Consider the following 144,179-nt stretch of genomic DNA (forward strand, 5'->3'; position numbering starts at 1 on the left):
GCAACTTAACTTATCTTTTTCTATTCATATTTCTATCAACAATTATTAATATTTATTATTTTTCTATACGTGAGAATATAAATGTTTGATAGAGAAACATATAATTTGTGTGAAACTCTTTATTTGAAGTTTAATAAACATTATCTTTTCAGCCTAAAGTAACATATACAAAGTGCCTGGCAAAAAACAACCAAAAAAAAAAAAAAACATATACAAAGTGGAGTGAATTGGAAGCTCTAATTTATGCATAAACATTGAGAATTCGAGATAGTTGACTCACTGGGGATCCTTAAGATCCGGCCCTGGTTATTAGTTGATCAGTTATTACTTATTAGGCGTGTACTATAAATGTGAAGGCTGATGCTTGGCTTTCCCAAGAGGCAAAGGAAAAACTCGTTAAGATGCATGGCTGCAAACAATGATGAAGTAATCCTAAAATATTTGTTACATTATTTAACCTATAATATATAAGGGGTCTACAAAAAGAAATAGCATTCCAACAAACTCAATATCTCCTGTTTCATTTTTGTAAAGATTCCCAAAATCTATTGAAATAAGGTTGAATTACATGCTAGAGAGGAGTGGTGTACTGTGCATTATTCAGAACTTCATGCAACCACCGGCGCAATTGTGCAGTGCACTATCCCCACCTTGACATTGTTAAGGTTTGAGGAAGTTAGAACCCTAAAGGAAGGTGGGTGGGGAGGGGGTATTAAGAAACTTTACGTAGATATTAGCCTTGTTTTTTTCTTCTTGATGCTATCTCTGATGCCCAAGCTTTGCCCAAATCAGTCTGAAACTTCCCTGCAGAAAGGTTGAGCATAGCTAAGGCTGTGTTTAAAATTACAGAAAAGAAAATGAAACGCACCCAAAGAAACTCACAAGGAAATACACATGCTACTTTTTTTTTTTGGCCATGAAAGGAAATACACATGCTTAAGTGCTAGAAGATTATAAATTCATTCTCCAAAGACTGGGCATCAATTTTTAATGAACGCACAAATGCATGTGCCACTTCATCTAATGTAGTGATCACAGATATCAGTTCAAGAAATTTGAGAAAATGAGAGAGAAAACAAAAACCCTTTGCATATTGATGCAACTTAACTACAAGAGCAAGATGTATACCCGCAGTTGACTGAAAAAACTCTTCTAAATCCTTTCCTTGATCTGCATAAAGCCAAAAGTAAGATCAGTCCAATTTTAATTTTCAGGATAGGAGGATAATCTTAGCTGACAAAGGACTCATGAGTGCACACCATAGATGCAAAGACCTGTATTATAGTAGAACAATATAATATTTTGAACCTCTAATGAGGTGTGTTTGAAAAATTAACAAGAATTTATACTGTAATATGGAAATGATAAAATGAACAGAAACAAGTCTCACCATTTTCATATTCCAAGGCTTGAAGTATCATCTCCACCTGCATGGAACAAAAATTACAACAGATAATCAATCCAGTTAACACGTCAACCACTAAGAAGAAAATTTCAAAACTCAAGTACCAACTTTGTAAATCAATCACAACCGCATGAAGTTATTATTATTTTCTTTTTATAAGAACTACCACGTGAAGTTATGAACAAACAGTACAACACTTTTAAATCAGTGCTACCTTTTCTGTCTGCTGCCTATTAAAATCAGAGTCATGCACTATCCTATGGTCTCTTTTTGGACAAGTTATAAAATACCTAACTGAAATTGTCTTAGATTCCAGCCACAATTGTAAAAATTTCTCTAAATAACTCCGCCTCACCACCCCTTCCTTCCCCCCATACATAAAACTTCTCAAGGTTACCCTCACAGAAATGAAAGTATTTTTAATTTTCAATATTAGAAAAGTGAAAATTTTAGAACTGGATAATTTCATCAGATTATAATAAAAAAAACACCTAACCCCGGTCTGGAATAAACATTATTGCAACATAAAAGTAATTAGCCCTCATTGTGCATAGTAACACATAGACCTCTTCCACACCATGTAAACAAAGATCATCAGTTGGCCAATACATAACTTTCACCATAATCTGACTGGAAACTAATCAAAGGTAGTGTCGAAGTTCACTCATTTAACAAGAGAGATAAACATACTACATACCTTGTCAAGGTCCTTAACAATTTTAGCTTCTGGTGAGGAATTTCCCTCATACTCCATCCACAATTCACCTATTTCCTTAGCTGAAACGTGCCAAGAAATAAAACACCCAAAGTGAGAAACAATCACCAATATCAGGTAAAGAATAACAAATGTAGAATTCTAGGACAAACTTGTTTAATACCTATTGACCCTCCACCAAGCAATTTGCACATGTGGTCTAATGCCTCTTGCTCTCGTCGACTCTTCTCCGCTTTCGGTACCCCATCCGAGGGGGTTATGTCCCCAACAATGGCTACCCCAAGAAATCAATAAGAAAGCAGAAAAACTTATAACCTTACCAACAAAAACCCTTTTGTTGTTTAACAAATTAAGTTGATGGGCAATGTGTTATTGCTAGATAGTCTAGGAATAATTGAGAGAAATTTAATTTCTAAATATTTCTACGGTTTTCATTTCCATTATTCAACTTCTAAAAGAAAAATACAGAGCTTTTGTTTTCTCTCACCTTCAGCCATATCATGAACAATGGCGATTTTTATACACCTGAAAATTAAGCAAAAAAAAAAATTAGAAAACTAAACTTGAACAATGCGAATTCCACACTATAGAAATTGATTGAAGTAATGGCAAAACTTAACTTGTCTCGATCGACACCGGGGATATCGGAAGCAATGAGAGCCATTAATCCCATCCGATACATATGATCAGCTATAGACTCTGGGTCCTTCACATCTCTCTTCACCCACCCAGCTCTTTTCGTCGTCTAATCCACAACAAGAACACAAACACATTCAAAACCAAACACTCCAAAACCCATTCCCGCAACCAAACAGAACACACATAACAATCTATTCGTTTTTTTACCTTAAGGCGGTGACAGAGCGAGAGAAAATCAATGGCGGAGGAAGCGGAGGGAGACGAAGAAGAAGAAGAAGAAGAAGAAGAAGCGGTTGTTGGCCCGTGGTTGGCATTAGAAGCGGGAGGGTCGATAGCGTCACCGCCGGTGAGGGATGACGGTGACGGCGAAGCCTCGGCGGCCATGCGGTGAAGCCTGGAAGTGGAAATCGGCGATGAAGTGGGTTTGAACGATCTGAGAGGAGCGGATGAGAGAGAGGATGTTAGTAGGAGCGATTTACAGAGGAACAGTCGGCTCATTCTGATTTTCTTTTCGGTGTTTTTTTTTTTCTTGTTAGTTTTCCTGAATTTTCGTAAAATTTTATTATTGGGCTTTTAGGATCCGCTAGATTCGGTATATGCTGGTGATGGTGATTGGAGTGTGTTCCAATGATCTGGGCCGTACACGTGGGGCTATCAGCTGGGATAATGAGATCTCACATGAGTAGGGCTGCCCATTGCTTTGGTATTTACCAAACCAACCGATTACCGACCAAAATTTTTTAGTTTAGTAAATCGATTTTGACAAGTTGAAAATCGAAAATTTGAAATCGAAAAAATACCAAAAAAGTTGGTTTGGTTTTGGTAAAAACCGAAAAAAGTTGGAAACCGACCGATTACCGAAAAATATTACCAAAAGCAACCGAATCGATTATTACCGAAAAAATCAAAATATATACCGAAAAATCTGAAACAATTACCGAATTTTAGTTATATATATTTTTATATGTAATATTATTACATTAATTTGCTTAATATATAGTTTATAGTTTATAATTTATAATTTATAATTTATATAGTATATAGTTTATATATGTAGTTTATAACTTTATATAGTTTGTAAACTTTGTATAGTATATAGTATAAACTATATATACTAAAAGTCTAAAACTATATATTATAGTTATAACTTATAAGGTATATCCATATATAGTATAGGCTTTATAGTTGTATAGGGTATAAACTATAGCCTTATGAAGTATATTAGTATAGACTATAGGGTATATAATATACTTGCATAGGATATAGGGTATAGTGGTATACTAGTATAGGATTAGAGTATACTAAATTACTAATATATATGGTATATGGTATATGAGTATAGGACTATAGAGTATAGGGTATGGTATATGGTATAGGAGCCATAGCCATATAGGGTATAGGGTATTTTTATTAGTTTTTATATGAAATCTATTAAGATTATTATAGGGTCAATATATATCTAATTATCTATATAAATTATATATATGTTTTATATAAATTATAAAACACATAATAATTAAAAATTTAAAACATATGTAAATAAGTTAAATAACTAAATAAGTAAATATGTAAGTGATGTATAAGGTTTTTATAAAACTAGTTAATATTTAATAGTTAATACCCTAAAGTTCTAAACAATTAGAAATTTCAAAACTAAAACAGAAAATCACTTTGGTAAAAAAAAAAAAAAAAAACTGAAAATCACTAAAAGTCTAAAACACTAAAACACAATCAGTGAATCACACTCTCGATTCAAAACTCAAACAGAAATACCCTAGCCTCACTCAGCCTCTCTCTCGCCGCCTTCGCCCTCGCCTTCTCAGTCTCTTAGTCTCTCGCCACCCTAGATCTCGTCATCCTCTCCCCGAAAACTCAAAAACCCATCCAAGAAACCCAGAAAGTTCAGACTTTTCTCGCCGTCCTCGCCCTCTCGTTGAATCCTCATCCTCTCACCACCCTCGATCTTGCCACCCTCGATCTCGTCATCCTTTCCCCGAAAACTTAGAAACCTATCCCAGAAACCCAGAAAGTTCAGACTCTCTCTCGCTGTCCTCGCCCTCTTGCTGAATCCTCGTCTTCTCGGCACCCTCGATCTCGCCATCCTCTCACCGAAAACTCAGAAACCTAGAAAGTTCAGACTTTCTCTCGCCGTCCTCGCCCTCTCGCTGAATCCTCGCCCTCTCGCCACCCTTTCGCCATCCTCTCACCAAAAACGCAGAAATCAGAAACCCATCCTAGCACGTCCATCGCCCATCATCCCAGAAAAATCAGACCCTCTCTCACTGAGTTTTGAAACCTAGAAACCCAGAAAACTCACTCAGACTCTCTCTCTCACCGAGTTTCGATCTCCCAGAAACCATACACTTTGTCTCTATCACCCAAGTTATAGCTTCGATTTGTTTACATTTGATTTTGTAGTTTTATTCATATGTCAATCTCTTTATCTTGTTCATGAATTAATATTTGGATTTTGTACTAATTTACGCAGGCTCAGAAACAGGCACTTGCAGCAATTTAACCTGAAGCCAAGACATGTTGAAGTTTGGTTTCAGAACAGAAGCAAGGTAAGATTTCGATATATCATATATGCAGATATGCTTATATTTGTTTTTGGGATTTAAAAAACAAATAATAAATAAATCACTTACATAACCTATTAGAAAGCTAATTTTTTCTAAACGAATTTTGTAAACTAAGTTGTGAGTTTAGTTGCTTAATTTTATGGATTTGATTTATGGCAGGTTGATACATTGCTAACTGGTGAGTAATTTAGTAAATTACATTGTTATTGGTTGCTATACCTGGTTGCTGCCTGTTATTGATTAGGAATTTTTAAAATTTATTGTTAATGTCAACAATGGATGAGAGTTCTAGAGCTGAAGTAGTCCCAAAAGGGGCTGCGGCGTCTACCCCTCCTCAATCTAGTACAGAAGTTACTCAAAAGAAGCAAAAAGTGGGGAAGAAATCTGGGTTACCGGGAAACCATGGTTCTTCCGGGGCTTGGGTTCATTTTAATAAACACTTGGTTGAGGAAACAAAAAAGTATGATGAGACATGTGATTGTGTCTATTGTGGGGAAGCATTTAAAGCACCCTCAAGTGGTGGAACCACAAAACTTTGGAACCATCTTAAGAAGTGTAAAAAATATTCCGGTTCCGAAGTGGATAAGCAACAACTAGTCTTGTCTACTTTAGGAGGTCAAGCTAGTAATTGGAGGTTTGATCAAGATAGAAGCCGTAAAGCTCTAGCTGTTATGATCATCCTTTGTGAACTCCCTTTTAATTTTGTTGAGAAAGAGAGCTTTAGGTGGTTTTGTGAAGAAAGACAACCAAAGTTTCATGTGGTCCATAGAAGTACAGTGACAAGGGATTGTATTCTTATGTTTGAGGAAGAAAAGTTGAAGTTGAAAGAAACTTTCAAATTGTTATGTTCACGAGTATCTATCACAACGGATATGTGGACATCCATCCAAAATCTTCCATATATGGTTGTTACGGCTCATTTTATTGACAAAAATTGAAAGACACAAAAGAAGATCATCAATTTCCGAGTGGTTCCACATCCACACACAGGTGAGGCTATTGTAAAGGCCTTGGAAAGTTGTTTGTTGGAATGGGGATTAGATAGACTCTTCACAATCACACTTGACAATGCCAAGAATAATAATTTATATATGGTTGATATGAAGAAAAGATTTAACAAAAGAAGTGGGTTATTATTGGGTGGTGAATTCTTTCATGTATAAAAATCAGATTATACATGTAATGGATAGTGATTGGAACAAATTAAAAAATTTGCACACTTTTTTGGAAGATTTTTATGATATCACTTTACGTGTATCGGGTTCCAAATATGTCACTTCTATGGGTTACATGAATGAATTAACACAAGTGAAAGACTTGCTTGAGTTTCATCAACATAGTGAGGATGATGATTTTCGTGATATGGCAAAGTTGATGAATGATAAGTTTGAAAAGTATTGTAAAGTTGAAGATGTCAACCAAATCTTAGTTGTTGCAGCTGTCTTGGATCCTCGAAATAAATTGCAATATATAACATGGATGTTGGGTAAGTATTTTGATGATGAGGAAGTGGGAAAAAAAATTGAAAAGGTGAAAAGCTTCATGTCAAAGCTTTATCATCAATATAAATTGGAAAGTGCAAACACATCTGATTTTGATGCATCAATGAGTCACCTTAGTGATACTGTTAGGGCTGATCCAAAAGAGAACAAGTGTGCGATGAAGAGACAAAAATTTCAATTGCATTTGAAGACAAAGGTTAATGTGGAAGCTTTAAATGATTTGGAAAAGTATTTTAATGATGGTGTGGAGCCTGATAGGCTAACTTTGATGTCTTGGCTTGGTGGCAAGGGAAAACAGCAACTTACAGTGCACTTTCAGTAATGGCACGCGATGTATTGGCAATTCCAATTACATCAGTTGCTTCAGAATGTGCATTCAGTTCAGCAAAGAGGGTGTTAAATCCTTTCCGAAGCTCTTTGACACCATCTATCACCGAGGCATTAGTATGCACCCAAGATTGGCTTAAAAGTGGTGCATCGGTCACTAGTGAAGAGAAACTTGAGGATCTTGAGGCAATTGAAAAAGGTAAGATTTTGTTTTAAATAGATTCATAATTACTTTTATTTTATGTTACAACTTCTAATATAAATATGTTTTATATGCAGATGTCCTTAAAGATTTACAAGCTTTAGCCGTAGGAGGTGATTCTTCGTCTATTACATGAAGGTTAGTTGAGTTTCTTTTTATAAATTAGATCTTCATTTGACTTATGGATCAAAATTTCACATTGTTAGTTTGTTACCCCATAAAGATGAGTGGATGACCCAACAACACACACTTTTTTACACTCTTGTTGTTTTTAATTGAATTGCACCTGCTGTCCTACATATGCATAATCTACAAAAAAAAAAATAATAATAATGAATTACATTTCTTATTCTTCTTAGATCAGGAAGCATATCAGATAACAAGCACAGCTTGATCTGAGATGAGATATCTTGCTAACAAGATAGAGCAAGCAGGGTTATTTATTGTATGATACAAAATAAGTAGAGTTTAATAAAAGCAGAGAAGAACAAGAGCACATCAGTTGATAAATAGAAGAAAGTCAATAGGACTTCCATGACAAATTCATTTCACTGCAAATACGTCCTACTTTCCACACCATGAAAAAATAGGTAATAGACCAGCATAAATTAAGTCATCAATCAATGCAGAAAATCATGTTAGCACTACTCCAGACTTCATAGAAGAGGAAACTGTTAGATAGATGTCATGCCACCAATACGAATATCAGTATTCCCAATGGAGAAAGGGTACAATTGAATTTCCTTATCTAGATAAATTATATTGTTTTTCAAGAGTTATATAATTGGAGGAACACGAAAAAGGGTAACATAATTAGAAGATTACATTATTACAATTTTTCATTCATATGTATCATTATTTATTTATGTTCTTATCTGCACAGTGGTTACTTTTTATACACTCAAATCTAGTTTTTTCAGATTTCAGCAAATTACATAAGCACCTCTGGGAAGTTGATATGCTGCAGCCCCAGGTCTTGAAGCCTTGACCTTGAAGTTTAGAGAGCAATCTTCAATATTTTATTTAGTAGTTTATTTTCTGAATTGTAAACTTTGTTCTTATTAATTTGGGTTTATTGTAATTTCTGGATTATTCTAGTTAATTTGGGTTAATTTGGGTTTTTTTAATAGTTTATAATCTCAATAGTTGATACTTGATAATTTGATCTTTGGATATGTGATAATTTGATCTTTGGATATATTGATATACTTGATAATTTGATCTTTGGATATGCTGATATGCTTGCTGGTTGTTTGTGCTGGTTGTGTAATCTAATTGTAATATTAACATATATATATAATTGTTATATATATATATATTTTGGATTGGATTCTTAATGCTAATTGTTATATTGGATTCTTAATGCTGATCTTTGGATATGCTGATATGCCTTGCTGGTTGTGTAATTTAATTGTAATATTAACATATATATAGATATGCTGATATGCCTTGCTGGTTGTGTAATCTAATTGTAATATTAACATACATGTATATATATATATGTGTGTGTGTGTGCGTGCAGGGAAAAGGCCTAAAAGGCTTGGATTTTTTTGTTTATATTTTTTTTTCTGCTATAAGCTGTAATGAACATTGTTCACCAAAATATCGAAAATTACCGAAAATCGAAGGATCCGAAAATTACCAATTACCGAAAAAATCGATTTGGTAATCGGCAACCAAATTGAATTACTGAAAATGTTGGTAATCGAATCGGTAAGGCCATTTACCGATTCGATCCGACCGATGGGCAGCCCTACACATGAGGGATAATGAAAAGGAAAAAAGATACACACTTCTAGTTGTTTTACTCAAGGAGTAAAATTTCGGATTTTGCATAAATTTCGATGGAAATTTCGAAAAATTTTAAATTTCAACAAAAATTAGACAGAAACGACGGAAATTACTATCAAAATACGGAAATTTTGAATAAAACTTTACCATATGTTTATTTAATATATTATCTAGTACATTGATAAAAAACATTGAAGAAATCTAATTCTATAATATGTTTTATGTTATATATGATAAATATAATGCGTGCCGGAGGTAAATACTGTTAAATAAACTTAGTATAATGAATAAATGGAATTAATATATTCTTTATACTATATAATCTATAGAAAATTAGGATTAAATACCAAATATCAATAGTTTTTCAGTAAAGCAGCAAGACGCTAATTTTTTTTAGTTTAGATACTAACTTAGAGTAAGACATTTTGGATTAGGTCACAAATCAGTTTGTTATACAGTTGTGACTGTCGAACAATTACAGCTGTAATTGTCGAACAATCACATGTGATTGTTTAAAATTTATAAAAAATAAAAAATTTTAAGGGTTTCATACTTTTGATTTAGGTTTTGGGCATAAAGTCCTATAACCCAAAGACTAAACATTAAAGTTTAAGCCTTGCAAATATTGAAAAAAAAAACAAATCAATAAAAAAGTTATGACTGTTAGACAGTCACAACTCCATATAACCATGTTTTTTTTAGTTGGTACTTAAACTGAAATAGTACCTAAAGTGAAATTACATAAATGTTTTGGTAGTTAAAATGAAAAAACATTACAATTTGGTACCTAAAGTCAATGGACCTTATAATCTATACTCTATATTGTTTATGATATGATATAAGATATTAGAGTTTAGGCCTCTTAGGGTATTTTTTATTATTTTTTATATAAAAATATATTAGAGTTTAGGGTTTAAAAATAATTAAACTAAACTCCAAACTCTTTTTTATCTTTTTAATTGCCCAAAAGCCCTAAATCCAAAACCCCAATCAACCCTTAACCTTTTTTTTTTTTTCTTTTTTTTTTTACTTTTTTGTTTCTATTCACATAATAATAGTATCCATTAAGTACATGACACAGCACCCTTTTTGTTTCTCTTCACATGATAATAGACTTAATAGTATCCATTAAGTATTTGAACCTTGACTGTGTCAGCGTTGGCCTACCCCAAAAGAGAAGAAATAAAAGCTCCATGGGTCATAGGTGGACAGTTAGCTAGCTGACTTGAATATTGTTTGGTGAGTCCGTGAGTGAATTTTTTTTTTCTTTCTCTTTCCTTCACTTCCTTTTCCTCACCTTTTCCTTCCATTTTCCTTCTCGTGGCAGAGCCTCTTCTTCCCTCTCATTTCTCTCTCCCAAGTACCAGCCCAAGCGCATAAATCTCTTCCCCCTTCTCTTCTTCCTCTCTTCCTCTTCTTCTCTCCGATCTCTTCCTCCTCTCCTCCCCGATTTCTTCTCCCCTCTTAGGCCGCCTAAATCTGGCCGGGATCTCCCTCTCTTGAGCTGCCAAGATCTGGCCGAAGTTGGCTGGGATCTCCCTCTCTTGCGAAGAGTGAAGACAGAGAAAGAGAAACTACTGGAGAAGACAGAAAATGAGAAATTGTTGGAGAAGACAGAGCGAAATTTCAAAAATTTCGGCACATTTCAGCGAAATTTCTAAAATTTCAAAAATTTCGGCGAAATGTTGACGAATATATGCTAAAATTTTCATACCCCTGAAAAACGAAATTTAACTCCTTGGTTTTACTTTAGAGTACCGCTATGCAGACTCAATTTTATTATCAGTAGTCTCAACATATTTTTTAGACTCATTTTCATTTTAAAAAATGTTAAAATTTATTAGTATACCCAACATGTTTTCCTAAACTACCCTTACTAAAACTCAACAATTCTACTTACTATACCCAACAAACACATCAAACCCCTCATCACCACCACCTCCCAAACCCAACATCATCACCGGTCAGTGCTGCCTAAGGACCAAGGCGACCAAGGCACATGCCTAAGGCCACAAATTGGGAAAGGCCTCACAAATCCATCAGTCTACTACTCTACTATTAAAAAAAAAATTTATAATGCCATAAAAATTTGTATAATAGAAGCCTAAAAACCTTCATCCATTTCTCTTTGAAAAAAAAAGAATTATGCCTAATGTTATTGTGGAGGCCTAGTAGCCTACATGCCTACAATTAATATTGCACACCTACAAGTAATGTTAATTGCTGCACCTGCACGCCTACAATTAAGCCATCAGTGATCAAACTCTACATTTGTTGTCTAATCCTTATTCCTAGCCATCAGACTCTCAGGCTCTCATCTCTCTCTCAATCTCTCTATTCTCTTTTCTATTCTCTCTGACTCTCTGTCTCTCTAGTCTCTAATAGTCTCAATTTTCAAACTTAATAGTCAAGACTCATTAGGATAACTCACAACTGGTAAGTTTCTCTTAATTTTTGATAATCGTCAATTTGTCATTCGATTTTTGAATTTGGGTTGTTCAAAATTGATGTGTAAATGTGTAATGATATGATTTTAATTTTATAATAATCAAAATTTTTTTCTTCAAAATTGTAGAGCTATTTACTTGTTGAAATTGTAGTTGAGCAAAGTTTTATCATTCTTGTATCTCATTAGTTTTTGTTTGTCACTTTGTTGTTTAATTATTAGTGGAAATATCAAATATGTCTAATAGGAAATTTGAATCTGGGTACGGTTAACTATGTCACAAGAAAGATTAAATGGGTTAGCCATGTTATCTATTGAAAAAAATTTGGTAAAACAACTTGAATATAAAAATTTAATCACTAATTTTGCATCCCAAAAAGCAAAAAGATTGATTTTTCAATGATTTTTTTAAAATATTTTTGAATAATATATTTGGAAGGCCTCTATGTAGTTTCGCCTTAGGCCTCACTTTCCATTGAGCCACCACTGTCACCAGTTCACCACCTTCCAAGTAGACAATAAGAAAGTTACCCGGATCTTTAGTGGCAAAAGTATGAGATTACTTCCGTAAATTGAAGAGATGTTCATCCTTCCTTTGAATGTTCGTCACTGAGATTTTCACTACCATCTTAGTCCTCTATTTTATTTTTATTTTTATTCTCACTACCATCTCAGTCTTCCATTTTATTTTCACAACCTTCTAGCCCCAATAATGTCACATTTCATTATGAGTTCCAATTGGAAAACACATGTTTCAACTTTAAATCAACATTAAAAGTAAAAAAAACAAAAAAAAAAAGGAAAAGAAATTAGAGAGAAAATGAAGGTGGCCAAGATATAAACTTCTCAAAGCAATAAAAGTGAAGGAACACCAGGAAGGTTGTGTCCTCTCAAGACACTAATTTTATTTTACTAAAGATCATTAAATACACCTGCCAACCACTTCAAAATTAAAAAATAGAACACAAACTGAAAACTTGGAAAACTACATAGATTCTAAATGAGGCTCATCAACATCAGCACTCATGTTGGAGAGATGAGTGGAGATGTTGGTATACAAAGTCGTTGGGTATGATGATGGTAATAGTGTTGGGATAGTTTAAGTTAAATATTTTTAAAATTTTTAAATTAAATATTTGTCCTCAACAGTCAATTTATATTAGGATAACATTAGAAATTAACATGTCATTAAATTGTTGGAGCTACTAATAAAAAATTTGGGTCCGAATAACTGTACCCTTTACTCTCTCTTTTTTTTTTTTTTTTTTTTGCACAAATGATCTCAATTAAAACTGTCGCATGGAGTGCAAGTTAGTAAAATTCAATCAATTATTCATCTATTCATTTGATGATCAATAACATAGGCAATATTGTGTCCTTCGACTCCTTCCCAATAAGAACCAAACAGTTTGGCTAGCATATTGTTTGCAACAAGCCCAAAGTCCATGTTATCAAAATATTCCGTATTATTGGCATTACTACTTGGAGTCTCCACATGGAAAGTCCAAGGAACACTTTTATATTGTTACCGATAAGAGTTAAATTTCGGTATCAACGAAAATATTAGTGGTCCAAAAGTAAAAGAATTTCGAAAAAATATCGATACCGGTAAAAATAAAAAGAAATTGTGAAAATTATGAAAAAAATAAGGAAATACATTTGCAAAGAGCGTGCATAAGGTCGACAACAAATTATATGATTAATGAAAACTTTAAAGATATTTATTTAATCAATTATTTATTACTTTGAAAAAAAAAATTGAATAAACATAATTGTATAGTGGATTTAATGTAATATGTGATGAATATAAACGATGGTGTCGAACACTATTACTTAAACCTTGTTCACTAATCACTGAAATTTTATTGAATACATCTCAAGTTTATTTATATTACAAATTTTTACACATTATACGTTGTATGATGAATTACATGAGTACATAGTAAGGCTGCCCATCAGTTAGTTCGGATCGGTATTAGGGTTTATCAAACCAAAACTAAAAAATTCGGTATTTTTTTATTTTGGTATTTTTCGGTTTCGGTATTTTTTGGTTCCGTAATTTTTGGTAAACTTAAGTTTTTGGTTTGATTTCGGTAATTTTGATATCGGATACTTTCGGTTCATTTTTTATTTCCTTCGGTATATCTTTGGTTCATTTTTTGTTTACTTCGATATATTTTCGGTTTGATTATTATATACCAATATAAATTAAAATTTAATCAAATATGATGCATAAAATATAATGTTTGATGAATATATATTTGCACGAGTAGTATTGGTAGTTTAGTATAGTACTAGTATTAATTGCAATAATATTAATATTAGTAATAATATATACTAGTATAATTAGTTTAATAATATGTATTAGTACATATCCTATTAATTTAGTTTGTATATATATATGAGAAGTGCTCTAAAGCTAACCAGTTAGCAAGTTAGTACGAAGCTAACCATGCTTTTGGGTCCACTACATCACTAATCTCACAATCCGAACCATTAATTATTTAGGCCATACTTCAAAGATCATCATTGCAAAAAATCAACTAAATCGAAAATCATGTAGTCATCTAATTGAGATCAAATAAATAGGCGATCAGTATTTTCGATAAAAGCATAGAAATAGTTGTTATTATAATCAAATGGCTAAATGACTTCCAATTTTGAAGATTTTTTACATGAATGATCTTTAAAGTAGGGCCTAAAAAATAAACGGTTCAGATTTTGAAATTACATTGTGTAGTGGACCCAACAGGGTGGTTAGTTTTGTATTAACTTACTAACTAATTAGTTTTAGAGCATTCTTGTACCGTTAAATATGAGTAAATATATATATATATGCATTACTTACATAAAGATGAGATTCTTATTTTCCTAAAAATAATAACATTTACTTTATTAGAGAATGACTCTATCATAACTCACACTTTTGATAATATTAATATGATAACATTATACAATTATATTTTCTTATAGTTGTTTAAGATATTAATAGTTTAATATTTATTGTATCACTAATATAATAATATTATATAATCATATATAACTAAATTTCGGTAATTGTTTTAGTTTTTTTTGTATATATTTCAGTTTTTTCGGTAATAATCGATTCGGTTTCTTTTAGTAATAATTTTCGATAATTGGTCGATTTATCAACTTTTTTCAGATTTTTTCGGTTTCGAATTTCTGATTTTCGAATTGTGAAAATCGGTATACCAAACCAAAAAAATTTTGTAGGTAGTCAGTCGGTTCAGTAAAAACCAAACCAAAGGGCAGGCGTATACATAGTATTACAAATATGTAAGGACTATTTTGTGTTTTAAGTCCATTTTATTACGAACCAAAAAGAAAGTCCATTTTGGATTTTATATGAGTGTGCCATACTATTTAGCAGTTGAAGTCTATTGGTAGTCTTATACAATTAGTGTAGTAAATATGGTCAATATAAAGAAAGATTAATGTTTTCTTTTAGATTTTGAATACACTAAAGGTTTGATTGAGAGATATTTTATGATTACATTTACTTTATGAAATGATTTAAGGAACGTATGGACAAAACGTTGGTAACTAAACAACCTTAATTAGTTTGCTTTTCTATAAGTATAATAGATAGTGAGATAGTTAACAAATCTGGAGCTTGTTTAGATGGTTTGGCGCTTTGTCTTCCTTCATAGTTTGGACAGGTGTTCGGTTTGAGCACACAGGTGTGCTGAAGAGCAATGATTGAGTCCTTATGTTTAAGAATTAATATTGTCCTTATGGCCGCCAATCAAATAAGAGGGATGGTAGACTCCATCATGAACTTATTTGATTGGCCATGAAAACAAACTTGGTCTTCAAGGACTCAAGCACAAAACCATACTGATAAGTGCCTACTAAACAGTTGTAAGATGCACCCAATATTTGTTACAACATTTATATATCCATGGACACCGTATATATACATCCTTCATGGTCAACCACTATCATTCAAATTTTAATTACACAAAAATTTTGGGGCATGGATGTCCAAAAGATCCCTCTTTATTCCTAATTTAAAATATGGCACAATTTAATGCAGAAAAAAAAATGTTATTTATCTATTTATAATTTTATATCACAATTTAACTGTTTCATTAGAAGGTGGTGGCGCGACCTCACCGACCTCCCTTATTGCAGGGCATCACCTTGACTACCCTCCATCAATTTTTCATTTTTTTTTTTTAATTTGAAGGGTTTGTATTGGAATATATAAATTTTGGTGGTTAAAATAATATGTCATATTCTTTAAAAAAAATCATTTACATTGACTGTAATATTGACTTATTATAATCCTAACTTATTATCTAACTCTTTTTCACCACTTGGCTAACCCAGGAACTTCTTATATTCTTAAGATTATGGTAGGAGTGTTGTGAACAATTGGGGTGCACTAATTTTTTATTTTTATTTTTTCGGTTGACTATTATTTTTCTTTTTTGATGAAGAGGGCTGCACATATAAATTCTAGGGGTGGGCACGGTGCGGTCCGGCCCAGTTCTCCCCCCACACCGGCACTGCACTGGAGAAGACTATACGGTGCGGTGCGGTGCTAAGCACCGGAATTGATGCAGCAGAATTGGACCAAACCAGACTGTAACAGTTTCGGTCTGGTCCAGTGCACTGCCCATTGCCCAAGTGCCCAAAATGTAGCTCAGGCTGCTCACTGCTCAGCAATTGAATCCCCAAAATGTAGTATAAAATCCAGAACCTGCATATGTAGTTCAAAGTTTCAAACCCCAATGTAATTATAAACCCTAATTTCATAGTTATTGCAAGGAAGAACCACAAAATTGCAAGGAAGAACTACAAAATTGCACAGAAATTACAGAATAACACTAATGTAAACCCTAACCCGAAATCAAACTCCACATTAACTATAAACCCTAATTTAAAATCGAAATTGCAAGGAAGAACCACAAAATTGCACAGAAATTACAGAATAACCTTAATATAAACCCCAAATTGCACAGAGATGACTAGATGAGAGAGTGAGAGATGAGAGACAGAGATGAGAGACTGATAGATGAGAGACGCGAGATGAGAGATGAGAGTGAGAGAGATGGTTACCTGGGACGATGCCGACGAGATGTATCGGAACGGCTTTTGATTCACTGCGACGACGCCGACGAGATCAGAGATTCAGAGACTTGAGATGACTAGATGAGAGACGCGAGATGAGAGATGAGAGTGAGAGAAATGGTTACCTAAGATGAGTGTGAGAGCTGAGAGTGAGAGACAGAGCAGAAAGTCCAGACTCTAGAGTCGACTGCATGAGAGACTAAGATGAGAGTGAGATCGATCAATTGGGGATTTAGGATTGGGGTAATCCGTAATTGGGTAGGGTAATTGCCTAAATGGCCAAATGGGTAAATGGGTAATTGACTAATCTAATAAGTAATTAGGGTTTGACTTTTGAGGGTTTCAAATTTTCAATTGGGGTTTCATTTAATTTTGGTGTTTCAATTGGGGTTTAGAGTATAGGGTATTTAGGGTATAGGGTATAGTCTTATAATAAACATATACATACAAAAATTATAATTGGGGTTTGAGGGTTTCAAATTGGGGTTTCAATTGAGGTTTAGAGTCAATTGGAGTTTAAATTGGTAATTTGTAATTGACTAATCTAATTGGGGTTTGAGAGTTTCAATTGGGGTTTCAATTGGGGTTTAGAGTCAATTGGGGTTTAAATTGGTAATTTGTAATTGACTAATCTAATTGGGGTTTGAGGGTTTCAATTGGAGTTTAGAGTCAATTGGGGTTTAAATTGGTAATTTGTAATTGACTAATCTAATTGGGGTTTGAGGGTTTCAATTGGAGTTTAGAGTCAATTGGGATTTAAATTGGTAATTTGTAATTGACTAATCTAATTGGTGTTTGAGGGTTTCAATTGGGGTTTAGAGTATAGTGGCCATAGGCCATTTAGGGTATAGGGTATAGTCTTATAGTAAACAATAATATATATATATAAAAATTATAAGCTAGGATATACTATAGTATTATAAACTATATACTATATAGTACTATACATATATAATATACTATATATGCCATATAGGGATATATAAAATATATTTTAGGCTCTAAAATATAGCTAGGTTAATATTAATTTTATTATCTAAAATATATATAAATGTGTGTAAAAAAGTGTATAAAAATGTGTATAAAAATGTGCTAAAAAAGTATATAAAAATATAAAATGGTATAAATATATATATGTTTATACATACATAGTCTGGTCCGATTCGGCCCGGCTTCAAGGAAAGCAACATCAAAACCGAAACCATATTGGACCGGTCCAGTCCAGTTTGGTCCAATCTTTAACCAATTTTGATTAACACGGTTTTTTCAATTTTTTAATTTCCGATTTGATTTGGTGTGTCCGGTTCGCGGTTTAAATTGCCCACCCCTACTTTAGATAAATTCTTTGGATGGATAGAGAACTTTGTTTAAGTTGCCAGCACAGATAAATGGGCTTAAAACATACTGTTGGGCTTATTAATAACAATCTCTAACTTGGTATATGCATGACACACTCTTCTTCGTCAGTTTCACTGTTACGCCCACCCATTGAAGCAAAATCCTAGGTCAAAATGCAGAGCATCTGTCCCAAATCAGCAGAAGCCATAGCCAACAACGAAGACCTCCTCACGCAAATCATTGTGTGCTTGCCAGCTCGGTCTCTGCTCCGCTTCAAATGCGTCTCCAAACAATGGTACGTTCTTATCTCCAACCCCAAATTCTGTGACCGCCACACCCTCCAAAACCCAAACCCTAAAATCTCCGCCTTCTTCCCCAACACATCAAATCCTAATTTCTACACCATATCTCTTCCTAACAATGAAAACCCATCTGGGGTTCCCTCAGTGCCCTTCAATTTCATCCAAGACCCTGCAGGCATCGAGATTCTGCAGTCCTGCAATGGCTTGCTCTTGTGCACTTCCTGCGGCGAAAGAAACAGAACCCGCAGATACTACGTTGTCAATCCCACAACCAGTCAGTTCTCAAGACTTGCAGATAGCGGTAAATCCACAGGCATTTTGGGTGTTGCTTTGGCTTTTGACCCTTCCAAATCGCTTCATTACAAGGCAATCTGGGTTCGGAACACTGCTGCATATCCACGAATACAGGTTGAGCTTGAGATATATTCGTCTGAGAGTCGAAGTTGGAGGTTGGGTAAATCTCTTTTCGTTGATTCAGTTGGTGTCAACTTCAGTGATTGGGTATACTGCAATGGCGCAATTCATTGGATTGACTTGGCAGGTAAGTTATTACACTATAACATAGATGATGAGCGTTTTGGAGTGGTGCCTAGTTCCCCAGGTTACGAGCATGGGGAGTATAGATATTTTGGCGAGTTGCGTGGCCATTTACATCGTGTTGAAAATTTTTGGCCTTATATTACTGAATTTGTTGTTATGGTGATGGCGAGGGACTACTCTGGCTGGTCTGTGCAGTACCGTGTTGATATTCTCCCCATAATATCCGCATTTCCTGAGATAGTTAAGGAGTATGCGTTTCCTGAGATAGTTCAGTACTATTATGACCCTAGTGACCGTGGCTCTTATGCATTTGTTGTTCTCTCTGTTGCTCCAGATGAAAATGAGGAGGGTTTATCTTTGCTGCTGCATATTCCGCGTAAGGTCATCTCTTATAATCTTAGGGATAACACCTTTAAGAAACTTTGCGACTTAACTCCCAAAGGCATTAAGAAATCTTTGCAACTTGGATGGAATAATTATCATTATATGGAGAGTTTGGCTTGTGTCTGATGGTATTTCTGAATATGACTTGCATGTGATTTTAATTCTCTGGATTGTCTGCTCCTAGTTTCAGTTTCGTTCATGTGAACTCGATCAAGTCACTTATATAGCTATTGTTGTGAGTGTGATTTCTCACTATTAGTTTCCATGATATATATTGTATGTTCTCTCTTTCAATGACGTAACTATGTGTAGTTGCTTACTGATCTGTTGTTTTGTCCGATCTTACTAAGTTGTCTCACCCTTTTTCCTCCCATTTCAATATCAAGACAGACATAGCTTGGATTAGGAGTTGATTCACCTTAATTTGAAGTTTTGCAATTTTCTTTTTTGGGAAGTAAATTTCTCCCCCCAAAACACTCTCCTCTTTGGCAGTTCTCTCTCCCTTTCGAGAAAGGAGGTAGGCACCAACCTCCCCTACCGGAGCCTCCTCTAGCTTTCTTTCATATATTTTTATTAAGTTCTAAATTAAAAAGAATTAATACTTTCAAGGATTAGTGTTGGGATATTGTGAAATTGAGCTTGATATAGTGATAAATATCATAATTTTTAAATTTCTTTTTGGCTGAAATGGGGTGTGATGCACAACCATTGTGTGCCTCGAAAGGCCAAGTTTATCCTCCTCTGTTCTCTCTATAACACACTCAGGACCCTCCAAAACATGAGGAGTCAAATCTAGAGAATGGCCTAATTGGGCAATGCTATCAACTGCAAGATTACATTCCTTGTAAATATGATTAATGTTATAAGTCCCAAGTCCCTAACCGGAGATGCTTACAGTCCTCAAGCAACCCCTTGACTAGATTGACAACAATGGCGGAGTCAGATTCCACCAATATGTGGCTGATATTATAGCTCAAGATCCCGAGAAGCTTTGGAGTTCTGGATTTGTTAGCATCTGCCCTTCCTCTAAGAAGCTTAAGATCACAGATTCAGATATACCAAGGGAGAAATGGGGCAAACAAGCTGCTCCAGTTCAAAGAGCTACAACAGTTAACATTAGATAACAAGTGAGCATTAAGTGATGAAGGGAAAGGACTCTACAGGATGATCACAGATAGAACATGAAGCATCAACAACAAGGTGCCTTCTGAGTCTTTGCTTATTAGTGAGCAGCTTCCCTTGGGAAAGAAGCCAAATAAAAGTTTCGACTTTGGGAGCCAATTTCAGCTTCCAAATGAAAGACCATTGTAAATTAGACTAGAGGAGATACTCTTCCAGGTACTAGAAGCATGGGACATTAGGGCAAAATTTTAAACTCCTAGTGCCACTCAAATATTTCTTCCTCGTCGTCTCAGCCCTTATTGGTGTTTCTATCTGGCTTTAGCAAGTAAAGCCTAATTCATGAGCATCCTTAATTTTTAAATTAATAATGGTACAAACAATTGGGTGCATTAATGTTTTCTTTCTTTAAAAAGAGTGTATTGATTATTTTTTGAGGGATTTTTGGACAGTCATATGCAAATTTAATGATAATAAGAAAAAAAGAAGAATAAAGAAAGAAAAAGACAAAGAAAAAGAGAAAGAAAAGGAGGATGGGTTTGTGTAATCTGCAGATCGTGGGGATAGCTGTTTTTTTTTTTTAATTTAAATCTATTTGCAGGAGAAAAAAAAAAAAAAAAAAAAGAAAAAAGAGAAAGTAGCATAAGTTAGAAAAAGGAAGAAGGAAGGACGGGAAGAGGTATTTTATTTAATAAAAATATCTCAATGCTAGGTGGTTGTGGTTAATGACTTGGTGTTGGGCTGTGGTGATGGTGTTGGGTGGTGGTGGTGGTGGCGGTGAGGATGTTGGGTCTGTTTGTTTGTTGGGTATAGAAATGAATAGGTTGGGTATAAAAATTCGGTCGGGTTCAGTAAAAACCAAACCAAAGGCAGCCCTACTTGAACAAACAACAGAAGAATGGGCCTCTCAAACTTGCTCGCTATCTTTATAATTCTCTCCGTCGGTCTCAACTCATTGTCTCAGACTCTCAAGTCTCAACCATTGAAGCAAAACCCTTGAGCAAAATGGAGAGTCTCTGTCCCCAATCAGCAGCCATAACCAACAACGAAGACCTCCTTACACAAATCCTTCTTTGCTTGCCACCTCAATCTCTCCTCCGCTTCAAATGCGTCTCCAAGCAATGGCTCTCTCTCATCTCCAACTCTAAATTCTGTGACCGACACACCCTCCAAAACAAAAACTCTAAAATCTCCGCCTTCTTCTCCGACAATTCGATTTGCGATTTCTACTGCATACCTCTTCCCAACAATGAAAACCCATCTGGGTTTCCCTCAGAACCTCTCAATTTCGTCCAAGACCCTGCGGGTATCAGGATTCTGCAGTCCTGCAATGGCTTGCTCTTGTGCTGTTCCTGGCGCAGAACAAACACGACCCCCGGCCGCAGGTATTATGTTCTCAATCCCACAACCAACCATTACTTGACTCTTCCAGCTACTAGTAAACCCACAGGAATTTCGGGTGTTGCTTTGGCTTTTGACCCTTCCCAATCGCTTCATTACAAGGTGGTCTGTGTTCGCAGCACTAGGTTATCTTTTGCTAGACAAGTTGAGCTTGAGATATATTCGTCCGAGACTCGAAGTTGGAGGCTGAGAAAATCTACTTTCAATGCGCCACTTGGTATCGACTACAGCTCCGGGGTATACTGCAATGGGGCAATTCATTGGATTGGATTGGATGATGGTGAATTGTTACACTATCACATAGATGAAGAGCGTTTTGGAGTGGTATCTAGTTCCACTTTTTATGAGGATTTGGGGCATAGATATTTTGGGGAGTCCCGTGGCTATTTGCTTCGTGTTGAAAGTTATCGCCCAGATATTACTCAATTTTTTGTGCTGGAGATGGAGAGGGACTACTCTGGCTGGTCTCAAAAGTACCATGTTGATCTTTACCCGATAATGACCGCGTTTCCTGAGATTGTTCAGGACAACTCTGACCCAATGAACCCTTCTTATTTATTTGTTGTTCTCTTTCTTTCCCGAGAGGTAAATGAAGAGAATTCATTTATGTTGCTGCATATTCCTAGTAAGCTCATCTCTTATAATCTTAGGGATAAGACCTTTGAGAAACTTTGTGACTTAACTCCCAAAGGCACTACTAAGAGATTCTTATATGTTGGATGGCGTACTTATCATTATATGGAGACTTTGGCTTGTGTGTGATAGTATTTCTATCACAAGCTGTTGTCTTGCTTTTTTTTTTTCCTTCTTTTTTCTAGTTGCAAAATCAAGAATGTTTGGTATTAGCAAATTCTATTACTTATGTATTTGACATAATTCTAATGGCATTTTATTTCATTATTTCTACGAACTTGGATCAGTTATTTGTGGTTTTCATATCATAGTTCAACTTTCAAGGAAGGGTGCGTAAAACAATCTCCTGCAATCAGCATTGCTTTAGATAAATTTAGCTTTAGGTTATTCAGATTGCCATTTCTAAACTTGTCAAGTTGAGTTTCTGGCTGTGGTTATTATGATTGTGCTTCATGTACTACATGAATTATAGTCTGTTGTAAAGCATAAACTTTGCCCCTTTAAGTTTACATAGATATGCATTCTCTGTAATTCCTCTTGCCAGGGAAGAAAATGAACAGAACATATCATGCTCTATTACAAACTGGCCAGGTCACATCATATAATTTTGAGACTTTGGCTAGTGTTTGATGATGTTTTGATGATCTTTGTCTTAAACTTTCATAGATGTTTGTTGTAAATACATGTATTATCAGTGCTGCTGTTATTTTTCGGGTTTGAACTGAGTTATGATGATTCACTTTATCATGGTCATAGTTGGAGTTTGAAGTTTTTCATTATTGGTCAAGGGTTCCTGGTTATCTAGCTAATTCCAAAATAAAGTTAGCCTTAGATTCTGTAGATTGGTATTTATGCATGGAACTTGGGTTGTTATGTTATATTTGGTTACTTTCGATGTGCTTTCATGTAGGAATTCCCATTCATAAGAAGTTATAGCAGTATTAAGCATTTAGAATCTTTAATGTTGGAATATTAGGAACACTATGTTTCCCCTATGCAGCTTGGTACTAGGAACATAATTAAGGAGCTTAAGTTGGTTTTGGTTGGCCTTGTTGAGACCTGGGTCGGAGCTATGAATTTTGGTTGTCTTTCTTGAGTTTTTTTTCCATGATTGGGGTGCTCTGAATAATTACCGTAGCTATATGCTTGTCAGAATTTGGGTGTGTGGAATCCTCTCTGTCTCCATCATGTATTACTGAAGTTCAGGAGTCTGATCATTTCATTCATTGTAAAGCGCCCTTGAATCTAGAGATGAGTTCTATGAAGTTAATAATGATAGTTATTGGAAAGATCTTTATGCTAGCCTGGTTTCTTTATCCAATTGATGTGTTGGTATTCCTTAGATTGTTCTTGGTGTTCTCAAAATTAGAGGTTCTCATGAGGTGGCCAGCTGGTTGTCAGAATGGAATAATTGCTGGGGATGGAGGAATTTGAGCAGTGCATTCATAATTCTGAACTTGGTATGTGATCTCGGATGTTCTGGTCTGTTTGTTTTTAACTTGGTGTAATAAACTAGAAGAGACTGGCTCTATTGCTAAGAAAGTGTACAGGGTTTGAGGCAATGAGTTCTGACTGGTTAAATTCCATAATTTCTTTGTTGAGTTCTTTCTTCTTGGGATCTCGGAGCATGCCCCAGCCTTGGTCAAATTAGGGTCTGCCCTCAAGGTAAGTTCTTTGACTTCATTGCTGATAGTGAGGTTTCTTCCCTCTAGGTTCATGGCTCTTGTCAATTCTTGGTTGCTCTAAGCTTAATTATTAAAGATGGAGCTCATGAAGCTCAGCTCTCAGCTTAAGCCATATTTGTGAAAACTTTGATAGGAATAGTATATGCACAACGTGATTCATTTAAATCAATTGAACTATTGATTTTGTGGGGAAGTCGGGGTCTTTGTCTGCTAGGTACTAACGACCACCATGGGAATAAAACCTCATTGAAAATTCTAATGAGGAATAAAGAGAATATTCTACTGTTACTGATCTCTTCAGCACACAGAGAGCTGATCTGCTTCGGAAGCCCATTAGTTTTGAGCAATTTCCTTAATCTCATTTTTTTTCTTTCTATTTTTTCAGTTTCGGAAACTTTTATTTTGCTGGGTTCTATTAAGTTTTGGGTTGGTATTTGATTTCTCTAGGTTAGTATAATATTTTGCTGCACATTTGAGTTGCTAGTGTTAGTTGGGAAACTGGAGTTGCTGGCCTGGTACCTTTGGGCAGAGGTAATCAGACTCTAATATGCAAGTTAGCAGTATTACGTGTGTATGTATATAATATTTTAAATCTAACTGATTAGCAAGTTAAAAAAAAATTAATCATTTTTTTAGATTCATTACATGATATAATCTCATAATTTGAACTATTTATTTTTTAAGTCTCACTTCACATATCATTTTTTAAAAAAAAAACTCATAAATCGAAAGTCTTTTAACTATTTGATTAGAATAACAATTATTTATATGCTTTGATACCTATTATATATACACGAGGATGATCACTTGTGGTTCAAGACATTGACGATGGCCAATACATTTTTGCATAATTGGCGAAAGCCTTCATTCTCAGATGCCATCATGGTTTTCTGACTGCTCAGTAATTCATCACAGGAATCAACATCACTAAGTGCAACCTTCACCCATTTTTCCACATCATTGTAGGCCTTTACTGACAATGCAGCATCCGAACTATCAAGCTGCTCCTTCGCGTCTGAGTAATACTCTATGCAGTCTGTCAACTGTTGCTCAATCATCGGTTCTAAGCCAGTCGTCGTGTTTATCATCAAACTTTTTAGGCCCTCGTCGATGTTTGATGCATTTGCAGCCGCAACCCTAATTGCTATGTAGGCCAGCCCCGTAAGGTCAGCTCCTTTGCTGTTTGGGTCATTTGTCAGTGTAGAGATGCATAGATCCTTGTGGGGCGAATGTTGGCATGCTTCTTCAATTAGCTTCATATTGTTGATCATCATTTGGTCACCATGCCCTGTAACAACTTCTTGTTTTTGCAGCACGTACAAGGTTGAGAGGACCAAGAAAAACGTTGCTGAAATGGGCTTCATTCTTCTTCTTCTTCTTCTTCTTATTATTCTTCACAATGGAGGAAGAAGACAAGTTGATCGATTCCAATGCTAACGAAGATGCTGAATTATAAATATGAGGAAGAATGCACAAATGGGAATGATGATCAGTTTTGTTTAGCAGCGGAGAGCTAGCCTTTCAATGTTGGCATTGCAGTTTATGAGGGCCTTCTAAACGCGTCTTGTTCCTTCAGTTTGAGTTGTTTAACCACTTAAAACTAAATCTCGTTTCATTTCTCAAAATAAAAGTAAAAAACCTAAATCTTGTTTCATTTCTTACAAAATATAAATAGAAAAACTAAATCTTGTTTCTTTAATTAAATACTTTAATATTGTTATTGACAGTGGTGGACGAGATACTTTGAGTTTTTTTTGTATTTCATTTCCATTATCTGCTTAAACTAATCTTTGTTTTCAAAAAGAAAAAGAGAGGAACTTCTGGCCGGGTTCATCATCAACAGGGATGGTAATTAAGAAAAAGAAATAATTGTTCATAATTAAAAAATATTTTGATCTTGAAATTTTTTTCATTTAAGAGGAAAAAAAAGAGGATAAACCGGGAAAGTGTTAAATTCTTTAGTCCATTCCAAATCATTTCATTTTTCAATTTCAAACGTTAGTATGAAAAGTTAAAAGCCGATTCATTCATGGATAGTTAGAAAATGGAGTACATGTTCCTATTCAAATTGTAGCATGGTTTTGGCGCACACAAATAAGGCAAGTAGATAACTTGTCAGACATGGAATGTCTTTAATTACAAGATCAGGAAATCAAATCAGCATTAATGAAGAGATTTTGCTTCACACCAAATCAAGGAAGAAGAAGTTTGGGAAAATCTTGCAGCAGCAAAACATCTATAAATTAATATTGAAATTCAAGACGTAAAATGTCTATAACACCAATCAAACTCAAACACATATATATTATATATCAAGTTCTTCCTTGCGGATCAAGCTTTCTAGTTCTCACATTTATCTCTTTAATTCTTGTATTCTTAGAGTCTTAGACTTCACTGGTGAATCTAGGATTATTTTAGTTTCCTTTAAGTTTTCTTGTAATCATTGTAAAAATCAGTGTGTTTGCTAGATTTAGAATCCCTAATATGTATGTTTTGATTAAAAATTGTTTTCTTATCCGCAGGTTATGGAGGAGGGTGGGATTTCATATCTGTATTCCATTTCTTACGCAATGTGGCAGATAATATATATAGATGAACATTTATATAACTTGGAGAACATTATGATCATCAAGAACACTGTAGGAGTACGAGAGTGATTAGCCCAAAGACTCCTCTCCAGAATCTTTGGTTGTTGGTGAGGAAGAATCAGAATATTCTACACAAAGTAGAAGTGCTGGGTGGGTAGAGAAGAAGATAGACCTCCAAGACATGACCCTAGAAGAAGAAAAGAGTTCCTGCACCACATCCGATCCTACTAACTCTGGTCTTTCAAGGAAAGTAGGGAATATGCTCGGGAATATCGCAAGGCTTGAATTGTGGGGGATTGTTCTAAGCCACAATAGTATAATTAAGTTTTAGTTATTATGGCTTTATTATGGTTTAGTTAGATTAAAGTCATTGCATGAAACTTATTTTGGATAATATTGTTTTAAAGTTTTCAATTTTATTTATTGTTGGAACAATCTTAATATTCTTGCGGATTTTGTGTGGTATATCTTTTTTTAATAAATTACTATCAATGACAAAAAGCACAAGGTTTATAATTAGAAATATACCTAAAAAAAAATTAAGCTAAAAGACATTCTATTTGCGTGAGTGCATCGTCAGTGTAAAAAAAGCTGCCGAGTGCTCGACATTCTTGCCAAAGGCTCTACAAATGCAGATGTACCCGCATCTCCATTTTGAGATGCAGTATTTGGAGCTAATATTGAAATTGCATATGTCTTTTTTAGGGTATTTTGAGCTTGCATCTGTAAAATTGTCCCAATGTTTATAAATTTAATTTTGTATTTTTTCAAAAGTTAGAAATTTAAAAAAATAAAAAAAACTTTTAATGATGGCGATAAAAAATAAAAAATAAATTTTTCCTATAGTATGACGAAGTAATTATATTCACTTTTGTGAATAGGACAATGCTAGCCATATGAAATCAAAATCTTATCAAGCCAGCCATATAATTTATAATGGTATCTTAAGTACCTCTACTGTTATAAAGGCTCATTCATAAATATACCCTCCAAGATCTCTTCAGCACACAGAGAACTGATCTGCCTCTCACACTCCTCCAAGGGCTTGTAATAACCTGGTGATGGCTGTGGTGGGTAGTCATCAATATCAATATCCACCGGCTGCAGATGAAAGCTCAGGTGACATGATGAGTGCTAGCTGCACATCCCAACACCAAACCCACCATGACAAAGGCATTTTCAGATCTTATTACCATGTTGGTTGAGCTCAATTTTGTGACTTGATTAAGGAATTTTGGTCTGATATTAATTGGAGGGTTTTGGGTGGTTTATTTATAGTGTTTGTAATGCATTCATGGGTTCAAATTACCCATTTAATGTACAGTTTTGTTTGATCATTTCATTTATGTTTCTTAAACAAAATTAATAATGTTTGTTTATTTGTTCTGTACATATAACTGAAGCAAACCATAAACTAGAACGGAAGGCTTATGATTCATTAGATCAGGATAATAAAAAAGAGTACTAGTGGTTTTAAATTTTTAATTCATGATAACTTCGTAGAAGGCAAACATTTATGAAAGAGTTTTTTTTTTTTTTTTTTTTTAAATACCCTGATCGGCTGGCCCACATGCAAAAACACGGTGACATGCCGGTCCACTTTAATGAGCTAAGTGCTCGGCACCTTCACCGAGCCCTTGATACAACTCACCAAGCGCTCGGCAAATTGCCACTATGCTCCGAAAACTGCCACTGTCAAACCGTGACAATCATTAATTATTATTGTGTAACAGTAGCTATTTAAATTGTAAAAACACCTTATAAATTGCCAATGTCACACAGTGACAATTTACCCAAAAATACTGAACAAATCATAACGTGAGTTTTATTTGTACAAAATGGATCTATTCATTAAATGCTGTAAAATGGACTTTAGAGTAATTTACTTTTTATGAAGGCTTATTTTCCACTTTACCCCCTGAAGTTTCAAGCTTGTCTCACTTTACCCCATGAAACTTTTTTTTTATCTCAATTTACTACCCACAACTCCTTTCTGTGTCCCACTTAACCCTTTTTCGTCAACTTCGTCAGTCAGTCCGTTAATTTAATGACGTGACAAGGGTATTTCGTCTTTTCAGCTTAGTTTCGTCCACTTGGACCTAATTAACCACCTAGACTATATGTAAGCTGCCACATGTACAAAAAATTAATAAAAGTTTTTAAAAACTAAATCATTAAAAAAAAATTTGTGTTATCTTCCTCCCTTTCCTCCTGCACTCGAGCACCCCCACCCCTAACCACCATCTTCTTCATCGCCTGTGGGAGGGAGAGAGGAGAGGCAGGGAGAAAGAGGGGAAAGAGAAAGTGGGTCAATGTTGGGTGTGGGGAGGGGCTGGGTCGGGCTTGGGAGGGACTGAGTTGGGGGGGAAGAGAGGCGAGTCGGGGCTGGGTGAGGGGGTAGGTCGAGGGGGCTAGATTGGATTGGATGGGATGGGCTGGGGGCGGGGCAGGGCTGGGTGGGTAGGTGGGTGGGAAAGGCTATGTGAGGAGGGAAGGGAATTTTTAATTTGTTTTTTCAAATTTTAATATTTTATTTCAAGTTTTTAAGTTTTTTTAAGGGAAAAATTTACAAACAGGACACATACTTTGATTGCTGTTTCATTTCAGGACATTAATTTTGATTCGTGTTAATGAATGACACATACTTTTATTTTGTGTTAATTAAGGACCCTGTTTTATCTCAACTTTGGCTCGACATTGGACCCATCAAAACTCTACCAAATTTAGCAAACTTATACTTGGTTTAAAGCTATGCATCTCCTCTTTACAACCATATAAAGATCACTTAAATCGAACATCTACAACTCCAGATAATTGGCCCAAAAGTAGGGTACCCAAAACTGTCCAATCGGACCTCTGGAAAAAAATTTGAAAAATCAAACAATTTCGGGTACCCTACTTTAGGGCCGATTATCTGGAGTTATAAAGATCCGATTTGGGTAATTTTTATATGGTTGTAAAGAGGAGATGCATATCTTTAAACCCAGTATAATTTTTCTGAATTTGGTGAAATTTTGATAGGTCCAACATCGGGCCAAAGTTGAGATAAAAACTGAAAAAAAAACATGGTCCTTAATTAACACAAAATGAAAGTATGTGTCCTTCATTAACACAAAGCAAAATTAATGTCCTGAAATGAAACAACCATCAAAGTATGTGTCATGTTTGTAAATTTTTCCCTTTTTTTAATTGTATTAAAGAATTTTAATTTTTTTTTTCTAAAAAATGGATAAAAAAGATGAAAATGCCCATGCCACATCATCAATTTTAATGGATTGACTAACAGAGTTGACGAAAAAGGGTTAAGTGGGACACGAAAAGGAGTTGTGAGTGGTAAAGTGGGACAAAAAAAATTTCAGGAGGTAAGTTAGGACGAGCTTAAACTTCAGGGGATAAAGTGGAAAATAAACCTTTTATGAAAAAGATATAAAGTTTGGAGATATTGCATTTTAGAATATATATATATATATATACATTTTTTTTTTGGTGTCACTGGGAGACATAAATTAGTAAATTACCATCACTTTCGTAAGAAAATCCATCTGAATGAAGAATAAACTAGTCATGTCATATTAAATAAAACTTTAATTCTATTTCTGACTTTAAATAAGAATAAATTACAATTTTTTATAAAAAATAGATTAAAAATAAGAATATATAATAATAATAGATTTTTTTTTTTCCAGAAGAATAATAATAGATTAAAAATTAAAATGAAAACCGAAAGAAAATGGGGAGGATGGATGCGGAGAAGCAGGATCTCACCCCCTCGCTGTTAGATATGTGTCCTGACGCCAATTATTTTTATTACGTAATGTAATGTATGATGTACATATTTATCAATCAAGGATAAACATTTCTTTTATATCTCTTCCTCCATGTAGATGTTATATCAATATATTTATGTGTACATGTATGCATAAAAGAGATTCATGGTTTTAAGTTATGGAAATAATGTTCTAAAGAAGTTAGGATGAGACTTATATCCCTTGGTACTTAAATCGTACCCTAAACGTTCATGATCGTAGGATTGATATTTGGACAATATCAAATTTGGTAAGACTAGTATGATTTATCTCTACTTAACGTCTAAGATAATTGGTCTCAAATTATCGGTATAAAGATATTAGGAGAAGATCATGGATGCCATCACATGATTCATAGAATATGACCGCATAATTAATACTTAAAATAAAATATTACAAACTTGTTAACAGAGTAGTGCTTCTTAGGAAGTGCTTTTGCATCGTAGCGCTTTTATTAATAGCACTTCTTATTAGTAGCACTTTTACATGAAAGCATTTTTCGTTTGGTTGTCAACATAAAAGTACTTTTGATGACGTTTGGCTACTTAAAGAAAAAGTTTATTTTTTTAGTTTATTAACCTTTTATTATCTACATAATAAAATGTTTAAGAAATAAAAATTGAACACTAGAATACATATATATGTATATAAAGCATATTAGAAGGCTGATGCAAAATCAAATAGGAAAAAAAGAGCTGATGCATAACACAACTTTTTTATTAAAATAATGCATGAATTGTTTAGATCAGAAGCACAAAAGCTAAGAAGGCATTTGCAAATTGGCCTTCCAGTCTGCATATGCAGAAACTATATATTATACCCAAATGACCTATTGCCCAAATCACCTCATCATATCAATGTTGGATCGATAAACTACAAAGGCCTATCACGCAAACTCTGCACTCATAAATCCAAATTTTAAAATCCTTGCCTTGAAATCCCAAGTCTCGGTACTATTCAAGCTTAGCTTCAAATATTGAACACTGAGATGAAATTAAAGCTGAAATCACATCTTACGCATGAGCAAATTGTCTTTTGGAAGTGGATAGCCCCAAAGATTTTGGGTTTGGTTACCCAGACTTCAGTATAACACTGGTCAATTAAAGGTGAATCTGAACTGTAAAGATATTTGAGCGAACTGGAAAACAATCGAAGAAATTAGGCAGACAACCCAAACGACCAAAGGACTTTCTCATCATTAATTTTTGCCCCGACGAAATACATCAAACTCCCATTTTTCAGAGCTGTTTCGACGTCGGTGGCAATAAACTCGGAGAGAAACGAGAAATGAGAAATGAGAAACGAGAGAGACTAGCATTTGCTGTTTAAGATAATATAAGGGTTATTTGGGCCTTTAGAATTAAAAATAAGGACAATATAGGAAGTTCAAAATTTTCATTAAAACACCCCAAGTGCTTCCCGTGTTTTTGAGTGGCAGCACTTCTAGGAAGAAGCACCTCTCATGTGCTTCTCCCAAAACCACTCCAAGTGCTTTTTTAATGGACTCAAAGCACTTTTAAATATTTTGCCAAACAATATCTTTTTCACACATAAGTGCTTTTACTCATTTAGAAGTGCTTTTACCCTTCCGAAAAGCAGTGCCAAACGAGCCCTTAGTAGTACAACTTGTCCCTAAACTTGAGAGATCACAGTTGTCATGTGCATTCGGTTACTATACTTTAATTTTATTATACAGTAAGGCTCCTAGAGTCTAGCTAGTAGTACTTGATTGGCGTTATTTTTTGTCTTGAAATATAATAACACAAATGGCTATTCGTTTGAGTAATTAAATTAGTGGTTTGTGACTTATCATTAACACACCCTATATTATATCCATTATTCATTAATCTAATAAGAGAGGCCAGAACATCATTGTCTAGAAGACTAGAATGGAAAATAGCCAACTTCGTCCCTCTATTCAAACAGTAAATTCAAACCATGAAAGCGTAAAACATGCTATAGAATGAGCAACAATCTAGGTTACAAGAACGAGCCCTACATTGGCATTCAAAATACTCAAACCTGCGAAGCAAAGCCTTTGCTCCCTCCACCAAAGCCCCCATTACAGGCAAACACTCCTCAAGCTTTGATAACTCGTGAATGACCTCAAAAGCATTTGGTTTAATAATCAAAGATCAAAATCTAGTGTCAAGAGTCACCTGAATGCCCATAAATTATGTCTTTGTAATGGATTTATAATTTCTTGATTCCTCCATCAGTTCAGTCGTAGAAGTCACCAATTTTATTAAAAAAATTAGTTAACTATGCCAATATTGAAATAACAAGTACTTAAGAAATAACTAAGTTAGTCCTCTTTTATTAAAAAGAAAAAGTCTTATATCTGAATAAAATAAATAAATCTAAGTTCTGTTCTGTTATGCCTTTGAGACTCTACCTCTAGAGGATAAGAAATGAACATGAAGACCAATGGAGCTAAAGAATTGGTAAAGCTTGAATTTCTTGTAGGATTCAAATTGGTTTCACCGTCACCAGTCAGTTTCACATCAAGCTTTGCATCATTGGCAGAATTTCTTAAGCCTGTCATGTAGTCCTCTGCACCTTCCACCTAACATTATACATTTGCATGAAATTACGTCACTATGACAACTAAAATTTTCTTGAGCAAATTACACATAAATACCTCAAGTATACCTTATATTTTAATTTAGTACTTCAAGTTTAAAAAGTTGCAAGTTGGTACCTCAATTTTCATTTCATTACAACTGCATACCTCTATTATAGCTTTTCCGTCTGAGAGCACGTTAATTGCCTACGTGGCATACTGACGTGGCTTTAAAAAATGCCACATAAACAAAAATAAAAAATGAAATAATCTTTTAAAATTGAAATAATTATAAAAACAAAATTTAAAAAACCAATAATTTAATTTAAAAAATAACAAAAAAACAAAAAATCAATCCAAAACCATCAAAAAAATCAACAAAAACTATCAAAATATATCAACACAAATCAACCCAAAATCCATTCAACACAAATCAACCCAAAATTCATTTGCAGTAAACCCAAACCGAAAACGCTTCTTTCTTCCCTAACAAATCAACCTAAAACCATCAAAATAAATCAACACAAATCAAACTAAAATCCAGTAAACCCAAACCACAACCCCTCTTTCTTCCCCACCCAGCAACCCCTTCTCCTTCCCCACCCAACAGCCACCCCCCAAAGCTTGAGCTAGGGGTGGGCATCGGGCGGGTGGGTCGGGTGGGAGCCCAAACCATCTCCGACTAATCGGCTCGGGACTAAACGACTCGGATCTCAGTCGGGAACGGTCGGAAAATGTGTTGGCCGGGAAGGAGAAGCAGAAGCTGAAGAGAGAAGATGCCGAGAAGGAGAAGGTGGCTCGCCTCAGAAATGGTGGCTGGTGGAGGTGGTTCTTGTGCTACAATTGTGGACGGTGACGGAAATGGAGGTGGTTGGTGGTAGAAATGGAGGTGAACGGTGACGGAAATGGAGGTGGTTGCAGACTTGTAGTGCCTAAGAAGATGGTGGCTGGAAGCTTGGCGGGCGGGCCGGCTTCGACGGTCGGTGGAAGGGGGCGGGCCGACATCGGCCTGTTAGTGATCGGACGGGTCGGCTTGCTGCTTGGCGGGTCGGTGGAGGAGGGCGGGCCGGGTTCGGACTGGTTGATGCCCATCCCTAGCTTGAGCAACCCTCCTCCCTCTCAGCCATACACCCCGCCGCCGAACCACAACCCAAAACCACCACCTGAGATCCACACAAATCAACCCCCCTCCCTTCATTGTGCTTCTGCAACTCAAAACTAGAGACCCACCAGTCACCACCCGAGACCCACAACCACCACCCGGGCAACCTTCCTCCCTCCCTCCCAGCCACACATCCTGCCGCCGAACCACAACCTAAAACCAACACCCGTGACCTACCCCAACCCACAACCACCTCTCGAGACCCACCCGAGCAACCCTCCTCCCCCCCAGCCACACAAATCAACCCACCACCTGAAATCCCAAAACCCGAGCAACCCTCCCTCCCAGCCACACAAATCAACCCACCACCTGAAACCCAAAAAATCGAGCAACCCGAGACCCACCAAGTCTCGCCGGAGAAAGAGATCGGGAAGAGATAAGTGAGGAGAGAAAAGAGAGGAGATGGGCGCCGGAGAAGAGATCGGGGGGGGGGACAACTCGAGAACCACCAATCACTAGAGAAAGAAAGAGGAAGAACATGAAGGTGGTCTCGCCGGAGATGGGCCCTGGAGAAAGAGCTCGGGAAGAGAGAGAAGTGAGGAGACAGACAGAATCGGGGAGGGGGGGTGCTGAGAGATGGAGATTGGAGAGAAAAATGAAAATAAATGTTTTTTTTGTTTTTTATAATTTAATTATTAGGGTTTTTAATTATTCTATTTTTTATAATTATTTATTTTATTTTTAAAAGTTTTTTATTATTTTTTTATTATTTTTTTGGTCTATATGGCATTTTTAAAGCCACGTCAGTATACTACGTAGGCAGTTAACATGCTCTTAGACGGAAATGTTAACGGAGATATGCAGTTGTAACAAAATGAAAGTTGAGGTACCAACTTGTAACTTTTTAAACTTGAGGTACTAAGTTGAAATATATGGTATACTTTAAGTACTTATGTGTAATTTGCTCAATTTTCTTTAACTCTTTTTTTTTTTTTTCAATAGGCCCAATGGACCTCATGATTGGAACATAACAATCTATGCGAGTTTATATATAAAACTCAATATATGCTTGTAGGCCCTAATGGATATTTTCATTTGAGTCTCCTTCCACATGGAGAGTGCACAATTATTGAGAAAATCTTCCCTCAATTGGTATGCAACGAATAAAAATCTTCTTGCAATAACTAGTTACTTGATCAACACATAAGAGACTGAATATATTAGATAAAAAAAATCATTATATAATGGACCGACGTAATGAAAAATTCGTCCAATATTACTACATATAAATTCACAAAACTTAACAAAAAAATTTTATTTTAAAAAAAAAAAGTTTAAAAAAGGATGAGTTGAAAATTTATTACGGGTGTTCAAATTCCATTCCAATTTATTCTTTTCTATAACTTTGACGGATTAGATTGGATTTCAAAAATTGAGAAACCGACATGATTCAATCAGACGAAGGATTAAGTAGATTTCATACTTCTTTAGTGTTATAGGCATTGAAAATTATATAAATAATGAGTAATTTAAATCCTTTCATAAACCTTTTTTGGTATATGATGTAACAAAACATATTTCATTTGTATTCTATTTCCATTTCACATATAATTCTATTAATTTTTTATTACATTTAATTTGATTACAGATTTTGTATGTTTTTAATATTTTTTTTATTAAAAAAACCGATTATCCAATTCAATTGAATCCAATCCAATATTACGAATTAGATTAATTCTAATCTTAATTGGAATGGTTTAGATTATAAAATGTCTAATCTAATCTATATAAGAATCGAATGCGGATTTGTAAAAAATCAATAGTTTGAAACCGACAAACACCCCTAATTTTAGTAAGACCTATCCACAAGTCAAGTTGAAGAAGCATTCATATATGCTCAAGCTACTGATCCAAAGGCAAGATAGATGGTGACAGGGCCAGCCAACCTTACATGGAAAGCGCCACATGTTAGGCCCACAGTTCTTTGTTGTACTCTACCTCGGACCCAAGGACAACACAACACATGGCCCACACTTCTTTGTTGTAAAGTGGTTTTTTTTTTTTACCTTAATATCATGTAAGTCAAACAATTAAAGCAACCCACATGTTGTCCATAGAATATTGGGCCCACAGACTGTCGGTGACAAAATTGTCCCCAGTCCCCACCCAAATCCTAATTTAGCACAAACATAATATTTATTTTTTTATTGAGCCCTCTTATGCTATGATCTGTCAATACGCGTATCAATCAAGAATTTCACATTATTTTACACATGTTTGATTTCACCGTCGAAACTTAAGAATTAAACTTTAAATTCTAATAATTAATAAATACAAGGACCTGTTTAAAATTTTAAATAGTTCTAATCCGATCTTGTTAATCAAATGCTTTGCACCTATCAGCACCTAAGATTAACAACCGATTTCACATATCAATAGTTCAAATTAACAACTGTAACATTATCTATCCTATTTAAATACCTTAACCTCTACAATAAAGAGTGACTAATATCTACCAAGGAAAAAAAAAATCCACATGCTAGACAATTTAAAAATGCAAGAGCTGAAGTTAATCATTGTTAGTTGGAGTAAAATAGGGAACTAAAATTATTAATGAAAGGGACACACTAAAAAAGCTCTTAAGATTCCAAAATACAAAAATACCAAGTACGAAAGCAGTACCAACAAGGGCACGCCAAGCCCATATAATAGCAAAATACCGAAAAAGCCCATCCACCGCATCAAAACCTGTTTTACACGTCATCGTCGGCAGGCAAAGCCAGACTCAGACAGCCAAAGCCATGCATGGGCTTGAGTGACATTTTACAGACTTTACAGTTGGATGATGATCTAGTGTCCGGAATCCAACGGCTACTTGCACGATCTGATTAAATGCTCTGTTTAGTAGACCCACACAACCGTACCAGCTGTCCCTTTCTCTATTAGCTGTCTCTGATCAATTATCATACATCATTAAATTTTTTTTTTGGATGGATACAGATTATATCATTAGAGTCACCGCCTCTCAATCAATCTACGTCAAAACCTCCGAAATTCATTCAACTAATAAAATAAATAACAGAAGAAAAACAGCGCAATTTACAATTAAATTAGCTGCTTGATTGATCGCTTGCATCACTTTCCCGGAAAATTATACCCAAGAAAATAGAAAGAACATAAACCCATTTCCCATTATAGCCCAATCGCCAAGAATTCTTGATTCTTGATTCTTCACATCCACACATTCACATTCATAATTTTTGGACAATTCAAAAAGACCCATATCAATAAATGAATTTCTTTTCTATGATTCTTGTAATTCATGTTATGCTTTCATTTTCCCAAGAAAATATATGGAATGCCAGAAAATACAACTTTCTATCACATTCCTTACCCCTCTTTTCAAATGATTCTTGTGAGATAGATACCAAACCCAACCCCCAACCCAAACTCATAAAAATTACAAGGGGGGCATATCATCAAATGTATCATCAATCAAGCAAGAATTATAATATGCCCAAATCAAACCTGAAATTTTTCCTTTACAAAAAAAGAAAAGAAATATAACAAAAACTAAACAGAAAAGAGTTACCAAGGAAAATCCTCTTCACAGCTCTTCCAAGTAATGAATGTATCTCAGTTTGTTTTTTTCCCTAAGGATTCTTTTCCCCGGTTTTTTCCTTTCAATTTGGGAAAATTATAAGGAAAATGAAAAAGGAAGAAAATAATAAAAAAAGAAAATATTAATTTACAGGTTTGCCGTGATTGTAGCCGTAATAAGAAAGGTACCATCGAACAAACTTCTTCAACCCGGTTTGCAAATCGGTTGTGGGTTTATACCCGAGTTCTCTTCGGGCCAAGCTGATATTCGCGTGCGTGAACGGAACGTCGCCGTTTCCGGGCATGTCCACGATATTCTTCTTCGCCTTCATCTTCAAGTGCCGCTCCAAGATATTGACAAGTGTCGGTACCGTCACCGGTGCCGTGTTCCCCAAATTAAAGATCCGGTACGGCGCGGGTCCCCGCTTCTTCCCGCCCGACCCGGTACTCTTCCCGGACGTATCCAACGACCCCAAGCAGCCCTTCACAATATCATCGATATAAGTGAAATCCCGGGCCAAGTCCACGTGGTTTTTACCGCGGTAAATGGTGATCGGTTTACCCTGGAGGATGTTCCGGGTAAAAGAGAAGTAGGCCATGTCGGGTCGGCCCCAGGGACCGTAAACAGTGAAGAATCTCAACCCGGTGATCGATAACCCGTAAATGTGGTTGTACGTGTGGGTGATTTCCTCGCCGGCTTTTTTGGTGGCGGCGTAGAGCGAAGCGGGTTGATCCGTACGGTCCGACTCAGAGAAGGGGACCTTGTCGTTGAGGCCGTAGACGGAGCTGGAGGAGGCCCAGACGATCGACGGCTGAGGATTGGCGGATTTGCAGACCTCGAGAAGCGTGACGAGTCCGGCGATGTTGCTGTGCACGTAGGAGTTGGGGTTCTCCATGGCGTATCGGACCCCGGCTTGGGCCGCCAAATGCATCACGTGCGTGAAAGCCACGGTGTCGAAGAGCTTTTCGAGGAGGCGGTTGTCGTTTATGTCACCCTCGACGATGAAAACGCCGTGCGTTTTGAGGAGGGATTTGCGGGCCTTTTTCAACGACGGGTCGTAGTAGCTGTTGAAGTTGTCGATTCCGACGACGCCGTCTCCGCGTTTTTTTAAGGCCAGCGACACGTGGGTCCCGACGAAGCCGACTGCGCCGGTGACGAGGACGGACATGCCGCCCGAGCGGTGGATCTGGGCGGAGTTGCGGACCTGCTTCTCCCACTGGATGCCGCCCCAGGAGGCGGTGAAGTACCGGCTACCGGAGTCTACAAAGCTCTGGAAACTCAGATACGACGCCGTCAGGGCGATCAGGAAGAGGGCCCACAGGAACATGGTGCTCGTGGAGGCGAAGCACCGGTGGAACTGGCGGTTCATGTGGTGGCCCCGCTCGATCTTGAACTTGCCTGGCGTCGACGGGAACAGCTCATCTTCTAATGCGGACGGCATTTCTTTGATTCTTTCAAATTCTCTCTTTCTTGCTTTCTTTAAAAACTAAAAATGTTTTCTTTTTCCTTTCTTTTTTTTTTTTTTTTTTTTTTTTTTTTTTTTTTTTTTTCTGTTTTTGGGATTTTGGGTTTGCAGAGAAAGAGAGGTGGGCTAGGGGGGAACAAGTGCAGAGAAAATGAAATTCTTTCTTTTTTTTTTTCTGGGTGATGAAAATTTTCTGCACCTGCTATTAGAGGGAAGGTGATGGAGGATTATTTATAGTGGTCACCACCCACATAGATACGACAAAGCCATACGCGTGAACGCGTTAAAATGGCCGGGACAGCTAGTGTGAGAGAGAGAGAGAGAGAGAGAGAGAGAGACCAAAAACAAGAAGGGTATTTTCGTCATATAAATATATAAAATATACAGCTCGGAGTTGGAAATGTTGAATGAACTATTATACAGTATAAAGTAGATTTTGGTTGTTTGTTTCCTTTTATTGTTTTGGTAAAATGTTTATTTGGTTCCTTTTTCTTTTTGGCCACTTATGTATATTTGTTTCCTTAATTAACAAACGATACTAGCCTACTAGGAGAGCGGGTGAGTGCGCTGTGCTGTACGCGCTTTTAGTTTTATGGACATTTGTAGACAAATTAGAGTGAGTTTGCACACTAACATAACGAATGCTTCTCTCTCGAGACCGTACAACTACAAATCAGATCGACAAATCCAACTTCAAAAATTGACAAATCAGGTTTCGAGTCATCGAATCAAAAGAATTTGTACTATCGATTGTTCGACACTGTACACATTTTCTGTGGTCATGCGCTCTATAAATAGATTGGTAAAATAACAACAATCGTTTAATCAATTATGTTTTTTTAGAAGTATCTGACATAATATATTATTAAATTATAAACATAAAATATATATTTATATAACAATTTAATTGACTAGTTATTAATTGAACAATCTAATTATGTGATTGTAATTATTTATAATAATGTAAATTATGTTATGGGATGAATGTGGTTGCTTTAGTGTGATGTTAACTTAAGCAATGTGATGTGAGGGAGAGTAATGTAAGGGGTTTTGGATTTGCAGTCCAGAGAGTGGCATTGGTGAAGCAATGAATCAAGTGGGTATTCTGATAATTGAGAAAGAACTTGGGCGCCACACCATTGGTTGTTTAGGGGAAGCGAAAATCTGGGTGCATTAGAATATATAAATAATTTATTAATTATTATTATTATTAGTAGTACTAATAAATAAAAAAGAAAAAAGTAAATAGTAGAGAGACTAATACGTAAGACCGTGAGAAGCGGTCACGACTGGGGAGAGAAGATAAAAGAATTAAAGAGGAGTTGAGAAAATGAGTTAAATCGGGAGAAACGGGCAGAAGCCGCTTAGCCGGTGGAAAAAAAAAAAATGAAAGAAAGAAATATGTTAATTGGTTTTAGCAATTGGGCGGTGCTCCTATGATTTGAGAGCTTTATCCTGCCCTACCCTACCCTACCCTACCCTACCCTACCTTACCCTAACTTTTTTATTTCTTTTTTTGTTACTCACCGCTAGGCACTAGCCATACCATGTTTTTCTTTTTTCAACTTTTCTTTCTCAATTTATATAGCATTTATACATTCAACACTTTAACAAAAAAAATATCTTAAAAAAAAAAAAAATCTTATTCAGTAAAATAACAACACATAAAATAAGATACAAATGTTGAAAAAAAAAAAAAAGTTGAGACAATTAACATTATTTTTAAGTTTTTTTAATAAACTATTTGAATTAGGGATGGGGCATTAAGAGGTTTGGGTTGGGTTGGTGCTTAAACCGCCAGCCAACCCAATGGTGGCAAGTTGTTGATCTTGTAAATCGTAGCCGACCAAACTAGGGTTATTCATTAGTGGGTTCAGATCGGTATTGGGGCTTACTAAAACAAAAATTAAAAATTTTGGTTAACTTTGGTTTTCGATTCAATTTCGATAATTTTGGTATCTAATATTTTTCAGTTTAGCTTCGGTTTATATTCAATATATCTTTGGTTTATTTTCGGTTGAATTATAATAGTATTAATTATAGACAAATATAAATTGCAATTTAATTAAATATGATGTATAACATATAATGTTTGATAGATATATATTTGCACAAGTAGTATTAATGGTTTAGTATAATACTAGTATTAATAGCAATAATATTAATATTAGTATTTCAAAGAATATATACGGGTACAAGTAGTTTAATAATATATATATTAGTACATATCCTATTAATTTAGATAACTAACATAATAGTATGGGAAGTGATTTTCACACTCCTCTTTTCTCCATTTGCACTCTTTCTTATTTTTTTTTAAATGTTTGTATATATTTTTATTATTTATTTTTCACATATACCCTTTAGCTTTTAATTATAGAATGTCACCTATGCAATATTAAATCCTACACATTTAATTTTTTAAAATTGTCATAATAATATATTTATTTCTATAACTCTTTTTTAAAAAGGAAGAAAAACTTATGAAATTCTCTACACTTCTGTTTGTCTTCTTGATATATAGTACATCTAGCTCTCTTTTCTTATTAAGCTATCATGTCACATTCATTTTTTAAAAAATCAAATATGCTACAAATTAGTAGTGGTTGCTATGGGAACATTTTTCTTGGCAGTATCAAAAGACCAAAAAATGAAGGAGTGGACTAATTGAAAACCCCTATTAATTTCATAACACAAAACTCACCATCAAAAGAAGAAGAAGATACATAAATTATGACCTTTATGAAGAAAACGAAAAAATAAATATGACAGGCTAAATATTTTCCAATGAAAGTATAGAATGATGATTAAAAGCACATACAAGACTGGTTCACATAAATCATGACCCTCATGAAGAAAACGAAAAAAAAAATATGACAGGCTAAATATTTTCCTAATGAAAGTAAAGAATGATAATTGAAAGCATGAACAAGAATGGTTCACAAAAGAAAAAAAAGATGACTTAGAAGGTAAAGAGATGCAATATGAAGAGGATACAATGAGGGGGAGAGAAAATTACTTATTTTTATTTTTTTTAATAACGATGAGAGAATTTAGGAAAAAATAATCATTACTGAAAGATAATTAAAATAAAAATTTAACAGCCATAAAGGGTAAATTTGAAAAATAGTCCGTAATTTTAAACCCCCTAATCACCTAAAAAATTTGCCTAAACCCCCACCCATCTAGAAACTCTTTCAAAACCCCCTATAACTTATAATCCTAAATTACCCTTCTGACGCGCGCTGACTCATGCTGACACGTGCTGACACACGCTGACATCACTGTAACTGAATTTTGGTGAAACTGTTTTTTTTTTTTTTTTTTTTTTCTGGAATTGAAATTTTTGCTAAAACTCAATATTGTGCTAAAACTAAAATCAAACACTGAAATTGAATTTCATTACACTGAAACTGATTTTCAAGAATTCAATTACACTGAAACTGAATTTTAGAAATTCAGTTACACTAAATTGAAGAATTCAGTTATGAATTCACTTACTGAAACTAAATTAAGTGATGAAACAATTACGCGTTGACTAAAATGCAATTACACCTTAATTAAAAAACAATTATACCTTCACTAAAACAATTACACCTTTACTGAATTTCGTTTCACTAAAAAGAACACAGCAACCTTATCCAAAAAAAAACAACAACAACAACAATACAACAAACCATCGAGATGAGAGGAGTAGCTAACACAACAAGCCATCGATGTGAGCCTATCAAACAACTATAGACTAAATTCAGTTTCAGTCTGAATTCAATTTCAGTGAATTCAGTTTCATTGCAATCATTAAATTCAAATTCAGTTCACTGAATGCACTGAAACTGAATTAAGTGAAATTGAATTTAGTGAAACTGAAACCCTAGACAACGTCGTCCAATCATCTCACGCGCGACGAGTGCACGACAGTCGTCACTGCCTCAATCTGTTTCTACTTGCAAATTTGATTCATCATATTTCAGAACCATAATTTCATTCAAAATTCGTTTAAAAATCATGTTTCACGAGCTGAAACTATTTCATGAACTGAAACTGTTTCACGAACTGAAACTGTTTAATCAATATATGAAGTAAATTTGTATATACTTATAAATCAATTAAAAAACCCACATTTCTATCCGATTAATAACAAATTCAATTAAAACATATTCACAAACTATACATTTCACAAACAGATTCACAAATCAATTGCAAATTAGGGTTTTCAAATTAAAGCTTTTGAAATTCAATGCAATTGAACCAAAATTTGTATACCAGTAGAGAGAGACTGTCAAGGGGAGAAGAATGAGACCGGAACCACTTCAATCCGCAGCCAGAATCGCCGGCAACGGCGGCGATAAGTCTCAAACCTTCTCGGCGTCGATTCGCCATCCACGGTATTAGTTGACTAGGGGTTTAGGAAAATATTAAGTGTAAGATTGAGGGTTATAGGAGAGGTAGATTTTGGGTGGAGGTTATGAGAGATTTTATCTCTAACTAGGGGGTTTATAATTATTAACATTTTGAAAAAATATATAATAAAAATATACAAAATACATTAAAAAAAGAGATGGAGTGCAAACGGAGAAAAGAGAAGTGCGAAAATCGCCTTCCAATAGTATTATATAAGTATATATATAACTAAATTTTGATAATTGTTTCGGTTTTTTTTTTTTTTTTTGGTAATAATCGATTTGGATTCTTTTGGTAATCAATCAGTTTACCAACATTTTTCAGTTTTTACCAAAACCAAACCAACTTTTTTCAAATTTTTTTGGTCGTTAGTCGGCCAATTCGGTAATAACCAAACCAGTGGGTAGCCCTAGGCCAAACGACTAGTCAGTCGGTGAGGCCCTTTGCTCGGGTCATTGGTTTGACAATTGGGTTGTCGATAGAGTCTTGGTGATAGAGATCTCATATCTCATGTATGAGTGAGAGAGAGAGAGAGAGAGAGAGAGAGAGATAGAGAGATAGTGAATTAGGCTGAGGTTGACGGTTAGGGAATTCGAGGTCAGGTTGGGTAGGTGTTTGGAAATTTGGGATAAGAAAACCTAATAATAATTATATTAATACATAAAATATGTATTATTTAATTACAAATGGCCAAGTCGGTTTATATGTGCGATTGGAGATCCAAACCCATAGCCAACTGGCATCAAATCGATTGAAAAGAGATTTTGTTGTTTACCCAAATTTTGTGACTTTGATCTAACCAATCCGAATGGAGCGAGTTGAGTAAATTGTAACGGTTTGTGCTCACCTTTAATTTAAATCATTTTAATTAACTATGTAGTATACTATTTAATAGAAGTGAAACTCATTTATAAAATATGTATATAAGTTCGACCAATATTTCAGAGATAGGAAACAACATCCGGAATTAAGATTACACAACATCAATTAGCAGTGTTTATTTTTGAGTTATTTATACTTATATTCTATAAAATTTATCATCTTTTCACATATACTTTTAAAATTTTTAAAACTACACATATATCTCTGGAGATTATATGTAACTATTACATATAATCTTAGGGAATGTATATATAATTTTTAAAATTTTTAAACATGTATTTAAAAAAATAATAAACCTTAAAAAAGTGTAAGTATAAATAACTGTCATCTTTCAGACAAAATAAATATTAGCCGTACTCCTTCTATTTTCTTTAACTCACTTGGGAACTCTTGCCCGCCTAGCTAGTATCCAGTTCTCTTTTTCGTTTCTTTTCTATGGGTTTCTTGCTCGCCAGCTTAGCAAAATGCGGTGGTGGGGCCCACCCAAGTACTAAATGTCTTTTTTTTTGGGCAGAGCAAGAATGAGCAGATGATGGGATTTGAAGTGGGAACATGATCCTATGCTGTATAGTGTAGTCTACTCTGTTGTAGTTGTAGAATGTAGACTTGGACTGTGAACATGTGCGTGGGTGTCTCCTCTTCAACTTTTATGGAACTTTCCTCGCTCGCGCTTGTTCGTCTATACTTTATTAAAATACCTAACTTTCATTTTTCTACGTCATTTTGTTTTGCCTCTTATTTTGTCAACTACTCTCAAATTGTTTCATTGGTTTTAGGACCCAATAATCGAATTTTCAGATTGGGTTAATCATTGCTCACCACACCACATTCAACTTAATTTTTTTGGGTTTTGGTTTAAGATCTTTGATTTTGTCTTGAATGGAATAAGAAAAACTAAGTGAATTAGAACATTTGAAAAAAAAAATAAAAAAATAAAAAGCCAACTAATCCGCCCAACCTAGCAACCCCACCCCATCTCCTTCTCTCTTTTCCCCTTCCCGGGATCACCGTCGATTGATCCCTACGTTACCCAACGCCAACTACCCATCTCTCTCTCTCTCTCTCTCTCTCTCTCTCTCTCTCTCTTTTTTATCTCTCTCTTTTTCCAGGTCGAAACCAAATTGAGGCCAAGAAGATTCAACGAAGAACAATGACCTCACTAGCCTCAGTTTGATTTTAGCATGAGAAGAGAGAGAGAGAGAGAGAGAGAGAGAGAGAGAGAGAGAGAGAGATGAGGGGTGGCTGGCATCAGGATTGATCAGCAGTGAAGAGAGCGTGGGGTTGGGTGGGTCGGGTTCACCATTCTCATACCCACATCGCCAAGTATATGAGGGTTCGATACTTTTTATTTTTTGAATTTTTTCGTGTTAAAATGATGAAAAATTATTGTAAATGTATAATTTGGTACAAATAAAATACACTACTAAGTATATAATATGACAAAAAATTCAAAATTATTGTAAATACAATATATGTTACAAAAAAATATATATTAATACAATCCTTAATGCAATCCCATTATCCAAAATAATTATAAAAGTATATATATAGTTAATGCAATCAAATGTTACATATATAGTTAATGTAATCCAATGTTACATATGTATATATATCAAGAATGTTCTAAAATTAACTGGTTAGTAAGTTAATATAAAGTTAACCACCCTATTTGGCCCACTGCACATTGTAATCTCAAAATTTGAACCGTTTATTTTTTAGGCCCTACTTCAAAGTTCATTCCTGTAAAAAATCTCTAAAATTAGAAGTCATTTAGCCATTTGATTATAATAACAATTATTTCTATGCTTTTATCAAAAATACTGATCGTCTATTTATTTGATCTCAATTAGATGACTACATGATTTTCGATTTAGTTGATTTTTTGCAATGATAATCTTTGAAGTAGAACCTAAATAATTGATTGTTCGGATTATAAGATTAGTTATGTGGTGAGCTCAAAAGCACTCCTCATATATATATATATATATATAGTTAATGCAATCCAATGTTATATATATATTTAAGCTTATTTAAGGGATCTATTGTGTTTGCAGCTGTTAGGTTGCTCAGTTGGAAGGGTTGTAGAATTGCTCATTCTGTACCCAAGTTCGATTCCTCAACCCCCCAACTCAAAAAAAAAAAAAAAAAGATTTATTGTAGGATCCACTCCACATTATATTTTGGTGATCAGGACCATATTATTTTTGGATTCGAATCCTCTCCTAAGCTCCGTAATCTCGAGTTAATTACATTTACACCATTTAAAGTTTATCGTCTTTTCACATACACCTCTTGGAGTTTCAAAAGTTACACGTACACTGTAATGTCCTAAAAATATATATATATATAAAATAAATAATAATAATAATAAATAGATAAATAAACTTTGGGCTACATTTCTAATGTTTGGGCTTAACCCAATTTTCTACAACATACAAAGCCCAACTTAAAAAAAAAGAGTAAGAAGAGATAATAACCAACGCCATAAGCTTTCTCAAAACTAGAACACCTAAGCCTTGATCAAGGGTGATGATTTCTTTAGGGGATAAGTCCTTATCTAAATAATCATTAGATACATCCCTTCTTAACTGAAAATGCATGCCAATTAGACTATAAGGTATGCTTAAGAATAGTCTTGAGCAGCAAAAAGAAAACTGAACAAAGGAGACCAAAGAAGAAACCCGAGAGAAAAAGAAAAGACAAGAAGAAAGAGAGAGAAAAAAAAAAAAAAAAAAGTCCAGCAGCTAGACTAGATTGCCTAGACATAACCGAAACCCAAAGGAAGAAAATAAGAAAGAAAGAAGAAGAAGAGAAAGAGAGGTTGGAAACTCTAGTAAGGTTAGAAATTGAAATTTCATCTTAGAAGTTTTCTTTAAACTTTCCTTAAACTAACCCATTTTCTCATCTATGGTTTTTCTTTACTGTAGGAACTCACAGCTTTTAGCCTCTATAGAACTCAAGGGGGGTATAAAGAAAGATGAGTTTAAGGAACCTATGGAAACATGGGTGTCCTTAACAAATTTTTTCTAAAACTTGTTGTTTTACAATTTTATTTACACACCTTTCTTGTATGTTGTAAAACTAAAAATTAGGTTGTAGATAGCCTTATTATAGCCTTTGAAACATGTTTTGTGGTTTGGAATTGAAGGAAAATGAAAAACAAAGAAATATGAAAAATCTGGAAATTTTTCCAAAAAATTCGCATGTTCGTATGGCCTCCTTTCGAGCCTTATAACTTGAGTTTTAACCGTCCGTTTTTCATGTTCTTTATATGGTTGTAAAGAGGGGATATAGAGCTTTAAAACAAGTATAAGTTTTCTCAATTTGGTGAAGGTTTGATAGGTCAAAAGTCGAGTAAAAAATGAGATAAAAAACTGAAAAATATGGAAAACAGAGGCTGTTTTAAAGAGACGATGAACAGTGACTGGCCAGCCACCCCACTCGCACCGCCGGCGCGTGGTGGCGTGTGCGGCTGTTTCCGGCGACCTTTTTCGCCTAATTTTCACCCTCCTAACTCTATTTTTCGATACGAGTCCATTGGTACAAGTTTCGCGTCAATCTGACACCTCTAAGTTAGAGTGTGAGTTACACTCTATTTAAGAAGAGAGTGAAATAAATTTAAATTTAATTAAGTTATATCTAAACTATATTTTTTAAACTTTTTAGACCCGAACACATAGGAACGGACCAAGAAGGAACTCATGCTCAAGAAATTAAGGTAGGGTCTCTATTTCCCCAATGATTGGACTATATTACAATTAATCCTTGTGTCATGTTGTGTGATTTATTTTCTTGTGATAATTTATCTTTATTACTTGTGATGCTATTTCTTCATTAAATGTATTAAGTGCATTATATTTGTAAATAAGCTTTTATTATTAATCTTGTGTGTGCACTGTGAAATTTCCTAAGTCAGTGATACACTCAAATTGCGTAAGGTTGAATTATTATGCATGTACAATTTAATTTCTTTATACATGCATTAATGTTTAATTATGTTTACATGCATAAACATAAGTGCATAAGGAAAGTGTGATTGTGAACAAGGTTAAGAAAATGATTAATTGAGACACCAAGAAGAGAGGGGAGATGAACTTGGTGGCCTCGTGATTTATTAGAGATACCATGGAGAAAGGGAGATGTACCTGGTGATCTCATGATTTGTGGAAGAATTATTGAAGAAAAAGTGGAATTAATTATATTCAAAATATTTGGGCTTAAGGGACGGACGGGTGTTGGCTCATACTTGGGACATTAGGGGTCACAGTAGAAGGATGCACGGTATGGGACGTGTAGGCCTATTTGTCTTGGGTATGTGTCAACGGGAATGGTTAAGGAGTGAGTACACACATTCTCAATGCATATAATATAAATCATTATCTGTATTTTTTTTCTTTTACTGAGACATTGATTAAATGTGATAACTGGCCATGAGGGATCACTATACCCTACTGAGCCTTAAAAGCTCACACCCTAATAGATCGTGCAGGTGATGGAAATATGACCGATGATGTGGAATACCCAAGGAAAATTTAGAAAATTTGCTGGAGTACTATGTTTTATTTGGTTACCAATACATTGTAATATATAAGAAGATAAACATCTAGTATGGTACTTTTGGAACTGTAGTTTGTTAAATAAAGTCTTTTTTTATTTATTTTCACTTTACTTAGTTTCTTCAATTATTTTATATTATTTTTTTTTCTTTTTTTTTTTCACGTCTTAATTGTATAAATAATTTTATTAATCTGCGATTAGGACGTAAGTCACGCTTCACTCCTAGATATTAGATTTTATTCAGGATTGGGGCGTGACATACACGCCCTGAGGTTTCAAAACTATTAGCATATAACTCCTTATAGTGAGACAAAAAATGATGAAAAAGTATGTAAAAAGGCATGCTAAGGGGTGTGATGGCCTAATAAGATTACTCAATGTGTAAGGTCCAATCTTTATACAAATATTTTCTTTTTGTTTATTTATTGTTTTTCTTGTAGGGGTTATATGCAACAATTTTGAAACCTTAGGAGGTGTATATGTAATTTTTGAAACCCTAGGGGTGTATGTGAAAAGAAGATAAAACGCAGGAGGTGTAAATGTAAATAACTCCCCTAATCTCCTATATAACCTAACTAATCTTTTAATTATAAAATGACAAGTGTTTTATAACAGATCCTATGGCTGAAATGATTTTGAGTATTTTATTCTTTCATTTTAATCTTTCCAATTTGTAAACGTCTTTATTAAAATAAGGTTTTTTATCACTTTATCCACTTAAATTTTGACCGATTTTTCACTTTATCACCTAACAAAAAAATTGATTCAATGTGGCACTTGAATTTAAAAAGTTTTGCAATGTACAACCTCCGTCTAATTCCGTCAAAATTTCTGTTAAAAAATAGTCACATGTGTCGCATGTGACCTATTTTTAAAGGACATTTTGGTTTTTTTATGTCCAATTGTATTTAAAATATATGTGGACAAATGAGATAATGACATGTGTCATTTTCTAAACTTTTTAATCCAACAATCATTAGTTCATTACACACTTTTTTTTTTTACCGGATATTCAAACACAATTTCTTTATTTTTTTTTATCATTTTATTTTATTAAAAAAAAAAAATCTAAAACCAACACCTCCCTCTTCTTCCCAGATCTACCATGGCAGTCCCACAGCTCCCCTTTCTGCCAGAAAAATACAACAGCAATCCACCTGCGCCCCTCCTTCACTCCGACCACCTCGTTCCCCCTCCCTCCCTCTTGACCAGCCCCCTCCCTTCTCTCCCTCTCTTTCTCTTTCTCTCTTTCTTTCTCTTCCTCTTTTCTCTTTTCTGGACAAGTAAATAGTAGCAACCCCAACACAAACTAGTTTTATGTTTAGATCTGGGGGTGATGAAGAAATGGGAGAGAGGGTCTAAGAGGGGTTTGAAAACGAGGGGGTTAAAATTAAAGCCTTATGAATGAAAGAAGAGATTTTTTTGGAGATTAAGTTGTTGGGTTTGGTGGCGGAATGGAGGTGGGGTTGAGGAGGAAGTTTGTGTGAGTTGCAAGATCTCTGAAAATGACGGAGGTTTTGTGGCTGGGTGGGTGCGTTTGGTGAGGGTGGTGGTGGTTTTTTTTTTTTGGTCTTCCAAAAATAATAATGGATGTATATTTAATACATACAATAATGAGAATATTAAAAAAAATTAATTCTTAAGTAAAAAATACATGTTTAAACTTTTTATTGGTCCAAGTAAAGTGGGGTTGCTGCAATTTTTTTTTTGTCAAACAATAAAAAATTAATATGAAAAGACTAAAATACCCTTATCTTTAACATAAAAATTGACAGAATGTAACTGAAGTCTGACATTGTAATTTTTTTTAAATTCAGGTGTCACATTGAGTCAAAAAAAAAATTTAGGTGGTGAAGTGAAAAATGGGTCAAATTTCAGGTGGATAAAGTGTTAAAAAGCCTAAAAATAATACCCTTATCCCATTTTATTAAATAAAACTATGAATGAAAAATAATTTACCCCACGAAATCTCTTCCCCACCTCCATCTTTGTCTATGCCATGACAGAGATCTACAGCCATGCATGGCGATCCCTTGTTGAACTTAATGCCTCTCTTTAATACTGTCTTATTTTATTATGTTTACCCTTCAAATATTTTTGTTAGTTTTCTCCAACCCTTCTCCCTTCTACCATATGAGATTAGGGTTTCTCAAATTAGATTTAAAGTTTCAAGCCAGAAAAAAAATCAGATGAATTGTTAATACAAATTTGTGAATAAGGGAAATCCATTAGCCAAAATTAATGATATCGCAAGATTTTTGGGTTTTGGATGATTTTGCAAGTTGGGTATTCTTCATATATCCAATGGGTTTATCGAAGGTACGTGATGACTGGATTCTTTAAAAAGTTTTTGTTACTCTAGTCTATAGGAGAAATATTTTCCATGTTTTTTTTGTTTCTCAAACAATAAACTTTGCAGAAGAAAAAGAAAACCATGGCAGACATAGCTTTTGTAGGAGATGAAGTCACGGTGTAGAAAAAAAAACTCAAAATTTATTATGATTGCCCAGCTAGTTCCATTACATTCATACAATTAAAGACAACTGCAATATGAGGATAATTGGATAAAGCATAGAGTTTTGCAAATATATATGAGAGATAGGGAGAGAGAGCTTATAGAGAAAAGAAAAGGTATGGCAGTAAAGCCAAATTGTAAAATTCACGTTTCTTATTTTGGAAAAGAAAAAAGTTATAATTCCTCTAAATTATTATAGACCATAGGATATTATAATGGATACTTATCATTTTATATATAATTAAAAGATTAGTTAGGTTAGGAGATTAAGGAGGTTATGAGAGAATCCAGATCCAATTTTTTTGGTCTCAATTGAGGTGTCGTACTTGTCAAAAATTAGGTAAATTGGAAACAATTTGACCTTGATTAAATGGTCATCATTTCAAGTATTAATCGAAAACGTTTTGTTCGTCTATTTATTTGACCAAGATTAGATATCTTAATGGATTCAGATTTGTCTAATTTTGGACAGATCAACAAAATAGACGGTTTAGATAATTGCAATACAATATAGAATTGGCCCCACGAGAGATCCGTTATATAAAATTATTTGATGGATCCATTAATGGAAAGAGCATATATATATATATATATATATGAAAGTTTGTAGTAAGTGATTTATCTACTTAATAAACTTGATTAAATCCACTGTCAGTAATCGGAATCCAATTTTTGTTTTATATGATCATTCAGGAACTAATCAAGCAGACAACTCTAACGATACAGTAACTAAAATCTAAAAACACAGATTGACTTGTAAAACCAAAACAACTTTTGTAAATACCACAAATCAGAACACACCAAAGAATTGAGTGACAACCTATGCACTTAAAGGATCCATCAATGTAGCAAGAATCCCAGTGCTATCAACAACTAAAGTGGTGTGTGAACAGATTTATCAAACTATCATTTAGTATTCAAAAGGTTAAGTTAACATGCTAAAGTGAAGTGTGTGATCTTGTGATGTAATTTCCAGATTAATAATTAACAACATAATGGAAATAGACAACAAACAAGGCACAAGATTGTTCACCTAGAAAACCACTAATGGTTAAAAACTGGGGGTCTGTTTCAGCTGACCAAGTAGGGATGACAACGGGGTGGGTTCGGGGTGGGTTTGCCAATACCATACCCGCCCCATCGAGTAATCGAGTCCCCATCGGGGGTATTCGGGGCCCCTATTATTATTTTTTTAAATAATTTTTTTATTAATAACATACCAAATTAACATAAATATATAATATAATAGATGAAATATATTAAAATTCATTATACTATATTACAATAACACTAAATCATAAAGATAAAACTATTAAATTTTAAAGATATGCAACAAAAATTAAGATAATAAATTAAAATCTAATTATATAATATAATATTTTTATTAAACGGGTATACGGGGCGGGGCGGGGACGAGGATGGTATTACCATACCCGCTTAATCGGGGCGGGTCCCCACGAGGATTTTCGGGGGCGGGGAATTTTGCCATCCCTATGACCAAGTAATCTAATATCAAGGGTTTTAATACAAGCAATCACACAACAAGCTCAATCACTCTAGTCGTAATACTAAGTGGCAGCTTCTTACCATTGTGCATCCTTGTGCAAACACCTTGAAGGCAACAATCAATCATTCATGACGTTGGTAGCTCCCCTTGAGCTCTTCAACGCACGGCACCGATCGCACCCAAGCAAGTGGATTTCAATGATAATGCAGTGAAATGATATGCAAATTTGGATTCTATAAAAATCAGCCTTCTCAAGCAAAAGGCATGAAAAGGCTAATGGAGAATCCTTAATCTAAAAAAATCTAAATGAATGTGTTTATGAATATGTGAAAAGATTTAGAACAACACTCAAACCCACTTAGATTTTAGAGGGTGAAAAACAAGTTAAGAAAATCATTTTAGATTGAGAAAATCAAGAACATTTTCTTACATAAAAAAAGATGAGCACTCACACAAAATACCCAAGCCGAAACCCAACAAGAATACTCACAGAAAATTATGCTCATCAACCCCCACAGAAAAAACTGAACCGATACACCCATATACCCGTACACCATACACACACCCTCACCGTGTCTACCCAAGCCACGTGGAAGCCAATCAATGGCTGTCCACAAGAGACAAATCAAGGGCATATTCCTTTTGTCCTAGAGAGGTATCCTAGTACTACTAAGGATAAGAATGAGGAGCTGTAAAATCATATATTTCTTTATTTTACAAAATTCAGAAATAGGGAAGATGATGAATAGTGCTGAGGTGTGTGAGTGAATGGCGTGAAAATAATGAGAAGCAAGATCTGATCTGATTGATTCAGTGAAGAAACCAAATCATGTGATGTGCACATGCATGTTTAGAAAAAAAGAAAATGAGCTTTAAATAAAATGAGCTTTAAGAAGCAAATCCCGAAATGGCCCTACTGAAGTGATTCTCATTTAACTGTTAACCACTGTACGTAAAGAACATTGTCCTTATGTTCAGTGAATGACTAGTCAAATAGACAAAAAACTGTTATTTTCATGAAATGCATGAAGTGCAGTATACCTTGGGTCTTTGTGCATTGCAACTTCATTCTTGATTTCTTCAATACAACTGATCTTACCCTTAATTCTAGCCTAGAGCTTGTGAGTGATTAATTACAAATAAATACATTGATTTTGACAAGGAAAAAACCAATATATCAAATCCTATAAACTAACAATATGTTCTAAAGCAAACTGGTTAGTAAGTTAATACGAAACTAACCACATTTTTTAGCCCAACACATGATGTACGTAATCTCATAGTCTGAACCGCTCATTTTTTAGGCCAAACTCTAAATATCATCTTTGTAAAAAATCTCTTAAATCGAAAGTTTTTTTAGCCATTTGATTATAATATATGACAACTATTTATATGGTTTTATCGCAATATAGTGTTCGTCTATTTATTTGATTACAATTAGATAACCAAATGGTTTATGATTTGATTAATTTTTTACAATGATAAAATTTGAAGTGTAGAAAAAAATGAACTGTTCGAGTTCTGAAATTACTTATGTGGTGGGTCCAAAAGAGATTAGTTTCGTATTAACTTACTAATCAATTAGTTTAAGAGGGCTTTGATGTATATATATATATATATATTTATATATAGATATATATATATATATACTTTTATAGTTATTATGGATGATTGGATTGCATTAAGGATTGTATTAATGTATTTTATTTGTAAAATATTATGTTTTTACAATAATGTTTTGAATTTTTTGTCATATAATATATTTAGTATTGTATTTTATTTGTAGAAGAAACTTATAAAGAATGATCCTTTTGATAAGAAGCAAAAGGGATCGCATGTAGATCTTTTTTTTTTTTTTTTTTCTTTCCTTCCTGGCTTCCGCTTCTTCCCATGATTTTCTTCTTCCCTTTCATTTCTCTCTCTCCCAGCCACTGTGTCGCATATCAGCATATAACATATAATTGATATATCTCTTTCTCTTCTCACTCCTCCGGTCCTCCCTCTCCTACACTAATCTCTCTCTCCCAAGTCCCTCCCCGATCTCCCTCTCTCCCTCTCTCCCTCCTCGATCTGATCTACTCCCACCCCAATATCTTCTCTCTTCTTTATATTCTCTCTTCTCTCTCATCCATTCCCAATCACGCTGGTGGCTGGGTTTGTAACTGCTAGCAAGGAGAAGACAGATAGAGAAAAGTGGCATATCAGCATATAACATATAATTGATATATCTCTTTCTCTTCTCTCTCCTCGGGTCCTCCCTCTCCTACACCAATCTCTCTCTCCCAAGTCCCTCCCCGATCTCCCTCTCTCCCTCCTCGATCTGATCTTCTCCCACCTCAATCTCTTCTCTCTTCTTTATATTCTCTCTCTTCTCTCTCCTCCCTCCCCAATCAAGCCGGTGGCTGGGTTTGTAACTGCTAGCAAGGAGAAGACAGACAGAGAAAAGTGGCTGGGTTTGTACTCTGAGCAAAATTTTGACCAAATTTTGGCGAAATTTCGAGAAATTCGATAATTTCAGTTAAATATTGACGAAAAATTCATAACTAGTGTTAAAACTTTCATACCCTAACAAACAAAATTTTCGGTGAAATTTTGTTGAAAATTTTGAAATTTAACTCCTTGGAGGTAACTACATTTTGTATATGTAAAATTATTGGCAATTTAAATGTGTTAATTAGTGTAATTAGTAAATTATAAAGAAAGCTCTCATCATTGTCACATCTCATAACTAGACCATCTAACTTTGTTTGCAAGATTTTTTTATCAGTAAGTTATTTATAATGAGAGACAGCTGATGCGATTGTTTCTTCCATCTTTAATTAAGACTTCGAGCATCTTTTCTGGAAACTATGATTGTGAGTGTTTGTATGACTCAGTCGCATATTAGCACTTGATTCCACACATTGATACATATGACATATCTGCCAGCACATAATTTTGTACCTACTTTTTGCATTGTTTGATTCCCCACAATGTTTGAAGTACTGTATCGAAAATAGCTAATATTTAGCATTTATCTTTTAACATCTTACACTTCAAAAAAAATATTTTTATATTTTTCCCCACTCACAAGGTGAGATGCAAGAAGGAAATGGAGTGCCAATATTGCTAGAAAAAACACTTCAAAAGACAAGTAAATTTTTTTCAATAATCACTGTTAATACTCCCAAAATTATTTAGACCCTCTAATCCTAAATATTACTTTTATGACCCTTTTGTCTCTGAAATATCCATAATACCTTTCATATAGAACCTTTTTTTTTTTTTTCCTTCCCTAGCCAACCATTGCCCCTTCCTCCATCCCTTCCTTCCTAGTCAACCAACCACTGCCTTATCGTCGCTGCGCCACTTGCCCGCCCAGCCGTCGGTTCCCCCATCCTCCGCTACTGCAGTAAATCTAGCAGATGCAGCAAACCCAGAAAAATCCAATGAATAAAAACCCACGTCGTCCAGCAAAACCCAAAAAAAACCCATAAAATGGTTGATTCTTTGAGAGATCAAGTCCATTCAAACGCATAAAATTTTCAGATCTGGTTGAATTTGTGGTCGCCATATGGCTATAGCACATTCCACCAAGTGGCGACCACAAATTCGACCATGTGTCGACAAAAAATTCCACCAGATATGGCTAAAGCACATTCCACCATATTTGAGTTTTCAATTTTTTTTTGTTTTTTTTTTTTCAGATTTGGGTTGGGAGAGAAGATAATGGGTCGTTGGCCGGTGCCCATCACCATCCTCTGCCTCTCTCTCTCTCTCTCTCTCTCTCTCTCTCTCTCTCTCTCTCTCTCTCTCCCCCCCCCCCCGAGGCCCTTCCCTCTCAACCCATTTAGTGAAAAACCCAAATCTGGGTTTTTGAGTTTTTGGTGTTGTTTTTTTTTCCAGATTTGGTTTGAGAGCGAAGGGGAGAGAAATAGAGAAAGGAGATGATGGGCGTTGGCTGATGATGGAGGTCGCTCTCCATGATTGCTGCAAGAAGAAGATGGAGGAATGTTTGGATGCTACAGTAACTCGATTTGCCACATGGTCGACGGTGGACTGGCTGGTCACCACAGGGTATTTTGGTATGAAAAAAATGCAAAAAGGTTATAAAAGTAAGATTTAGAGCTAAGGGGTCAAAATAGTTTATGGAATATTAAAAGTGGTTCTTGATTAAAATTTCTCATATTATTTCATATAAAACCTAAGTGGAGTACTTAGGCCTTCAGACTTGTGGACTTGCTCCTCCTTTAAAACCAACATGACCCAATAATGGAAAATTAGAGTTTAGTCATTCTAACATTTCTTATTTGGAAAAAAAAAAACCTTATAACTTTTTTTTTTTTAAATAAAGCCTTTATTTTTTCTAAATAAAGTCCTTTGACTATTGTCTTGTCAAAGAAATATGTCATTATTTTTTTATTTTTTGAGGGTATAGGGTACGGGTTCATCTCATACCTTCTTAGAGTATAGAATGAGGTTTGTAGAAGCTGCATATTTGGTTTTAACTCTGAGATTTAACTTGAGGAATAAGTAAAAATGCACTCTCGAACACTCGAAAATGGTTGCCGAGAGCTCGGCGCGTAGTATGTGTGAAAAAAATAGAACTAATGCACCAATATTATGTAACATGGAATAATTACAATATTATTGGACTTTAGTTAGAATTTTAAAAGTTATAAAGCTTTAGTAAGTAAAAGGTAAAATTAAAGGACTTAAATAGAAGTTTCCCTATACTTAGTAAGTCACTATATAAGGTTATAATTTTTCAATGTGAGACAACATTCAACATTCTCACACAACAAAGAGTAAATACTATTCCTATATTCTCAAAGACCAATTTTCACATCGAACAATACATGCCTCAAAAGTCAAAACTCATGTTGGAGGAGTTCCCTCTCAAAAAAATATTTTTATTATTTCTTTATTTCTTTATGAATTAATTTTTTTATACATTTAAAATGGAAAAATTTAAAAAGATATGTTTTTTGAGAGAGAGAATTGCAGGAGCTCATCCAACCTTTGTTAGGTTGGATGAGCTTGGAATTGAGGAATTTTATTTTTAAAAATGACAGAAAAAGCTAAGGCCCCGTTTGGTATCCTTCTCAGAAACAGTTTTTTTTTTTTTCAAAAACAAGAAAACGCTCATCTCCCTTCCCAAGGTAGTTTGCAACTTCGACCACCCATTGACACTTCGTCGTTGTAATGCCCAATCTTCATCTAGATCAAATCTGTGAGTAATGAAAACTAATCTAACATTTTGGTTGTTGTTTTCGTAGGCAATTATCTGGGCTATTGATTTGTAGTTTTTGCCCTATGTGATCTCTACGTGTTGGATTGGAGTACTCGTGTTTGATTGTAGTTTTAGATTTCAACTGTTTGGAAGGGCTTTACTATTATTTATATTAGCCTCTTAGCACGTGCTCTGCACATGTCAATTGGCATTTTTACTATGTTTGTTTCTTTTTGTATTTTATTATTAGATTTATAACTTCTAACAACTATCTAATATCTCCATGTTTTAAGGTACTAGACTGTTTTTTTTTTATTTTATTTTAATGGTTGTATTTTACAATTATGTCCTCATTTATTGGGTTTTTTTTCAAAAAAAAAAAAAAATTTATGGGACTGTTTGTTGAATGAAGAGTAATTTAGGCAATTTCATTTTTCGTGAAGCCTATAACACCAAATCCTTCTTCTTGCTTTATAATAGTAAAGATTTAATGGACATTAGAACTAAATTTAATAATGTGCTTGGTAGTTTATGACATTCCTTTGGGTTTTCATGAGTTAATCTGATTGTGGATGATAAGTTAGGCTTTAACTAAGCCAAAAGGTTGGGCTAATGCTTCCACTTTACTAAGAAAATAAAAATAGTTAAGTAGGTCCAATTTTAGAGGGTCATTCGGACTAAAACCATATAGGAATTTAGATTTGTACTTAAATTCAAATTTTTAGGTTAAGTTTCAAAAAATAGACTTGTTAAAAATTATGACTCATATTATCTCTTAAAATTAAGATAATTCATATGAATTAATTTAAAAAATTATGAAAGATAATAGTCGTTATGACATTTTTAATTTTTATATTTTTTAATTAAAACATTTAAGATTATCTAGTTTTTATGTTTTATAATTAAAATAATAAAAATAATATCCGTTTAAATTATACAAATATCAAAAAAATGCATTAACCCACAAAATAAAAAATAATCAAACAAATAAAAAAAAGTATATATAAGTACATTTCTTTGATTAGGTGCGTACCTGATCTAAATGTTCGGTTTCAGCCGTCAATCGTTCAGCCATGCTGCTTCCTTCCCCGAATTTTAAGGGTAAATGCTTTCAACTCATCCTCTCCTAGGGTATAGAATGAGCTTGGTGAAGACATTATGTTATGGTTTAGCTATAAAATTTTGGTACAATTGAAATATACCCATAAAAGTTTTTTTCTTTATTTGATTATTTTCTATTTTTTATGCTGATGCATTTTTATTATATTAATATAATTTAAATCTCATAATTAATTTTAGGATACATTTTCCATATGTTAATATGATAATATGGTAATATTAAGATAATATAAAACTAGGATAATATTATGATTTAAATATTATTAATTTTAGGATAATATTAGACATTTTTTAAATTAAAAACATCTGGACAATATTTTTGGACCTCAGTCAAAAATGAAAAAGTATTAAGGTATTAGTCTAAGAAAGGAGAAAAAATTGGATCGGCCTATAAATGGCTCAAATAAAAAAGAACAAATATTAATAATGTATGTTTAATTTCTTATGGGTTTTATTTTGTGGCCAAAAAGAAACTAACTATGATGCTTTTCATTTTAATTCATGTGTAGGATTAAGGAGTAAAATTTTGGTTTTGAAGAAATTTTTGATGGAAATTTCTACGAAAATTTTTGCGGAAATTTCGATTTCGACAAAATTAGACAAAAGTGAAGAAAATTACTATTAAAATACAAAAATTTTGAATGAAACTTGATCATATGCTTATTTAACATATTATCTACTACATTAATAAAAAAACATTGAAGAAATCAAATTATATAGTAGGTTTCATATGATATAAGGTGAATATAATGCACGCTGGTGGCAAATACTGTTAAAAAAATGGGTCACTAATTAATAATTAATCTCAATATACCTTAATACTTTTTATACTATATAATTTATACTTTATATTGTTTAGGATATAGTAGGATATTAGGGTTTAGGCCCTTTAGGGTATTTTTAATTATTTTTTATATAGAAATGTATTAGGGTTTAAAAACAACTTTACGAAACACCAAAACGGCCAAACGGAACCTCAAACCCTTTTTTTTTTTTTAATTGCCCAAAGGCCTCAAACCTCAAACCTCAATCAACCATAAACCTTTTTTTTTTCTTTTCTTTTTTCTTTCTCTCTTATTATTATTATTATTATTATTTTTCTTTCTTTCCTTCAGTTCGTTCTCACTGTCTCTTTCTCTCTCTCTCCCAATCCTTCACTCCCCCCTCCCTCCTCCCTCCTGATCTTTTCTCTCTCCTCCCTCTCCCTCTCCCTCCCTGATCTCTTCCTCCCCCGATCTCCCTCCCGAGATCTCTTCTCTCCCTCCTCTCTTCTCTGGCCCCCTGTAGCCGAAACCCACCGAAAACCCAGCCCCTCTTCTCTTCCTCCTTCCACGGCCTCAGCCCCTCTTAAAACCCAGTCTATCTCTTTCTCCATCGATCTCCCAAAACCCGTAAACTTCCCATAAATCCCCAGCCCCTGCCAAAAATTTTGGTGAAATTGACGAAATCTTGACGTATTTTTGTTGGTTGTGTGTTAAAACTTCGAGACCCAAAAAAAAAAAGAAAAAAATTTCAGCAAAATTTTACTCTTTGTGTAGGATATATATGGTCAATGCTTTGACAGCATAAAAGTATGTTTTATATAGAATAATATTAATATATATCATCTTATAATAAAAAAGTAAATGATATAATTAGTACATATGTTACCGAATACCAACTGAAAATATCTATACTTCTTAGGTGGCTTCAAACTAATTATTGAATCAGGTATCAGGTATCAAGTCTTGGCTTCGAGGTCTTGTGTATCGGGTACTGATCGAATGTTGGTATCGAATCTTAGGACTCGGTCTCGACGTTTAAGTTTAGATCATGATACAAACAAGTGATTGAAAAGAAATTTTATTTTCAAGAATATCAACCAAACAAGTTTTCAAAAATTTAAAAACAATTTTCGAATCTCATATCAAACAAATTTTAAAATTTTAAAATTCACATTTTCAAGACCAATTTTTGAATAGGATACCAAACATGGCCTAAAATTTTTGTTCCAAAAGGTTAATGAGTTAATGGGGGATTTTTGTTTCCGCTCTCGAAACCAGTCCCATCCAACCAAGACTGAGAGTCTGAGAAACATTACACTCTCCGCAAGGTTAGCAAGGCAACACAGTCTGAAGCTCAAGAGTGATCTCTTCTTCTTTTTTTTTTGGCCAAAGGATCTCTTCCAGTAAACGGTATATATATTATGTTACATGCATCTAATTGTGTAAATAGAGAAAAACTTTCATGGTAAGGTTCTACATGTTTTTGTGCATAGCTCTTTTATGATATGACTTGTCATCTAATTAGAGAGGTTGTACTTATAAGATTTTTTCTTTTGTAAATATACTTGGTAGAAACAATTTTTATTTCTTTATGCTGGGGGTAGGTGCGAGTGAAATATGCAATATTGGGCAGTCAAATGTTAGCTAGCCTATTGTAACAATGAATTCTTGCCCAGTTTCAAGGCTTTAACGTTGGATATATAAGAGATCTTAGGCCTACCAAGGAATGAGATTTAGCGTGCAATTTGGACAGGTCCAATGAGTTGGGCTATCCGGACCCAATTGTCTTTTTGGTACATAGGCCCAATTAACTTTTAAATCCATATGAATGTATGTATAGCATATGAATCTAGTGAGAATATGGATAAGTAATGTATAGTAGTTTTAGCAAAGTAAGTTGGGATCTAGATGAGTTGAATTTTTTATGTGTAACCGATATATCGTCACATGGTGTAACCAGTTCAACGTATAAGGGTATTGTTGGATGACATATTGATCTCTCCTAAGATATAATATTAATAACATCCTCTCATATTATGACACATATATTGGTTACACCATGTGGCGGTGTATTGGTTGTATCAAAAAATTTCTCCTAGATGAGTTGCTTAATGTGGAGAAACAAAGGAAAAAAGATAAAAGGGAAACAAATATGGGAGAAGATAAATAAAGAAATTGTTCTGATCTCTCCAATAATGTAGAGAAAAATATTATTAAACTAATTGTTAGTTGATTTATAGTTTAGAGTTCAATAATAAACTCAAATATTAATAGAAGATAATTAAGTCTTTGAATTTTTTAAGGATACTTGGACACGAGTGAAACTGAACAAATTTAAAGCTTAACCATTTCTCCTTACAAATCAATAATAATTTGACACGTGTTGATTTATAGGGAGAATCAATTGATTACTAATTAAGAAAAGTATAGGGAGAATCAATTGATTACTAATTAAGAAAAAATAATGAAAAAATTTTAAACCATTGAAATTGTGATTGATTTGTTAGGAAACATAAATTAAAAGTTAATTAAAAATAAGATAATTTCGAGAATTTAGGTCAACCTTTTACATGTACAAATTAATGTTTAGAGCTTACAATGTAAACGTCATCATAATTGGACATATGATAGGGATAGCTAGGATAATAAAGCCAATTAAATGGAAGCCATGCAAAGGCATATATCGAACAAGGAAAATTTAAAATAGACCATCATATTCTTTTATTGACAAGGGACTAAAAGAAGGTAAGACGACAGAGGACTCACACTCACTACCATCATCTTATTTATTCATATTCATAATGGTGATACATCTTTTGTTTCCTTCTCTCCCAGTAGTAATTAATAACTAATTAGCTAGTAATTAAGGTGGCATTTAATTTCTCACTAATTTCATGCCCCCAGAGCCTTATCCATGGTTACTACCGGATCCTGACCCAGCCCTAGACCCGGCAGAGGAACCCGCTTCTGAGCCTGCACTGGACGAGCCCGACCCAGCCCTAGACCCGGCATATGAACCCGCTTCTGAGCTTGCACCGGAAGAACCATCCGACCCAGAACTGGATCCTGATGAAGAACTTGACCCTGAGCTAGACCTAGACCCAGAACTCGAGCCCGAGCCCGAGCCAGCCCCAGAGCCTGCACCACTCCCTCCTCCACCAAGCCCAGTGCCTAGTCCAGTACCCACTCCAATCCCAATCCCACCAAGGTCTATCCCCAGGTCCTTTCTTGCCACTCGGGCTTCAGACAGTGCCATAGCAAAGCTTGAAACAAGCAAAGCAATAAGGGCCAAAGACTTCATCAAACTGAACCCACCCATTTTTTAACTCAAGAAGATCCAAAATACAAACTCTAGAGGACAATTAAGCTATAACAACAATGATCGATCTAGCTAGCGATATTGTTTGGCTTAATGTAACTATGAGAGCTTGGGGCATTGAAGAATATATCAGCTATTTATAGGTGTAAGAAACATAGTGGAATTGGATGGACCATATATTGCATGCATACGTGTAACAAAAATGTAGCATATTGATGAAGAAGTGGATGAACGCGTTACATGCCAACATTCCACATTGCTTTATTTTTTGGGAATTGCAATGTGGGGCAATTTCAATGGGTTTTGGTTGAACAAATTTTTGTGGATGAAAATGTGTCCCAATTCGAGTGGATATATATTTTTAATTTTGTTGCAACATTCATTGCTAGGTTTGTTACATTATTTAGGGTACGTGGCGCGCCGACTCACTCATATCACACCCCACTCAGGCACTCAGCATGCGTGGTACTAGTACAGGGTAGTGGAGTATAACTGGCTCCTACCTACAAATTTTATAACTGGAAATTATTATTATCTTAATTAATGTTGTCAATAAATTAAAATAAATTATCTTTACTGATCTATTGGTACCCAAAATGATGAGCATATATGCAATGCTGGTCAATAATTAAAACTCAACCATGCAAGAGAGGCCATTGATGATCAGGTGATCCTGGCTGTTCAGATAGAATGATATATAGAACTATATATATGATCGAGTTCTTAATGAATGTAAGTGGTGGTGAGCACTCTCACATACAAACTCATTAGAAGGAAACAACTCACTCATACAACTCTAGAGAGGAAAGACCCATCACTTCATATTAATTTATTTGTTAGAAAAATTTGGTTACAATTTATATGTAAGTACGAATGGACATACACCGTATACAATATGTGGGGGCTGAATTTATCACCGTATACAACATGTTTAATTGAAACTGCAACATGTTTAATTGAAACTGCAGATTATACTACAAATTGAAATTATAACATATTATTCTAGATTGACCATTCATGTTATTCATCTGCATAGGAATAGTTCAAATTTCAAGATACTAAACATAAGTATAGCTCATATTGAAACTGTAAAAAAGGAAAAAAAAAAAAAAAAAAGGAAAACTGTAAGGAAAAAACCAAATTTTATGTTACATTGAAATTGCAAGTTACCCAAAGAAAATGCAAATTGTCCTTTCATAATGACAGACTATACTACAAAATAAAACTGCAACATGTTTAATTAAAACTGCAGAGCATACTATTATTCGAGATTGACCATTCATGTTATTTCTGAAACTATAGCATTGATCATATCTAAAAATGAGATTAAAAAATTTAAGAACAAGACTATTTAGGCAAATTTGGTAGTTTTGATGAGAGTGATTATTTGAACTTTATTTTTTGAACAAAACTACCATCAACAATCGCATTAATCTTTGAACTTGATTTTTTGAAATTGTTTTTAGAATCTTACTTCGAATTTGACGTTCTTCCTCGTGTAGATTCTGAAAGGAGTTTTGGGTTTTTTTTTTTCCTGAAACTACAACTGCAGTGTACGAAATGACAGAGATCAAAATCATAATAAAAAAGCTGTTATTCTAAAAGATAGAATGGTGTAGTTAAGAGTTTAGGCTTACCTTTCTGCAGATTCAGTAGTGAAGATGAATAGTTGTTGTGGTCTTGATTTTTAGGTTTTCTGAAACTGCAACTGCAGTGTTTGAAGTGACAGAGATCAAAATGAAAATAAAAATGCTGGTATTCTAAAATATAGAATGGTGTAGTTAAGGGATTAAGCTTACCTTTCTGCAGATTCAGTAGAGAAGATGAACAGTTGTTGTGGTGTTCTTGATTATTAGTTCATGAAATTTTTGTGTTTTGCTAACTTGATATTGGTAAAGTAGAGAGGATGAATAGTTTGCATTCAGTTTTTTATTTGGAAGAGGCGGTTTCTGTAATAGGGTAGGCTTTGTAAAGTTTGGTTGGGCTGTGTATTCAATTTTGGTAAAGTTGGTGTTTAGGCTTGTGTCTTAGGCTTATAATAGGTGGACCTTGGTGTTTGGCATGTTGCAGCTTGTGAGGACACGGTGGGTATTTTCAATTTTTATTATGTCTATTTTTGTCAAAACAATGCACGGGGTAGATGGGCTTTTTGTGGCGCAGGAATCTAGTGGTGGTGTGGTGTCCGCAAATGAAGAATGAGTTTGTGGTAGTTGGCCCGCTCTCGAAACCAGTCCAACCAAGACTGAGAGTCTGAGAAACATTACACTCTTCGTAAGGTTAGCAAGGCAACACAGTCTGAAGCTCAAGAGTGGATCTCTTCCAGTTAACGGTATACTATGTTACATGCATCTAATTGTGTAAATAGAGAAAAACTTTCATGGTAAGGTTCTACATGATTTTGTGCATAGCTCTTTTATGATATGACTTGTCATCTAATTAGAGAGGTTGTACTTATAAGATTTTTTCTTTTGTAAATATACTTGGTAGAAACAATTTTTATTTCTTTATGCTGGGGGTAGGTGCGAGTGAAATATGCAATATGGGGCAGTCAAATGTTAGCTAGCCTATTGTAACAATGAATTCTTGCCCAGTTTCAAGGCTTTAACGTTGGATATATAAGAGATCTTAGGCCTACCAAGGAATGAGATTTAGCGTGCAATTTGGACAGGTCCAATGAGTTGGGCTATCCGGACCCAATTGTCTTTTTGGTACATAGGCCCGATCAACTTTTAAATCCATATGAATGTATATATAGCATATGAATCTAGTGAGAATATGGATAAGTAATGTATAGTAGTTTTAGCAAAGTAAGTTGGGATCTAGATGAGTTGAATTTGTTATGTGTAACCGATATACCGTTATGTGGTGTAATCAATCTAACGTATAAGAGTATTGTTGGATGACATATTTATCTCTCCTAGGGTATAATATTAATAAGGGCAATGCTAGAGTGCCCTAATGACATATAATTTTCATGTCAATTATATTATTTAATATATCTAATAATATATTTACTACATAAGCTTAAAAGACTAATATAACCTCGTTAAAAATTCTACAAAACATTAATTAAATTCCAAAAGGAAAAAGATTTAAAAAAGGTTTCACTACAAAATTAAAAAAACCTTTAAATGTACGTTCATCTCTTTAAGAAATGTTTTCCCACTTTTAGAACCCTAAAAAGCTATTACATCATCTCTCTTATTGCATCTACGATTTAGAAGAATTTTGTTCAACTCATCTCTTAAAGCTTATTATCTGCAAAGGCATTATTCATTGGGATTTTGTTTATAGATCAACTCTACATTGTTTGTCATGATAATCTTTGATGTTATCAATTACACAAAATCTATAATCTCCAACTCTGTAAACTTTGGCATAGCCAAAACATCAAAGATTTAAAGCCATCTATTAAAAATATGGCTCCTAAACCCAATTGCAAAAAAATAGTTCATTCCAAGAATCTCAACTATCCCAATATACTATTGAAACAAAGTACGTAATACCAATTTTTGGACTAAAAAACAAGTTTGGACCTTTGATTCGTAGGGATTATTGCTAGATATATCATAGGAAGATGGAGATTAATATATGATTATTTTATGGGGCTGCTAATTGCTTTTGAGGTTTTCTATTTGCTAGTTATCTCTTTGTTTCCGGGCATAGTAAGCTACACAGCTGTATGTTTTGCCCTTGAGCCTTCGTGCTTCTTCTATAAAAGTATATTTTATAATTTATACCAAAAATAATAATTAAAAAGGGCTGAAAATTCAATGTCAACGTGCGGTTTTAAAATATTGAGAAGAGAAAAACTTGGTTGATGAAAGTGGAAAATATGGATTGACTATTTTAGATGGGGCCACCAAAGTTTATTGTCATGAACAGTTTGGTTGAAATTTGCAGAGAAACCAAAGATTTTCTGGAGGTTGAAGGTGGAGAACAATAAACAAAAATAAAATAAACAATAATGATATTAACTAAGTACTAATTTCAATAATTTGATTTGATTTGAACAAAATTGTCTTTTAATAATATTGATATTAATCTGATGTGGCAAATAATTAGTGATGTGTGCAAAATAATGTTGTCTCATCAGATTAGGGCACATATGTCTTGTGCCATATTAGAGCACAATATCTTTCCCCTATTAATAACATCCACCATATTATGACACATATATTAGTTACACTACGTGACGGTGTATTGGTTACACCGAAAAATTTCTCTTAAATGAGTTGCTAAATGTGGAGAAAAAAAGGAAGAAAGATAAAAGGGAAACAAATAAGGGAGAAGATAAATAAAGAAATTGTTCTAATCTCTCGAAAGAGTAAAATTTCAGATTTCGCAGAAATTTCGATATAAATTTCGATGAATTTTAGATTTCGACAAAAATTAGACAGAAATGACGGAAATTTTGAATGAAACTTTACCATATATTTATTTAACATATTATTTACTACATTGATAAAAAAATATTTAATAAATCAAATTATATAGTAGGTTTCATGTGATATAGTAGGTTTCATGTGATATAAGATGAATATAATGTGCTATGGAGACAAATACTGTTAAATAAAATTAGTATAATGATTTATGAATAAATGAAATTAGTATATTTTTTATGTTCTATAATCTATACACTAAATCCTAATATTAAATCCGATATACTCTATATATCCTAATACTCTTTATACTTTATAATCTATATATTAAACCCTATATACTCTATAATTTATACTATATATTCTTTAGGATATGGTATAAGATATTAGGGTTTAGGCACTTTAGGGTATTTTTAATTATTTTTTATATAGAAATGTATTAAGGTTTAGGGTTTAAAAACAACTAAACGAAATCCCAAAAGAGCCAAATCAAACCCCAAACTCTGTTTTTTTCTTTCCAATTGCCCAAAGACCCCAAACTTTTTTTTTTCTTTTCTTTTTTGTTCTTTTCTTTTTTTGTTCTTTTCTTTTCTTTCCTTCTTTTCCTCCCATGACTATCTCTTATTCGGCTATATATGGATATATATTTGTATTTTGTGATGGCAGCCTTCATATTTTAAACTAATTGGTAGAACTACACCTACATTGTCCAAAATACCCCTGAAAGATTGGGAGTCATTGTAAACCCATTAATTAAGAAACAAAATTTCTATGAATGAAGTTGAGGGTATTTTGGTCAATTAACATATGATGTCATAGGGTTCATGGACTCACAAATGAAGTTGCATACGGCATAATCATATTCATCTTTATGTGCTTACTGCTGTGAATATACCAAAAAACATGATGGGATCTTCCAATAATGCTCATTGCCCAAGCATGAGAGATTGGACTTACGTGTAATTTACCACAATAAGGTATGAGTTCTTCCCTCTCATTTCACTGTCAGTCGCTCTCTTCTCTCTTTTAGTCTCCTCCCAGTCCATTCGCTCTCTCTCTCTCTCTCTCTCCTCCCTCTCCCTCCCCGATCTCTTCTCCCTCTCTTGGGCTACCCAGATCTGGCCGGAATAGGTGGTCCAGTCACACGCCAGTAAGGAGGACTTCTGTGAGCAAAATTTCGCCAAATTTCGATAATTTCGGCGAAATATTGACGAAAAAGTGAACAACTCGTGTTAAGATTTCCATACCCTCCAAAAACGAAATTTAACTCCTTGGATCTCTCCAACAATGTAGAGAAAAATATTACTAAAACTAATTATTAGTTGATTTATAGTTTAGAGTTCAATAATAAGCTCAAATATTAATAGAAGATAATTAAGTCTTTGAATTTTTTAAGGATACTTGAACATGAGTGAAACTGAACAAATTTAAAGCTTAACCATTTCTCAAATCAATAATAATTTGACACGTGTTGATTTATACGGAGAATCAATTGATTACTAATTAAGAAAAGATAATGAAAATTGGTCAAAAAAAAAGAAAAGCTAATGAAAATTTTTTAACCCATTGAAATTGTGATTGATTTGTTAGGAAACATAAATTAAAAGTTAATTAAAAATAAGATAATTTAGAGAATTTAGGTCAACCTTTTACATGTACAAATTAAAGTTTAGAGCTTACAATGTAAACGTCATCATAATTGGACATATGATAGGGATAGCTAGGATAATAAAGCCAATTAAATGGAAGCCATGCAAAGGCATATATCGAACAAGGAGAATTTAAAATAGACCATCATATTCTTTTATTGACAAGGGACTAAAAGAAGGTAAGACTACAGAGGACTCACACTCACTACCATCATCTTATTTATTCATATTCATAATATATGGCGATACATTTTTTGTTTCCTTCTCTCCCTGTTGTAATTAATAATTAAGGTGGCATTTAATTTCTCACTAATTTCATGCCCCCAGAGCCTTATCCATGGTTACTACAGGATCCTGACCCAGCCCTAGACCCGGCAGAGGAACCCGCTTCTGAGCCTGCACTGGACGACCCCGACCCAGCCCTAGACCCGGCAGATGAACCCGCTTCTGAGCTTGCACCGGAAGAACCACCCGACCCAGAACTGGATCCTGATGAAGAACTTGACCCTGAGCTAGACCTAGACCCAGAACTCGAGCCTGAGCCCGAGCCAGCCCCAGAGCCTGCACCACTCCCTCCTCCACCAAGCCCAATGCCTAGTCCAGTACCCACTCCAATCCCAATCCCGCCAAGGTCTATCCCCAGGTCCTTTCTTGCCACTCGGGCTTCAGACAGTGCCATAGCAAAGCTTGAAACAAGCAAAGCAATAAGGGCCAAAGACTTCATCAAACTGAAACCACCCATTTTTTTAACTCAAGAAGATCCAAAATACAAACTCTAGAGGACAATTAAGCTATAACAACTATGATCGATCTAGCTAGCGATATTGTGTGGCTTAATGTAACTATGAGAGCTTGGGGCATTGAAGAATATATCAGCTATTTATAGGCGTAAGATCATAGTGGAATTGGATGGACCATATATAGCATGCATACGTGTAACAAAAATATTGTAGCATACTGATGAAGAAGTGGATGAACGTGTTACATGTCAACAATCCACATTGCTTTATTTTCTGGGAATTGCAATGTGGGGCAATTTCAATGGGTTTTGGTTGAACAAATTTTTGTGGATGAAAATGTGTCTCAGTTCGAGTGGATATATATATATATATTTTTAATTTTGTTGCAACATTCATTGTTAGGTTTGTTGCATTATTTAGGGTGGCGCCGACTCACTCATATCACACCCCACTCAGGCACTCAGCAAGTCAGCATGCGTGGTACTAGTACAGGGTAGTGGAGTGTAATTGGCTCCTACCTAGAAATTTTATAACAGGAAATTATTATTATCTTAATGTTGCCAATAAATTAAAATAAATTATCTTTACTGATCTATTGGTACCCAAACAGCTGCGCATATATGCAATGCTGGTCAATAATTAAAACTCAACATACCATGCATGAGAGGCTATTGATGCATTAGGTGATCCTGGCTGTTCAGATAGAATGATAGAACTATATGATCGAGTACGTTCTTAATGAATGTAAGTGGTGGTGAGCACTCTCACATATATACAAACTCATTAGAAGGAAACAACTCACTCATACAACTCTAGAGAGGAAAGACTAGCTCACTTCATATTATTTTGTTTGTTTGCAAAACTTGGTTACAATTTATACATATATATGGACACCGTTTACAATATAAAAAGGATTTAACTGTTCACAAATCATGATCTATACCTTGTTTTAAAAAAGTAAATCCGTCATAAATAAAGAGTTAAAAATGTATTTATATGTTCGATCTCTCTCTCTCTACTATATAATTTTCTTAATTACCATGCATATATAATCAGTATTAAGACATCAACGTACTTATGCCAATTTATGCAACCTCGATTCTACTGATGTTCGATCATCTTTCAATAGTAAAACGCATCTTGAGATGCATGCAAGGCACTTTAGACTTTGGTATTCAATTCACACCTGGAACTTTGATCTTCAAGCATATGGTGATGGAGATTGGACTGGGGATCCAAATGACCGTCGGTTTACAACTAGTTTTATGGTTTATTTTTTTGGGTAACCGGCCAACTATGTCCTGGATGAGCTTTCGAGTATCAGACTAGTTTTGTAATTTTTTTGCTTTAAATTAGTCTTTTTAATTTCTTGAGAACCCAACCATTTTATTCGTGTAATAGAGTTAATGGAAAATCAATTTTTATGCATTTTCCAATCGACGAGAATGCAAGATTTACATTGCTAGTTATGTTTGGTAATGCTAGGAAAGTAATATATAAGGAAATATTTTTTAATTTCCATTCACATGTTCGGTTAACCAAAAATTGTTCAGTTTTTTAATTATACCCTTATTTATTAAATATATAAATTATTCATATTTCGAGACAAAATTAGTGTTTTCAATTGTTAATAGGGATAATTTGGTCTTGAAAATTCTTAATTAATGCCTTTTTCATAGAAAGGAAAAGCAAACCCAAGTTGATTAGATAGTTTCATATTTGGCCTGTTAACTTTCCCATGCAATGGCGGAACCAAAAATTTTAGAAAGGGGGGACTAGCTATAATATTAGCTTAGGTTTAACTAATGACTATTTTTTTTTTTTTCTTTCTGGGTACAATTATACTATAATCTTCTTAAAAGTAAGATCTAAATAAAATTTTATAATCAAACCAAATTTTTAACAAAATTTAACATAAATAAATATTTATTAATAAAAAACATACAATAACACAAAAAAAAAAAAATTGGGTGAGTTATAGATAAACTTTTGTGCTAACTTTTGAGTTAAGGAAAAAAAAATTGGGCTGAAACTCAATAAATTAGACTAAATAACTCTTAATTGAGTGGCCATATATAAATTTTTAGGCTAAAACATACATAATTAATATTGGTATTTTTATACAAAAGCTACCTGGGCTACAGCCCATGGTAGCCTTGTATGTAGTTCCGCCCATGTTCCATGAAGCATGAGTTATTAATTATTTTTCCCAATATTACACTTACCAAACATTTGAATAAAATTATTTTCTCACTCTCAACCCTCAAATTCGCAAACCAAACGGGGCCAAAAGGCAGGCTACAGTGCATATCCAGATCCTCCACAGTGGTTGAGTATAAGGCTGCAGGACTCTGTTGGTTAAGGCAACTACTCTAGCCCTCTTATACTATGTTGTGATAATTAACTTGTATGCCTTGGCTCTGCATCAAATCCAGTTTCTCACACTAATTAATTAATTAACTAGAATCAAGCACATAGAGATTGACTTTCACTTTATCCATGAATGGATGACATCATTATACTGTGCAATTAGCGCCAAGATCGGATCAACTTTGCTGATATTCTTACCGAGTCTCTTGCTTCCTTTCCTAGCTCTGAGGAACAGACTCATGCTCAGCCCCCTCCATGAGTTTGAGGGGAGATGAAAACACTCAGCTGATCGAGCTAGTCAGCATTCAAAGATTATTGATGACTGTGGATGGTTGACTTAATTAGTTACTGATCTGTAGTTTTTTTAAAGGTGTTAGGACTGTTAAGTGTTAGTCGGTTAGAATTAAACTGCTTGTGTTTAAGGGCTAAGAAGCTTTTGAAATCCTTTAATATGTTGAGTTAATGAAACATCAGTTTCTTCTACAACTTCTTCTGTGTTTCTCTCTTTTTCTACAATTAATAACAGTCTCTTTTACCACCGTGAGATTTACCTATATAAATGAATCTCATCAATCTTTAATGATGTGGTTATAAGATAAGATGTTATATATGGTCCAAGCTAGGGCCGTTACTCCTGCCAAAAATACCGTGTATGCAAAGATTTATTTGTTCATTGAGTCGAGCTTCACGCATTTCGTTCAATATTGGAAAGAACTATTAATTAACTTGCTATTTCTGTGTATCATATTATCAACCAAAACATCACTAGCTAGCTATAAATATGGAAAATTAACAAATTCATTTTTTTTTTTCTGTCAAGAAAATTAACCAATTCATGCATGCATATATAGTTGGATATATATGTAAGTTGTACCCAAAAAAAGAAGTTGGATACGTAAGTTTAGAGAGAGAGAGAGAGAGCAGTAAACAGTAGAATTCAAATACTTGAGAAATTAAACATCGGAACCATAACAAGTACATTATATATCATATATATTATTGTTGCAGGCTAAACATCATCATGCATGAATGGCTTAAACTGAAATACACAGGACTCAAATTCACCATAGACCTTCTTCGATCATCTACTAATATACAGAAAGGTGATGACAAATATTCTATATAATTATTATCACTAGATTCACTTCATTGATCTAAGGGTTGAATTTAATTTCTCAGTTGCCGGATCCACTGCCAGAACCCTCACCATAGCCACGGCCCTCACCATAACCCTCTCCGTTACCCGACCCACTGCCCCTCCCAGAACCCTCACCACGTCCAAACCCTGAACCCGACCCACGCCCACCTCCTTGGGTGGTCCTCCCTGACCCTGACCCGGCTCGCGACCCGGCATATGAACCTGCCTCGGATCCTGCACTACTTCCACCACCAGACCCAGAATTCGAACTAGCACTCGATGAAGCCGAACTTGACGAAGAAGAACTAGACCCAGAGTCCGACCCGGACCCTGAAACAGATCCAGACCCGGCTCCAGACCCACTGCCACCTCCTCCCAGTCCTATACCTCCCAATCCTGCTCCAATCCCAATTCCTCCAAGATCCAGACCCAAATCCTTCCTTGCAACTCGGCCCTCAGATACATCAAGAGCTGAGAATGACATGCCAACAAGCAAAGCAAGAAGTGCTAGTGACTTGAATGCAATCATTTTTGGAAATATTGGAAGCTTCAAATATAAGGCAAATGAATATGAAGAAGTTGTGTTAAGCTCGATCTGTGAGTGTATGTTGGGGAATTTATCTTTGCAAGATTCGCTATTTATAGTTGTGGATGTACGTTGGGGAGATATAGTTGTTCCTATTAGGGGTGGTGGTGTGACTTGTGAGAGTTGACGAAGTAGGTAAGCACTTTGAGTTCTAAAATGTTGAGAGCTTTCTAATTTTATAAATTTTTTACAAATTTATATACTATATATGATATTAGATTCAAATAATGTACATAAATGATTGAATGCCCCATTTTTATAGTTCTCCCCTTTTTGTATTTAGGATCGACTTTTCTGTTTTTAAATTATTTAACATTCGGCCATGAAAATTAAATTTAGAACATTCTTTAATAAAATATCATATACTAGACGAAATGATTATCCACGATATCAAAACCGACCTTGATTGCTATTTACTGCGAAGTGGAGAATTATTGTTGGTGTGCTTTATACTTTGAAGTGGAGGAAGTGAGGTTGCGAAGTGGAGGTTGTGATGTGGCTTTGATGTGGCTTTGGAGGACCAAAGTTATGTGGCTGAGAAGAAGCAGAGAGCTTGGGGGTTAATAATGTTTGGACAAGTGTGTGAAAGTTGCCGACCCATTTGATCCCCACTAACCATAGTGGAGGGGCAGCATATGGCCTGTTTTTTTTCATCACGCTTTGCCTGCCTGAGAACAAGTTTCTGATGTAGTAGGTGGCTCATATGAGGCCAAAAATTCTTGAGTCAAAAATAAGTAATATGTATGACCGCAAATTGAATATGATATTGTAATGTAATGATCGAGTAGCTAGTCAACCATACAAATGTCCAGATGCTGTTTGGCTAAACAGCCTTCAGCTAGCTTCATCATTTGATATTGACAACACTTAAGTCAAATGACAAATTTTCATATAAACTAATAAAATTGTATTCTATCGTCAGGTATTTTACCCAAATACATAATTATGTGTGAACATTGGAAAAATTTAGGTAAAAGACTCCAATTATACCTCATATCCACTTGAGGATATGAATTTTATTTTGTATTAACTAAGAATTAAAACTTTTATTTTGTGTGTCAAATAAAGACTTTTTAGCAATGGTAATACATTTTCCGTCTAAAGATGATCACTTGCGCGCGTGTCACGTAACCACTTTTCAGAGGCAAATTTGTAATTTTTCAATTAGTATTAAAAATAATTATAAAAAAGGAAAACAAAATTAAAAGAAAAGAAAATGAGGAGGATCCAAAAACCCTCCTAACACCCCACCCCACCCCACTCCCGACCCTCCTTCCCCCTCTCCAGCCATCGACCTCATCCTACCCCACGTCGGCAACCCCTTCCCTGGTAGCATCCATCTCTCTCTCTCTCTCTCTCTCTCTCTCTCTCTCTCTCTCTCTCTCTCCTCAATTTCACTCTGTCACTCTCTTTCTCTGTAGAAAAAAAAGAGGGTTTTTATATGCACACCTTATATCCTCTCACTATACACCTTTTTCAATCAATTTATAAAATAACAAATTTACCCCAATATAAAAAGACCATAGAGGACAATTATTATTATTATTTTTTTAAAAGCAACCAAACCCGATCCCTATTGGCCTCCCTCCATACTGTTGCCATCGAGCTCGCCACCAGCGGTGGGGTCTTCTCTCATCCACTATCTCTCTCTTCTTTCCCCCTCTCTCTCTTCCTTCCCCCTCTCTCTATGCACCCTCCCTGCCGAACAGAAGGGGAGGCCGATGACCAAGTCGGCCTCTAGATTGGAAACTAGCAACCTCTGATTTGGAGGCCGGGATGGCCGCGGGCCTCCCCTTATGTTTAATAGGGAAGGTGCGAAGGGAAAAGGGAGGAAGAGAGAAGAGAGAGATAGGGGGAAGGAAGAGAGAGAGAGAGAGAGAGAGAGAGAGAGGGGAGGAGGCATGCACGCTGGCGACGAGGATGGCGATTTTGGCGGTTGGCTACATAAGGGTTTGGTCAGGTCTTGGGCTATGTTGTTGGTTTTTTTTTTTTTTTTTTTTTTTTTTTTTGTGTGTGTGTAGTGTAGGTTTCAATAAAAGAGTGTGTAATGAGAAAGGGTTGTGTAGTGAGAGGATATGTGATGTTTTAACAGCCCTAAACAAAATTAAGAGTACATATTGACACAAAACAAAATTCATATTCTGTGTATGAATTAACACAGAGCTCACAATTCATGTTATTTTGATAAAATTTTTCTCTTCTTTTTTTTGGTAGAGAATCATGTTTCTTTTTGGGTATAAGAAAATGCACTACACAGAGCACACCGGCACTTACATAATTGGACTGCTTGGAATGGGCTAACAACATAAAATACAAAGCCCAAACCAAACAGCTTAAAAAAAAAAAAAAAGACAACACCAACAGCAAAGAAGATAGAAAAAACGAGGATAAAGAAGATAGCATTGTAATTGCTACAATGCCTCAGTGAAGCAGAGTTAGAGTTTCATTCTGCACCATTAATATTATCTTCATCCTCTGCCTTCATCAAGGTTAGAGGTTCTCCATTTCTCTTTTTCCACTTCATTTCAATTTTCTGAATCAGTAGGTCAAAGTTGATAGCAACTGTCAAATTGATCCACCAACTTAAATTTCTCTGCTTGTTACAACTTACAAACCTAAACAGAAAACCCCATATGGTGCTTTAGGAAACTATGAAATTAGCAGTACAAAAAAACATGGGAAAAAAGTTGAGGACTCAATGGTGAGATGGGCAAATAGGCATTGTTTTTGGAATCAAGTTAACATGGAAGTCTTGATTTAAATTGCCTTGTTTTTGGGACTCTATGCAAAGAGGGTATGACAAAAAAGCTGCATATCTGGTTAAACAACTTTATAAAAAGAACACTTTTTATGTCTTTCTTTCAAGTAATTAACTAGCAGACCACAACTACAATTAAAACTTTTATGGCCAATCCAATCCCAAGTAAATTTATGCAAAATATGTCAAATTTTCAACTAAAATGAATAATCAACAATGAAAAATACAGAGCAAGATGATGTTGATGAAGCCCTGATACGTAACTCTTGAATACTTAAAAGACTAGCTTATTACAGAAAAATCTTCTCGTTTAAGAATACATAAAAGAGGGTATAAAAACATTCACCATCCCTTTAATATAGAAATAATAAAGAAATTCTCAACCCATAAATAAGCAATTCAACAATTAATATTACTAGAGAGTAAGCTGTTAAAGACTTGCCTAACAGCTACAAACATCACGCAGCATACGTGTACATGGATTAAATGGACTAAGTTGTGTGTGCCCTTGGCTACCTCCTCCTGCTAAATGTCGTTACAAACCAGTGATGCTTGTTGTTTTTGAAAATGTTCCCAATAACCACTCCAACTACTAGCCACTGACAACTCCTGGCATCACTGCATACCAATCTAATTCAATTTGAAACCCCGAGTCTTCATCTTCTTCAAAGGTTGAAGGGGGTGCTGATATTGAGGTCTCAGAATCTTCACATTTCTTTGACAAAGGCTTCCCACACAAACCTGAGTTTCCTTGGTACGAATCTTTTTCAAAGGTTCGAACTGTTGGCCATGTGGGATAGGCCCCCAAAGATGGTTATGGGATGCATTAAAATAGGCAAGAAAGTTGAGTTGCGTTAAACTATTGGAATCTTTCCTAAGAGCTTGTTTCATGAAAGATCCAACGATTCAAGAGCAGTCAAGTTCCCTAAAGATGAGGGGATGACACCAGTGAGAGTATTGTTGGAAAGGCTCTGAAAACGAAGGCCTCGTAGATTCCCAATGATACCTGATGGAATCTCTCCTTCAAATCTATTACTTGAGAGATCTATGAATTTGAGATGATAAGGGGTCTTCAAATACTTCAACTCGACACCTTTGCTAGAAATTGTCATCGGGTAATCAATATCCTGGACTACATATAAGCTGAACCCAAAATATGTTTGCTCATCCTCACCAACTAATTTCATGCAATCACAGTTCTCTAAGTAGTTAGATAGCAACATACCTGAAAAACCATTGTTTGATAAATCAATCATGCACAAGTTTGGGAACTCATGGTTTGTTTCAGGCTTTCCAATAATGCCATGAAATCCATTAGACTGCAAAATGAGAATCCTTAACAGTGGAAGTGCCCCTAACCAAGATGGGAAGATGTCACTGATCTGATTGTTTTCAAAATTAAGAAACTCTAACTGAATGCAATTGGCCAATGATCTTGGTAGCTTTCTCTGAAACTGATTATAACTCAAATCAATCATTGCTAAAGAACCATGTCTTGGACACATGTGAGGAATATGGCCGTGAAAAGAATTGTTCCGCAGTTTCAATATTTTAAGAGCACTCCAGTTCCCAAAACAATGTGGAAGCATGCCACTCAGCTTGTTGTTGGATAAATCAAGCATAGCTAGATAATCCAAGTTACAGAATGATGGTGGAATTTCTCCAGTATAATGATTGTTTGGAACTGAGTAAACTCTGACTGATGGTGGTGGAACTGGCAGTGGTCCTCGTAACTTGTTAAAGCCGAGGTCCAAAGTGAATAGATTCAGCCATGGAAGAGTTCTTGGATTTTGTTCGAATCCAGTTAAATAGTTTCGAGTGATGTTGAGATATCTCAAAGTTTTCCTAGTTGCGTTCCACATTTGTTGTGGTATTTTACCATGAATTCGGTTGTGTGATAGGCCTAGCTCCTGCAATTTGTATTGACTATATAAGAATTCTGGAAATTAACTCTGTTAAGTTGCATGAAGCCAACGTCAGAACTTCAAACTGTGGAGCAATAGCACTAAAACCGGTTTTGATATGCAGAGATAAGTTATTGGACGATAACCAAAGTTCCCTCAAGCTTTTGAGCTTGGAAAACTCATCAAACTCAACTACCCCTATCAAGTTATTTGAGGAAAGGTCAAGATATTCAAGATTTTGAAGGAGGAAGAATGAAGTAGGAATTGGTCCTTGTAAATTGTTAAACTGGAGGTCTAGACAAGTTAATTGGGTCAACTTCATAAGCCAAGATGGGATCTGACCGGTTAAGTAGTTATAGGCAACGCCCAAGTGTTTGAGTTTGGTTAGCTTTCCAACCCAAGACCAGGAATCAGTAACTTTGTCACTAAAATTACAGTGGGAGATATCAAACAAATTTAAAGAATGAAGGTCTCCAATTGAAGTAGGTAGATGACCAGAGAAATTCGTCCATGAAATATCCAATTCCTTCAAGGGAATGCTCCTATTGAGATCATTGGGAAAATAACCAGTTAGGGTTGGATTATATTTCAAATCAAGAACTTCTAGGTTTGGTAAGTGGAAAATGCCAACTGGGAATTGCCCAAACAACCAACAGTCTTCAAGACGGAGAGATATGAGAGAAGATGCATTAGCCAAGATATCAGGCTCCATGTTGAGTTCTACTTGACTAAGATGAAATTGTTTTATGCTGGTTAAATTTTGAACTAGGCTTCTCAAGTTGGCTTTGTTTAGTTCTAAAAGATTAGTAGAAGTAAGAGCATCATAATTGAAAGACAGATCAAGGGTAGACAACTTGGATAGCTTGGAAATTTCTGATGGAATTTGGCCAGAAAATGAGGACTTCGAAAGATTGAGATATGTTAGACTAGTAAGATCAAGGCCTAATCTTGATGGTATTTGAGAGAAATTGAAGTTGTAATCTGAGAGGTCAAGGCTCTGCAAGTGAACAAGTTGGAAGAGGGTGCTGTTGGAGTTGATGGAACCATAAAGACAGCTGCTGCTGAGGTCAAGCCTAATAATATGGCCAGTGTCCTCATCACACTCAACACCATTCCATGAGCAGCAATTACTCCTCTCATCTCCTTCTTGCCTATTCCAAGATGCAACCTTTGGATAAGCAAAAGGTTCTTTAGAAGCAGACTTGTGTGTGATGAAGCTTTGCTTGAATTGCAACAAGGCAGAACGCTCATCATCATGGCAAAGTGTCTGCATCTGCACAAGTGACAAACAGCAAGTAGCTTTGAGTAACAGCAAAATAAAATAATGCATATAAAACAAGTTAAACCAAGACCACCCCATTCCCATGAATCCCAAGAAAATTTTGTTTTATGCTGATTATGTATGTTTATGGATCTCACATAACTTAAACTACTTTTATAGACACAGGTCACACAACTCAAGTCGTTTGCATTGTTCATCACACTAAGTTGTTTCATGACTTAAGAGTCTCTCTCTCTCTCTACCTCCAAATTCCAATCTGGCTCGTAGCTAGCTTTGTCCTATTAAGACTTTAAGCCTTGAATCAAATTACAGGCAATTCATCATTTCCACAAACATAACATTCTTGTCGAGCTAACCGTTAAAAGTGGGAGACCAAGTAGTCCGAGTCTTGCAAAGCTAACCCTTCTAAACCATTTGACGAAAAAAAAAAAAAAAACCTTTCAAACCAATAGCTAGTTGGTCACAAATAAAAAATGTCTGTGATGATAAATTGTAAGAGCATGCCCAATGCAAGTTGTATATCACTTGCAATAAAAATAATATAAAATGTCTTATTGACACCCAAATGCAAAGATTGAATTGATCTTGTATGCTGGGCTCCAATGCATGGTTGCAATAGCCTATTAAATGTTTATTTTAATAAATCTTCTTAAATATTAAAATGTATAAATATAATTAATTAAAAAAATTATAATATTGTAAGTATTTTAGTGAGATCATTAAATGAGACTAATACTGAATAAATTTAAATAATTTTATTTAATACTAAAATTAGAATTTCAGGTTTTTCTTTCATTTCATAAACTTTCTTCCCTCCTAATATTTTTTCTCACAAGTTTTGTATTTTACAATGTTTGGATTGATAAAGATAGTAAATTTCATAAACACAGTTGAAACCGTTATATGCGACAATTTGTGTTAATGGGTCATGTTCATGTTAAACTTTGGTCAATCCTAATCCAACTTGTTTAATTAATCGTGTCAAAATACTTAACCTATTTATAATTGTGTCGTGTTCGGATTGATCCATTTATCTTGTGAACTAAAAACTTTAACATATTTTGCTTATGAGAAATTTGCACATTTATCACCTAGACTATAGTGGGTGTGTGCAATTATCACCCAAAGAAATTTTTTTTTACTAAGGCATGTTTGGTACACCGTATTAAACTTTGGATAGGAGTAAATAGTCTATGTTAGTTGTTTGGTGTCAACTTGTATTATTTAATTATCTGACTATGTAAACCAGACTAAGTTTTTAATACTCTTCTTACCTGACTAATTAATACAACTCACACATCCAGGATTTGATAATACACGCTTAATTATAAAGATTTGGGAAGACAAAAACACGCTCGAAAACCAAGAGACGCTCTTTTCAAAAACACCAACAACAACTATCACCTCCCCATCTCTGAACTCGCGTCCAACCTTGACTTCAAACGCAATCGTCTCCTTAACAGCAGGTCGGATCTCGCACCTTCAAGCACCATTCTCTTGCTGACTTTGTGCTCTGGTGTGACAGAGAAGCTTCATAGTGTTTGACTAAGTAGTTAACATGACAGCAACCCTTAATCCGCCTACGACCATTTGGGTTTACACCTGTGGGTCCTATACTGGCATCTTCTTCTATTTCAGTGATTTCATCACTTATTCAAAAATCATGATTACCCAAGATGTTAGTGGACAACTGTTTATCTGTCATAAAGGCCCACTGGATACATCAAGCCCTTACCAAGTACATGCTCCTCATATGTTTCTAATAATAAATGAGAAAAGCTTGTTGCTAATATTTGTTTCATATGCTCTGCATATGAGCCTTCTCCGTCACACCGTTTTGGTAATCACCTGCAAATTTTGAGTTTGTGAATCTTCTTCGTCACACCAGAGCATGAAGTTAGCAAGAAACAGTGCTGAGATGGGCAGTGATAGTGGTGGTTTGTGAATCTTGTCAAAAATAATTTGTGTCATATGGATTTCAATTTTCACTAAATTATCAAAGAATTAAAAAAAAAAATTCTGATCTTGTTTTTCGACGAAGCACCAAAACACAATATAACTTAGTTAGATTATTTATCCGGAATAGTACCAAATGCCTGATAATATTCTGGATAAATAGTCAGTACTCTCCGGAACAGATTAATACTATCCGATAGAAATTAGTCAATACAGTCCGACGTACCAAACGAGCCCAAAATGTCATACAAACTTTGCTCCGTGTAGCAATGTGGATAATTTTTTCTCCAAACTTCTTATTTTGCCCTTATAAGAATTTAGAAAACTTTAAGGGGGTGTCCCTAATTCAGACTTTAATGGATTTCAAAGAAATCAAAGTGTCCCCAACTCAGATTTTAATGTATTCCAATGAAATCCAGATGTCCACAACTTCGCAATTATCAGTATGACAACCAGACTTGTGAAAGCTTAGTGGTAATTGCTAGAGTTGCTAGTTGCCACAAGTGAGAGACTGAACCAAAGACTTTGGACTTCTGCCCCAATAATTTCTACACTATAGAACAGTTTTTGGTGCTGATGTGTGTTTTATTTTTTTCCACAGTTTTTGCTTGCAAGGAGATAACCCTCTAAAGCCCAACAACTCAAAGTATAAAGCCCAAACCCAACAGCTTAAAACAAAAAACGACAACACCAATAACAGAAAAAACGGAAAAATCAAAAGAAATAGAACATAGAACCAACCCAAGTATATACACAAGTTGATGTAGAACAAATGACAGAACGGTTCATACAACAACTCAACCGCCAGAAGGCTAAGAAAAGAAACAAGCTTCAGCCCGGCCCAGTGTCAGAAATGGGCCCATGATATACCGATTCGAAGGAAACGACGAGACAAATTCAATTTTGGCCAAATTCCTTCGTTTAGGGCTTCAAATAAGTAATTTAGTGTTTTTGAATAAGTTTCATAAATTGCACTTTATTTCCATTTTTATTTCCGTTTTAAATTTCAAACGTCTAGGGTTCTGAACATATTTAAACAACTTTTTTGGCTGTTTGTAAGATTCAGTTTTATTATTTTCAATCAGAAAACCATGAGATTTCTCTCATTTCTCTGGTGGATTCCAGATTCTTTCTTAGGGTTAACACTGGTTTTCCCTAATCTATTTTAATTGCGTGTTACGCTGCGTCACAAGTATGAATGTGACTACACAGTCCACACTACTACAACCCTTTGATAGGAGTGCAAATTTGCTCATCACTTTATTCATAGAGTAACATGTGTCCTCTAAAATAATTCTAGTTAATTATTTTGAATTAATAAATTTTGATATAATAATAAGGGGAGAGAAAATCTCTTTCTTTCAAAACTTATTATTCCTCAATTTTCACGCTCTCTCTCCCCTTTATTTTATTGTCCTTGTTTTTGAGTAAATCTTTTCTTTTATCACACATGCATTTTTAATTTGAGCGCCTCCTAATTTGTTTGCTTTTTGCTTTTTTTTTTTCTCTTTTTTTCCTGTATGCACTTTTTTCTTTACCATGCACTCTTTCGTCACATTACCCTGCCTATTACACCCATTTTTTTATTTATTCACCCTACACTATCTTTCATTACACATTTGAAAGAAATTTTCCATAATTTTTTATACTCATTATTCCAATTGAAGACCTCTTTTGAGCATGTAACAATTGAAGATCTCATTTTTAATCTAAAACAATCGAAGACGTCATTTTTATACTCATTATTCCAAAATTTATTTTAAGCTAAGCTAATTGTTCATTCAAAATTGTAACATAATAAATTGTTTTGGTCTGCTTTAAATTCTTAATTTTGAATGAAAAAACTACATGAGGTCTCCATAGGGTTCTTACATGAAGTCCAATATATCAAAATTTTACAAAACACACAATACTACAGACCAAAAAAATTTGTTGTTGCAATGCAACACAACTATGCTAAAGTTAACATATCGGAAATCATGTGTAAAGGACGTTTACAATTCTTCTCTTCAAACACTGCATCAACTTGACCCTGAAAAATTTAATTGACCAGATGATCCTTCAATTGTTGGTTGAGTGCTTGTACTTGCCTATCAAATTTATGATCACATATTTATTGATCAGTTAATCAAATTAATTAATATTTGGAAAAAAAAAAACTTGTAGTAAAAATATGAAGACTTATGATCACATATTTATTGACTCAAACTCTTCAATAGTCTCTAGATCATATACACATTTTTTGAAATCTCGTAAGAATGTCTCAAACTCCGAGTAAACTTGACTCAAGTTCTTTGCTGCATTTTGAAATATATGCCACAAACAAAGTCGGTGGTGAGAATTAGGCAATACTTCTCTAATTGCAGTAGAAATTTTTGGGGCTTGATTTGTAAATATGGTTTCTAGTTTCTTTCCTCCCATAGCTTGTAAAAACACATTAAAGTATTAAACAAGAGGGTTGCTATTTGCACACCATTTTTTTCTTTTTGCACACTCTTTTAAAAAAAAAAAAAAACCCAAGAGAAAAGACCACCTTGCCCCTCTTTAATTTCCTCTCTTTCTCCCTTCCTCACCCACACACCCCATCCCCCCCCCCCCGTACACACACACCCCATCCCCATTTTTTTTTTTCTTCTTCTTCTTCCCCCACCCCCACCCCCACCCCCACCTGCACCATTTCTTATTCTTCTTCTTCTTCTTCTCCCCACCCCCCTGCACCATTTCTCTTCTTCTTCCCCCCACCCCGACCACCTCCCCCTGAGCCCTCCCCTCCTCTCCGGCTCCTCTATCCCTGTCGCCTCCCCCCGAGCCAGCCCCTCCTCTTTCTCTCCTTCCCTCTCTCTTTTCACCCCGCAGACAGCCAAAATCTTAAAAAAAAATAAAATTACAGGGGCTGAACAGACAGAGAAAGGGAGAGAGCAGGGGAGGAAGAAAAGAAAGAGAGACAAGGGGAGAGGGGAGAGAGGAGAGAGGGGCGGAGAGGGGGTGGGGTGGTCGCCGGCGGTGGTGGGCTTCGACGGTGGTGGGTTGCTCGACATGGTCGGGATGGGGTGTGTGTGTTGGGTGTTTGTTTTTTTTTTTTTCTTTTCTTTTGTTTAGGAGGGGTGTGCAAAAAGAAAAATAAATGGGGTATAAAGTCTTTTTTTTAAGGGTTTTTTTTTTTTTTTAAGAGGGGTGTGCAAAAAGAAAAAAAAGGGCGTGCAAATAGCAGCCCTCTTAAACAACCAGATGCATGCTTATGTTGTCTCTCCATCTAATAAAGCACATCCAAATAAGACCATGATTATTGATCCCAACTATTGGAGCACAAACCATGTTGTAGTTATTTGTTTTGAATGTCGTATCAAAACACACTACATGACCAAATATTGCATAATCACGTCTTGACTTCCCATCACAAAAAAAAGCAATCCCGTATTTGATTCTCATTATTTGTTTTAAATGCATAAAAAACAAACTGTTCTCACTTTGTTTTTTATTAAAATATTCAAGCAAACATTCCGCATCACCTTTTTTTAGAAACTATGCACGCCTTCTACGTATGAAGTTGTTGCAATCTGTCTAAATGAAATTTAGATTTTGAAACCCTCCGGCCTGCTTCCGTGTGCATGTATGAGATTTTTTTTTTCTATCGTGTTAACCCTGCAAAGCTCATTTGATCGATTAATTATTCCAGCTTGAGAAGGCTCTAGGTTCTTTGTGACCTCAAAAAATGTGAACTAGATGCTGGAACTAGATCATGGTTATGGTTAGCTATGAATTATTCCACAACATATTTTCCATCTTGGTTGAGTCTAATCTCAAGCATTGCCTTGCATCCACATCTTCGTTCTTCTCTTTTTTTCTTTGGAGTATTCTTTTTGTTGTAGTAACCTTCACAAGAGCAACAAAATTGTCTTTTCCATATCTTACCACTATGCTTGCCTTTATTTGATCTAAGTTTTCTCACACTAAACCGAACAATTCTAGCATATGAGTTATAATACTTATACGTAGCCTCAGGGACGAATGCAGGATTTCAAAATGGGGTGGGCTAAACTTAGCTTACGAGTGAAATTCGACCATATGAATGAATTTTATTAGTAAAAAAAAAGTTACATCTAGTTAGGGGAAACATAATGAGCATTACCCAAAAAATGCATATCTAAACAAAGGAAAAAAATTGCACAAGAAAAAGATAGCAATACAACAATTAAACATGCAATGCAAATACAATATAACATTATCTAAGTTGGGCCATATGTTTCTTAAAATAGCAAAAATCATTAAGTATCGATACTATTAGAAAATTCTCTTTTAATGTGGATGATCATACAATAATAACTTGTAGACCTATAAGTATGAGTCACTTAGTTAATACCTTGAAAATGAATATCTGCACATCAAAGACATACAACTTAAATTTAGAATTGCGTGTCTATTGTTTATATGTTCCCAATTTTTCAATTCCCAACTTGATAGGTTCCCAATTTAGAATTTTATATTGTTTTATATGTTTCCTATCAATTTTTTATTTAACCATCACAATAATCAAGCTATAGTTTAGTCAAAAAAAGAACCAAACCCTAATTTAATTATAAAAAATAATAAAAGCTCTAATTTTAAAATTGCAAAAATTTCTAATTTTAATAGATATATAGTTGAGCAAAAAAAAAAAAAAAAGAGTATAGAGATTGGGTGCAAATACATATATAATACCTTAGCGGCTTGGCACCCCTTGGAGATTGGAGGGTTGAGCTATTTATGTGGGGCCGGGGAGATGAGTTTTGGATCTGCAGAGGAAAGAAGTTGGAGCAAGTGGGGATCTATGAGCTGTTTTCGGGAGAAGTGGAAGTAAGTAAAAGTAATTTTTTTTTAATTAAACGAAGAGGCAGTAGCTGCAGCATGTGAGAAATTGCTCCTCAGCAGAAGAAAAAAAATACTTAAAACTGTGGGCAGTGGGCTACTGGGCTTGGGATGGAAATTGGGTAGGCTAAGCTACCTAGGTAAGCTAAAAAAACGAAAAAAAGAGCATGGGCTGCACCACAACGTGCATTCGTCCCTGCGTAGCCTCATCACTATCAAAAGTCATACCAGCTGATGATGCCATATCCTCACATGTCTGGCATTCGTTGGTATCTTCTTCTCTTTGCTCAATGCAATCGAATATAGGAAAACTTTCAGAATCAGAAGCTGAATGTACACCATCAATAGGCTCTTCAATGTCACTAATGTAATATCATTTTAGTCTTGGCATCTTCCTAGGACAAATCTTGAGTTGTAATCGCATTAGAGTCCTTAGCGTGTTATGAGTGTTCTCGCGTTTCACAGAAGATCAAGCTTTGGCGGAGTGTGTCACATCCGACGATGATGCTCGACGTCGAAGGTAAGTTACACTTGCATACATTTTATTTAGGACGTTGCATCTAGAATTGAGTTGTTAGCAAAAATTGTGTTTTAAAATGCCTTTGAAAATTGCTGAAGGTTGGCTCTCTGCCTTTATGCGACCGGTCGTTCATGACTCAGATCGGTCGCCCAAGTGGCTTAGTTTAGTCTGTGCTTACTGCCTCTCAGCAACCGGTCATCCATGGCTATGACCAGTCGCCCAAATGCCCTTCTTATGCGTTTTACTCTTTGTGTCTCGCCGACCGGTCAGAGGTTTTCATGACCGGTCAAAGCGACGGCCCACTGTTTTTAAAACACGATTTTAAAGGTTTTTTAGTTATCCTATTAGACTTAGGATATATAATTAAGTTCTGTTTTGAATCCTTTAAATATACATTGATAAAAATACTTAGGTGTGCTTTTTAGATTGGATTTTGGAAAATTAGGGCTAGAGCGAAAAGTTACTTTTGAAAACCTAACAATCATATTTTGAGTACATATTGATTAAGAGTTAGGTTAGTGCATACACATAGATAGTTTTAATAGATTGTTCCATGTTAATCTATTGAGACTATCGATTTCATTCATCTACATCATTCCATCCAAGACTCAAGCATCGAAGGACTGAAGCCGAGTTGACTTGAGCATCGAATGACTAAAGCCAAGTTCGTGAGCGCTTGTCCAAAGGAAGTTGACGAGCAGGTCTCCGTGTAATCTTTAATCAGAAAAGCTCTGCAAGTGGCGTGAGGTTAGTAAATCTTAGGAATGACTCTAGGGTTTGAATCGAGTCACTGTTTGTAACCATTTGATTCTAGTGGATTGGATCTCTGGACAAGGTCCCACGGTTTTTCCCAGTTTGGGTTTTCCGCGTCAACAATTTGTGTGTGTTGATTTGTGTGATTACTTTATTAACTGTTAGTTAAATTTCTGCTGGGAACTTATTTTAAGTTGAATTTTAAAAAGCCTATTCACCCCCTCTAGGCTAATTTGGTGATCTGAATCAATTTCAATTAAAATCTTGAGCAAAAAATCCATCCTCTTTATTTTCCATGAAGATTGTGGCAGCTTCTTCCTGGTAGTATGCACAAAAATATAATAAACATATTAAATCCGAAAATTTCCTAACAATACATTCAAGCTCAAGAATATATTGATTTGCTATAGGTTGATAAATGCATTTATGAGACCTATCTATTGCCATATATATTGACAAAGGTAGGCAACTTGTAATTTAGTTTGGCTTTGATTTTGGACGTGTAATGGATCTAGAGTTGCTGCACAAGTTTATGCAGAACATGGTTTATATTGGGCGACAAAACTCATTATGATCATCTTGATCTTTTTCATGGCTTCTTGCGGCTGTATACATCAATTTTTTTTATAAATTGGGCGAACGATTAAAGAATTATAATAGATAGTAAAGATTGAAAAAGTAATATCCATGAGTTCTATTTAGAAATGCCATAAAAAGAACTCAAAGAAAGAAAATTAAGCCTTATCAGTTGCTTAAAAAGAAAAATCGTATCTATATAATTATAATATAATGGAAGATAGCAGCAGCCCACCAATGAAATTTGTACTCAATAGCAACAAATAAACTAGAAGGGAACATGGTAGATGACAAAACTTGTTTTTATTGAAGAAGATGAAAATTGAAAAGACATAGGGTGTCAAATAAAAAATAAAAGAAAAGATTTACTTAAAAAAAGGAAAAATAAAAATAAAAGGGAGATAGAGTGTGAGAATTGAGAAATTGTAAGTTTAGAAGAAAAAGATTTTTTCTCGTCTCATTATTATATTAGAATTTATTAATTTAAAATTGTTAATTTGAGTTACTTTAGAGGATACATGTTACTCTATAAATAAAGTGGTTTGCACTCCTTCTATAGAGGGAAATAACTTACATAAAACAGAGATAATAGATGACTTGGCATCCATGAAATATGTTTTGTTCTCAAATTAGAGAAAATTTTATATGATGAAGTATAAGAGCATATGTGTTATCATGTTATTTGGTTGATATACCAAATTAGCCATATCCATGTTATTTCGAAGTTTCTCTCTTCATAAAGAAGTGCTCTAAACCTAATTAGTAAGTTTATATGAAGCTAACCACTTTTTTGGGTCAACCATATGACTAATCTCATAATCCTAATCGTCCATTTTTTAGATCACACTTAAAAAATTATTATTACAAAAAATTAATTAAATAATTTAATTTCATCTAAGTGTAATCAAATAAATGAACCAATACTGTTTTATTTTTTATAAAAACATATAAAGAATTGTTATTATAATTTTATCATGTCACTTAGTATTTTTACGTTGAAATATTTTACTCCACTCAGTTGGAATTCAGAACAGAGAAAGAAGACCAGGTGGTCAGGTCATTGAGGTCAAGAACACTCAGAAGGCCATAGCATAACGCCCTAACCCAATCCCAAAAACCTTCTTTCAATTTCTCTGTTAGACTATTCTCAGACACACACAGCTCTCTCGCTTTTTCTGCCCTCTGTTCGACTCCAACCCATCTACCGATTCTGGTGGGGGTGCGCGTGACACCATCACCAGCAAAAGCACCCCATATCATCTCTTTGTTATCAGATTCTCCTCAATTGCTCTCGTAAGTACCTCTAAATTCTTCTTCCTTTCTTGTTTGGGTTTGAATTTTATGAATTTTGATGCTACCCAGATTCTACACTGCTTATAATTTGTACCCTGTTGGTTTATCTATTTGCATATTAAAGTTTTACTCAATGGGTTTGAAATTGAATTGTTGGTATTTGCTTTGAGTACGTAAAAATCTCAAAAGGGGTGTTACTGGACACTTTATGTTGGGGATATTGCATGAAATTTGCTCAGAATTTTGCGTGAATGTTGCTATCTTCTTTGTATTGTCTGGTTTTTGTTACACAAATGAGAGTTTGCAGTTTTTAGCATAAGTTGGAAGCAATGTGAGACGTTATGGATCTTTTCCATTGCTAGGTAGGGGTTCTTCATCACTTCTCTTCTAATTGGCAATTGCTACCCACCAGTGAAGTATCTTTTCTTGTTTGGAAATTGGATTTCTATTCAGTTGCAAGTTAAATTATCCATACTTTATATGGATGGGCACTATAGAGTGGTATCCCACGAAAGAAACTTCCCTGTTTCAGGTGCATACATCCTATGTGTCTTATCTCACATCACTTGACCAAGCATGTGATGATAGAGATAGTCACAGTCATGTAATGAGAGATTAAGACACAGAGTCTATACTCCGTGGCAGAGAAGTTTTACTTGCATCCCACAGATGTCCATATAAAATATATGTTCTGAGGACGGCTTCTTCCCTCTTATGGAGTTAAAGAAAAAGGAAAATATTCTTATTTGTTAAGGCAAGCTCAAATTATGCTCCCCATTCTCCTCCCACACTCTAGTGCAGGAGAGCTGTGGGAATTGGTGTCCCTTTTGTTAATTATAAAAAATCAAATAAGGATTAATGTATATCTGTTCATAAATTATAAGTAATATGAAGTTGTAATTGAGGTTTATGATCCCAGATGATTGGATTCATTGGAAAAAGGAAGAGAGTACCTGTAATGCTTCCTTAGAAATTGTAGTAGGACCTCTGGTCTATTCAAGCATTTGAGGAATAGCATGTGCAGAATGAAAAATGGACGGAAGGTTATAGCATTGTGATATTTGTGCTACTTCATCCATCGTTGGTTTGTTCTTCGTGTCATTATTGTTTCACATGTGAGGCTGCCCCAGTTGGTTCCTTATGGAAAATGGAATGTCAAATTTCTGAAAAGCGTTATAATGCAAACTAGGACAACTTGATATTTTTTATCTGTACGTACAAACATCTACCAGTGCTCCTTAATTTTGAACTGGTTCCTTTTTAAAGGCTGTAAATGCTTAATTATAATTTGACTGGCGCTTATCTCATATATTATCACTGATCACTGTTTCTTTTTTCTTTTTTCCTTGTAATAGCATCTGATGACTTGCTTTTTTAAAGGCAGGTAGCTGTATTTCAGGACTTAGTGAATTACCATTGATGTTTGTCCTCGTCGGAAGGGATTATTAGAAAAAGATGGCTGGCAGACGACAAATTCCACCATCTTTTGAGAGACGTCCCATTCAATCTCCAGGGATGATGCGGCATGGTCCATTGCCTGGGTTAGGACGTGCTTCTGGCCACCGATCATTCGACCCACTACCCTCTCCTGAGCTACTGGAAAATAAAATTGCATATCAAGCAGCAGAGATAAAACAACTTGCAGGAGACAATCATAGATTGGCAGCTACTCATGTGGATTTGAGGCAGGATCTTTTAGCTGCCGAGGAGGAAGTGCAAAGACTCAAGGCACACATGAGAAGCATCCAGACTGAAAGCGACATTCAGCTTCGTGTTTTGTTTGATAAGATTGCAAAAATGGAAGCAGATATCAGAGCTGGTGAGGGTGTGAAGAAGGAACTGCAAAAAGCTCACATGGAGGCACAGAGCTTGTTTTCAACACGACAAGAGCTGACTGTACAAATTCGAGAGGCCAATGAGGAATTGCAAAAAGCCCATGTTGATGTTAAGAATATACCAGATTTGCATGCTGAACTTGACAGTTTGAGGCAAGAACACCAGAGGCTGCGGTGAGTCATTCAAGCTGTGTTGCTACTTTCAAGTCTATTTTTCTATTTCCTAGTGATACCCATAGACCTTCATGTCAAGCATGAAACTTCCATGGTACCTTTATTAACATTCATAGCCATGTGCCGATATAAATGTAACAAATAAAATGTGGCAATATCTTTATATTTTTTTTCTTCTAGAAATAGAACCAAGGTGCTCTCTAATTCTAAGTATGTTTATTGCCTTGGATTTATTAGAATCTAATGATGTATTAGTCACATTACAAGTTATAATGAATTATCTTCTATCTGTAGAGTTATTGAGTGGTTCCATATTTACATTTCATTGTGTGGTTCCTTCCAATTAAGACCTAGACCTTATAAATATTCCACCAAAGTTGCTGAATGATGAAAGTAAAAATGCATGTTACTCGATTAAATTCACAGTTCTTTTTTTTTTTCATTTTTCATTTTGTGGTAATTTCTATGATCAGTTGGGAAGTTTTGATTTGATCTGCTGAACCTTTAAATCTGTTGTGTGCATAATACAGTGGTACTTTTGAATATGAAAAGGGTTTAAACATAGAGCAAGTGGAGCAAATGAAAGCAATGGAGATGAATATAATTGGAATGGCAAGAGAAGTAGAAAGGTTGCGTGCTGAGGTCTTGAATGCAGAGAAGAGAGCACACGGTAACTTATGTGCTTGTCTATGTGGTGTTGTTATCAGTAAAAGCTTTCTTTAGATGGTTCTATTCTGATATTTTTGCTGTTTATTTTAGCACCAAACCCGCATAGTGGCGGTTACACAAACCAAGATTCTTATTACCAAGCTACCTTGCAAGGTGGTGGTGCCTATGTTGATGGTTATGGAAGGCCTTATGTTTCAATGGGTATTAGGCCACTGGGAGAGGGAATAGTTCCATATGCCAGCAGCAGCAGTGTGGCTGCTGCTGGTCCAGGTGTCCCAACTGCTGGCGATGCTGCTATTTGGGGAGTAGCATATGATCGCTCGCTTGACACTGCTGCTGCAGTAGCAGCTGTCCCTAATGCTGGGGGTGGTGCTGTTTGGGGAGGAGCATATGATTCTGCACTTGCTCGGCAATGAATACGAAGTCGACCTTGAGCTTTTCATGGCTTGATCGAACTATTAAAATGGGGTCTATGTGTTCACATGAAAAATTTTATTTGGGATTTTGGAGGAATTTTTGTTTGTTTGTGTATTAACTTGACGGACACTTTTGCCATATAGAATTATTGGGTATTCAATTAAATTTGACCATTTTTGCTTGGGTTGGGCACTAAATATGAGATTATATAAGCATAATCATTAACTTTTCCTCAAATAATATAGAGGTTGACCTAGTTGAGTCCTTTGTTTGAGCTAAAAAATTAGGGTTGGGGTCGGTTATCTCACTTGTTCCCCTTTAGGGCCAGTCTTGAGAGAATATGGAGAAGCTCCTGTTAAGCTGCTTGTAAGTTGTTTTTACTTTCTCACCTTTGAGCCTCTGAGTTTGTATAATATGCAGAGATAATAGTGTCATGTGGAACGATTATATTAGTGTTTTTTCTTCTATAATATTTCATAGTTTGTACTTTGTACAAGGCTTGTATTTTCTGTTTTTGGTCAGATTATACAAGACTTTGATTTCATTCATTATGCCATGCTTGACCAAAATGTGTGCGAGTTAGGACTTGTTACTCTGGCATGCTTCAGCATTATGGCTTGTTTTTAGTTTCGTATGCATAGTAAATGGGTTATTAAGTAGCTGTACAGAAAGCTCAACCACTAGATGATTATGCTCCCACATCTTGAAATTGGTGGCAATTCGAGTTTGGCAATTCAAGTTAACGGATTGCGTTTGTGTCAAATGTTACTCAACTCTAATTCATCTTCTTTTTTCTTTTTTTTGTGTGATAATTCAACTTGTTTAACCAAGTAAGATCAACTCAAACTTGTCTAATGACTGTGTTCCCACATCTACGAAAGGGGTGGCAGTTCGAGAAAGGGGTGGCAGTTCGAGTTAACGGATTGCGTTTGTGTCCAATACTAGTCAATCTTAATCTATATTGTTTAATCAATAATAATCAATTCAAACGTGCTAAACTCTTGTTTGAGAAGTATTATGGTGTGTAAAAGATCACCTTTGTTCATGACCACTTGGTTTGTAAAAGATCACTTTTTATTCAAAAATAACTTTTTAGTATTTTTTTTTTTATCTGGATAGAGGGGAAAATTAAATTTGGGACCTCTTTGAACATTGAAAAAGAAATATTATTAAACTATTTTTTTTTTTGTTGGATTACTAAACTAATAGTTGGTAACTTGTTAATACTGGGTAACAGTTTTTCAAACAATTTTTTTTTTATTTTTTTTATTTTTTGGTAATGTGAGAAAAAGTTTATTAATAAGGAACCAGACTACAAGTCAAGAGGGTGTCTTGAATAAAAGTAAGAGATTCTTCATGCCAAACAACTCTACCAAAAGTAGATACAGTATGAGTCAAACGATGAGCAACATATATAAATATAACTCTACCAAACGTATCTCTAGAAAAATGTGACAATAAGATCTTAGTGTCGTGGTTAATGCACCCTTGCATGCCTTTGAAAACTGATTGCCACAACTCCATTTCAAGAGCCAATGCCCTCCATTTCAAGAGCCAATGATTAAATTAACCCCTTCCTAGCATCCAAAGCCTTTGCATGTTCTCGTGAACACACTAATTAAAGGTAAGTTCACTCACCAATTAGTAATGCAAAAACATCATGAATTCATGATTAAGTAAAACTTTTTCGAGTTTAAATACTTCTTGTGTTTGTTTTTTTCATTATGTACTAAGTGGTCTGATGAGAGAAGTAGATCAACATATAAAATTTATACACCAGTCACAAAAATAGCCATCATTTCTCCCCCTACTTGTGGGCCATCGCCCCTACCACCATCATATATGTATATATCACCTCATCAGAAATTCAGAATCATTCTTGTTATACCTACAAAGATATGAGTCAAGGACTACTCATCCTAAATTGCTTAAAATGGGCATAATTGTGAACGATACCAAGGTTTGATAACATTAAAATTGTTCCATAATCTAATAGAAAAGAAAAAACTAAAAATAAATTGTTCCATAATTTCGTTGAAAATCAAATTCTAATTAAAAGGAAAAGGAAACCAATTACAAGTGCTAGCAAATCAAATTGTTCTTATTCCAAACAAACAACTATCTGCAAAGGAATAAGTGACCCTAGTTCAAAAAAAAAAAAAAAAAATTTCTATCTATCCTCCATAGCGCTCCCACATTGTTGCAATGAATAACAAAATATGAGAAAGCATGAGAAATATTGACATCAAAACCAGAAAGATCCCAAGTCTCCACCATTTGCTCCTTAGTGTTGAAACAAATCCTTCTTTACAAGTAGTGCAGTTGTAGCATAAGATTGTTGGATCATTCATCCATTCATCACAATCTCTATCGTACGGATAAGATTTGTCTGCAGCTGCATCGTCCTTCTCCCAATATGTGGCATTTACATACTTCATCCCACAGGTTGTTGGTGGCTTGCAACACCCATTCTTTCAAAATAGCAAAATGAAAATTTTTTAAGATGTTAGGTTCGTTAACATATAACCCGTGGACATTATAAAATAGTTCACTTAATTAATGGTCCAAATTAACAATCTGACATGCATCATTATGTATTAAAATATTTGAGAAGAAAATTGTCGTGCATAAAGCAGTTGAATTAAAAAAAAAAAAAAAAGTTGTGTGTAGTAGGATAATGTTATATATATACCCAACACATTAATACGTTGTTAGACTGTCAATCTCATACGTACAATCGATTAAAACAAAATTAATATACTAATAGTTCGATTAGCTTCAGCCTAACAACATAATACGTCAGAGTGTCTTGGGAAAGAACATTTCCACTGCATAGTAGGGTAGTAGTCTCTTACTAGATATTTGACATGATTACATATGTTGCCAATCTCATATACCACATGGTTCAGATTTAGTCTAACAATATCAGAGAATCTGGAATAGCATAACAAATTGAAGATATATAGGAAGAAATTTAATAGATTATAATTTATGTTACCTCAATATATGTTAACTTTCCCATGTTGAAGTCATATGCCTTGACTGTCAATGATCTTGATGCCAAATCTTGGCATGTTCCTTTATCATAGATGCATGATTTGATGTTGTTCCAATTGTTGTCATTACGAACCTTCATCTTGAACCACTCAGGAGAAGCTGGTATTGTTCGACTGGCCATCTTGTAGGCTCCCACAAAACCAAGCCCAATCATGAGCATCAAACTCAATGCCACCATAACAAGAAGAAGTCCAGGCATTGGAAATCGAGATCTCAAAAACACAAACAGGTTGCTCACTAAGAATATGACTATCAAGGAAATGCTGATCCAAAATTGAAGCTTCGGCAGCCTCAAGAGGTTTTCACAGTCATAGTCTTTCATGTACAATAACCATATAACTGAAGCAAGTATTGGAAGGGACAAGATAAAACTCACTATGCTTAGTAATCCTCCCCACTTCTTATTTCCTTGAGCAACTTCCTCAACTTCCTTGTCTGTCATGATCTCTATACTTTTCGACCTTTTCAGCTGTTAATGTTCTCACTTTTCTAGTTTTCTCTCTGATCTCTTGTCCTATATATAGTCTCTTGATCATCAAAGTAATTGATGAAACTCTTCTATAGTGTTAGGGTGTTACTACTTTTTCTTCTTTTTATATATTATTACTACTAAGTCAAAGTAAAAAATCAAGGTTTTGTGGATGCAATTTTTTCTCTTCAAAGGAGATATTTAAGGAAGATAGTTAGATAAGAGAGGCTTAGATTAGAGATTCTAGGGAAGCATATCTAAATCCTTATGACTAAGATTTTATATATTCTTCACAATATAGTCAAAATTCTAACTAACACTGTGTAAGTAAATTAATAAGATTGTCAAATGCTTGTTTGAGTAATAAAATTGGTTAATTGGACAAGATTGTTCGATATTTCTGAAATAGATTTTAAGCTATGTATTTGGTGATGATATTGTAAGTTTTTATGATCTATTGTAACATTCTTATATGATAAACGGCCGGATGTTAAAAATCTGTTTAAGTAGAGATTTAATGTAAATTTTATATATAAAGTGTCCACATATTACCTTTTTCCCAAAACTTATGAATATGTCAAAGATTTTATAAACTTATGAATACTACACTAAATTATCTATCTAATTAAGAGAATAACTTCATTTGTGTTTAACATTTGTTAAAGAAAATACGTACATGAACAAAATCTAAAAGGCAATAGGGCAATACATGGATCCACCCATAGGGTGCACCTCCTTTTGTCCACCCTTACTTATATGGACCAATTAAGAGTAACAAACCCACAGCACCCCTAATTTTTCATATGGCAATATTGGAATAATGATGTTCATGATCAAGGTTAACCAAACTTGGTTCTCAATTTCCATTCCTTAACTTCTTTTCTTGATGCTGCTGATCAAGGAGAATGGCCAAAAAAATAAATGGAGATCCATGTCAGTCTTTGATGATATTAATTAAGCCTTTACTAGAAACATGGCTATCAATGTTCCATTCAAGAGCCAAAGGCATCAATCTTAGCACAAGCAAGCCCATACTCTGTTGACTTCCATCTCAAAGATTACAGTTTATAAAAGCGTTGAGTTTCAGGAAATAACTTCCACTCCAGTCGCCGTCATCGGTCTCCGGTCGCCGATGGCTGCAGAAGGTGCTGACTTTTGGGTCTCCATTCGGTGAAAATGAAAAATTTCTTTACTGTTTGCCTGTTTGGTAAGTTCTGTTCTGTTTTATTTTTTCATGAAAAAAGACAGGTGGTAACATATAAATAATATATAATTGTTACATATGTGAGGGTGGACAAGAAGGTGCACCCTAGGGCTGGATCCAAGTATTGCCCAGTGCCATATTTGGAATTCATTTATTTGGAACTTAAAATCAAGGAATAAAATTTCGGGCTTCGAGGAAATTTCGATGGAAATTTCGATGGAAATTTCGACGGAAATTTCGAAGATTTTTAAATTTCGACAAAAATTCGACAGAAACGATGGAAATTATTATCAAAATACGGAAATTTTGAATGAAACTTCACAATATGTTTATTTAACATATTATCTACTACATTGATAAAAAACATTGAAAAAAACCAAATTATATGGTAGGTTTCATGTGATATGTGATGAATATAATGCGCGCTGGAGGCAAATACTATGAAATAAAATTAGTATAATGAATAAATAAAATTAATATATTATTTATACTCTATAATATATACACTAAATTCTATATACTTTATAATCTATACTCTATATTATTTAAGATATCGTATAGAATATTAGGGTTTAGGTCCTTTAGGATATTTTTAATTATTTTTTATATAAAAAGGTATTAGAGTTTATTAGTTTAGGGTTTAAAAACAATTAAACGAAACTCCAACACGGCCAAACGAAATCTCAAATCATTTTTTTTTTCAATTGCCCAAAAACCTCAAACTAGGATATGGTATATGATATTAGGGTTTAGGCTCTTTAGAGTATTTTAAATTATTTTTTATATTGAAATATATTAAAGTTTACAAATTTAGGGTTTAAAAACAACTAAGTGAAACTCCAAAAAAGCCAAATAAAAACCCAAACTATTTTATTTTCTTTACAATTGTCCAAAGGCCCCAAACTCCAATCTACCCTAAACCTTTTAATTTTTTTTCTCTTTCTTACTTTTTTTTTTCTCTTTTTTTCTTCTTCTTTTTCTTTTTTTCTTTTCTTTTTTTCTTTTCTTTTTTTCTTTTTTTCCTTTCTTTTTTTCTTTCTTACTTTTAGTGCTAATAGTTGATTGACAATAAAAACGAAGGGCTGAGATTGAAAGTAGTGATGACGGAGGGCCACATGTTTCTATTTGCTTTCCAATCATTCATGCTTTCCAATAATAATAGGCTATAATAATATAATATCCACCAGGAGTGGATTACTCTCAGAACCAATCAACCAAGTGACAGAGACCCCAAGAAGCAAACAAAAACTCATCAACATCTTGGAAGCTAAAGCAACCCACTTCGGGTACGCTTTTTTGGGTTTGTTTCGGTGAGTGAGTGAGTCAGTTATGGAAGCCTTGGCGAGTCCGACGAGTTCGAGGGTCGTCTTCGGCAAGTACAGGTACAGAGAAACTGGCTTTGTTGAAAGGCTTCAAGTTTGTTTTCTCAGGCCTCAGAAAAGTGGGGACTTCCGGTTGTTGAATTTGGTGGCGTTTCTGCAACAGAGCAACCCCATCCGACCCATTACTTGTCTCGCATCCAAAGCCCAGGTCCCCTTCTATAATTCAATGCTTGGTTCTTGACACACAGATTTCCATGTCGTTTTCTTTGTTTCTAGTTGTGAGAGTGAAATTTCGACGAAATTTAAGCGAAATTTCGACGAAATTTCTCTGAAATTAAAAAAATTTGGCTGTTGGGGCATTCGAAATTTCGCCGAAATTTTCCGAAATTTAGTCGAATCCGTGTTAAAATTTCGGAACCCCTAAAAAACGAAATTTTCGGCGAAATTTCGCCGAAAACTTCGAAATTTAAACCCTTGCTTAAAATTAAGACTTTTTTAAAATCTAAAAGTATAAATAGTCTGATAAATCAGCCCACACGCAGAAGTGGGTGATAAGCTGACTGACTTTTTAACGAGTCAAGCGCTCAAAACGGCACCAGAGTTTGGCTTTTTTTATTTTAGGGTGAAATACAAAAATGGTCCATGAACTTCACATTAATTTTCAATTTGGTCCACTTACTATAAAATGTGTCAATTTGGTCCATGAATTTTCCAAATTATACCAAAGCAGTATAAATGTTAATTTCAATCGGAAAATTAATGGAATTGGTTACATGAAAATGTGATGAACGGACTGAAATGCCTCTGAAAATGTGGTCACTTTCTGTGTACATAACCAATTTCCGTTAAATTTTTTTATGGAAGTTAACGTTTGTACTGCTTTGTTACAACTTGAAAAGTTCGTGAACCAAATTGACACTTTTTATAGTTAGTAAACCAAATTGAGATTCACTGTAAAGTTTATAGACCATTTTTATATTTAATCCTTTATTTTATTATTATGAATAGTTTCAATACAATCCTCCAAATCCTTGGACAGTTTCAATTAATCGTAAAATCCTACAAAAATAATATTATACAAATATCTTTTGTCCTTTGTTATATTGTGAGAAATAATAAAACAATAAATCAAAAAGTATAATCATTTGAAATCATATTTATCCTAATTGTGTTAGTTACCATAATACTATATGATAATTTCAACATTGAAATTGTTCAACAGTTTTTGATCGATGCAAATGAAAAAAAGAAATAATTAAGCTTAGGTCCTTTAAAAAAACAGTTTTTAGATGGAGACCGAGGGTGTTTTAAAATTTATAAGAAAATTCTTTTAATTTATAAGAAAATCCTTTTAATTTATAATAAAGTCCTTCCCCGATATGAAAGGTATTTTCTCTCCTAGGGTGTAGAGTGGGCTTTGTAAAGGCTGCATGTTAGGTTTTAACTCCGAGATTTTGGGCGTTGGAGTTAAAACATAACATAAGGTCGTCAAAGAAGAAAAATAAAAAGACTTAATTAAAAACCCTAAATCACTACCGGTCTTAGTCTGAGAAAAAACTCATAAAATGCACTGGACTCTAAATCTCCCTTAAAAAAATACAAAAGGAGTCACATTGAGCTCCCGGTCTTTGCTGATTTTATAACGTGAGTCAACTTATCAACAAAAAAACAAGGTGGACCCTTTTAATATCAAGCATGTCATGTAAAAAAGACTTCTTGATATATTGTGATGATATTGCTCTTTTGGGCTCTATACAATATATATATGTAAAGGAGTGCTCTAAAATTAACTGGTTTGCAAGTTAATACGAAACTAACTATGCTTTTGAGACCACCACATAACTAATCTCATAATCCGAACCGTCAATTATTTAGGTCATACTTCAAAGATCATCATTGTAAAAAATCAACTTAATTGAAAATCATTTAGTCATCTAATTGAGATTAAATAAATAGACGATTCGTGTTTTCGATAAAAACATATAAATAGTTATTGCTATAATCAAATGACTAAATGACTTCTGATTTTAGAGATTTTTTACATAGATGATCTTTGAAGTAGGGCCTAAAAAATAGACGGTTTGGATTTTGAGATTATATTATGCGGTGGACCTAACATGGTGGTTAGCTTTATATTAACTTACTAACTAATTAGTTTTAGAGCATTCTTATATATATATATATATATTTTTTTTTTTTCAATATAATTAATGATGTGGTGCGGATTTTAATTTAATTATTAATGGTGCAGTAATTACGTAATCGATTCGAAAGGAGAAAATTCTAGCCTTGATTCGCGATCTCTCATTGCTAGGTTCTGACAATTTTTGAGGAAACACCGAACAAAGCTATGGCTGTTGGGTGAAAATAATATAGACTTTTTGGATGAAAAGAAGACAGTCATGGCTATGGTTGATGATTTTGGGTTAAAGGAATACATACTTATTTTGTTGAAATGAACACAGTCATGGCTATGGTTGATGGTTTTGGGTAAAAGGACACTACAAGAAAAAACTTTACAGAGCACCAACTTATATTTGTGTCTTTTTGTTTCAAAAAGCACAATTAATCATGCCATAATGACATTGGTAACGGTGCAGCCACAATTATCATGTTTGTGACCGGTAATGGCGTTACTGATAGCACGGGACACAAATTCAATATTTGTGTCACATGCACAGAGACACAAATACAAGTACTATTTTGTGCCTCCAATCTGACAATCATTACTGTTCCCACAATGGCACAAATACTACAATCGTGCTCAATGAGTTTATTTTTAAATAAATAAACAACATATATTAGTATTTTGAGTTCTAACAATCACGTTAACAAATGCATTTATTTATTTTTAAATAAATTAACAATATATTAGTATGAACTGTTTGCATTACAAGTTATTGGTTATTATTTTGCACTTACACAATACATAAGTAAATGCTATACACTAGAATGCTATCCTACCTATTGAAAGTGTAGTACAATAGAATTGCATTTCAAAATATCATATTTTATTATTATGATTTTTTTTTTGTTGTAATACCTCAATTTTTTCTTTATGCTAATTAAATTAATACTAATAAAGTACATATTCATATGCTTATATTAATTTATTAACTATATGCAAACATGTTATTATATTATACTATTAAATATAGTAAAAAATTACACTACAAGAAATATACTATTCCATGCAGGAAATTTCATAAGTTTCCCTACACTAATTTACAAAAGAATACAACAAAAGAGTAGAACTATCACCATGTGACCCTCTTAAATAGAGAACCCCCACATTGCCAAAATCCTAAAGATCTAATGTATACAAAGAAAACAAATTTAGATCCAATGTACACTAGAACTATCACCAACTCACTGACATTTGTGCATTTATTGGTGTTTAGAGCACTAGATCCCGCTGCCTTCCTCACAGCCTTCCATAATTTACATCCTACAGTTCACAGAGAAAACATAAATAAGAATAAGAACATACTCTAATAGGCATTGGATACAAATATTACTATATTGAAGACTATTCTTTAATATGGAAGAACTAGAGTCTTAAAATATTCTAATTAAACTCTACATGTTCATGATACAATGACAGACTATTGTTGAGAGTAATGTGGAGCAATGTCCCACATCGGAAAACTAAGGCTTAGCATATGTGCTTATAAGTCTTGGGCCTCTCCACCCATTGCCAATTGGTTTTGGGTTGGATGCTCTAATTCTAACATGGTATCAGAGCTTGGTTATCCGCGTGTAAGGCCCAACGGCCACACGTGCTCCCACGTCACCCAATACAATTTGTTCACGTGTAAGGCTCAAAATATCGCCACACGTGCGGGGGCGTGTTGAGAGTAATGTGGAGCAATGTCCCACATCGAAAAACTAAGGCTTAGCATATGTGCTTATAAGTCTTGGACCTCTCCACCCATTGCCAATTGGTTTTGGGTTGGATGCTCTAATTCTATCAACTATGACAGTGCTCAATAAAGCTTTGAATTAACAAATGAAATAAACTACAAACCACAGTATTGGTTATTAGGCCATACCAGTTCATTAACTCAATTCCCTCAGAAGCAAAGACTTTGCGGGAAGGGAGAAGACAACTCTTGTTATGATTTCCCCTAGCAACTGCCCTTGCATTTATGTGCATTCCAGCCTTCACAGTATTTGAACAAGAAAGAGTAGTCAGAAAAAGGAAATTAATCACATTAGTCCAGAAGCTAACAACCCAATTGTAAGAAGACTCTTGAAACCATCTACTCACTTGATAATCTATGTCAATATCATTCTTTTCAAAGAAGGGCTGCCAAACATACACAACCTGCAAAGAGAGTTCATATTGGCAAATTTTATGAATTTATAAGTCTTAAGAATTAAAAGAATCTCAAGAATTCAAATGAATGCCTATATGAAAAATAGACCCTAAACTCATAAATTTGAACAACTCAATAGTGCAATTATTGAAATAAGACAACAATCAGGCCTAGTATGGGAAGCATCAACACTGAAAGATTGATAAATATGGGAAAGCATGGATGGCAGCATCAAAACTCCAAGTGTTTAGCGGTTATTGTGTTCATTTTGAAAGTTTAATTTAGGTGATCTATTCACTCAATTAACTTGATTAATTTCACTTTCAGTGATCGGACCCCAATTTTTGGTTTATGTGATCACTCACGAACTAGTCAACCAAACACAACTCTGACGGTCCAGTAACAAAATGTGAAACTCCACATTGACTTTGAAAAACCAAAAATCACTTCAGTAAAAACAACACAAATCAAACACACCAAGGATCAAGTGACATCCTATACACTCAGAGGACCCATCACAATAGGCATCCCAGTGTTATCCACAACTACAGTGGTGTGTGATTATCTAAACAGTTATATAAAGCATATATCAATTTTATGCAAATAGCTCCAGTACAGATTTGTGTTTAAAAGATGAGTGAGTCAGTAATCAAAACAACACAAATAGGGAAGACAGAAACACACAAAATGTTCACCCAGAAAAACCACAAAGGGTAAAAACTGGGGGTCTATCCAGCTGACCAGGCAATCCACTAAATCAGAAGTTCAATACAAAAGAGGGTACTCAGCACACAAGCTCAATCACTAAGTCCTAGACTAAGTGGCAGCTATCTTACCCATTTTGTGCAACTTCCATACGCAAGGCAGATGGTCATTCATGAAGAAGGCAGCTCCACTCCAAGCTCATCAACCCATGGCACCAATCCGCACCAAGCTCAGTGGTTTCATCAATGCATGAACATGATATGCAAATATAGGATTCACAAACAAAGATTAATCTTCTCAAGCTATCGGCATGAAAAGATCAATATTGAATCCTTCAACTTAAATCTAAAATGAATGTGTTTGAAGTATGTATGAAGACATTTAAGCACTCAAACCCATATAGAATTTCAGATTTAACAAAAACAATTTCAGAAAATCTCTAAGTGATTTTTCAAGAATTAAAAATCATTTTCTGAAAATTTATGAAGATGAGCACCTCACATGGAAAATACCCAGCAGTGAAAACCCAAGAATTCACGCTCTGAAATTGCTCATCGACGTACACACCAGATCTGGACAGCCAGCCCACTTAACCCCATACACACCCACGCAAGAGGCATGTTCGCCCATGCCACGTGGAAGCCAATCAATGGCTGTCCACAAGAGACGGATTAAGGGCATATTCCCTTTGTCCTAGAGGGGTATCCTAGTATTTACTAAGGATAGAAATAAGCAGCTGTCAAAAGGAATTTTGCATTTAAAAATCAGAATGTAGAAGATGATGAATAGTGTGTGTGCGTGAATGGGAAAGAGGAAATCAGATCTGAATGCTACAGTGGAGAAAACAAGTCTTGTGCAATGCACATGCATGTCTAATACTAAATAGAATATGGGCTTTCAAAGAATTGGGCTTAAAAAGCAAAACCCGAAATGACCCACTGTAGCAACTGTAATTTAAGTAACAGTCAGTAACAGTCACTGTACGTGAAAAACAGTGTTCATTATGATCAGTGAATGACTAGTCAAATAGACAGAAATCTGTTAATTTCATGAAATGAATGAAGTGCAGTATACCTTGTGACTTGTTCATTCATGACTTCTTCAAAGCAGCAGGTCTTGTCCTAAATCTAGCCTAGAGCTTGTGAGTGAATAAATACAAATTAATACAATTGTTTTGACAAGGAAAATAGCCAACATTAACAAATCCTAGAAACTAACAATCTCCCCCTTTGGCTTTCCTTGACAAAACAATAACCCAATCACCTCACAAGACTCTCAACACACAGCCCAACACTTGTTATAATGTACCTGCAAGAAGAAATACTTGCATAACACAAAGTATGATAGTATGCAGTTTAAACGCAGCAAGCAATGGAGATTAAAACAACCAATACATTCTCCCCCTTTTTGTCATGGAAAGACAAAAGGTCATACATAAAGAAAATTCAGTTCAGAAGCACAGAAAAATGGAGAGATATGCAAGAAAAATACATGCCGAAAGAGAAACATTCCATACAAGTCTAACTCCCCCTAAATTTTAACTCCTCTAAAGACAAACTCCCCCTAAAGACAAACTCCCCCTAAATGCAACATCTCGATACCGGGCTTGCAGAATATAGACATGTAATATGAGGGACAGCTAGAGAAGAACCTAGGTATGTAGAAAAGTCTGAAATGCCCTTAATGAACAGTGATTCAAAGTGCAGAATGGCTCTGTGAAATTGCCTGTATTTGACGATTGGTAAACTAGTCAAAATGAACAAACTGCGTACTGGAGCATAAAACAAAAAAAAGATAGAGGAATCCTTAGAAAATTGGAAGCAATGACACACAAGGAAAATCTATGAGTTAGATGTGCTTCATGGATTTTATTTTTGACAAAACAAATTTGACAAAACAACAAACACACTTGAAAAGAATTTAACCACCAATGTCAACACTCTAATAGATATGGAAAATGAAGATTGCAAATTTTGAACAAGAAAATAAGCATATTTGGGATATACGGAGGTCAATGCTAGCATTCAAGACTTGTTCAAGATGGAAAAACAATGTCAAAGACAACCAAAGAGGTTAAATAAGTTTCATCCACAACAAAAGATTAGAATTTAACCACTCAAGAGAATTTCTAATTTGGTAACAAATCTTGAAAGCAAAGTTTTTCAACTCATGACAATGGCTTTGAGAAAATTATTTTCATTTGTTTTGTTTAGGCACATCCCAAGTTAAGTGCAATGAATTGGTCCAATTTTGCGACTCTTTACCCTAGAACACCATAAAAACACCTTGTTTCTCCCTAGGGCCGTGACTTCTTTGGTCACACTTCTTTCCTTTTTTTTTGTTTTTGTATGGTGCACATTTGTTCAAATGAGGAAAATTTTAGCTAAAGATGGGACACAAAGGAGAAATTATATTGAAAGGTTAAATTGCATCCTCAAACAAATTGTCATTGAAAAGCATTTAACAAGTTTGATTGATTATGACAAAGTGTTAAAAAAAAATCTCAAGTCTAACATTTGACAAGAAGGAGGGATTATGCTTATTGACATGACTCGTGTTATGCAAGAACCTTTTTGAATATCAAAGAGAGTGTGACACATAATGTTAAGACCTTTCAAGGTGGTTATTTTCTTCAAAAGAAAAACTACTTAACCAAATAAAAGAAACTTAAACAATGAAGCACATTTAACTACAAAGACTCATGCATGTGTACAAATGCCAATTGACTTCCGAAGACTAATGTGCTTTGGATTCTCTAGAGCTTTTGTAAAGATGTCTGCAAGTTGTTGTTCGGAAGGAACAAAAGTCAAGGTAAGAGTGCCACTCTCCACAAGATCTCGAATGAAATGATGTCTTATGTCAATATGCTTGGTTCTTGTATGTTGCACCGGGTTCTTGGAGATATCTATAGCACTCATGTTATCACAATAGATGAGAAAAGTTTTCTCATCAATCCCATAATCGGCTAACATTTGCCTCATCCAAATGAGTTGTGTACAACAACTCCCTGCTGCTATGTATTCAGCTTCAGCAGTCGACAAAGAGACAGAATTCTGTTTCTTGCTATGCCAAGACACTAAGTTATTCCCAACATAGAAAGCACCACCCGAGGTGCTCTTCAAGTCATCACTACACCCAGCCCAATCGGAGTCACTAAATCCAACCAATTTAGTGTTGGTATCATGGGTATACCACAACCCATAGTCAAGAGTCCCACTTACATATTTGATGATTCTTTTGGTTGCAAATAAATGGGATTCTTTGGGATCACTTTGGAACCTAGCACACACTCCTACCGCAAACGATATGTCCGGTCTACTAGCTGTGAGGTAGAGGAGACTTCCTATCATGCTTCTATACAAGGTTTGGTCCACTTGCTTACCATTTGGATCCCTATGAAGTTTGGAGCTTTTACTCATTGGAGTAGTAGCCACTTTGGAAGACTCAAGCCCAAACTTTTTGACCAAGTTTCTAGCATACTTAGATTGGGAGATAAATATCCCACTATCTACTTGCTTGACTTGAAGCCCTAAAAAGAAATTCATTTCACCAACTAGACTCATTTCAAATTCACTAGACATTACATCAATGAATCTCTTAACATGAAAATCTGAAGTAGAACCAAAAACAATATCATCCACATAAACTTGAGCAATCAAGACATCATTTTTCAACCTTTTTACAAATAGGGTCTTGTCAACCGACCCTCTTTGATACCCATTGGACAACAAGTGATGAGAGAGTCTCTCATACCAAGCTCTTGGAGCTTGCTTCAGCCCATACAAGGCTTTCCTCAATTTATAGACACCATCTCTCATGTGAGGATCCTCAAAACCTTTTGGTTGTTCTACAAAAACTTCCTCATTCAAGTATCCATTTAAAAACGCTGTTTTGACATCCATTTGATACAATTTGAACTTAAGATGACATGCAATGGCACAAAGCAACCTAACGGACTCAAGTCTAGCAACGGGTGCAAAAGTCTCATCAAAATCAATACCCTCTAGTTGAGAGTACCCTTGAGCAACAAGCCTTGCCTTGTTTCTAACTACATTCCCAAATTCATCGGATTTATTTTTGAATATCCATTTGGTTCCAATGACATTTGTGTTGGTTGGTCTCTCTACAAGAGTCCACACTTGGTTTCTCTCAAATTGGTTCAATTCCTCATGCATTGCACTCACCCATTCCTCATGATTGAGTGCCTCTTTGACATTTTTAGGTTCAACAATGGAAACATAGCACACATGAGCAAGTTCATTGGCCATTTGTTTTCTAGTCCTAACTGGCTTGTCTAAAGAACCTAGAATTACATCTTCACCATGGTTACACCTCACCCATCTTGGTTTTTCAGATCTGTCACTCAGAGTTTTGTCATTTTGTTCGCTCTCTGACTTGTCAAACTCAACAATTTTTGAGTCATCAGTGGGTTCATCACTGTCTGACTTGGACTCTTCTTTAACCAAACTAACCTCTTTAGGATCAGATTGTGGGAACAATCCATCCTTATCTGCAGCCATTTCAATAGATGCATCATGATCATCTATTTTCACATTTATGGATTCCAACATAGAATTTGTTCGCAAATTGAAGACTCTAAATGCTCTACTGTTGGAAGAATAGCCTAAAAACAGACCCTCATCACTCTTGGAATCAAATTTTCCCAAATGTTCCCTATCCCTAAGGATGTAACATGCACTCCCAAACACTCTAAAGTGTGTAACCTTAGGTTTCCTACCCTTCCACAGTTCATAGGGAGTCTTTTTGGTTCCCGGCCTAAGATAGACTCTATTTATGATGTAACATGCCGTGTTTACCGCCTCAGCCCAGAAATGTTTAGCAAGATTTTTGCTATTCAACATCACTCTAGCCATCTCAATCAAAACCCTATTCTTTCTCTCAACGATTCCATTTTGTTGGGGTGTTATTGGAGCTGAGAATTCATGTTTAATACCCATTTGACAACAAAACTCATCGAATTGAGAGTTTTCAAACTCAGTACCATGGTCTGATCTGATTCTGGACAGGGTTGACAGACTCGACATACCTTCACTTTTCTGCAGTTTCACAATCTTGACAAAATGATGAAATGTCTCCGACTTGTCCTTAAGAAATGACACCCAAGTGTACCTAGAAAAATCATCTACCATGACTAGAATGTATTTCTTTCCACCTATTGACAAGGTTTGGACCGGACCAACTAAATCCAAGTGAATTAGTTCAAGTGTCCTAGAGGTGCCTATGTCTTTGACTCTTTTGTGTGGTTCTTTGGTTTGTTTCCCCATTTGACATGGACCACAAACAAAAGTTTCGGGCTTTCCTATCTTTGGAAGACCTCTAACAACCTCATGCTTAGACAACTTGTAAAGGTCATGAACATTAATGTGACCAAGTCTTTGATGCCAAAGAGAGCTAGTGTCATCAATAGCTCTATTGCAAGTATTCTCAATTTTTCCAACATTGCCATCAAACACATAGCAATCATCCCTAGACCTAGGGGCATTCAAGATCTCCCTTCCTTGGGAGTCAACAATTCTACATCCACTCTTGGACATACACACTTCACCACCCCATTCATCACAAAGTTGGCTAATACTAAGCAAATTAGAATTTAGCCCATCAACAAATCTCACATTTTTCAATTCGGGTATACCGGGTATGTGTACAACCCCCTTTCCACTCACATATGACTTCTCTCCTCCTCCAAAAGTCACACTACCACCATCATAAGGAGCAAGAGAGGTAAAGACCTCCTTATCTCCCGTCATATGTTTGGAACACCCACTATCTAGGTACCAAATGTTCCTCTTAGTGGCTGAAAAAGCATTCAAGGTTACTAGACATTTAGTGGAGCTCTTCACAACCCATCTTTGATATGGACATGGCTTATTTTTGGGAAGTGGGGTGACAAGTAAGGCAATTTTGGTTACCTCCTTGAGTAGATTGTTCACTTGCTCTTGTAGAGAAACATTTCTCTTTGGTTCACTTGATTTCTTTCCTCTAAGTTTGTTGCAATTTGGTCTAATGTGACCCTTGACATGACAATGATGACAAACCGGGACAAACTTTGTTTTTCTAAGTGAAGTAGAACAATCAATTTGTGTGACACTTGATGTGGCTTGACTTGACTTAGAATGAGATGCATTTTGACCAATGTCAATGAAACCTAGACCCTTTTTAACACTATGATCAGATTCTGACTTGACAAAAATGGTCTTTGTGTTGGATACACTAGGACTATTTTCACTAAAACCCAAACCGGTTTTATCACCATGATGCTTTCCAATCCTAAGCATCCTATCCACCTTTTCAGCCCCAATGGTGAGCTCAACAATGCTCTCATTTGCTTCATGAACTTCTTTTTCAAGCTTTTCATTCAAAGATTTAAAGTAGATGTTGCTCTCCTTGAGCACTTTGACTTGACTCTCAAAATTTTGTTTCAAGATAGCCACACTTTCTAATTCACTCTCTAATGACTCAATCTTCTCACACAATTTCAATTTAGCATTCTTTAGTTTCTGATTTTCTTCCTTTATGCTAAGAGTTTCGGTGAAAAGTAAGTCATACTTATCACAAAGTGCAGTGTAAGACTCATCATCAGGAACAGATTCTGAGTCAGACCCACCATCTACTTGGTCAATCTCCTTGATTGATGCAACAAATGCAACTTCATCTCCCTCAACATCGGAAGAAGACTCACAATCATTTGAGTCATCACTCTCACTATCACTCCAAGTGATTTTCATGGCTTTATTCTTACTTGAAGAATGATTCTTTCTATTGTTTGCACATTCAATTGCTATGTGACCTATTCCACCACAAGTGTAACATTTCACATCTCTCTTGGTTGTTCTTCCCTCTTTAAAGTTAGGCTTCCTCTCTTGTTTTCTCTCAAATGAATTCTCTCCTTGAGGTTTGAATTTGAACTCCTTAAAGTTGTTACCACTAGTTCTAGCTTCTCTCCCTTTATTTCTAAGAATTCGTCTAAATCTTTTGACAAAAAGGGCAACCTCATCATCGGACATGGATGATTTTTCACTCAAGTTTTCACTCATCTCTTTGACACTTTGCAAAGCAATATCTTTTGACTTCTTGCTATCCCTTTCATCCATTTCAAGTTCCATCTCAAAGGTTTTAAGCTTTCCTACCAATTTACCAATTTTGAGTTCATCCAAATTTTGGACTTCTTGTATTGCATGCTTCTTAGATTGAAATCTCTTAGGTAGAGATCTAAGAACCTTTTGGACAATGGTAGACTCCTCATAAGGTTTACCTAGGGACATGGCTTCATTTGTGAGGGCTTCCAACCTTTCATAGAACTCGGAAAATGACTCGGACTCTTTCATCCTAATTTCTTCAAATTTGGCATGTACCATTTGAAGCTTAAGTGACCTAACTTGTTTGTCCCCCTCATGAACAACCCTAAGTTTGTTCCAAGCTTGCCTAGCCGTGACACAATGTTGTATGTGTGCAAATTGTGAGGAAGACAGTGCAGTGACAATAGCATTTCTAGCCTTCTTGTTGGAGCTAGAGGCCGTGACTTCGGCAAAAGACCATTCGGACCTAGGCTTAGGAGTTTCAATCCCATCAACAATCCGTGTGGGAGGAATCCACTCAACATTGAGATACTCATATGCCAACTCATCATAGGCATCAAGAAAAATTTCAAATTTTTCTCTCCAAGCAGCGTAGTTGCTGCCATCAAAAAATGGAGGAGAGTTGCAAGATCCTGCAACGCGATCTCTTTCCATCTAGACACACCTAGAAAACAAACAACACCCTAGGATCTCTCTATTTGCTTTTAGAGTAGCGCTCTGATACCAATTGAAAGTTTAATTTAGGTGATCTATTCACTCAATTAACTTGATTAATTTCACTTTCAGTGATCGGACCCCAATTTTTGGTTTATGTGATCACTCACGAACTAGTCAACCAAACACAACTCTGACGGTCCAGTAACAAAATGTGAAACTCCACATTGACTTTGAAAAACCAAAAATCACTTCAGTAAAAACAACACAAATCAAACACACCAAGGATCAAGTGACATCCTATACACTCAGAGGACCCATCACAATAGGCATCCCAGTGTTATCCACAACTACAGTGGTGTGTGATTATCTAAACAGTTATATAAAGCATATATCAATTTTATGCAAATAGCTCCAGTACAGATTTGTGTTTAAAAGATGAGTGAGTCAGTAATCAAAACAACACAAATAGGGAAGACAGAAACACACAAAATGTTCACCCAGAAAAACCACAAAGGGTAAAAACTGGGGGTCTATCCAGCTGACCAGGCAATCCACTAAATCAGAAGTTCAATACAAAAGAGGGTACTCAGCACACAAGCTCAATCACTAAGTCCTAGACTAAGTGGCAGCTATCTTACCCATTTTGTGCAACTTCCATACGCAAGGCAGATGGTCATTCATGAAGAAGGCAGCTCCACTCCAAGCTCATCAACCCATGGCACCAATCCGCACCAAGCTCAGTGGTTTCATCAATGCATGAACATGATATGCAAATATAGGATTCACAAACAAAGATTAATCTTCTCAAGCTATCGGCATGAAAAGATCAATATTGAATCCTTCAACTTAAATCTAAAATGAATGTGTTTGAAGTATGTATGAAGACATTTAAGCACTCAAACCCATATAGAATTTCAGATTTAACAAAAACAATTTCAGAAAATCTCTAAGTGATTTTTCAAGAATTAAAAATCATTTTCTGAAAATTTATGAAGATGAGCACCTCACATGGAAAATACCCAGCAGTGAAAACCCAAGAATTCACGCTCTGAAATTGCTCATCGACGTACACACCAGATCTGGACAGCCAGCCCACTTAACCCCATACACACCCACGCAAGAGGCATGTTCGCCCATGCCACGTGGAAGCCAATCAATGGCTGTCCACAAGAGACGGATTAAGGGCATATTCCCTTTGTCCTAGAGGGGTATCCTAGTATTTACTAAGGATAGAAATAAGCAGCTGTCAAAAGGAATTTTGCATTTAAAAATCAGAATGTAGAAGATGATGAATAGTGTGTGTGCGTGAATGGGAAAGAGGAAATCAGATCTGAATGCTACAGTGGAGAAAACAAGTCTTGTGCAATGCACATGCATGTCTAATACTAAATAGAATATGGGCTTTCAAAGAATTGGGCTTAAAAAGCAAAACCCGAAATGACCCACTGTAGCAACTGTAATTTAAGTAACAGTCAGTAACAGTCACTGTACGTGAAAAACAGTGTTCATTATGATCAGTGAATGACTAGTCAAATAGACAGAAATCTGTTAATTTCATGAAATGAATGAAGTGCAGTATACCTTGTGACTTGTTCATTCATGACTTCTTCAAAGCAGCAGGTCTTGTCCTAAATCTAGCCTAGAGCTTGTGAGTGAATAAATACAAATTAATACAATTGTTTTGACAAGGAAAATAGCCAACATTAACAAATCCTAGAAACTAACACATTTGGACTCAACATGACCAATCTTGTGTGTCCTCACTAACAATATGCAAACAAAGACAATATAAAGGTTTACTGAGTTGTAGAGCAAACCTATTATACTTTTCTTATTATTCATCATGAAAAACAACTAGAATCAATTCTGGGTAGGTTCTATTAAAGATTTGTTAAGAAGTTGGATTACTGCAAATCTAAGAAAAATGAGTACAAAGACCATAAAAAATATGTAACTCTCCAATATACAACTAATTGCCTAATGTGGAAACCAACGGACAGAGAGTCAACATTATTTACTATAACCCAATTGGCACAACTCAAAAGGGGAGTTTTACTCATCAAACAGTAGGCAACATAATTTTTCAATATTCTTAAATTTTCAATAGCAAAATCCCAAGAAAAGACAATAAAACTTACATGCATTGTGTGTGTCTTTCCACTACTTGTCACACCATAAGCAAAAACAACCTGCATTGTTGGTAAGTAAGCCATAAGAAATGAAAATTAAAAAAGAGAATTGAATATAATTACTCATAGTTTTTCAACTAAAACTAATAGACTTCAGGAGGAAAGTGTGGCCTTAACACTGCTAATGGTGGATTCCTTTGCTTTTGCAAAGACCAGCCCTATACAACCGTATGTGATTCAACAACTTCAACTACAAACAATACATCAAGAGGAGGTATGTATATATGTCCCTTGTCATTCTCAAACAAATTATAGATCCTTAACTTGAACATGTTAGAAATTTTTATGCCCATTTAATTGCAGACTTGGTGGCTCCACACTTTTTATCACATCCTAGCTACCTAGGTCTTGGACTCTTTGGTTTTGATAGATTAATTGGTTGCAAACACTGTTTATCACATCCTAGCCGCCTAAGCAAAATCAAAACGTTTCTAATAATGCAAAATGAATTCTTTCTTTGGAATATGTTAATTTAGAAGAGCAGTATAGCCTACTATTAAACCTTCCATGAGTACGTGTTTAGCCATGACCTTATGCACCTCTTGTGGATTCGTATGGAGTCCAATGACTTTATCTGCAACAACCAAACCTTCCACAAATCCAACAATTTTCTAAACCCTGTAATTCTAAGTAAATGCAAATCAACTTCCAACACATTAAGCATCCATTTTCTTTTGCGCATCCATAAATTAGCTTCACATATTCAAAATAATAAAAAATAATCATTAGAAAAATACCAAATGCATAGGCTGTGTAGCTGAGTGTACTCATTTCTCATCTTATCACCGTTTGCGTACAAAGTGATCTGGTCGGAGCCGTCGGACTGGGTGGCTTCGATTTGCCGCCGTGGGGCGTCATCGGCGTGAGGGAAAGGTACCAGAGGGACCAGCTCGACGAGAGGAATGAGTTTTGGGTGGTGGGAAGTCGCGAAGCCGCTGGAGCATAGAGATCGCCGGCAAAGGGCTCGGCTCTGCCCCAGCTCGGGTCGCCGCAATCCTTGCATTTCTGGAAAATCAAAACAGATGGGCAGAGAGAGGAGGGAGAGGCGAGAATTTCGGCGGTGGTCTTGCCTCCATCAGCCGCCGGACGACAGCGATATGGCCGGTCAAAGCATGGCGAGAGAGAGAAGAGAGTGAGGTCGGGGAGAGAGAGAAATGAGAGGCGGGGGTAAAAAAAAATTTGGTGGGAACGTGTTTTATAAATTATAACAAAGAGGCTTTAGTTTTTTTTTTTGTCGTTCTATGTAAAAGGAATAAAACTTGCCTGCACCCCCTGTTTCACCAGCTGGCATCCCTCTCTCTCTATCTCTCTCCTCTCTCTCTCTCTCTTTCTCTCTCTGTTTTTTTTCTCTCTTGTGACACCACCTGTCCCCCTAACACGGGGGCAGGCAAGTTCTTCTCATGTAAAAGGACACATTTGATAACATTTGTGTTTCACTACAAACACAAATAATACACTTGTGTCGATATCAACCATGACTTTAACACAATTATTTGTGCCTATTTTAAAAAGTTTGCAGATGTTTGTTGCCACGTGAAGGATGGTCAATTTGGACATAACCATAGACACGGAAATCATGTCCTATATAATAGGACACATATAAAAAAAACACAATCACATGTGCCTTATATAATAAAACACAAATATATTTATATTTGTGCCCTTATTGTCTCAACATGTCACAAATCTGTATTTGTGCCTTCTTTGTATGTGCCTCATGCCCCTTTTTCTTGTAGTGGGAATACATACTTATTTTGTTGATGATTTTGGATGGCTGTGTTCTTTTCGTTTTCTTAAGTTTTAAGGTTTGTTTAATAGTATAATGACAAACATCTCAACATTATTTGTAGACTCTTTGATGTAATAAATAAGTTAGTCTAAGTGGTGAAAGAATATGGAGAAATATGTTAGAATTATAATAGATAAGGTTCTATTCCTTCTAATGTAACAAAATGAAATTCAATGATTGTAATTTAAAGTTTAGCTCAAGAGGTAAGGACATACGGCTGATAGATATTGAAAATTTACTACATTTTGTCAAACAAAGTAACAATCTAAACGATTAGAGATGGTTTACATTCGGTTGTGGTATCCCCATCTAATAAAATCATAATATTTATGTTTTTATACCTCATCATATAAAATTTTCTTCAATTTTAAAAAATGTTTTGTCTTTTGGGATGTCAGGTCATCCCTTATTCATATTACATGAAAGTTTTTCTCAAACTTATGTATTGCCCATCCAACCTATCAATATTTGGTAGCCCACATCGTATCTAGAGCAAGAAAGACAAAGAGAGAACCTGAGACCTTAATTTGCCATTTGAAGGAAACTGCATGTTATCTGTATTATAGTTTATGGTCCTTCAAATTTTGAACTGTGCCAATATTATGAAAAGTATATTAGTTTCTTATTATGTCCTTGTTAACCAACTAGGGCTTAGTTTGGTATTGTTATGAGAAAAAATTATTGTTAAGTAAAACAGTTGTGAAGTAAAGTCAGTTGTAAAGTAAAGCAGTTGAGTGTTTGGTAAACTATGTTTTCAAAAATACTATGAGGGCAAAAAGTAGTATTTAGGTGTTTCGTAAATTTTAATGTAAAACTAATGTGGCTGTTTATAATTATTAAAATAGATATGATGCTGAAAGTGATTTTGATTTATTTATTTGGTAAAAAACAAGCTTTTTACTTTTTAATAAATTTTGGTCTACAAATTTATATTAACTTTAAAATGGCTAAAAACAAAATAATTAAATAAGTATGCATATTATTTTGTAGGTATATTATAATTTTAATGGTACAAATAAAATACCATAATTAATAATAAATATAAAATTAATGATATATTGGGCAACTAAAATTTTTAATTAATGGGCCTAACAATTTTCATTCACTGCAGTTTTGAAAAATAGGTTGATAGCTGCTTTTCAAAATTGTAGTGAGTGACCTAGAATAGTAAAGCACTACAGTTTTTGGTTTTTTTACCAAACACCAAAATTGTTGTGAGTGACCTAGAATTGTCATCCACAACAGATTTTAAGTGTCCAACAACAATCTCAAACGAGCCCTAGGCCGAAACAACTCTTGGTCAAATTACACTAGCAAGGACAAACAAAAAACAACTAGATTTGTTCTTGTGTGATCATGATTTCCTTATAATTTATTTTTTAACTAGTAATAATATCTAGAGAGAATTTGCAATATGTTTTTACTTTATCCCTTATCAACAGAAAATTAGAGTTTAGTCCTTATTACATTTCTTCTTGGACCGAAACTTTATAAGTTTATATTTTTTCTAAATGATCGAAATTCTTTGACCACTGTCACGTCAAAGAATTATGTCATCATTTTTTTATTTTTTGAGGGTATAGGGTACAGATTCACTTCATAATCTCCTAGGGTGTTGAATGAAGTTGAGCATGTTAGGGTTTAGGGCTCCCAGATTTAAAACCTAACATAAATTTGACAAACCAATACTGAGAGCTCGAGGAAGAAGCAAAAATGCGCTACCGAACACTCGACAATGGCTGCCAAGCCTTCGACACCTGGTATGCACGAAAAAAAAAAATAAAACAAAACTAATGGACTAATATTATGTAACGTAAAATGGTTACAATATTATTTGACTTTAGTTAGAATTCTAATGGTCATAAAACTTTAGTGTAAATTTAAAGGACCTAAATGGAAGTCTCTATATTATCAATTACTTGTTCAAGTGGGAGGACAATGAACTTTCTTACTCTAAACAATTTGTTGTAGTAGGGACACGGATATTGTTACTTCAAAAAGGGTTGCACTTTTTGTATTTTTTTATTTTTTGGATAAGTTGTTGGAAGTCATTAACAATGTTCAATTGGCTGTTGCTAGTAAGGAAGGAATTTTTTTTTTCTTTTTCAAAACACTATGGTCATATAATATGGCCACTTGTGTGTATACTCCTCATGAAAATAGTGCTACTTAGGCCCATTGGCCCAAACACAGCAAAAAAGAGTATTGTACAGTATTTATAGAGGAAAAGTACTTTTGGCCCAAACACAGTAAAGACTAGTCTACAATAATATTCACATATATACTAATGTTTGGTTATAGTCAGGCACTCAGGCCAAGAGGTATGGTTTTAGCCTTTGGGTGTGACCATGATTGGTTGACCAAAGTGACAGATGATCATCATCATGATTATAACTAATTTGAAACCTTTTAGAAAAGGGGCGGTCATTTAAATCATCATGATTATAACTAATTTGAAACCTTTTAGAAAAGGGGTGGTCATTTAACTCCTCGCTTGAATTGTCTCTCCCCATAATATGAGATCAGTATTTTCTTGCCTGCAATTTTTAATTAGTATTAACCAAAATTCTAAAAATCAAAGTTAAGAACAAAATAGAAAATCACGCATTTGAAAGAGAAGAGTAAATCACAAATCTCTATTATCTAATTATTTAAATTATTTAAAGAGTCAGTTATTCTAAAAATATTATAAATAATAATAATATCTTATTTATGAGAAATTTTTCAATAGAGCAATCATGCACATGTATATAGTGAGGTGAAACAAAGTTTCCAGTTTTTAAAAGTGAATAGAACTCATAAAGCCATATCACTAAGTGGTCTTACTATACACGACAACCTCATTCAAAACTTTTTCCTTATTTAGAGATCGAGTCAATTATTTTAGAAAATCAAACATTTTATTTGAGAGAAAAAAGAGAGTATATTTTAACAAACTTTTCAAAACCACATGGGTTACAACGCTCTCTTACCCGAGTATTTTGCACAAACTTTATCTATATTAGCCGATTGATTTAACATAGATGCATAAAAAAAAATAAGCATCTAAAGTTTTATCTAAATTAAAAAGGAAAGAATATTTACCATGATAAAGTTTTAATTTCCCCCAGTATCTTGATTGAGGTTTTTTTATTTTTTTGTCGATATGGGTATCTTGGTTAGGTTTAAAAGGAAAGAATTTTTACCATAACTAATGTGTTATCATATCTTTTATTAATCCTTTTTCATGACATTCATCACATGATATGCACATATTTTATGAGGTTAGCCATTCACAAGAGTAATACTGTAACTAAGGAACATACTCTTACTATGAAAGAGTGAATTGTTATTCTATATAGCCATATAGAAGTGAGAAGATTTTATTGTATTGGAATTACAATAGAAAGGTTGACAATTATTTCTATAATATCATGACATGTTGTTAAGCGTTAGTTGTCACTTGTCACTCATAGTTTGTGAAAGTCCTGAGAATAATATTAATAATATTGCTATTATTATTTTCTAGGATTTTTTTTACAAGGCAAAATCAGAAAATATGATGATAAATGAGAAGAGGCACTTAAAAAAGAACAAACTTGTCAATTTTTTTGTTTTCTTGACTTATAACTGTTAGCCAGTAATAACCCACAATTACAAAAAAAAAAAAATAGTCATTTATATATATATATATATATACAGGCTCCTTCTGTTGAGGTATACCTTAACTTATTTATGTTGAGGTTTACCCTGTTGGGGACCACACGAGTCGTTTTGTGTCGATCCGAACCGTTCAATTTTTACATCTCTATAGATAGATCATCCTTGCAAAAAATTAGCCAAATCGGAAATCATTTGCCTATCTAACTTTGATCAAATAAATGGACGAATCAAATATTTTTGATGAAACCGTCTATTTGTTTTATCAAAATTAGATAGGCAAATGATTTCCGATTTGACTAATTTTTTGCAAGAATGATCTATTAATGAAGATGATCCTTGCGAACGGTTCGGATCGACACAAAATGACTCGTGTGGGCCCCAACAAGGTCATACTTCAACATAAATAAGTTGAGATATACCTCAACAGAAGGAGCCTGTATATATATATATATATATATATTTTACAGTTACTTGTGAAATGTTAACATACAACTATAAGAAAGTAATATACACAAGTTTAAAGAAGAAAAATATTCAAAATATGATAGTTATTGTTGAACAATTATAACCACACATACTTGACACTGACAACAGTTACAATGGCTATTCAGCCTATTCTAATGCCCAATAGGAGTGTTCATGTTTATAAAGTGGACCAGATTGATTTAATTTAACTTGATGCATGGATTTATTTATCATTGTAAAGTGTGCAGTGGGTGGTTAAATCATTAATTTTATTTTCTAGAGATGGGAATTAGAAAGACTTCTAATTGAAATTTTGATAAAGATTAAAATTCACTTTTCCTCTGCTAGATTGAATAAAATCTAAGAGGTTAGACTCTTAGGAGAAGGCTTGGGATTAAATGAGAAGAAATTTAGGGGGTTGTTTGGTATTCTTTCTGAAACTGATTTTTGTTTTCATTAGTTATAAATATAGATGAAGGACTTGTTTGATACTACTTTTAGAACTGCTAAAAGATATTTTTAATTAGTAAAAATGTTTTTAATAGCATTTGGCAGAAATAAATAAAAGTGTTTTGAGTTATATATAAAAGTGCTTTTAAGAGATTGTTTGAGAAGCTCCTATTAGGTACTTTCGCATGAAGCACTTCGATTTTTTTAAAACGTTTGTATGTGTTTCTGAGCAAAAGTGCTTTCAGCAAAAGCGCTATTAAGCAAAAACACTTCTTAAGAAGCAGTATCAAACGAGCCCAAAATGCAGAATTTAAAAAAAAAAAAAAACACACACACATTTTGAATGGAATACCAAATAGGCCATTAATTAATTAGGAATTAATAATTGGGTTCAATCTATTTAATTAAGTGTGTTAATTAAATAAAGGTGGACCTTTGGCTAATACTCTTTCTCACTATAGGACATCCGTTCTTTAATTAAAAAATTGATGCATATATTTTAGGATTTTTTTTAAAGTCCATTATAGAAAATATGCTTTTTTTAAAGGCTCAATATAAAAAAGCAAGTTCTAATGCAGCCTACTTTAATGAAATCACCTGGAAAAAGCGGCGAACTTTTTTTTTTTTTTTTTTTTTCACGTTAGGAGAATTGACACAGTCTAACAATGACAATTATAGTCCTTGTTGGACAGTGGCAATTCTCACTGTGCAACAATACCAAAAACCAAATAATTGCCACTGTCTTTTGTTTTTTTCTCCATAAACAAGTAAAAAAAAAACATAAAACCAACACAAAACACAAAATAAGCTTTTGGAGTAAAAAATCTTAATTTTAACAATATCAAATAATTGTCACTGTCTAACAGTAACTATCATCCTAAATAGTTACTATTTGACAATAAAAATTAGCTCCAGATCAACAATTCAACAAAAATCCAGATCTGGAGACCAACGCCTACTTCCAGATCGGCAGTAGACAAACTATGATCTGGACCCTCAAGGCTCTAGCAATGGCTTTATAGTGAAGAGAAGAGAGAGAGAAAGAGATAAATTGATGGAACTGGCATAGTACCTCCAAATCAGCAATTCAACACATTCGGATCTGGAAGCCAACGTGCTCTTCTAAATCGGTGGTCGACAAACTCCGATCTAGACCTCAAGGATCCAACAATGGCTTATAGCTAGTGAAGAGAATGAATAGAGAGAGAGATAAGAAAAGTAGAAAGAGAAAGGCTGCCACGAAAGACAAAGGAGAAGGAGACGAGCAGCATGGCTATGATCTCGTCGGCCTTACTTGCTGGATGGTGAAGGTTCAATCGGAGAAGGAAGAGAGAGACGATCGGAGAATGAGAATGGGATGAAGAAAAATAGCACCAAGTTTTTTAAAATGTGGGTTTAAAGCTAATTAAGTGGACTCTTTTATGATATGGGTAAAGTAGGTATGTTTAATTATCATTAAGAGTCCAAAAGTGGACTTTATAATCATTATATTATATTTTAAGGCTTTTCTTTTCACCTTTTAAACTTATTCTTGACATGGTTTAATTAATACTTTAATAAATTACTCCCAAGGACAAAAAATTTAAGGTTCATATATAACTGGAAATCCACCTAAAGAAAAAAGTAAGTTGAAGCCCAATTTATTTGCGAGCGCGCGCCTAGAACCAGAAACAGGCAATTGAGGGCTTGATATACCAAGCGCTTGGTACTCTTGCTGAGATCTTGGCGGATGCATATGCATCCTCCATCTGCATCTGCAAATTTTAGGTTACAGATGTAGCTTTTTAGGTTTCGGATGACAGAGTTTAGGTAGTAGATGCATGTTTTAGGTTATAGATGCAGGCTTCAAATGCAGGATAGAGGTCACATATGCAGGTTGCATCTGCAGTTATCGAGTGCTTGGCAAAAACCGTCGAGCACTCGGTAAGAATTGTTGAGCGACTCGATAGGATTTTTATCCTAAAACTTAAGTTTTGGTCCGGGTGGACTTGGGCTTATCTTTATTTCTTATTTTGGACTTCTACTTAAAGCATCATTAATACTTTAGAGTATAAATCTTTAATTGAGTCTCATTTATGTGTTTTAGCTCTTATGGTTTTGGGCTTCATCCTAGTTGCTTCAATTTTTTCAATCAAGTATTTGTAGTTTAGATTTGTTACAATCAAATACAAAATTATAATTTTGTCAAAATTGGTATAAATAATTTTCATGTGAAAACCACAAGCCATGCTAGCCTTTGCAAGTTTAAGGGTAATTCATATAGTTGAACTTAGGCCTCGATGAAAGTAAGGATTTCATTGTCTAAATCTTGAACAAAATTTTAAATTTAGACTTGATTGTAAGAAAATATAAACTACAAAACTTAATTGAAATAATTGAAACAATAAGGAGGAAATTGAAACAACCACCAAATTACGGGCAGCAAAATGACATTTTCCCCTTATTCACAATTACATTACGTGGCGCTGGAGAGTTAGTCACCGGACGAACCGGAGAGAAGCTCAGCCTATACCTCGATTTCATATATTCCCCATTCACAAGGCCTTCAGTTCTCGCTCTCTTTCCTTCGATCGAATAAGTCTTCAGTCATGGCCGAGGTTAGCTTCCCTCTCCTTCTCTCTCTCTCTCTCTCTCTCTCTGTGTTAGTATTCATGGATTTTGTTAATTTCATCCTTTCACGAATCTATCGTGGTTTGGTTATCTCTTTGGTAGTGGGTTCATTGTATCTTCGTTTTAAAAATATAAACTTTATGATTTTCTGGGTTTTTTTGAATCGATTCCTTCGCAGATTGGTCCCGAGAAGATTTTCCCCTCTCTTTTTTTTTTTTTTATATTCATCTGTTATTTGTGGAATAGAATTTAACAATTATACATCATTTTGAGGGATGGGTGCAAACATAGCATATATTATCAGATCACTGAATGGGATTTTTCCTTTATTCCAAAAAAAAAATCCTCATTTCCTGATTAAAAATTCAGAATTGTTATATAGAGATAGACTGTATAAAAATTTGAAGATCTAAAGTTTGAGGCCTCCATAAATTCATATTGTCCTACATTACTTAATAACACTTTGATGGAGTTGATGTATTTAATGAAATTTATTTGTCTTGTAACTCAAATGATGTGCTTGCGTCCAGTTAATTATTGCCAACAATTTTTTACATTTTTTTCTTATATAAATTTTTGTCCTATGGTTTCCACAGATTGAGCTGAAAACAGCTCCTGCTGATTTTCGTTTCCCGACAACAAATCAAACTAGGCACTGTTTCACGCGTTACATTGAGTTTCATAGGTAATAGTCCGAACTTCAGCACTTCGTACATCTACAGAAATTTATTGTTTGAGATAAATATGTAAAACCAATTGCAGGTGCTTGGCCGCAAAGGGTGAAGAGTCTGGTGAATGCGAGAGATTTTCCAAATATTACCGTTCGCTTTGCCCGGGCGAATGGGTGAGTAATTCTTAGCTTATTTTACTGTGCAAGTAACTGAATATTTGCTCAGGCCTTTTTTGGCTCTCCATAGCTAATGTATTTTTATGGTAAAAAAATTCTAGTCCTGTTTCATAGTTTTGGGATCAAATGAATTTTGCAACTAGGGGGAGAATGGTCTTGTTATAAATTGTCCAAACTGAAGATTTATAATTCTAATATGATCAAGTTCAAATTTTGGTGTTGTGTTTGAAATTAATTCGTCCAATATTCATTTTGGATTTTTCTCATATATCTGCCCTCTTGTTGTTAATATTGTTGCTTTTCATACCAAGTTAGATTTCATGTGATGTGCATGTGTATTGGGAACAATGTTTTGAAAGGCAAGGCATAGAGGTGAGGCGTTTTATGTCCCGCAAGGTGAGTGTAAGCCTTGGGCATAAACCTTTCAGACATGAATTATTATAATTAAAAAATATATATAAATAATATAAGATAGCTTCAGAAAAAAAAGTAATAGTTTCCATTAAAGCTTAATAATAATAATAATAATAATAATAATATATAATATAAGATAAAAAATCTACATACTAGCTGGGAGGTGTGGTGCTACTGAGCTAGTCTTCTTTGGAGTCCTAAAGAAAGAAAATGGGAGTGGAAGGATTTGGAACTTTCAGATTTTAGAAAATACAAGTGTCTGTCAGGTGGTAGGGGAAGGGTTTGAAACTTTGAGATTTTTTCGTTTTTATGGAAAGGCATAGGATGTCTCTAGGGTGTGAATGGTGGTGGTGGTGGGAGTGGGAGTGAAAATGGTTGGGGAGCTGGTAAGAGCATTTGGGCAATGGAGCTGATGAGGTTGGAACTTGCAGATTTAGGGCTGGGGGTGTGTGTTTATCAGGTGTGACTTGAGAGGTGAAGAAGGCGCTGTTTGTATTAAGGAGCACAATTAGTACCCATACACATTTATGCCTTTATGTGGGAGGGCGAAAAATAGTCTTTGATCCATTAAGGAATATACAATAACAACCACAGCATCAGTCAGAACCTGATATTTTATTTTGTTCGAAGAACGTGGAATTCTTTGCCTATATGGTTTCATACTTGTATTAAGGTATTAGTGACCTATTCTCCTTCAAACATTCATATAGACAGTCCAATTTTTAAGTTTCCTTTTTCTCTGAAGGAGAAACTCTGTTCATTAGTTGGATTTGATTATTAAAGAATCAAATATTTGTGTAAATCAATTGGATTGAAGCACCAACAGTGAAACCTCAACTTTTTCCAGATTTTGGCTGTAAAAAGTAATCTTGCAGTGATATTCTTTTCTTTAGTATTTCTTTGTTTTGTTTATTCTTTTTTTGCGCTTCACTCTTTCACTTTTTTTTTTTTTTATTAGTTTTGGTATTTTTTTGATACTTTGATGGTTTTCCAGAAAGATATTGGTACATTTTATTCCATTGTATTTAAATTCTGAACTTTTTATTGGCCTTGAAATAATGTAGGTTGAAAAGTGGAACGAGCAGAGGGAGAATGGAACTTTCCCAGGTCCCCTTTGATCTAACATCAGCACCCCTTTGCATGATCCTTCTTTGACATGAAAAGTTACAGATCACTTTTGTTATTTTGTTACAAACCGGTTGCATAGTTTTTTCATGGAATCATTGTGAATCAATAAGTAACCTGTTTAGATTTCTATGATTTTATTGAATCCACTGCTTATTTGCATAAACTTGAAATGGAACTGAAATTTGGTTGGTGTTTCAGTTTATGGTTTGTTTTCTGTACAAATGGTTCCATGTTTGCTCACATTTCAAGTTATCGTTTTCCTATTTTTATTTTCTCATATAAAGCCGAACAAATCAGGGCTTGACAAAGAATTAAAAATACACTGCCGAATAATAGAAAATGGCCGCCAACCGCTTGACGTCTGGTATGTGTGAAAAAAATAAAAAATAATAGACCAATATTGTGTAACATGGAATGATTACAATATTATTGGACTTTAATTAGAATTTTAAAAGTCATAAGGCTTTATTCAATATATTATAAAATTAAATTACCTAAATAGAAGTCTCCCAAAATTATATCTATGGTGCTTGAAAGTTTCTGACATTTGAGAGAACATAACAGAAGAGAGCAAATAGCCAGTGCAGCATTCAACCAGACCTAGCCAAATCTTATCTTTGATAATTCAATAATTAAGGGCATGGACTGGTATGCCTCGCACAATTAACTAATTCTTAAGTTAAAGTGTGAATTTCATATAAATTATATTAATATAAACTGTAATTTACTAGATTCTGAATTGTTGGTAACCTGGATTTAAAAAAGAAAAAAAAGAAATTACTAGATTAGATGTCAAGAATCCATTTGTATTTTGTACACACTGGCGGATCCAGTGAAGGGCAAGAGGGATTAATTTACGAGTTAATTACATTTACACCCCTTGAGGTTTATCTACTTTTCACATACACTCCATGAGATTTCAATAATTACACATACACCCCCTGAGGTTTTAAAACTGTTATATATAACCTCTTATAGTGAGATGAAAATGATGAGAAATTATGCAAAAAAGCATGCTAAGAGATTAAATAGCCTAATAAGATTATTCAAAGTGTAAGGTCCAACCTAAATATAAATATTTTCTATTTTATTTATTTATTTTTTCTTTTATAGGGAGTTATATGTAACAGTTTTAAAACCTCAAAGAGTGTATGTGTAATTATTGAAACTCTAAGGGATGTATGCAAAAAGACGATAAACCTCAGAATGTGTAAGCGTAATTAACTCTTAATTCACCCATGACATTATTAATATTGGTTCCTAGCTTAAATTTAAAGTATTTGCCTCGTAGACTCGTAGTGTTTGGTTTTTCGGTTTTTACTAGTTGAGGGTAATGTGTTAAGTAACTAAAATCTTAGTTGGGCAATGGGTAATACAACCAGCTTAGGTGTCACCGTGTCACTCACCTAGCCATATTGCAACCTGGCAAAGAAAAGCTTCCATCTCATACATCTGGACACCATGCAAACCACTTATTCAGCATTCTATAGTACTCTTTCTCCTTTCGACATTTCACCTAGTGCAACTCTTCCTCTCCTCACACCGATAGCATTTGATACAACTCAGGTAAGCTTCTAACTTCGATTTGTGCTCCAATTCTTTGATGCGAATTTGTATGTCATACCAACACTTTTTTAATCATTTAAGTATGAAGGTTCACCTTTTAACAGTAGAGTTTGAATTTGTAAATTACTGTTTGACATACGAATTCTTACTATAAAAAGCTACATTAATTTCTACTTTAATTTCATAAGGTAGACTATATAAAAAGTTCGATGGATGCCATGAATGGAGGAATTGGACCACAAAGCTACACCGAGAACTCCAATATTCAGGTTTTTTCCTTTTCCTTTTTGTTTTCAAGATGTATATAGCAATTTGTCATACTAATGGTGATGATGAATGAACTACTTGTTATGTTACATTTAGTACACATATAGACCAAATGTCACATTTGGTCCATGTAGGTTGGACCAAATTCTACTTTGGTTGTACATTTTACAGACTGTTACAATTTCCGAACTCATTAACAATTTTGTTCATTAGTTTGTTAGTTAGGTTAAAGGTTGATACAATATTGACAAAATGTATGTACATGTCCTCCTGTTTAATTTCAATTAAAGAGGAGCCTATGAAGCTGCTCAAAAAATGATCAAAGAGGAAATTGCTGAGAAGCTTGACATCAGACAACTATGTGCATCAGGTTCTTTAAACATATTTTGCATTGCAGACTTAGGCTGCGCTACAAGGCTGAGCACATTTCTTGCAGTTCAGACCATACAAGAAGATGTGCAGCTTAAATTCCATTCTCAAGGAGGATTGAATTCTCGAGTTCCCGAATTCCAGGTGTTCTTCAATGATCAAGTCTCCAATGATTTCAACACTCTCTTTGCATCACTCCCACCCCAAAGGCAATACTTTGCAGCAGGGTTACCGGGTTCTTTTCACGGTACGCTGTTTTCCAAGGCTTACCTTCATTTTGTGAACTCAAGTTGTGCACTCAACTGGCTTTCGAATGTACCGGGACAGGTCGCTTGTTGCAGTGTCGGCTGTTATAAAAAAATCACTACCGAGTGCTAGGTACAATCACAATCACCGAGCGCTAGGTACAATCACAATCACCGAGCGCTCGGCGACTAGAATCAGTGAAAAAAAAAAAAACAGATGCGTCTTGATAGAATTAGAGCATCCAACCCAAAACTAATTGACAATGGATGGAGAGGCCCATGACTTATAAGCATATATACTAAACTCTAGTTTTCCGATGTGGGATATTGCTCCACATTACTCTCAACACGCCCCCGCACGTGTGGCGAGATTTTTAAGCCTTACACGTGAACAAATTGTATTGGGTGACGTGGGAGCACGTGTGGCCGTTGAGCCTTACACGCGGATAACCAAGCTCTGATACCATGATAGAATTAAAGCATCCAACCCAAAACCAATTGGCAATGGGTGGAGAGGCCCAAGACTTATAAGCACATATGTTAAACTCTAGTTTTCCGATGTGGGACATTACTCTACATTACTCTCAACACGTCTGTGTTCGCTCTAGAGAAGAACTGTATATATATATATATATGTGTGTGTGTGTGTGTTATAATCTTTTTATAGATATAGATTATACTTGATTGCAATCTATGATGATCCTTTTTATTTCTCAAGATCATGATCCTCTTGTCAATCTCATTTATTGCAGGGATTAGTAAGCAAGGACAAAGAGAAAGTGGACTCTTTCAACTTTCCGGTATATTTTCCATCCCTCCAAGAGTTGAGGGGTATAATAGAGAGCAACAGAGATTTTAGCAAATGGAGGCACTAAGCAACCCAAAGAATGATTTCAGCACCATTAACCACAAACAGTATGCTTCCAACTTAAGGGTTGGCTTTGAGGGAATCATTGGGAAACACTTTGGAAGTGATATCACAGATGAACTGTTTGAAAACTACTCCATGAAAATTGCTGAGTCTTTTGTTCTTCTAAACCCAGATATCCAAATACTAAATGTACTTGTGAAATCTAGACATTCATCCAAAATCAATTAACAATAGAAATAGTAGTAGTAGTCCAACACGTTATAAGTTACTATGTAATGTTATAACATTTTTTTTTTTTCAATGTGGGATAACACTCCATATTCTTACACGCACCTACATGTGTGGCCCGCGGCCTAACATATGTGGGTGAACCTGCTTTGATATCATAAAGAAATCTAAGTATCTATCTCAAAACCAATTAGCAATAAAAAGAGTAGTCTAAAACTCTTATAAATTATTATGCAAGGTATACTTTTCAATATAAGATAACACTTCATATTGTCACAACTTGTATTCTCAAGCACAATGCCAATGACAAAGAATCAAACTTATGGGATTTGGATCTTTAGTAAAAAACGGGTTCACCTTGTCTTGTCATATATAAGATTGTTGTTATTTATTTGACCAGAAAAAAGATTTTTGTTATTTAAGTTGAACATCAACTACAAAGAGTATATATATAATATTAAAATGGAGTGCTGCTGAAGTTTCTATTGTAGATCGAGTGCATATAATTTGGAAAAATAACATTTGCGGTACCCGAAACTTTCTAACATTGAGAAAACATGAAATGTTTACATAGAAAAATAAAACCCGCCTACAAGTTGAGCAAAAGAAAATTCTATTATACAAATACATTTGACGGATTCACTTTTTAATTATTAAAGTATATATGTTTTTCTTATTAAATCTGTCATATACTCATATGTCATATAGTGTTTATATTATACCCGAAATCGAAATCTAGGTAATATCACTACTTCCAAACCAATTTCACGTCACATCAAATTAAATTGAAAAACCTAAGACATGAGCTACATTTATTTTCCGTTTAAGGAAGATCATAAATAAGCTTTTTTTCAAAAAAAAAAAAAAAAGAACAAAAAGAACAAAAAGATGAAAAAACTACGAGACAAAACCACAACTATGATTCCCACTAAAACTTGAAAAATGCTATGTGTCTTCTTCCGTTCTTCTTTTAAGCCTTCTCTCTCTTTTTCCGTTCATTTTGCATTATACTCTCATTATCATAACTATTTATTTTCTAAATCATTCTTTAAATATCTTCACAAAAAGTTAACTTAATAAAAAATTATTTAGTTATTTAACTGTTATCAAATAAATAGAAGATAAATCTAATTGGTTACCAAATCCGTCAATTTATTTAAGTAATTAAACGATTTTCGATTTACTTAAATTTTTATAGAGATAATTTTTAAATGTAGATTTAAAAAACGAACAATATCAAAATATCAAAAATAGACTATATAGCAGAATTATAGTTAAAAAAAAAAAAAAAAAAGACAGATAGCTGTCCTCCTAAAACTATCACCAAAGTTAAATAAAGACTATGAGAGGGTGTCAAATCCGAGAGCAAGATTATAATTTTTCAGTCACACAAGTCAATATTTTAATCCTCAATGACAAAACTCTCCCGAGGCAATGTATTATGGTTGCTCGCGGTGGCCAACCACCACCATCCATTTTGTCTTTGGTGCCAGAATATTAATATATATATATATATATGCCAAGGAAATGAACTTCCTCTAGTCAAATTTTCAATTTTGTGCATTAAAATTGCTTCTTTTTTGAGGTGTGTGAACTGTGAACTGCTTTAAAGTTTAAAGTACTTGGATTTCCGATGAGAAACCACACTTTTAACAATGGAAACTACTTTTAAGTTTTAACAAATTGTGTTGCTACCTTCCATGCAAATTTTGGCATGATGCATGCTTTCATCAACAATGAAGGAAAATGGCATGACGTGGGTAACCAAGTCCAATACAAAATTTGCAGCATGATTCTAATTAATAATAATACTCGAACATGCGTACCAAAAAAAAAATAATTGTAAACCTTTATTTAATTAAGAGAAGAAAGACCATGTGCAAAATAGTTTTAACTTTTCAAAATATTAATTAACCAGTTGGTGATTAAGATTTAAGAGAAGAGAGACCCGTGTGCACAATAGTCCAACTTTTCAAAACATTAATAAACCTTTAATCCTCTTTTCTCTTATTACAGATTTGTTTTTTTTTTTTTTTGGTGAGAAAAACGATTAACGGAGGTGGGGTGAGTATATGGGAAGATCACTAATTCACTATAAATCCAATCATATACACGTTTTAGTATTGTCCGACGTTCACACTCATATACATGGTTATGTATAAACTTATAAATTCCTTATGAAAGATTCATTTCTATATAAAATTACTACAAAATTTTTTTTATATTATAAGAAACAAGCAAGATTTCAAAACCCTAAACCATTTTTCATAAAATTGTGATTGACATGGTCATATCTGGCCATGGTATCCCATAATATGGCTTAATGTTGCCATGACAGTAGAAAATATTAAAATTAGGCTTAATGAAGTGGAAGAGGCAGGAGTAGTTTAGGAGTAATATTGATAGCAGTCCTTCTCTAGAGAAGATATTCTTATTTTTCAAAATTTACGGATGACGACACAGTACCGACATGAGGTAGACAGTGTGTCGACACGAATTTCAAAACTTGTTACAGCACTTCAGAACGTGTTTCAGCACATCATATGTGTTAACACACGAATTTCAAAACTTGCTACAGCACTTCAGAACGTGTTTCAGCACATCATATGTGTTAACACATTGTCTACTCTATGTCAGTACTGTCTCGACATCTACAAATTTTAAAAAATGCAGATATCCTCTTTGGAGAAAAATTCATATTGATAGTGAGATAAGTAAATTATAGTATCTCTTACAATTTCTTTTGGTACAGATGAGGGCCCAAGGCCCAAAACCTAAGAAATTACACCTGGATATCCACGATCAAAAAGACCTACAATCTTGCCCAAACAAAAAAAACGACCTACAATAGAAATAGAAAGGGGAAGGGAGGTATCTTCCACTCCCGAATAATAACCCTTTCAATGTTGATCTTTTATTCTGAATCTTGGAGGGATTCGAATCTGTTTTTTTATTTTTTTTATTTTTTTTGCTTTTGAAGCTAGTTTTTGTTTTTATTTTTTTATTTTTTTATTTTTTTATTATCAAAGAGGCTTGTGAAGCTGGTTTAAGGTTATTTGTTTTGAGCTTAACATTTGTATTTAAAATTTGTATAAAAAGATAATTATGTATGAAAAATGCTAACAGTCTCAACTTTTTTTTCCAACGTACATTTGTTTTGATGGGGCAAATTTTATTTGTAGTGTCATGTCAGATTTTGAGATTTTAATGAATGAGACAAACTTATTGTCAAATTTGATCCAAGGGAAAATAATGGTATATTTGACCCAATGTCAAATTAGAGTAAATTGGGGCCTACTTACTATTTAACCAATAAAAAAGGAATTGGATCCTTGTCTTGCTTCCCTGCAAGGTTGGTACCCATATGCATTTGAGCATATGGTATTGAGCATTTGAGCTATGACAAATGGCACAGCCGCATACCCATATGCATTTTCAGGCCAGCTAATTACCACCAGCGCTATGTATTGTTGGAATCGTTAATAAAACATGATTAGTAGCCAGAAGCAAGTTACAAGCCAACTTAATATAATGGTTTAGGGATCAAGAGTAATTGCCTAGGAATTCGCCATTTGGAGTACATATTCAACCAACCTATAATTTCTCTTCGACCACTACAAAAATTCATGATCAATCAAATGTCTCTTATCTTTGAGCTTATTGCTTAGAATTTATGCATTCAATTTACTAAATTGACCTTTATAGGGCCTTTGGTTGACATCATGCTAGTGTCTCATGACCTTGAAGATTGTTCGTTTTGTAGGTTACACAAACAAACATGTGACTGTAGATTTTGTGCTACATCACAAAAGATATGTTGATATTTTCTGTGATGATATGGTGTTTATATTCAAAATAATGTTATTTTAACTAGGTTTAGTGTTAAGCTAGTTTTATTTATATTTGAATCCTCTATTTATTTTTTCTATATTTATCTCTTGAGTACCTTTAATTTTAGTCGCGTGCTATAAACTAAAAGATGTGAGAGAAAAAACAAATGAATTTATAAAACTTTGTTAGCGTGTGTATATGGATACCATTGAAATATTGTTATCAGGGAAGATAATATATATATATTATTTTTCGGAAAAGATCAATTAGGAATATTTGCAAGATTCCAATTCATCTTTCTGTTGTTTTTTGTTTTCTTTGGTGAAGAGTTCATCCGACTTGTAGTAGTTGTCATTAACAAGAGAGACAGTTAAAAATGATCACGAAAACAATTTGATAAAGAAAAAAAATAGGTAATATTGTATAAAACGCATCTGTCCAACAAATTTTTGTTTGTATTTATTGTTTTGTGTTAAGAGTCAAACCTTTCCTGTTTTTGGCTACGCGTATTTCTCACAAACCTGGATAGTGCTTAAGTGCTTAGTGCTTACGACTTACTTAAATATTACACGATTATGCATTAATGCTCCAAACTCGGCAGTCCGCACAAGATCTCGTGATAATTGAGAAATAGTCAAAAACGTGTAGTTTAAGAATATAGTGGATAACATGGCCAAAAAAAACAAAGAATCTATTGGATCAGTAATCCATGTATGTAAATGGATAAAACTATTCATTATTCCTGCCACTTTTTTTCATGGCCAAATTACGATTTTAGTCTCTATAATGTGATACAGGTTCTACTTTAGTTCTATAATTTTAATTTTATCAATTTTGATCTTGTAATTTACTAATAGTTATAAGAGTGCTTATATTTTTAACTCTTTGTTCTATTTTGTCATTCATCTTATTTTTACACTCCCTATTAAATTTTAAATGATATGATAAAGACTCAAAATAGAGTCCGTTAATATACAAGTATTGATATCTAATTTTATTAACAAAAACTATATAAAGCCCCATTCTTCTTTTGCAGGCCAACTACCACAAACTCATTCTTCATTTGCAGACACCACACCACCACTAGATCCCCGCGCCACAAAAACCTCATCTACCCCGCGCATTGTTTTGACGAAAATAGACATAACAAAAACATAGCATGTGGACACATTCCAAAATACCAGCATCAACGCATCACCAAAAGAACGAAAACTGAAACTGCAAGTCTGCAACTCCAATAAACTGCAATTTCACTTGTAGTTAGTAACTGCAACTGCAAGTCTGCAACTCCAATAAACTGCAGTTTCAGTTCATTTGCAATTCCAGAAACTGCAATTTATGCAGTTTTAGTTCACTTGCAGTTCCAGAAACTGAACTAAACAAAAAAAAAATCAAGAACCTACTACTGATAAGGAAGGCACGAGGGTGGAGTTGGCTTCCCCAATAACTTTCTAAGCGTTGTTATAGTGAGGAACTTGGCTTGTTCTTCGGCAACGTCGCGACAAGGCCGGGATCAGAGTCAACATTGGGGCTCCGATCGGGCCTGGGGGTTGCTGGGTGTTCCGAGCTCACAGGGATGAAGTGGGAAGAAAGAGGAACTCAGGGGTGGTCCTCTCGTCGCCATCCATGGCCGAATGCACACACACGCCGTCAAAGAAAGTTGCAGTGAGGGAGAGCAAGAGAGAACACAGAGAGAGTGCTTAGGGAGAGAGAAAGAGAAAATAAATTTCAGAAATGAGGGAGACAGAGACATGTGAGAGAGTTTGAGAGAGTTTAAGAGAGTTTTGAAAAAAATTAAAAAATTAGCAACCATTGGATTGCTTGGATGGCTAAGATAGAAAGCTTGTACCAACTGGTACCAAGAAATAGGTAACCAATCCACTCTCAAAGTGACCTGATTGTTAAATATTATAAATATGTGTATTACATGTTACAAACAATAAGTAAAGTGTAATACAGAGTAATTATTTCCTCAAAATATTGGGTTTAGACTCAAGAAATTAGGTTAGTAGACTCTTAATTGGGTGGGCTACATTGAAAATAAATGATGAATATGAGATATTTTTTTGTTTTTCCACAAAAGCTACCTATGGTAGCTTGTGAGTGGCTCCGCTGCTACACGAGTCAATGTATTTTTGTCTTTTTAGATGCCTTCGCTTCATTTTGGGGTACAAAAACATCTCGATTTGTGCATCTCATATGCTCATTTGGTCTAACCATTTAATGAAATTAAGCGATTGGCTTTCAATTGCAACTATTAATAAACTCCAGGAGTAAAATTGACGAAATTAAAACTACAAACAAAAGTAAAATTTGAACCAAATTATAGGAACAAAAATCGTAATATAGCCAAATTAAAACCCTAAAATCCCTAAATTTGAAAACCCTAACATTTGAACTTTCAATTCATTGATCATAAGGGCCTTTGATCATGAATTGAATTGATTCTAAACCCTAAAAGCCCCAATCCCTAAGCCCCAAAAGCCCCAATCTTTAAAAACCCTAAAAGCCCCAATTTGGAAAACCTTAAAATTTGAAAACCCTAACTGCTTAATCCAATCGATTGGGTTTAAGGGTGTCTTACCTCTGGTGATGGTGGCATCTGATTGTGGTAGTCTGTGATGGACAGAGACTCAGAGAGAAAAGAGACATAGGGAGATCGAAGAGAAAGAAAAGAGAAAAAATAGAGATGAGAGGATTCACAAGATGAGAGGGACAGAGGGTTGGGATGTGGCGGTGGCGGCTGAGAAGAGAGCTGAGAGCCTGAGATCGCAAAGAGAAAAAAGAGAGAAAACAAAGAAGAGAGAGAAAGAATGTGTCTAAATGAATTCGAAGTGAGGGCTGCTTAAGTGTTTAGGGATTTTTTAAAATCTGGTGGTGTAGGGTACATGATCCTCCATCTAACGGCCACAATTTAGTTTATATTAAAAATAAAAAAATATATAAAACTATATATATTGGTTTGGTAGTGGTAAACTGCCTGTTTAGGCTAGTCCAAACAGCTACCATGAGTCGGGACTTCTGTTCGGTCAACGAACTGCCTCTGAAGCCTTCGGAAAACTGGCTCCCTTTGCCTATCGGTTTACCAACTGTCGGTTTCAACTAACAAACACTATGTGATGATACCACAAGTAGAATAATAAATAAGAGGAATGTTATCCACCTTCTCTAATTTACTTTCTTCATCGACATTTTCCTTTATTATTTTCATTCCACAGTGTAAATTTATAATCGGAACCGTTTATTTTTTAGATCATTATCAAGATCATCTCAGTAAAAAATTAACCAAATCGAAAATCGTTTGGTTATGTAATTGTGATCAAATAAATAAACATTTTTTATAATAATTTGATTCACCGTTTATTTATTAGATAACGATTACATGACCAAACGATTTCCGATTGAGTTGATGTTTGCAAAGATGATCATCAAATAATTATCTAAAAAATGAACGGTTCTAATCATGAAAATACACTGTAAAATGAGAATAATAAATGAAAAGGTCGGTGAAGAAGATGAATTAGAGAAGGTGGATAACATTCCCCAATAAATAATTGGGAAAATTTTAACTAAATGAGTCAAACTATACCCCATGTCCCTATTCAAGACATGAATTTCACTTTGTGTTAACTGAGGACTAAAACTTTCATTTTATGTCAATTAAAGACCTTATTTTTTTTTTTTTAATTTTTATCTCAACTTTGGCCCGACATTGGACTCATCAAACCTCCACCAAATTTAGCAAACTTATACTGTTTTTAAAGTTATGCATCTCCTCTTTATAACCATATAAAGATCAATCAAATCGGACATCTACAACTTCAGATGATCGGCCCCAAAATAGGGTACTTGAAACTATCTAATCGGATCTCTGAGAAAATATCTGAAAAATTGGATAGTTTCAGGTATCTTAGTTTGAGGTTGATTATCTGGAATTATAGAGGTCCAGTTTGAGTGATCTTTATATAGTTATAAATATGAGATGCATATCTTTAAACATAGTATAATTTTTCTGAATTTGGTGGAGATTTAATGAGTCCAACGTCGGGCCAAGATTGAGATAAAAATTGAAAAAAACAATATCCTTAATTGATACAAAATAAAAATTTCAATCCTCAATTGACAAAAAATGAAATTCATGTCTTGAATAGAAACATGAGATATAATTGAGGTTCTCTGGCTAAAATTTTTCATAAATAATTTGTACCTCCAAGAAGATCTTCTTCTTCACTCCTTGTTGGAGGCATTCAAAACATTAACATCACCATCAAACAAGTGACATCATAACATATTCAAAATTCAAAATGAAAATTTTCATTTGAAATCATAATTAAGGAATTACCAGTTACACAAAATTTGTCTGACAACAAAAACTGACATTTATTGCATTAAACAAAGAATGTTACCAAAAATGTACAATTTTCTTTTTTTAAAATAAACCCTCAGTACTTTAAAAATTAAAAAAATAAATATAGAAAGCAAAAGGACGCCCCAGTCTTTTTTTAAAAGATATTTTGGTAATAATATTTTAGCATGTTGAGTAAAGTTTAATTTAAGATTATTTTTCAATCATTTTGATAAAGAAAAAAAAATATATATGTTGGTGGGACCGTGGGAAGAGTAATAATAAAGTCTGTCAGCGAGAGTACGTATGGTGTAGTCTCTTAGGTGTGACCGTGTAAGGACTCCGAGTAGTAGAAATTAGAAATAAATATTACTCAAAAAAAAAAAAAAAAATCCCCATCAAAGATACACACGCAGCGCAGCGCATCGCATTGCATTCTCTCCCAGAACCTTCCGTCTAATCCACGATATATAAACCCCCAAACCCGCTCGACCCACATTCCCCTTTTCCTCATTCTGCAAATCTCTGCTTCACCTTCTTCTTCATCTCTCTCTCTCTCTCTCTCTCTCTCTCTTTGTTTTTTGTGAATTGGTTTCTGAGATTGTTCATAATGAAGCTAAGCAACAACCTGGTGGGTCTTCTGAACATCCTGACGTTCCTGCTCTCCATCCCCATCGTCGTCGCCGGCGTGTGGCTGAGCAAACAGGGCAGCACCGAGTGCGAGCGATTTCTCGAGAAGCCGGTCATCCTCCTCGGCGTCTTCCTCATGCTTGTCTCCCTCGCCGGCATCGTCGGCGCCTGCTGCCGCGTGTCCTGGCTCCTCTGGGCCTACCTCCTCGTCATGTTCCTCCTCATCTTGCTCCTCTTCTCCGTTACCATCTTCGCCTTCGTCGTCACCAACAAGGGCGCCGGCAACGTCCTCTCCGACAAAGGGTACAAGGAGTACAAGCTCGGCGACTACTCCAACTGGCTCCAGAAGAGGGTCAACAGCACCAAGAACTGGAACAAGATCAAGAGCTGCCTCGCCGATAGCAAGGTCTGCTCCACTTTTCACGACAAGTATGTCAATGACACCCTCCAGCAGTTCTACACTGAGAACTTGTCTGCGCTTCAGGTATTTCAATCGCTTTGCAAATTTTGTGGTTTCTTCTTTTCTGGGTATTTTATATTTAATATTGGTTTTTGATTGCTAGAGATCTGAAATTTAGGTTTCCTGAGTCAATTTGGTTTGATACTGATCTGGGTTTCTTTTTTCCTTTGGATTTTAGTTTGTTTTTGGGTTGGAATTTTAGTTTATGAATTTGGGTTATGGGGTATTTTTGTTTTTGTATTTCGTTTTGGGTGTTGCTAACTTTTGTGCCTAGATGTGCTCTAGTATTTGATATGTAATTTGTTCATGTGTTTGGTTTGTAGTCTTGGATTTCTTTGATTTTGGATTGGGATTTTTGTTTTGCTTCTGAATGTTGGTTATGGTTATTCATTGATTTTGATTTGGGTGTTGCTAATTTTTTCTCCTGCACTTGCTCCATTGAGATCTGAATTATGGGTCCTTCCCGTGACATCATTTTGATTTGATTTGGGTTTTACGAATCTTCTTTCATTTGTTTGGAATTGGAGTTCTCCATTTTTTTTTATAATCATTAATCTTGCATGTCTGTAGTTGAGGTCTGAATTTAGTATTCCAATTCAAATTGCGAATATTTTATCTGATTTATTATTTGTGGTTTTTCTTTTTGTACTTTATTCCCATTAAAAGAAGTAGTTTTTTTTTGGTGTAAATTAAAAGTTGTTTAATGGTAATTAATTTGTAATCTATCACAAATTCACAATAAATGCTTTATTTTTCTTTGTATGGACTCTAGTAGTTGAACTATTATCCTATGGTTTCGAATTTGACTTTTAAAAAGTTAAAAGGCCGTCTGGACAAGTTTTCAAGTAAAGGATAAAAAGGTTCCATTCTTTTATCATCCACTGCTCTTTGAATATGCAGCTTTTGTATTGGAACTTGATATAGCTTTGTAATAACTAATAAGTACCCCTTTTTTGAATTAGAATCAATTATATATGGAGAGGGTAAATTAGTAAATCTATTTGTTTATTTCAATTAAACAGTTGTTAGACCTTTAAAATTGGTGGTTAATAGTACTGTGCACAGTTGATTGACTTGCTCATTTGGTTTGTTTTATAGAATCAATTCTTATCCCAAAGACTTTCTTAAAAGGCGTTTAGTGGTAGGGGAGTGCTCTTTAGGGAGCATCAATAGTGCCCCCTTTTATCGTTTTCTAAATATGCTTTGTTAAGAGTCTTGTTATGCTTTATGTTAGTGTTCCAGTGATTCTTTTGTTAAAAGCTATTTAAGATATTTACCTACATATCGTGTTGATACTGTATTGGGTTTTTGTAAGATTCATAAAAAATTGTATCAATAGATTATACCATATACTAATGATATCATTTCATGGTTTTTTTCCTGTTTTATTTTTGATTGTGTAGGTAGTCCAGATCTGTGATTAGTCATGGTTCCTAGTACTAGTATTTATGTGTTATTATGAGGCATATGGGCAAGTCAAGAAAATCCATTTGTTGTGCTTTACACATAGCCATTTGAACTTTCCTTTTTGCTATTTAAACATGCCATGATTAGAACAGGGGCTAGTTTCTTATAAAAAAAAGGGGGCATTTAAGTATTCCAATTCCGGTTTGGTGATTGTAATGAATCTAATGATGGCTTTATAATGCTACTTTTTGTGTAAGGACTGTTTGAATTTTCTTGGTTGAAAATGCTCGCAAAACTGTTCTTTGTACCTTTAACTCTTACATTTTTTTAGCTTTGTATATCTTTAAAAAATAAAAGTTAATTGCCAGTGCCTGTGCTCGAAGTTTAGTTTGCATTGAGTTGAGTATATTGACTTAAGTTTCCAATTAATTTCGTTTTGCAGTCTTCTCTGATTTAACAGGTCTTCTAACGTGTTTACTGATATCTGCAGGCTGGTTGCTGTAAGCCATCGGATGAGTGTGGATTTACCTATGTGAGCCCCATCAACTGGACCAAGAATACTACTGCTACCGTTTCTTCTAACCCCGACTGTAGTGCATGGGAGAACGACGCAAAGGTTCTGTGCTTCAACTGCCAATCATGCAAGGCTGGACTGCTGGATAACATAAAAAGCAATTGGAAGAAGACGGCCATTGTCAACATCGTATTCCTGATCTTCCTCGTTGTTGTGTACTCTGTTGGATGTTGCGCATTCAGGAACAACAGGAGGGACAACCAATATTTTAAGCAGTAGTGAACATTGGAAGCAATTCGAAGTTGGATTGGATATTAGGCATGTAGAGAGAGTAGTTTGGCAGCCTCCTCTTATTACTGAAACCTTTGTCCTATTGACAGCTTATATTTGTTAATTTCTTGTAAAGTCTTTTACCATGGTTGGTGTTTAGTTTTCTTCTTGGTATCAAATTTCTTATATGTTTGGTACTGCAGTTTAGGTTATGAAGATGTTTTTCAGCTGCTAGTTTGACTTTACATGTGCATTAAAAGTTGAAGATGGTTACCAAACTCTACTGTAAGGTCCCTTTTTCTGGATTTAAAGCTATACTATTCTTTTTGTTCTTATTCCTATTTATGCTGTGAGATTGTGCTCGAAAATTATCGTTGACCTTAGTTTTGGTGGATGCATTTGCTACAAAGCTGTTTGGTTGCTAGATTATTTTATTTTTTGTGGGTTGCAAGGAAGTCTTGGCCCTTTACCGTCTCTTGAGGGCCTTTGATACATAGTGAGACACATACCGTATCATGTTATTAGTTGTTAGATGAAAATTTAACGGTTAATGATAGAGCAAAGACTCAAAACAGGTAAGGAAACAATATGATAAATGCTTTTTAAAAGATCATTCGGTAAATGTGAAGATTCCTACACTAACATGTATGTGTTCCTTACATGCATAATATTGTGTCGGTCCAGAATCATTAAATTATTTAGGCCATGCTTTTCACGTGCTGATTGGACCAAAGTTTCAATTTATTTGGTGGGTTGATGTTACTGCTAATATTCATGGTTTATGCAGAAGAATAGTGGTTGGGAGAAGAGAAAATATGAGAGAAAATTAAGAGAGAGAGAGAGAGAGAGATAGAGAATTTATTAACAGGATCTTGATTAATTGATTACAGAACGAACAGCTAAAGTCTTTATGCTGAGGAAGTACAAGTACAACAGAGCTCAAAAGCACCGACTAACCAAGCTAACTAACACTAAAACAAAGCTAACTGATTTTTAACAAAACAAAATGAACAGCTAAGCATCCTAGTCAGCATATCAACCTTATCAGTTACATGATGAATTCCTTGGCCCCTAAATAAGGTGTGGTCCTGTAATGGAAAAATATTAGTACCAAATGATGATAGCTTTTGTTGGACATTTTGGAGTGTGGGATCCAATATAAACTAGTGGTTGATTTTAGACAAGAAAAAGTTGGAGGATGACTCTCCTCAAGCTATCTGCCATATATATATAAAAAGTAGAGTGACAACAAAAAGAGTGTCATGGTTACATGGCATTTTGTCATGGCTTTGAGTTTGAGACTGGTGGTTGGTTGCACCACTGTTTTGTTGTTCCAGCTACCAATTTTAAGTGGGGAACCCAATCATACATTATTAATACATGATTAGATTTAGATGTGGAGTTTGTGGCTATGCCTTTGCGTTTTGTCTGCTTTCATCTTTGTTGAAACTTTCATTCGATATTTGTGGTAGAGCACAACGTTGTACTTGACAACATAATGACTATAGTTTGGCACCCATATTCTACTTGGGCGCGGTCTTTCTGGTTGAGTGCCTCCTGGCACGCACTTTGAAGGTCCGTGTTTGAGGTTCCATCACTCTGTCTATTCAATCTGATAAATGTTGACACTCATGTAGAGTTTTAAGAGAAATATTAAAAGGATGAGGGAAATTGTTAGAGCAAAAATGTCATTTGTTAACTTATATGACATTTCTAATATAATATTTTGCTATCTCAAAATTTTGTCCCTCTAATTCACCTTTAGCGTGAGAATATTGGAGTGGAATCTAATTTAAATTTGTTGTCACTTCGGTTTTATGTTGGGTGGTGAGCTTCTTCACATATTTTTAATTAATTTTGGGTTAGATGTGTAGACTTTTTTATAATTAGAGTTTAGGTTATTCATGTATTACGTTAAATAGCCACATATACTCTCACTCTCACGTTATCTAATATAAATGATACACCTATATTCTTTAATTGACATCACATCCAAAGAATTATGTTGAGTATTAAACCGTTTTATCAATTATCAATTATCAATTGATTTTGAGTTAGACTCAAACTCAATACTTTGGATAAAGTCTACATTAGTCTTATCTCCAACTGTCAGCATTTGTTGAAAAGATATTGCAGTTGCTCCGTCAGACATGTGCATAGAGAACTTCTCCTTCCCCTTCAGGCTTTCATGTTTTGGACCAACCCCCTCCTCCTCAGCCCATGTTTGTTATCGTTGAAGTCTTATTTATTGTTTGGGCCTTGGCCCCTTCAGTACAAAAAAAAAAAAAAAAAGAACATCGATTTTTAGTTAGGTCCATTGACTTTAGGTACCAAATTATAATGTTTTTTCATTTCAACTACTAAAACATTTATGTCATTTCACTTTAGGTACTAAATTTTAGTTGAGATACCAACTTTAAAAAATATAGTGATATCGAACTGTGACTGTCTAACAATCATAACTTTTTTATTGATTTGTTGTTTTTTCAATATTTGCAAGGCTTAAACTTTAATATTTAGTCTTTGGGTTATAGGACTTCATCCCCCAAACCTAAATCAAAATTATGAAACCCTTAAAAATTTTGATTTTTTATAAATTTTAAATAGTCACAACTGTGACTGTTCGACAATTACAACTGTAACTGTTCGACAGTCACAATTGTATAACAAACTGATTTGTGACCTAATCCAAAATGTTTTACTCTAGGTTAGTACCTAAACTAAAAAAAACTAGTGTCTTGCTGCTTTACTAAAAAACTATTGATATTTGGTATTTAATCCTAATTTTCTATTTTTAGTTTTATTCTTCCATATAATAAATAGATAGGTCCATTGCTGTTTTATTCTGTTGAACACTGAATTCTAAACTTAAGATCCTAAAACGACCTTAATAATTATTAGGTCCATTGATTTTATGTACCAAATTATAATGTTTTTTCATTTCAACTACTAAAACATTTATGTCATTTTACTTTAGGTACTAAATTTCAGTTTAGTTACCAACTTTAAAAAACATGGTTATATCGAACTGTGACTGTCTAACAGTCATAACTTTTTTATTGATTTATTATTTTTTCAATATTTGCAAGGCTTAAACTTTAATATTTAGTCTTTGGGTTATAGGACTTCATCCCCAAAACCTAAATCAAAAGTATGAAACCCTTAAAAATTTTGATTTTTTATAAATTTTAAATAATCACAACTGTAACTGTTCGACAGTCACAACTGTATAACAAACTGATTTGTGACCTAATCCAAAATGTTTTACTCTAGGTTAGTACCTAAACTAAAAAAAATTAGTGTCTTACTGCTTTATTAAAAAACTATTGATATTTGGTATTTAATTTTAATTTTCTAATAATTATTTTGACCATAAGTACTGCAGTATCAACACAAAATATGTGTAGATACTAGGATCCCATTTCATACATATCATCAAAACTTCTACATACAGTT

General features: G+C 34.6%; 13 protein-coding genes and 1 pseudogene across 22 annotated transcripts; 6 read left to right on the top strand and 8 right to left on the bottom strand.

Annotated features, from left to right (window-relative positions):
* Nucleotides 1–427: 427 nt before the first annotated feature.
* Nucleotides 428–3,294, bottom strand: LOC147293388 (Metal-dependent phosphohydrolase). Its single transcript, XM_086232279.1, has 8 exons — nt 2,967–3,294; nt 2,741–2,865; nt 2,608–2,645; nt 2,284–2,394; nt 2,103–2,182; nt 1,391–1,427; nt 1,129–1,170; nt 428–804 (listed from the first exon to the last, which is right to left on the bottom strand). Exons 1-8 carry the CDS (start codon nt 3,255–3,257, stop codon nt 734–736), a joined length of 795 nt encoding a protein of 264 aa, XP_086088405.1. The 5' UTR covers nt 3,258–3,294; the 3' UTR covers nt 428–733.
* Nucleotides 3,295–18,166: 14,872 nt separating this feature from the next.
* On the top strand, nt 18,167–19,589 carry LOC147293389 (F-box protein At5g07610-like). The gene has a single exon (XM_086233957.1). It carries the CDS (start codon nt 18,218–18,220, stop codon nt 19,394–19,396), a length of 1,179 nt encoding a protein of 392 aa, XP_086090083.1. The 5' UTR covers nt 18,167–18,217; the 3' UTR covers nt 19,397–19,589.
* A 1,707-nt stretch (nt 19,590–21,296) lies between these two features.
* On the top strand, nt 21,297–25,968 carry LOC147293390 (F-box protein At5g07610-like). Of its 3 annotated transcripts, XM_086232944.1 has the most exons (3): nt 21,297–22,375; nt 25,024–25,274; nt 25,422–25,968. In XM_086232944.1, exons 1-2 carry the CDS (start codon nt 21,395–21,397, stop codon nt 25,072–25,074), a joined length of 1,032 nt encoding a protein of 343 aa, XP_086089070.1. In that variant the 5' UTR covers nt 21,297–21,394; the 3' UTR covers nt 25,075–25,274; nt 25,422–25,968. The 3 variants fall into 3 exon arrangements, with proteins under 3 accessions (XP_086089070.1, XP_086089069.1, XP_086089071.1); XM_086232943.1 differs by lacking the exon at nt 25,422–25,968 and having other exon boundaries at nt 21,297–24,088; nt 25,024–25,102; XM_086232945.1 differs by lacking the exons at nt 25,024–25,274; nt 25,422–25,968 and having other exon boundaries at nt 21,297–21,774; nt 21,910–24,879.
* An 11,659-nt stretch (nt 25,969–37,627) lies between these two features.
* Nucleotides 37,628–39,438, bottom strand: GAE1 (UDP-D-glucuronate 4-epimerase 1). Its single transcript, XM_086232296.1, has one exon. The coding sequence runs from the start codon at nt 39,207–39,209 to the stop codon at nt 37,911–37,913; it is 1,299 nt and encodes a 432-aa protein (XP_086088422.1). The 5' UTR covers nt 39,210–39,438; the 3' UTR covers nt 37,628–37,910.
* Nucleotides 39,439–62,887: 23,449 nt separating this feature from the next.
* Nucleotides 62,888–63,603, bottom strand: LOC147293392 (uncharacterized). Its single transcript, XM_086233796.1, has one exon. It carries the CDS (start codon nt 63,507–63,509, stop codon nt 63,099–63,101), a length of 411 nt encoding a protein of 136 aa, XP_086089922.1. The 5' UTR covers nt 63,510–63,603; the 3' UTR covers nt 62,888–63,098.
* Nucleotides 63,604–69,671: 6,068 nt separating this feature from the next.
* Nucleotides 69,672–70,381, bottom strand: LOC147293393 (uncharacterized). Its single transcript, XM_086233804.1, has one exon. The coding sequence runs from the start codon at nt 70,280–70,282 to the stop codon at nt 69,872–69,874; it is 411 nt and encodes a 136-aa protein (XP_086089930.1). The 5' UTR covers nt 70,283–70,381; the 3' UTR covers nt 69,672–69,871.
* Nucleotides 70,382–73,603: 3,222 nt separating this feature from the next.
* LOC147293394 (uncharacterized) lies at nt 73,604–74,432 on the bottom strand. The gene has a single exon (XM_086233933.1). The coding sequence runs from the start codon at nt 74,315–74,317 to the stop codon at nt 73,826–73,828; it is 492 nt and encodes a 163-aa protein (XP_086090059.1). The 5' UTR covers nt 74,318–74,432; the 3' UTR covers nt 73,604–73,825.
* A 3,212-nt stretch (nt 74,433–77,644) lies between these two features.
* LOC147293395 (receptor-like protein 54) lies at nt 77,645–80,402 on the bottom strand (annotated as a pseudogene).
* Nucleotides 80,403–89,974: 9,572 nt separating this feature from the next.
* LOC147293396 (protein FLX-like 4) lies at nt 89,975–93,553 on the top strand. Of its 2 annotated transcripts, none has more exons than XM_086233021.1 (4): nt 89,975–90,261; nt 91,642–92,270; nt 92,801–92,940; nt 93,030–93,553. In XM_086233021.1, the coding sequence occupies exons 2-4, from the start codon at nt 91,717–91,719 to the stop codon at nt 93,353–93,355; spliced, it is 1,020 nt and encodes a 339-aa protein (XP_086089147.1). In that variant the 5' UTR covers nt 89,975–90,261; nt 91,642–91,716; the 3' UTR covers nt 93,356–93,553. The 2 variants fall into 2 exon arrangements, with proteins under 2 accessions (XP_086089147.1, XP_086089146.1); XM_086233020.1 differs by having other exon boundaries at nt 91,646–92,270.
* A 1,977-nt stretch (nt 93,554–95,530) lies between these two features.
* TET15 (tetraspanin15) lies at nt 95,531–96,855 on the bottom strand. Its single transcript, XM_086231061.1, has 2 exons — nt 96,355–96,855; nt 95,531–95,827 (listed from the first exon to the last, which is right to left on the bottom strand). Exons 1-2 carry the CDS (start codon nt 96,853–96,855, stop codon nt 95,531–95,533), a joined length of 798 nt encoding a protein of 265 aa, XP_086087187.1.
* Nucleotides 96,856–102,526: 5,671 nt separating this feature from the next.
* On the bottom strand, nt 102,527–115,548 carry LOC147293398 (uncharacterized). 6 transcript variants are annotated; one of them, XM_086233887.1, is made up of 6 exons: nt 115,113–115,548; nt 114,906–114,964; nt 114,325–114,375; nt 103,679–103,735; nt 103,461–103,570; nt 102,527–102,856 (listed from the first exon to the last, which is right to left on the bottom strand). In XM_086233887.1, the coding sequence occupies exons 1-6, from the start codon at nt 115,144–115,146 to the stop codon at nt 102,850–102,852; spliced, it is 318 nt and encodes a 105-aa protein (XP_086090013.1). In that variant the 5' UTR covers nt 115,147–115,548; the 3' UTR covers nt 102,527–102,849. The 6 variants fall into 6 exon arrangements, with proteins under 6 accessions (XP_086090013.1, XP_086090012.1, XP_086090011.1 ...); XM_086233886.1 differs by having other exon boundaries at nt 103,679–103,749; nt 114,324–114,375; XM_086233885.1 differs by having other exon boundaries at nt 103,679–103,749; nt 114,324–114,375; nt 114,878–114,964.
* Nucleotides 115,549–123,183: 7,635 nt separating this feature from the next.
* Nucleotides 123,184–125,917, top strand: LOC147293399 (Cytochrome c oxidase, subunit Vib family protein). Of its 2 annotated transcripts, none has more exons than XM_086233064.1 (4): nt 123,184–123,318; nt 123,928–124,016; nt 124,094–124,175; nt 125,657–125,917. In XM_086233064.1, exons 1-4 carry the CDS (start codon nt 123,310–123,312, stop codon nt 125,708–125,710), a joined length of 234 nt encoding a protein of 77 aa, XP_086089190.1. In that variant the 5' UTR covers nt 123,184–123,309; the 3' UTR covers nt 125,711–125,917. The 2 variants fall into 2 exon arrangements, with proteins under 2 accessions (XP_086089190.1, XP_086089189.1); XM_086233063.1 differs by having other exon boundaries at nt 123,261–123,317; nt 123,918–124,016.
* A 1,117-nt stretch (nt 125,918–127,034) lies between these two features.
* Nucleotides 127,035–129,151, top strand: LOC147293400 (loganic acid O-methyltransferase-like). The gene is made up of 3 exons (XM_086234413.1): nt 127,035–127,555; nt 127,844–128,169; nt 128,920–129,151. Exons 1-3 carry the CDS (start codon nt 127,509–127,511, stop codon nt 129,024–129,026), a joined length of 480 nt encoding a protein of 159 aa, XP_086090539.1. The 5' UTR covers nt 127,035–127,508; the 3' UTR covers nt 129,027–129,151.
* Nucleotides 129,152–137,869: 8,718 nt separating this feature from the next.
* Nucleotides 137,870–141,058, top strand: LOC147293401 (tetraspanin-8-like). Its single transcript, XM_086233668.1, has 2 exons — nt 137,870–138,556; nt 140,430–141,058. The coding sequence occupies exons 1-2, from the start codon at nt 138,053–138,055 to the stop codon at nt 140,730–140,732; spliced, it is 807 nt and encodes a 268-aa protein (XP_086089794.1). The 5' UTR covers nt 137,870–138,052; the 3' UTR covers nt 140,733–141,058.
* Nucleotides 141,059–144,179: the final 3,121 nt, after the last annotated feature.

Source organism: Dryas octopetala, chromosome 2 (assembly GCF_963921425.1).
Source record: "Dryas octopetala chromosome 2, drDryOcto1.1, whole genome shotgun sequence".
NCBI classification, from domain to species: Eukaryota; Viridiplantae; Streptophyta; class Magnoliopsida; order Rosales; family Rosaceae; genus Dryas; species Dryas octopetala.

What these genes read in the sequence shown, in the direction of transcription:
- LOC147293400 (XM_086234413.1), top strand. Translation starts at nt 127,509, where the DNA reads ATGGAGGAATTGGACCACAAAGCTACACCGAGAACTCCAATATTCAG. An exon ending in CCGAGAACTCCAATATTCAG is followed by an intron (nt 127,556 to 127,843) that starts GTTTTTTCCTTT and finishes TTTCAATTAAAG; the next exon opens with AGGAGCCTATGAAGCTGCTC. An exon ending in GTTACCGGGTTCTTTTCACG is followed by an intron (nt 128,170 to 128,919) that starts GTACGCTGTTTT and finishes CATTTATTGCAG; the next exon opens with GGATTAGTAAGCAAGGACAA.
- LOC147293399 (XM_086233063.1), top strand. An exon ending in CGTTACATTGAGTTTCATAG is followed by an intron (nt 124,017 to 124,093) that starts GTAATAGTCCGA and finishes AACCAATTGCAG; the next exon opens with GTGCTTGGCCGCAAAGGGTG. An exon ending in CGCTTTGCCCGGGCGAATGG is followed by an intron (nt 124,176 to 125,656) that starts GTGAGTAATTCT and finishes GAAATAATGTAG; the next exon opens with GTTGAAAAGTGGAACGAGCA.
- LOC147293390 (XM_086232943.1), top strand. Translation starts at nt 21,395, where the DNA reads ATGGAGAGTCTCTGTCCCCAATCAGCAGCCATAACCAACAACGAAGAC.
- LOC147293389 (XM_086233957.1), top strand. Translation starts at nt 18,218, where the DNA reads ATGCAGAGCATCTGTCCCAAATCAGCAGAAGCCATAGCCAACAACGAA.
- LOC147293396 (XM_086233021.1), top strand. Translation starts at nt 91,717, where the DNA reads ATGGCTGGCAGACGACAAATTCCACCATCTTTTGAGAGACGTCCCATT. An exon ending in CAAGAACACCAGAGGCTGCG is followed by an intron (nt 92,271 to 92,800) that starts GTGAGTCATTCA and finishes TGCATAATACAG; the next exon opens with TGGTACTTTTGAATATGAAA. An exon ending in TGCAGAGAAGAGAGCACACG is followed by an intron (nt 92,941 to 93,029) that starts GTAACTTATGTG and finishes TGTTTATTTTAG; the next exon opens with CACCAAACCCGCATAGTGGC.
- LOC147293394 (XM_086233933.1), bottom strand. Translation starts at nt 74,317, where the DNA reads ATGATTGCATTCAAGTCACTAGCACTTCTTGCTTTGCTTGTTGGCATG.
- GAE1 (XM_086232296.1), bottom strand. Translation starts at nt 39,209, where the DNA reads ATGCCGTCCGCATTAGAAGATGAGCTGTTCCCGTCGACGCCAGGCAAG.
- LOC147293401 (XM_086233668.1), top strand. Translation starts at nt 138,053, where the DNA reads ATGAAGCTAAGCAACAACCTGGTGGGTCTTCTGAACATCCTGACGTTC. An exon ending in AGAACTTGTCTGCGCTTCAG is followed by an intron (nt 138,557 to 140,429) that starts GTATTTCAATCG and finishes TGATATCTGCAG; the next exon opens with GCTGGTTGCTGTAAGCCATC.
- TET15 (XM_086231061.1), bottom strand. Translation starts at nt 96,855, where the DNA reads ATGACAGACAAGGAAGTTGAGGAAGTTGCTCAAGGAAATAAGAAGTGG. An exon ending in GAAAGTTAACATATATTGAG is followed by an intron (nt 95,828 to 96,354) that starts GTAACATAAATT and finishes CTATTTTGAAAG; the next exon opens with AATGGGTGTTGCAAGCCACC.
- LOC147293398 (XM_086233883.1), bottom strand. Translation starts at nt 115,146, where the DNA reads ATGAGTACACTCAGCTACACAGCCTATGCATTTG. An exon ending in CTACACAGCCTATGCATTTG is followed by an intron (nt 114,994 to 115,112) that starts GTATTTTTCTAA and finishes TTAGAATTACAG; the next exon opens with GGTTTAGAAAATTGTTGGAT. An exon ending in AAAGACACACACAATGCATG is followed by an intron (nt 103,750 to 114,323) that starts TAAGTTTTATTG and finishes TTTGCCAATATG; the next exon opens with AACTCTCTTTGCAGGTTGTG.
- LOC147293393 (XM_086233804.1), bottom strand. Translation starts at nt 70,282, where the DNA reads ATGGGTGGTTTCAGTTTGATGAAGTCTTTGGCCCTTATTGCTTTGCTT.
- LOC147293388 (XM_086232279.1), bottom strand. Translation starts at nt 3,257, where the DNA reads ATGAGCCGACTGTTCCTCTGTAAATCGCTCCTACTAACATCCTCTCTC. An exon ending in CGCTCTGTCACCGCCTTAAG is followed by an intron (nt 2,866 to 2,966) that starts GTAAAAAAACGA and finishes GTTGTGGATTAG; the next exon opens with ACGACGAAAAGAGCTGGGTG. An exon ending in GCTTGGTGGAGGGTCAATAG is followed by an intron (nt 2,183 to 2,283) that starts GTATTAAACAAG and finishes GGCACGTTTCAG; the next exon opens with CTAAGGAAATAGGTGAATTG.
- LOC147293392 (XM_086233796.1), bottom strand. Translation starts at nt 63,509, where the DNA reads ATGGGTGGGTTCAGTTTGATGAAGTCTTTGGCCCTTATTGCTTTGCTT.